Source organism: Sorex fumeus, unplaced genomic scaffold, assembly GCF_029834395.1.
Source record: "Sorex fumeus unplaced genomic scaffold, SorFum_2.1 ptg000029l, whole genome shotgun sequence".
Taxonomy (NCBI): Eukaryota; Metazoa; Chordata; class Mammalia; order Eulipotyphla; family Soricidae; genus Sorex; species Sorex fumeus.
The window spans coordinates 8,036,917-8,181,095 of NW_026606086.1; the positions used below are offsets into that span (position 1 = coordinate 8,036,917).

The 144,179-nt window shown below is 44.7% G+C and overlaps 1 protein-coding gene across 1 annotated transcript; it reads right to left on the reverse strand.

Moving 5' to 3' along the window:
• Positions 1-12,878: 12,878 nt before the first annotated feature.
• UGGT1 (UDP-glucose glycoprotein glucosyltransferase 1) lies at positions 12,879-116,411 on the reverse strand. The gene is made up of 41 exons (XM_056115623.1): positions 116,260-116,411; positions 110,394-110,529; positions 108,253-108,335; positions 105,625-105,755; positions 98,837-98,949; positions 97,318-97,492; positions 94,403-94,499; positions 92,521-92,599; positions 89,721-89,821; positions 87,359-87,458; positions 85,867-85,927; positions 84,117-84,208; positions 80,350-80,500; positions 78,087-78,206; positions 76,702-76,787; positions 71,014-71,149; positions 68,399-68,530; positions 65,999-66,163; positions 55,243-55,363; positions 51,592-51,690; positions 50,637-50,660; positions 49,899-49,993; positions 47,588-47,794; positions 46,764-46,895; positions 45,867-45,997; positions 43,304-43,399; positions 40,144-40,246; positions 38,910-38,989; positions 36,269-36,458; positions 33,069-33,227; positions 32,207-32,292; positions 28,705-28,789; positions 27,030-27,118; positions 26,428-26,532; positions 24,993-25,077; positions 23,224-23,406; positions 21,366-21,526; positions 19,540-19,654; positions 16,910-17,026; positions 16,456-16,621; positions 12,879-13,905 (listed from the first exon to the last, which is right to left on the reverse strand). The coding sequence occupies exons 2-41, from the start codon at positions 110,513-110,515 to the stop codon at positions 13,880-13,882; spliced, it is 4,599 nt and encodes a 1,532-aa protein (XP_055971598.1). The 5' UTR covers positions 110,516-110,529; positions 116,260-116,411; the 3' UTR covers positions 12,879-13,879.
• Between the last annotated feature and the right edge of the window lie 27,768 nt (positions 116,412-144,179).

Sequence of the window (144,179 nt, forward strand, 5' to 3'; positions counted from 1 at the left end):
CTAGAATTTTATTTTTTGATTTTGGGTTTTCCTTTCTTGGCAGGAGGGAACACACCTGGCAGTGATCATTTCTGTCGGTGTTTGGGAGAACCATATGGGATATCAGGGATCAAACCCGAGTCAACCATGTAAAGGCAAGAACCATACCCCCTCTACTATCTCTCCAGCCCTGCAACTTTTCCTTTTTAAAATTGTATCCTAACTAGAAACTGTTGTAGAGACATCTTGGAATTCATCTGGAAGTCCAAACTACAATCAATGACTACAGATTGTTTTAACAATGCCAGCTAAAGGGAACTCTTGTCTCAGACAGAAGAATGCTCATTGGCTCCTTATTCCATCCCCCAGACCACCTGTCATTTCGCTCCTGACTGTCACCAGTGTGAGCTAGCCCGGACGAAACTACCCAGCCAGTCCACAGTACTATCTTTCATGGGCTCTACGTTACAAACCACAAATTCCACTGACATCACTGATCAAGGACCTAAACAGAGACACAGACTTTGCTCACTGGTTGGAAGACTCACTCTTGTTAGGATGTCAGTCCCCACCCTCCCCCAACCCACACCACTCCACCCCCCAAAACTGGTCAGGGAAGAAAGCGATCCTAATTGAAGTTCCAGCAAACTTTGGGCAGGGATTGACAAATAGATTCTGAAAAGTGTATATGAGTGCAAAGGACCTACAGCAGAAGAGAGTTCAACATGGGCTACCACACACGTTTGGCATGGCAGCCCCACCACCATATGACGCCCTGAGAACTGTCGTAAACAACATCTGAGCACAGAAGACAGAGTCACCCCTGGGCACCTCTATGTTGGCTACCAAACAAAAAGTAAAGGAATTGAAAGATCTTTTAAAAACTATGCAAACGGATGATACTGCTCAATTTCAAGACTTCTTTCAGTTAGTTGATTTTTTAATTACTGTTGTAATTTGGGTATACATGTCCATAATAGTGTTAACACTTTTTTTTTAATATACTCTTTATTTTTTCTTTTTGGGTTACACTCGGTGATGCTCAGGGGTTGCTTCCTGGCTCTGCACTCAGGAATTGCTTCTGGTGGTGGTTGGGGGACCATATGAGATGATGGGAATCGAACCCGGGTCAGCCGCGTGCAAGGCAAACGCCCCACTCGCTGTACTACTGCTCCAGCCCCAATGGTGTTAACACTTATGGCTTTGATTTCTAGTTATCACATCTTCCCACCACCACAGAGCCTAAGAACGTCCAACAATATCCATACGTTACTGCCGTCACCCTCCTTTACACATGCATGTTCCCTGCCCCTGTCTAGTTCCCTCCCACACCCACTTGGTAATCTCAGTTTTGTTTCTCTATAAGTCCAGATGAGCGAGGTCATCCAGTGACTTGTCTTTCTTCCTCTTGACTTATTTCGTTCAACAGGACACCCTCCAGTTCTATCCAAGTTGCAGTGAGCTTCAAGATTTCATCTTTTAGGAGACCAGAGCCATAGTACAATGGGTGTGTTGTTTGCCTTACACATGGCCAACCCCAGTTTAATTCCCAAGACTATATATGGTTCTCTGAGCCCCATGAGAAGTAATCTCTGAGCACAGAACCAGGAGTAAGCCCTGAGTATTATCAGGTGTGGCCTGAAAAACAAAAAAGAAAATTCCCACAGATGCATACTATTCTATGTTTTTTTAATTATTTTTTTAATTTTTATTAGCAAAACATCATGAGGTACAGTTGTAGACTTACAAATTTTTGTGCTTGGGTTTCAATTATACAATGATCAAATACCCATCCCTCCACCAGTGCCCATTTTCCACCACCACGGATCCCACTATCCCTCCCACCCCCCATTCCCCCATCCCACCCTGCCTCTGTGGCAGGGCATTCCCTTTTGTTCTCTCTCCTGCAACTTCTTTATCCATTTATCTGTCATTGGATAGTTGGATTGTTTCCATATCCTGGCTATTGTCTTAAGTGCTACAGTGAATATAAGTGTATGTGTACATTTTATCTTTTTGATTACGGTTTTTGTGCTTGGGGGATACATGCCAAGGAGAGGAATTTGGGTGATAAACAAGTGCAACTCAATCTGTTGAGAACTCTCCATACTGTTTTCTCTAAGAATGAACCAGATGACATCCCCACCAACAGTGAAAGGGGTTTGTTCCCTTCTCATCACATTCTTCCAACACTGATTGCTTCCAGTTTTTTAAGTTATTGTTATCAGAGCCTAGGTAGTTACAACAGTACTAATGTTTTTGGTGTTGTACACAAGATATATCCCATGGCCACCAAAGTGCCCACCACTCTCCACCACTGCCCCCTCTGCTCTTGTCTTCCTTCTTCCCACTATTTAGTAATTAGCTTTGAATTCCAATGCCAAGTGTGTGTCATTGTGCTGTGCTGTCTATTCTCTCATCCCTCTGCTATATAGTGTGGCTGAGTATTATCAGTTAGAACTTCTCCTTTTCCTTCTGACTTGTTCCACTTAACAGCCAGGAGCATGGTCCACTCGGTCCTTGCCTGCTCACAGACTCATGCAGGCAATGGAGAAGGACCAGGACACCACACCGGCCAGGAAGCACCCATGCTAAAAGTAAGTGCGTGATTCACATTCTAGTTGCAGGTGTCTATTGAAACACCCTTATCCCGCATTATTCTAACTTCTTGCCATCTTGCACCCAGGTGGCCAAAAGGCCCCTTAAATGACCGGCCACCTCTGTACAGTACAGAGAAGGAAACCCTGACTGAGCTCAAGTGAAAGGACTGGACAGTAGACTCTCTCCTATGACCTGTTGGGCACAGCCAAGCCAGGAGGTGATACACATTAGGACAGACATGTTCGGGTCAGAAGTCCTGGCATGCCAGCACAGATGATGGATCTGAACTTTTTCCATTCAGATGATCTGTGCACTCTTTGGCTTTGAGGGATCAAAACAACTGGCAAAGTTTCGCTTGTTTCTTTCCACGTCTCAAGCAAGGGACTGGAGCAGAGAGTAGCCCACGTGTGATTCCTCTGCCCGCAAGATGCTGCCTTGGTATTGCAAATGGCTGCCCCCAAGTCAGCTCAAGAGCAACTTCTTCCCAATGGTAAATTCAAATTTCCAACACCCCCCCCAACAGGGACTGTTCGTCCAAGTTCTCACCCACCAGGACCCCGTGATCTCAGAACCAATGAGGAACTCGGCTTCTCAGGACACACCACTGAGAACAGGGCCACTCTGTGGGTTAAGGGTCAGGGTTTTCCAAACATATCCATGCTCAAGGCCACTCTCCACACACTCAGATGAGCTTCACCCATGAAGGAACCAACGGAGGAACCCAGGCATGCGGGATCCATGGCTGAGATCTACAGGCCTGTGTGGATTGGGACTGGGCCCCCTTCACCCAGCTTCCCAGTTTTCCAGTAGCTTGGCAGTCACACCCACAAACAGCCAAGCACCATGTAATCTCATCAACGGCCAAGATCCAGAGACTATAAAATAAAGCTCCCGGAAGCGAGTAACACAGTTTTTCCTGGACCCCTTATACTCTAGCCCGCTGATGTACCTAAAGTTTGTTTGGTTTTAACATACTTGTGTATATTCTCTTATATACAGACTTAAATAGCCCTAGAATAAAATACAACAACCTTCACACACTTCTCTCTTATTGTGGTGGGAAGATGCTCGCTGGTGGGGTGGGTGTTTCAATAGTATCTGTAATGAACTATTGTGAACTACTTTATGAAAATAAAATGTATAAAAATTGCAAAGTAAGTAAAGGATCAGGGTTTTGCCAACGAGGTTCCAATCAGCACCGGTGCCTGCCATCCCCAGTTCTATCTTTAACACCACTTTTGGTTCCTTGAGCTCTATCAGAAGTGCTCCCTGAGCATGGAGCCAGGAGTAAGCCCTGAGAACCACATGCATGACCCACCTTCCACACAGTCCACACCCCCACCAAAAGAGAAAAAAAACACTCAAACTAATGGAATAGAATTGAGAACCCAGAAATAAACCAACTTGTGCGGGAAGTTAGCTTATGACAAGGGATCTAGAGGCATGAAATGGAGCTAAAAATTGCTCTTACAAGTTTGAGAAAAACAGTTAGCCACATAAAGGAAAGAGAGAAAGGGAAGGAAGGAAGGAAGGAAGGAAGGAAGGAAGGAAGGAAGGAAGGAAGGAAGGGAAGGAGGGAGGCAGGGAGGGAGGGAGGGAGGAAAGGAAGATGCTGAATCCCTATGTCACATCATACAGAAAAGTCAATTCAAAAATGAAGTAAAGAGCTCAAAATTAGAACTGAATCCATAAAACACATCAAGGAAAATATTGGCAGAACTCTCCATGATAATTTATTTCACTGGTTTGAGTCCACTGGCAAAGAAAATTAAAGCAAAAATAAACAAATGGAACTACATCAAACGAAAAAGATTCTATTCTGTGAAAGAAATTATGGCTAAAATTAAGACACCATACTGAATAGGAGAAATATTTGCACACCATATCACAGAAATATTCAAGATGTATAAAGCACTCACAGAGCTCTGGAGCAACAGCAAAAAAATAATTTTACAAAATGGGGAATTGGGATTGCAGCAATAGTACAGTGGATAAGACACTTGCCTTACACCAGGCTGATCCAGGTTTGATCCCTGGTATCCCACACGGCCCCCCAAGAACCACCAGGAGTGATCCCTGAGCACAATGGAAGGAGTAAGCCCTGAGCACAGCCAATTGTGGCCCAAATACCAAAATAAATTATCGCATTGTGATTTCTCCAGAAGTGAGTCCATGAAGTAGAGAGGCTTAAGACTGACTAATTTGAATAATTCTGTGAGCTCAGGGTCATTGGAACCATCCCTTTGTCCAAAATCTGTCCCTGAAACTGTTAAAGTGGGGGCCTAGTGGTCCCGTATGAGTCCAGTGAAGAGGCTAAAGGTCTGAATTTAATTGGCTGTTCAAGATCATTGACTAGTCAGAGTCTTGAACCAGAATTAAGGCAACTTTTAAAATAAAAAATAAAGGCCCTCCCGTTGATCGTCGAGTTGCTCGAGCGGGCCCAGTAACGTCTCCATTGGAGACTTTGTTGTTACTGTGTCTGGCATATCGAATACTCTCCGTAGCTTGCCGGGCTCTCCGAGAGGGGCGGAGGAATCGAACTCGGGTCGGCCATGTTGGCCGCTTGTAAGGCGAACGCCCTACCCGCTGTGCTATCGCTCCAGCCCAACTTTTAAAATATATATATTATAGGAAGTTTCAGCTCCACTGATACTTTTTATAATCACTGAAAAAACTGGGCCAGCATTTCTACAAATATTATTTTTCCCTCCAGTACTTTACCTCTTCCAGTAATCCATTATTATGCATTCTGCTTGATGCAGCTTCACAGGTTCTGTTTGTTTGTTTGTTTGTTTTTGCCCGACCAGGGCTCTGGCAGCCAAAGACCTCCGGAACCAGCCACAACCATGCTGAGACCACTCTCCACACGCATGAAGGTACCGGCAGAGGAACAAAGGCATGCAGGTCCCAGGGCTGAGATCTCCAAGCCTGCTCCGATTGGGGCTGAGCATCCTCCACCCAGATCCTCCAAATTCCAGGAGGCGGGGGTCACACCCACCAACTGGCCCCCTGGTGTGGTGTATTCCCATCAACGGCCAAGACCCAGAGACCAGAGACTATAAAACCCAGTTCCCGGAAGCACGCAGCTGCATTTGTGGCCGCGCAACACCTTATTATCTCATTCTTACTTTCAACAAAATGGCAGGCTACTGAATGTAACCTGCCCACACGGCAGAGTCTGGCAAACTCCCTGTGGTGTACCCAATATGCCAAATGCCAAATACCAGTAACAATGATGGGTCTCATTCTCCTAACCCTGGAAGAGCTTTTATTTTTGCTTTTTGGGTCACACCCAGTGATGCTCAGGGGTTACTCCTGGCTCATGCACTCAGGAATTACTCCTGGTGGTGGTTGGGGGACCATATGGGATGCTGGGAATCAAACTTGGATCGGCCAGGTTGGCTGCGCGTAAGGCAAACGCCCTACCCGCTGTGCTATTGTTCCAGTCCCGGAAGAGCTTTTAATATGGCACTTTTTAAAAAATCTCAGGGCTGGGACGAAGCAGATGTTACTGGGGCCTTCTCGAGGCTATCGACGAACAACAGGATGGTCGTGATCGTGATCATTTTTGTTTTTGAGTCACACCCACCGATACATAGGAGTTACTCCTGGCTCTGCACTCAGGAATTACTCCTGGTGGTGTTCAGGCGATCATATGGGATGTTGGGAATCGAACCCAGGTCGGCCGCGTGCAAGGCAAACGCCCTACTTGCTGTACTATCACTTCAGTTCCCTCATGGGATCTTATGTCACTGGTTTTTAAATACAATTTCCCAGCAGGAGGGTTGGGGGCGGCAAACTCAGTGGTGCTCAGGAGCTACCTAGGGCTGTTGGGAACTGTGTGGGGTTGAGGATAGAGTCCAGGTGTGAATGCAAAGCATGCATCCTTTGAGTCATCTCCCAGCCCATTTTTCACTTAACAATCTAGTTTTTCTCCTTCCTTCCCCTGTTGTTACTGTTGCACTGCACTCCGCTGCAGTGTCTGGGAATCATACACATGGTTGAAATGCCCCCACTTCGTGGTGGCTAAACAATTTGAGCTGTGGTGCTCAAACATGTTTGGTGATAGTACCCGCACACTCACTATAGTCTGGAGACAGTGCTGCACTGTGGCACCAGCGTTTCACATGGCGGCACTGTGAGAATATTGTTCTCCCATTTTTCTGACTCTAAGGGACATGTCTTCAAACTCACCAGTCCTTCCTTAGAGCAGTATCGTCTTTCAACCCCCTTGTGCAATTGGTTCTAAATTGTTCTCATGTCGATCTCCAAGCCTGCCCGGATCGGGACTGGGCCCCCTTCCCCCAAGTCCCCAGTTTTCCAGTAGCTTGGCAGTCACGTCCACAAATGGCCCCCGTGCCATATAATCTCATCAACGGCCAAGACCCAGAGACTATAAATCAAAGCTACCAGAAAAAAGTGATGCAGTGTTTCCTAGAGCTTGTGGCTGCATTCGCGGCCATATGACCTCTCACACTCTAGCCCACTGATGTACCTAAAGCATCACACATTTGTTTGGTTTTAACATACTTGCTTGCATTCTCTTATATACGGGCTTAAATGGCTTCAAAATGAAATACAACAACTTTCACACACGTCCCTCTTATTGTGGTGAGAAGATGCTCGCTGGTGGGGTGGGTTTCTGAATATTATCTGTAATGAACTACTGTGAACTACTTTATGAAAATAAAATGTATAAAGATCGCAAAAAAAATAATAAATTGTTCTCGTCTGCCACTCCATCCTTTCTATGTCTTATTTTAGGTTAACATATTTATAATTGTTTAAAAGTCTTCATTCATTTCCATTTTTTAGTTCGCTGAGTCACTTTATAAAATGTTTTTTGGCAATGCCATATAGTCCTGTTCATATTTATTCTGTTTTGTGACTATATAATTGAACATAATTATGTATTGAATGTAGACTCTGGATTCAGATTTTTTTTTTCCTTTTTCTTTCTTTTCAGCTTAGGATCCGCATTTGGTTTTCTGCTGGAGCTTCCTCTGCACTCTAGTAATTCTTCTCTGTTCATGTACAATGCAAGGGTCAATGGAGGATTCGAGGGAACACATAAGACAAATACAAGGACAATGATGCCTTTTTCTAGGATTGTCCTTCAATTTTCAGCTACTCAAACAGTCTGAACTCCACTTTCTCTTCTCAGCTTTGTAAGACTTTATTCCCTGTGTGTCATATGTCTTTGACTTAAATTCTAGGGTTGGACCAACAGTACAGCAAAAAGGGTGCTTGCCCTTCAAGTGGCCAATGCCCAGCGTCCCATGTGGTCCCTTGACCCCCACCAGGAGTGATCCAAGCCCAGAGCCGGATGTGGCCCTAAAACAAACCAAAAAAGATCTTTTGCAGGGGAGTCATAGCTGGTGGTGCTCAGGGCTCACTCCTGGCAGGGTTCAGGGGATCATGTGAAATGCCAGGGATTGAACCCAGATTGGTTGTGTGTAGGGTGAATACCCTACTTGCTGTATTATCACTCCAGCCCCAAAACAAAGATCTTATTTGATGTGTTTCCCTCTTTCAGTGGCTAAATCCCTTCATTTCCCTACCTGGTCATCGTCCACGGCGTTTTCAGTGTGAATAATCACCAGAAAGAGGATTGGTCTGATACAATATGCCCTCCACTGCAGAACTGCAATCACATATTTAAATAAAATTAAAAATAAAATCCATCTGGATGATGGCTATGAAGTGTGTTCACTTTGAAAAATCTATCAAGGCATATGCTTGTGTACTTATGTGCATTACTATTAATAAAAGTCGATTTAAAATAACCATTTTTCTGTTGAAAAGCCCTCAAGGGTTTTCTCGTAGCACCAGAGTCAAACTTAGGCTCCCTTGGGGCCTGAGCAGTAGCACAGTGGGTAGAACGTTTGCCTTGTACACAGTTGGGTCTGATCCCCAGCACCCTATATGGACCCCTGAGACCCACAAGGAGTGATCCCTGAGCACAGAGTCAGGAGTAAGCCCTGAGCACTGCTGGGTGTGCCCCCCACCCCCCAAAAGCAATTTAGTCTCCCTCCCCTGGCCACGATGGGTCGCACAGGCTCACTAGCAGATGAGTTTCACAAGAACACTTGTTTTTGTTTCTCCATCCTCCCTACATCCCTCAGGCTTCAGTGACGCACCCTGCCTTGTCCCTTGCCTGCCCATTACCTTCTTCCCCGTTCCCCAGATGTGCCCTCTGCTGGGTCTTGCAATTGAAAGGGTCCATGGCAACCTTCCCCTGGGGAAGCACTTCTTACACCCACAATAGTCAGACGGTTCCTCCAGTCACTCACACACTCACCACTCATTCATAACATTCATACTCATACTACGTGCACTATACCTACTCTACTCATGCTCACTACATTAATACTCTTCCACTCCCTCCACTCCCTCCCTATACTCATGTACTCAATCCACTCACTCACCCATACACTCCTCACTCATACCCCTGTACACTCACCACACCCACTCACTACACCCCTCATATTCACTACACTCCTTGCCCTCACACACTGCTACGCTACCTAAACTCTTTACACTCACACACACCCCTACAGTCCTACACTCCTGCATTATCTGGAGCTGGAGCTCACATCAATAGAAACCAGAGCCAGAACTCCAGGCTCAGCTTGAGTAAGAGCTCAGGGATTCTGCAAAAGGAGCGAAGCCCCGGAAAGGTAGGGAGTTGCTGGCACAGCAGGATGTAGCTCTCCAACCCAGCACAGTTCCTCTCTGAGACTCACCAAACTCTCCTCCCGTGGGTGTTTCCTGGGCTCTAGTAACCTGCCCTTCCCAAATATGGAAGCTGAATAACTGTGCACAGTTTGAAAGAAGAAAAAGTTTATTGTGTTGAACAGACCTTATTTTCATTACAGTACCAGGAAGTATTCATTCTCAGCTCAGCTGAATGCAGAGGGCTCGCTCTGCTGACATTCAGAACTCCAAGACTCGTTCCTAAGGGGCAGCACCTGAACCTGTGCGGATCTAGTGGAAGAGAAGAGGGAAATAGATACTACTAACAAGGTCTTTTTTTTTTTTTTAAGATTCTAATGTTTTTCTCATCCTCCCCCCTCCACGCTCACCCCCACTTTCTTGGAAAATGCTGGGAAGCATGGGACTCAACCATCTGTTTCTCAAATTTCTGACCTTAGGTATTTTGCAGAGCAATTCTGCCCTTCCCTGTGGCATGATGCCAAGGCAATGCACCAGTCACAGGTGGAGTGCGTGAGCTAAGTATTCTAGAAGGCAAACTCAGAGCCAACTCCCCCCCTCTACAGGAGGCCTTAGGTCATGCTAGAGTTGTGACCTGCTTACATCTTCCACATTTGGCCTCTGCATTGCCAATCAGGAAAGATTCAGACAATGGTCTTGGGTTTACATTACCGTGGAGTTTAATCTTCATGGGTCACTCTGGGAAGCATGCATCCACTGAAAGGTGATTCTGTGTTCAAAAGCTTATTGTTATAAACTCAACAACAACAGTGCAGAGATCTTTGACTCAATACACCGACCGACCATTACCCATTGGTGGTGTTATGTTCATATTGGAGTGGGAGATCAAAGATCAAATAATGAAGGAGAAACTGGTCCCTCCAAATACTTTGAAATGTAGGAATGACCTGAGCTAATGGAGTTTAATTTGCCTGCTTCCATTACCAAAGTCCTGATTAAGATATTTTTCTCACTACATCAAAGCAGTGAAAACAGGAGTTTAAATATAAAACATTATCCCACCTAAGTGGACAAATGTTCACTATGTTTAGGTCGAATAACTCTAATCACCTCATGAAAAATCTCCCCATAAAATCAAATATTTAAAAACTTATTAAAATCACATAATGGAATATGCAGCAATATATTTGCACCCAATGCAGCCTTCACTGCTTTGTCACCAAGAGTTTCCCTCTAGAGACTGGACCAAAACATTTCCATCTCCATACAAATGTTAGATGACTATGTGCATGAGAAACCACTAACAGCACTGTAAATCTCAATAAAAGGTTTAATTCTGTACCATAGTAGGAGCCCTCCATTCAGAAAAGCACAGAATCCTCAGTAACTCTTCAGCTATTCCTTTGAGCCATGCATGGCGGTGTTAACGAAATTTTAGTGAAGAACTGCTTTCAAGAACCCAAGTTTTCTCCCAATATCACTTCATGTTCATCGTTCTGAGGTGGTATCTGACCTGTTCCAAATTAATGTCAGTCAAATGCAATTTCCCAAAGGAAACAGAGATTTCTTCCTCCTCACTGCTTGGGTCATCTTTCTGAGCTCTTCATTCAGGGACTCAGTCCCTGTGACCAGACACATGCAGGATCTAAACAGCAGAGCCAATGAAGCTCTGTTCCTTAATCTAGATCCAGCCGGTGCCACCCCAGAGAGGGCTGGTGGGCACAGGGCCTGAGGCACGCTGTGTACCGGATGCTAGGGAGGCAAACATCTGTCTGAGTCCATCTGAAATGCACATTCTCATCAATCCTGGCAGTGCTCAGGGCACTATCTGGGATGCCAGGAATAGAACCCAGGTTGGCTGCATGCAAGGCAAACGTCCTCCCCGCTGTACTATCGTTCATTAGAGTCTACAAAAGAACGCAATTTCAGGAATCTCACACACGGGGGTACTCCGACAGTCTTTGCCCACGGCTTTTGATGTCAATCAGTGATCTCTGTTCACAGAACATAAACACGTATGCTGTCACACGTCACTCTGACATGTCACATTATTTCCTATCATCCTGGCACTGATTCAGAAAGGAAAATTCCCACTGTAACAGGAGAAAAATGGCATTACATATAAATGATGACAAAAACAATGCACTGGAACATTTCCAGAATTCTGGCTCCAGTGCAACAGATATTTTGTTTGTGGAGGGGGTGAGGGGACCTTTCTCTTTTCTGTCACAATTTACTTTTGTAAAGACAACAAACAAAGATGACTGAGATCAAATCTTAGTGGCAACTGTTTCCTGGAGCAGTGGGGGTTAATTCTGTCAATGATTATGCCACACAAACCAAAGACAAAGGAAGCCCCAGACCATCTCAGAAGTCTACATTCAAACTATTTAGACTTATGATGAGGGCAGTGACAGGTAAGGGTCAACGGAGACACATATGCTGATTTTATGCTGCACTTTTCTCACATGGACCAGGTCTCTGGGGAGAGAGAAAGCCGGTCTCTGCAATTCCAAGGACAGCGGCAATTGTCAAAGCCAAGTGCTAGCAACTTCAGCATTTCCTATCAATATCCCTGAAAACAAACTAGAAAAGTGCACAATTCTATCCATGGAGAGATACAGAAGTAGAGGTCATTGCAAGCCTCGATGAGGCTTAATAAACTCTAAGTTGATTCTGGGACAAATGTTTTTTGCTTTCACTGATTCTATCCTTGAAACCGCTCTCACAGACAGAACACATCATGCTGGTTCCTGTCAACAGCGATCATTCTGAGGGACTTTTTCAGTCTTAGATCAATGTATCCCCCCAAATCTTTTGAGTTTCTCTTCAACAATTTTTAAAGGAATTACAAAAGCAAACTCAAAGATTCCAGGTTGGGAGACTTCTAAGCTAACTTCTACATGTGAATACATGGGGAAAAAAAAAAACAGGCCAATGGCATGCTACTTGTGATCACTCTTTTAGGAAAGACTCAAATTATATTCTAATATAATCTCAAATTATATTAGAAGACTGAGGACATACCTATCCATTTGCAACCCTGTACATATATATATATATATATTTTTTTTTTTTAAATAGGCAAAATAGAAAATAAAAGCCTGCTTCCATGGAGAGAGGCACATACTGTGGGGGCATTTCAGCTGCTCGTCCCCGCGCCCAGGCCTGTGGCCTCTGACCCACACGGGCCAGCAGACACAAACTCTTCCCTGCTGCCCGCCAGCACTGCCCCTGGTCCAGAAACGGCTGTGTGAGAAGGGCCACTCAGGGCTGCAGAAGCCAAGATGCAAAAAGCACTCATGAAAGAGCTAGTGGTGGGCCAAGCTTCGTCCAGGTGGCAGCGGAACGGGTGAGGCGCAGGAAATCTCTACAAGCCAAAGGCAACCCCTGACAGCACTGAGCTAAAAGGAATATCGAACAGTTGACAGGGAAGAGAAGGTGAGTTACAGTCTTACTCACTCCTGGTCTTTGAACTGGGCATCTTCGATGGAGGACAGTCAGAGCTAACTCCCCGGGTCTCAGAGAGAAAAGTCCACAGAGAGAAGGCGGCAATGCTGTGGAACCTTCCTGAGACCCCTGAGCCCTCTCGGGCGAGTCACCAGAGGCAAACTATGGCTGTATCCAGAAAGGAAATCCATAACAGACTTGGTTTTATAAGAAAATCGAAAGGAGAAGTAATTTTTTTTTTTCAAATACAAAAATCATTTACAAAACAATTACCTAAAAAGTTGGCTGGAGCCGGGGAGGGAACAAGAATAGAGCTTTCATTTCAAATTCGTCACCACAGTACTGATGAGTTAGAAAATCCAAGAGCCAAATTCAGGTCCTTCTCCCCTCCGCCCAGAGCCCCAAGTCACTTCCCCGACTCCTCACATCCTCCCCACCCCTCATCCCAAATCACCTCCATTCGGTCACAGAATTCATTTGCCCGAGTTAACCCTGAAGACACATGATTGATGGTTGGATTTCAATTCGACAAAAAACAAAATGCTTGGGAAGAGAACGCGGGAAGGGCACGCAGCACAGGCAGACACCCTGAGCTGAGGCGGCTACACCACAGTTCGGTCGCAGGCTGAGCGCCGCTGCCAGTCCACTGAGGTAAAGAAGAACAGGGCAACGCTGGCGGCTGCGCTGCCCCGTGCTCCGTTGATAGCGTGTGTGCATGTGTGCATGCATGTCTGTGTGTGTTTATTCACACACGTGTGCCTGTGTGTCTAAGTTTGCATGTGTATGTGTGTGTGCTTGTGTGTGGAGTGTGTGTGTGTGTGTGTGTGTGTGTGTGTGTGTGTGTGCGTGCGCACGCACGCTCAGGTGGGCACCACAGGCCTTGCGCTGTCCAGTTGTCTTCGCTGCTCTCTCCTCCGGGGAGACACTGATCCTCAGGAGAGGAGACGGGGCTTCAGCCACAGTATCTTCCGTTGAGGCACAAGCCCAGTGGAGCCCAAATTCCGAAGGTGCAGCGCCCCTCGAGAAGCAGGGGTCGGAATCGGGACTCGTGCCATGGCTGTGCCGCCCGGCCCGGCCAGTCTCTCAGCAGTTGTATAGACAGATCAGACAAAAAACTAGCATTTAATATAAAACTGTTTCTCAAATGGTGCAATTTCCTAGCCTCCACCGGAGATCATAATTCTTCCCGTTTCTGAGGTCCTGTGGAAAAGAAGAACAATCGAAAATGAAATGGGTCATAATCTCCCGATAATAAAACACCGGCTGGGCATGTTCTGCCAATGCAGTGCCTTCACCTCGATATTATCTCTTTTGAAAAAACGCAGGACCCTTATTTTGTTTGTTTTACTTTTGAAAAGTAACAACAAAATAAGGACCTTCACGTGTGGCTTTTTCTGGTCACGCTCCGTGGCTCACAGGACCACAGCAGGGTGCCAGGATCGCACAGCCCCATGCCAGGCAAATGCCTGAAACTCTGTGCCTCTCCAGAGGCCCCGCCACCCACTCCCCTTTTTGGCTTTTTGGGAGGCCACACCTGGCAATACTCAGGGGTTACTCCTGGCTCTGTACTCAGGAATTACTCCTGGGGATGCTCAGGGGACCTTATGAGGTGCCGGGGATCGAACCCGGTTGGCCGCGTGCAAGGCAAACACTCTACCCACTTTCCTCTCTCTCTGGCCCCCAACTTTTATTTTTAAAACACTGAAACATTATCGCCACCCAGCTAGTTTTCTCAAGTACAATATTTCCTTCCAGTAAAACCATGCATTTTTGGTCAGAATACTCCTTTTCCACTCAGTAACATAAACATGTGCAACAGTGTCACTTATTTATCATTCTCTCCCTGTGGATATTTAAACGGTTTTCAATGCCGCTAATTTATGAAAATATTAAAAATCCCTATGGATGCCACTTTATCCTGGGATGAATCACTTCTTTACTGGTAACTGCCTCAAGTGTGAGTTCAGAGTCTTTGCCTCTGACCCAAGGTCATTCTCACCCGGGCAGAGTCCCCAGCCCATGGGAGCAGCAGTGGCAACCTGCCCATGTCATACAGATCAAACACGGTCAATCAGCTTGATTATGGTTTTTTTAAATTCTTTTTTTTTTCCCCCAACCTCCCAACAGTACTTAGGAGGCCCGAGAATAGAGAGGTTCATGCACAGAGACACTTAGCCAGCTGGGACAGTGACCTGGGCTCTGGGAAGCACCAGGACTCACAGTGCTTGGAGATCTCCAGGTTCCAGGGCCACATGTGCTGAGGCTGAGAGGCCCCATGGCCAGGAACGGGGGAGCGTGTGCATCCTGACTGCTGAGCCCCTACCCTGTCAAAGGACCTTTTTGGTTTTCAACTCTACGTCTCTACTTCTTCTCCCATTTACCCATAAAATTCCTTGAGGTCTGAGTACTTACTGCATTTTCATCATCATCATTCTTTTCATACTCTGGACCACCCTGGGGAGTCCAAGGAACCATGCAATGCAGGGACTGAACCTGGGGCTCCCACATGCAGAGCGAGCACGGAGTCCCTTAGAGCTTGTCCTGGCTATCCCTGACTCAGTGACATTTTATGGTGAACAGTCAACTGTTTCCACCGTGATATTCATGGCTTCGTGCAGGCTTTAGAGTGCTCAGGCTCATCACTCGAGATCCATGCTCTGTAACTGCCTTTTTAGATGATGAATGTTGTTTTGATGAATCTGGAGCAAAAGTACAGTGGGTAGGGCACTTGCCTTGCACACGGCCGACCCGGGTTCGATCCCCGGCATCCCATACGGTCCCCCGAGCCTGCCAGGAGTAATTCCTGAGCACAGAGCCAGGAGTAAGCCCTGAGCATCACCGGGTGTAGCCCAAAAACAAACAAACAAACAAAAAAGAATTAGTTTCGAGTTGAATATATTTTAAGTCCAGAATCCAGCTTTTTAACAGTTTATAAATTCTGGGGACTAGTGCACAGGGCTTCCAAACAGCTGGCACAGGGCCAGTGCTGGGCAACGGCAGCCCCCAGGAACCAGGGCCCTGACACAGAGCACCGCTGGGTGTAGCCGAAAAGCAGAAAACAAAAATTTCACTTTTCAATCTAATTATCCCACCACCACCACCCTGAGCCCCTTCCCCTCCCAACACACACACACACTGGCTACTGAAACTGTGAAGCGTTCTTTCTAGTCTAAATTATACACATTTTATCTCTGCCCCAGTAAGCCTGTCTCAAAGAATATTTACTTTTGAATCAATATGACTTCAAATCGTTAAGAATGTATTTCAGTAAGTTCACTCAGCAGAGCCTAGACAATTTAATGAGAAACTGAGGAATCGGAAGAGATATGGTAGGGGGTTTTGGCTTAGGCACCATGAAATCCATGAATAACGATCAGTATACCAACCGCCCTCCTCCGCCTAAGCTCCTCCTCTCCCCCAATAAAAAGAAACCAATAAAAGCAAGTAACTGCATTACTATGTTTGAGGCGAGGCCAGGAGGTAAACGAGGAGAAAAGGCATCTGCATCACGAGCAGTGACCTCTGGTTTGAATTCTCAGCACAGCATATGGCTCCCTGATCACCACCAGGAGTGAGCCCCGAGCACAGAGCCAAGAGTAAGCCTCGAGCACTGTCGAGGTCTGTGGTGTAACTCCAGTTGGAAAAATATTCTGACAGCTGGACAAGGGGACTGAGGACAACTCTCACTGCTCGTCCTTTTCCAGGAAACGTGGAGGGTCCATTGAGGGCCCAGAGCTGAGTCTCACTTGCCTTCTCGGGGCGGCTCCGCTGCCTGCTCTCCGTACAGCGCTCCCCTTTCTTTTTCCCTCTGAAAGCGGATCTGCAGCTGTTTGATCTCTTGATCGTAGTCCTGCCACTCGGGGACGATCCGAACCGCAGCTTCCAGTTTGGGCTCTTTGGTCATCGGGTTATTACACTGCAAAGACCCCGAGAACATGCCTGAGTTGAAGCAAGGTGCCACTGTATGAGCTCCAGAGGGGTCTGTGCCACGGCTATGGTGCTATGGGCAGAGCCACCTCCACAGGAACCAGGAGCGGTCCCAACCGCAGCTTCTGCAAAGACGCTGTGGGAGGAGCTCTAGGAGAGCAAAAAGGAAACCGTCCACTTGGGGAGAAAGACTTAAAGGTACTGAGACAAACTGGCAAGGAGCAGGGCTGTGGCCAGCTGTGGGCAGGGACCCAGAGGCCTGGCTCCCGTGGCTTACCAAGTCGATGGTCTTGGCCCTTTTCTTTGAGGCATCGTCACACCATGTCTCACACCAAAGCCATTCTTGAGGGAGGGACTTGATTGGAACCTGATGGATCATGTTATTGGGCAAATCCTGTTTGGTTAAAAAAAAAAAACAAAGAAACGAAAGTGACAATATGAAAGCCAACATGAAAGGCAGTGAAAGGAAGTGCTCAGTGAGTCAGTGATGCCAAGTGCTGGGATAGCCCATCACTAGCCTTAGAACTGAGCTCACCACAAATGCTCAGGCGATATAAGACAATTTATGGTGTTAGTAAAAAGCAAAAGAACTTAGACAATTCATAAAATAATAATAGTAAACCCATAGTAACGCCTGAAATTTCATCTTAAAACTAACCTATATCTAAATTCCCTGTATGAGGGTAATTCTAATTGAAACAACACAAAACCCAGTATTGTCTTTTGAACGTTAACTGAAAATAGTCTGGTTACCAAACAGAAAAAGCTCTGTGCCTACTTTAGCATTTTTCTTTCCCCCTCAGGGAACCCTTTGAGTATGGCACAACAAAATAACGCCCAAATAACCATCCTGACAGCCAAACAATCAGCTTGATCCAGCAAATCAATTTCTGGACACAGCTGCAAAGAACTGAAAGTAGGAACCCAAACAGACACTTGTACACTATTGCTCTTTCTTTCAAATTTAGAATGGATAAACAAAACGGCCTATGTATGCAATAAGGTATTAGTCAATCAATAGAAAGGAAGGATTCACATGTGCTAGAAAGAAAATGGATAAACCATTAAAAAGAGATGAGAAGTGGAATATTCCAGAAAGAAAAGGAAAAAGCGTTCTAGGGTACTAAAAGTACCGAGAAGAGGTAAATTCACAGAGAGAACAGAGAAGAGGGGTTATGAACGCTCGTTGGAAACCAGGTTTTTGTTTGGGACGATGACAATGTTCTGGTGAGGGCAGTCACAGGACACGGGGAGTGGACTCAGGGCCACTGAAACCAGACTTAAAAAAGCTTTCTAATGGCAAATTTTACATTATGCATATTTCACACAAAATTATAAAGACACCTCGAGGCCACAAAAATCTTGCAGCAACCTTAAGAACACTGGTAGGAGAAAAAAAATCAACAAAACGCTTCATTAAGAACAGTGAGCTCTTGGGGCTGGAGCAACAGCACAGCAGGAAGGGCATTTGCCTTGCATGCAGCTGACTTGGGTTCAATTCCCAGCATCTCATATGGTCCCCTGAGCACCACCAGGAGTAACTCCTGAGTGCAAAGCCAGGAGGAACCCCTGTGCATCACCAAGTGTGACCCAAATAGGGAAGAAAAAAAAAAAGAACAGTGAGCTCTACGGCACCTCAAGCCGCTCTACTCACTTTCCTGCTGGGCAGCATCAGAACAGGGCAAGCGGGCAGAGGCCTTTTGACATACCACCCCCGAAGCAGAATCAGCACCTGCCATGGGAATGCTGCCCTACCAGGCCGCCCTACAACAGCTCATCCTGATTCCATCTTCCCTTGAACCTGCCCGTGCTAGAAGCTTCTCCACCCACAGCAACAGGGACCAAATGCTGCCTGGGGATGCTGAGTAGGAGCAAAGAGAGGGGCTCAGCAGCAGAGCATGGCCTCGTGAGCGTGAGTGCCAGGGTTCGGGGGTTCAGCTTCCTCCACACCCCCAAAATCTGTCAAAAAAAAAAAAACATGAACAGATTAACCAAAAGCTTAAAAAAAAAAAGCTAAGGGACGGCGTGGCGCACCAGAGGCTTTGGAAGTAACTGACTTATTCCTGGGCATGTAAAAGACCACACACGAAAGATGAGACCACACTACAAACGACATGAAGACAGAGAGGCGGCTGGCTGCCCCCACATGCACACAAAGGCTGTCAGCAGACTCGAGTGTCAGTGCTCCTGAGGACTTAAGGAAATCTCAGTCCCATTATTTGCTAATGGTGCAGATGAAAACTAAGACCTTACAAAATGAGCTTAGAAGTCACAAAATAAACAACTAACGCAGTGACAATAAACTTGGTTGGTGGTGGGAAGGGGAGAGAGAAAGAGAAGGAATACCTGATTCTTGAATTATTTCTATTTTTTAAAATGTTCTACCTTTCAACCCCAAAGCAAACAAATGAACATGCAAAACCCCAGGAAACATGACATACACTCTAGACTGTGAATCTTGGGCTGTTTGTCCCTAAAGACACACAGACGGTGCCCAGCAGGTATGGAGATCCATTTCTCTCCTTACCAGGGCGGAGGGTAGTTTCTTTCCCACCCCAGGGCTATGGCATCTGCCACATCAGCATTTACTTCCTGCCTTTCCTCCTTTCTTCTTGCTTTTGGATTTTTGTTTTGTTTTATTTTGGTTTGGGGGCAATTCCCAGTGGTGCTCAATGGACGACTCCTAGCCCTGTGCTCAGGAGTCCTTACAGTGCCAGGGACCAGGCTGGTGCATGGATACTCAACCGAAATACTAACTCTCCTTCCCTAGCTTCTTTATTTCATCTTTCTCCCACACAAATTCACTCCCATGAAGAAACAAAGACAAATATACTTCATTTTCAGACACAACATTGCCTGCCTGTCACTGATGCATGAAATCCTAAACCACCAATCACAACCACTTACTTGATCAAGATTTGAGAGGCTGTTCGGGTCTTGACTCAGACCTTGGTACTGTCCCCGGAGTCTGTCACCAGCCGCTATCTTCCGAAATTTCTTCAGGTCCACAACATAGAGCGCACTGGGTAAAGAAGACCCACTTGTTACAGCCAGATCATGGCAGAAACATGATTCCCCCGGACAGGCACAGGGCCAGTGGGTGAGCATTCAGCCTCACTCAGTGAGCTCAGAGCCAGAGTGAAAGGGGCTGAGAAAGTGAAGATACAAAACCCATCTCCATATTCTAGATTTCCGTCTCCTCTTCTAGATTTCCTTTCAAAGCAAGTAACTGCCAACAAATGATGTCTAGCAAGTACAAGCAGATCAGTTAATAAAAGTCATACACAAGTTTGATGAATAATTATTAGGTACTGGAATACGACGGTTGCTCTTATTTATTTATTGCTTTTTTTTTGGGGGGGGGGTCACACCCAACGATGCTCAGGGGTTACTCCTGGCTCTGCACTAAGGAATTACTCCTGGCGGTGCTCAGGGGACCATATGGGATGCTGGGAATCGAACCCGGGTTGGCCACGTGCAAGGCAAATACCCTACCCACTGTGCTATCGCTCCAACCCCAACAGCTGCTCTTAGAGGACAAAAATAAACCGGAATACTGCCATCCCACAGACCATCTTGACCCTGTCTCTGCTCCTCCTTCTGCTCCTCCTTTGACCCTTCAAATCTCACTCGGCGCATTGTGTCCAGAGAAATCACCACAGTGTTTGCTGAAAAGCAACAAATGAACCTACTGCTGTACTCAGTAGTTCAACTTCTAGAAGTTTCTCCACCACAGAGGCTGGAAATAGGCACAATAGACCGAGTCTCTCGCTGCCAGGGTGGACATCATGGCACAGTAGATCATAGACAGACTAGAACAGGGGGCAGACGTGAAGGGGAACACAGTCTCTCCACAGAGCGCCAGAAGGCTCGGTGGGGCAATGAGGATAATCCTACTGTGCCCGGGCTGGGCAGGGGGAGGTGGTACAGTGGCAGGGGAACATCCCTGGCACCACCCGGAGCTGGAGGTGAGGCCAGGGGCAGTGACATTGAGATTGTGATCCTACAAGCAAACACGTGTGGGTCCAGGCGCACCACGACCAAATATGCAGAAGCAAACACTGGGACCGCAGTGGGGGGGGGTGGGGGGGTGGGGGGAGTGGGCATGTGCACACGCCCACCTCACAGGGGAAGGGGCGTGTTCTACAGATCTAAGGCTGAGTCGGCCCCTCAGCAATGTTCCCCCAGCAAAATGGGCACAAAGTTAAATAAGGAAAACACGCCTCTTGCGAATCAGTGAAAGTACATTGAAGTATTTTTAAAATTTACAGTCGATGTCAAATGGAAGTCAAAATTGTTTCCGTAAGAATTTTAAAACTCCCTAAGTTCATAGAGAAGGGAGAGTCCATGTGGAATGGAAACGGGCCAGGAGAAGCACAGAAACGGAAAGAACTGCTTCTCACGTGCATATTCTCATCATTAATTGTTAAGTCGTATTAATGTATCACCAAGCTACATTTTTCAACAGGGAAAAATGTTTTTCATTTGGGGACCACACCCAGCAGGTGTTCAGGGGTTACTCCTGCCTCTGCACTCAGGGATCACCTCTGTCAGTACTGAAGTGGGGGTGGGGGGAGGTATCATATGGGATGCCAGGGATCAAACCCAGGTTGGAGACATGCAAAGTGCCCCATCTGCTGTACCACTGCTCTGGCCCCAGTAAGCAAAATTTTAAAGAAAATGAACTTCACTGGTTGTTAAATAACCTTTCTCCCTTTATTCCCTTTCAATACCTGATATGATACTTCCGTCCAGCCAGGTGACTGGCCCAGTAGCCTGATTTCCAGAACCTGTAGCCATCCATCTCCTTCCGGCTATCACAGAACGGGGTATAGCCGTAAGGGGCGCCGTCCAGGTTGAAATCTCTTAGTTCTTTGAGGTCTGTTCGCACAATCTGGAAAGAAGACATTTCTTACACACAGGTGCAGATGCCTTTCCTGTACGGAGCACCCCACTGAGGCAGCAGGGCAGGGGCCAGTCTGGGTCAGCAGCACCGCAGCCCAGCACATCTAGGAGAGACTGGACTCTCCACTGACCAGCTGCCTGCTGCATAGGAAATGAGTCGAGTGCCTAGCACACAGTCTTCAAAGTACTCAAAAAGAGAAGAGCTACTGGATAGATGATGTGAATCAAAACTGGAGACACCGGTAAGGGGTGACACTGGCATACAGTAGGTGCTTAACCAGGGGAATACGGTTATTTCAAAAGCTGGAGAAGAAACTTCCAACTGAATCAGTCTGACTGACGAGGCAGGACAGAGCATCTAAAGAGGACAAACAGCTCTAACACATATGACACCCCTTCCACCCAGGTCTCGACCAGCTCAGGAGAAAGGGCAAGGATGCAGGACAGGACTGTGTTCAGACTTTCTGAGCTGTGCACTCTAAAATCAAGGGTATTTAGTTAATTTATTTAATTTTTTAAAAATTATTATTATTTAAAACAAATTTTTGGGGGGGAGGTGAATTCTGCTTCACCATGATAGGAAGAGCTGGCATCGAAGGATCAAAAAGTGACATCACTATGAACACTTGGCTGCCACAAGCCAGTTATCCCTATGGTAACTTTTCTGACACCTTCTGCTTAAAATCCCAAAGGTCAGAAGATCTGGGGGGGGGGGGGGCAGCTGGGCTGGAGCGATAGCACAGCAGATAGGGTATTTGCTTTGCATGTGGGAGACTGGGTTCAATTCCTCCATCCCTCAAAGAACCCAGCAAGCTACCAAAGAGTATCCCACCCGCATGGCAGAGCCTGGCAAGCTCCCCATGGCGTATTCGATATGCTAAAAACAGTAACAACAAGTCTCACAATGGAGACGTTACTGGTGTCCGCTCAAGCAAATGACAAACAATGGGAGGACAGTGCTACTATGCTATTTTATTTATTTATTTATTTATTTATTTATTTTCTGTGAAGTGGAATTCTAAGAGCTGGAAGAGAATCTGAAGACGGCTGCAGTATAGAGGTCAGGTACCTTCCTGAGCTTTCTCTGTTACCTGTGTTGAAGCTCCCAACTTCTGGATGACCGGGGCTGATGGCAAGCACCATTAGACCCCAGCTTTTGAGTTTTTAGTTTGTGCCATAAATAAACTAAATAAGATATGAAACTGCAAGATCTAATCAGTAAGGGATTTTTTTTTTTTTTGCCTTTTTTTGTATTACACAGGCCAGTGCTCAGGGGTTACTCCTGGCTCTGCGCTCAGGAATTACTCCTATGGAGCTCTGTGGGATGCTGTGAATGAACCCAGGCTGGCCATGTGCAAGGCAAACGCCCTCTCCGCAGTACTCTCTCCAGCCCCTCAATGAAAACTTCTTTCCCCCCACTTCGTCTAAATGCTGTGGTTTACAAAGCTATTCATGACGATTTCAACATCCCAACCCAATCCCAGAACCACTGACACTCCTCCCCGCCCTGTCTCCATTTCTCAAATGAAAGATTTTCAAGTGACAATATCTAGGTGCTGACTTTCTATGCTTGCTAAATAATGTAAAAGAAGCGCAGACATTTCCCCCCAAGAAAAAGAAAACCATTTGTCAAAGAAGAGGAACCCGGTGCCTTCAGTCTGACGCCCACGCCAACCACGCACTCACCTGGTCCGCATCCACAAAGAGGAACTTGTCGACGACGAGCGGGAAGAGCACGTCCAGGAAGAGGATCTTGTAGCCCCAGATGATGCGCTGCTTCTCCGTCTGCTGATGGAGCCACCGGGGCCACTTGTACTGCACAAGCTCATACTGGAAGTTATATTCTTTCGCCATGTAAGGGATGAACTCCTATTTTAAGACATGGGGGCCAGCAAGCAATGATGTATTTTGGTAAAGAAAATCAACCTTCTAACATAAGCCAACCACCAGGACCATGGCACAAGCAAAACACCTTTACTGCAACAACTTGGAGTTGCAAATCCCTGTTTATGATTTCTGATCATGAAATGACAGAAAATTTTCCCATCACATTCTGCCACCTTTTGAATCACCTAAACAACGTAATTGTTCTGTTTTCCTACCACTTTGCTTCATGTCAAAGAACCCAAGCTAAAATCTGCATTAAATTTTACAATGACACAGGGCTACCAACGTCATTTGCATTTTGAATATCTTTTTTTTCATTGGGAGGCATCATTCAGGTAACACAGTTACAACAGTGTTAAAAGCTAACATTTGTGACTTTGACTTAACTTACTGCACCTTCATCACCGAATCAGTCCCCCAGACCTTCCACCGCTGTCATCCTATGACTTTTAAGTCCACCTCTTCCTTAACTCCTGACACCCTACCTACCCCCACTGCTTGGCAATTTCAGTTTTGAGACTATTCAGTATTTGTCTTTCTGCCTCTGACCTACTTCCTTAACACAACGTTCTCTAGGTCCCTCTGAGTTGCAGCAACCAGCAAGAGTTTCCCTCTTCTTATGGCTGTGCCATCTTCAGCTGTGTGGGCGTACCACAGGTTCTGCTGCCCTCATCTACTGCTGTAGGGCTGAGCATGGAGCCCAGTTGTGGCCACTGCACCCAGCAATGCTGAGCTGTTAACATGTTTCCAAGTTAACACATCTGTTTCCGGGCCTAGACCCCAAATAGAGAAATCATGGAGTCCTAAAGAAGTTGAATTCATACTTATTTAAGAAAGCTTCCTATGGGCTTCTGGATAACTATTCAGTGTGTGTGTTTAAGAACACTGAACTTGAATTCATCTAAATTTAATTTCATCAAAACATTTCTCGAGCTTGATGTTAAGCCAGCTCTAACCTGAGACTAGCAAAGCAAACCCAAACACTCTCAGCAGATGTATTGCCCTGAAATCTTTCAAATTTCAGATACAAAGACCTTCAGGGAACCAGCAGCCATCTATTAACTAGGAGAGTCTGTTACCAAGTACAACATTAGCCACTGAGTAAATTCTAAAAGAACATCAGAAGATGAAAACATTCCCATTTAGATAACAAATCACAACTGACAAATAAAGCAGAGGAAACTTTCCAAATGTTTCGCAGAGGTGAATCTATACATAACTGGGATTCTCTCAGTGAAAACCAGCAAGACACTGAGTTAAAGTAGGACATGTGTACATTCTAACAAACAGAATGCTATTTCATCAAAACACTGCTTCCAAGACAGATTTCCTCCTAGCACCAAAACTTCAAACAGGTCATAAATTTTCACTAGGTTTTCTACTTATTCCCCCAAATGGACCAGCACAAAAGAAAAATTAATGTAGAAATGTGCTATTTGAATTACGGTATCCTAAAAACAGAAAAAATAAACTTAATTATACAGATGACATTAAAAGTAGTAAAAAAGTATATTATGCTGTACATGTTTGCTTAGTAAGAATATTTTCCTTTCCCCTGGAAAACAAACCTTAAAAGTGGGGGACAAATAATTCTTCAAGAACCAGAATTTCACAGGGGTCTTGGTATTCTTCAGAACCGAGAGCATCATGATGCTGTGAACAAAAGCAAGTGATAATGTCATTTCCAATGTTCTGAGATCTCAACTGACACAGTCACCACGAGCCCCTAAATCTGCACCTTCAAGGACACAGCTAACTGTGGAAGCAAGTCAGTCAGGCAACAAGAGATTCCTGGGGGACTGAAAAGCACATGGCTTTTCTCGAACGGGTGCCTCCCACCTACAAAACAACTTGGCTGATAAAGACAAACATTCTCATCATGTCACATCTTTAAGGAAACTGGTTCACAAACTGCCAGGTTCATTCTGGCACAGATGAGTAAAGGGTGATGGCTAAGGCACTGCACCATTCCAGAAGGAGGATCTGTGCAACCACAGCAGCTCTGTGCCGGGCGGGATCAACAGTACAGCGGGCAGGGCATCCGCCTTGCAAGCGGCTGACAGGATTCAACCCCTGGCATCCATATGGTCCCCCAAGCACCACAAGGAGTAATTTCTGAGTGCAGAGCTATAAGTAACCCTTCAGCATGGCCGGGTGTGGCTCAAAAACAAACCAAACAAAAACCAAAACAACCCACATCAACTGTGTGTAGCCACATGGCCTCCACAACCCACATGACAGGACTTGCTAGACCAAGGGGTAGAGGTGAGGGGTGGTCAACTGGAACAGTGTTGGGATTCCCAACTTCCCAGACAAAGGAGTGAAGGAATTTCATTAAATTCAGTTGATGCTAATGTCTGATATCCTGCTCTTCTCTCTTAGAATAAGGAGGGCAAAAACATGAGTAAGATGATGTCTTGCTCATTGGGATTTGTCGTGGAAAAGTAAAAGTGAAAAGAGCCCGGACAGGAACAAGTGTCTGTCAGACAGAGGCTGATCTCATCTTCAGAGCCTGTCTTGGGCCCGCTGACCCAGGCACTCAGAAGAGCCCCAGGTGACAGATGCACTGCTAGCAGGGGACCGGGGTCCTCTCATCCTGGGTGCAAAACAGGCATCTTGGATGACAACGAGGATCCCCCCCAGACTCTCCAATCTGATGACTCTCCAGAGGAGAGGGTCCAGGATAGGGTTCCAATCTCCCCACTAACCTCCTACTAAGCTTGTATCAGCAATACCCAGAAACCAATACCCAGAAACCAATTTACCACCATTTACAACCTGTGAGTGCAGAGGCAGGAGAAGACAGTGGAGCAATATGTACACATAGAGTTTGATATTGTAAATCTGGCTGGATCAAAGCTGATACGATCATCAGTGGCCACCTAGCCACGATCCTTAGAGCCCTTCAGGTTAATAATGGGCAGAATCCCATGCAACTTTCCCCTCACCTAGAATCCTGGGACAAATCCATCCCCAGACACTGAGATAATCAATGGGACTGACCGGAGAAATCTTTCGTAGAGGTGGCCCGAGGCAACAGAGAAGATGTTAATTATGTTGTCTTTGTCCTGCTTCACCTCCTCAGTCTTCTGTCCCCCCGAAAAGCCCCTGAAATGAGAAAGGAAAAAAAGAACTGAGCCGCCAATGGGCACACAGCCTGTGCGTGGAAAGGGGAGAGCGGGCACTTTCCCAGTGGGCAGTACAGAGCAGGGACACACAGAGTTTCCTTCTGCACCTGGGGAGTGGACACAGAGCAGAGAAATAGCCCTGTAGGGGGATAGGAAAGTGGCCGCCCGGCGCTCGGGTGCTTTCGGAATGGAACCAACATGGCTGCTCCTGGCAGCAGGGAGGGGTCAGAACAATGGGCCAATGCTGGGGAGCCACCGTCAAGTGTCCAGAGAGTGGGTCCACAGCTGAAGCACAGCAGCCTGTCAGCTCATCCAGTGAAAACACTCAAGTGCCAGCCCCGGCTGCACCGGGCAGGAACCTGAAGGCCGACACAGGACTGTTATGCTCCCAAGGAGAGGGAGATGACACTTCTACCTTTAGTGTTCCCTCAAGTATATTACTACTTTGTAAATGTACATTACAAGCGTTCAGTTTACCATTTGAAAGAGTCCCAAAATCCAGATTCGTTCTCATTAGCCCCATCACTCAGCAAGTCTTCATTCACCATGTCTGCCTTCTTCTGGACCTGCAATCATGCGGAAGAATCGTACTTCTGTGACACTGACTTTGAAAGGTGTATGTATTTGTGTGTGTGTGTGTGTGTGTGTGTGTGTGTGTGTGTGTGTGTGTGTGTATGTGTGTGGAGTACTGTCAGAAACAGGGACTAATTCTCCCACAAGTCAGTGCAACCCAGATCAGGCACTTTACAAGTCAACAGATGCATCTTCATCCTAATATTCGATTAAAACCCTAAGTGTAGAGATAGCAACCTCATTTAGACAGTAAGGTGGTTTTTGTTTTATTTGTCTTTTTTTTTTTTTTTTTTTTTTTTTTTGCTTTTTGGGTCATACCCGACGATGCACAGGGGTTACTCCTGGCTCTTCAGGAGTTACTCCTGGCGGTGCTCGGGAGACTATATGGGATGCTGGGAATCGAACCCAGGTTGGCCACGTGCAAGGCAAACACCCTACCCACTGTGCTATTGCTCCAGCCCCTAGACAGTAAGTTTTTAGAGTGAAAATTCAACTGAGTAGACACAGAATCTGAGAGAAATAAAACCAACCCTGTGAGTTAGCTCTGCCAGAAGAAAACCAACAGCATTATCCCAGGATTAAGCAGCACCGATCTGGACCTTCTCTCTGGTATAGGGGCCATTTCCTGCTTATCCAAATGCAGCCTTACCACCACCTTCTACTTGAATTTAAGATACCACAAATTAGGAAATTCTGATAGAAGTGAGGAGGAATTAAATAGGGCTACATATATTATAGTAACAATTTTCATTGGCATTCTCTCCTAGTTCTGGGAATAAAGTATCAACAATAAAGTGAACTGTGGCCACATAAACAACATGGTATCTATGAAAACACTGAAATAAAATGAGGCTCATAATATTTTTTTTGAGGGGGTAGAGGGGTGTTTGGGGCACATCTGAGAGTGCTCAGGGCGTCCTCCTGGCTCTGTGCTCAGGGATCATTTCTGGTAGAACTTGGGGGATCATCGGGGACACTGGGGATAGAACCCAGTTCAGACTCATGCAAAGCGTGTGCCCTATATCTGCTGTGTTCTCTCCAGCCCCCAAACCTATAATGCTACACTCAGATTACCCAAGAGGTAGAACCTCCAAGGGGAAGAAAGCCATGAACTCATATTTAAAAAAAGACTAAATTGTAGTATTTAAATCACTTTTCCAAGAAATACCAGGATAAACAAAACTCTTAGGCTGGTGCCTTCATTTCCTGCTAAGCTTTATGAGCAAGACCACGACCAGCACTGTGAAAGTTACTGTAAACAGCGCTATGATAGAAGCTGACAGATCATGAAATATTTAGCACAATATTAGCATTATTATTGTTCCTGGTTCTCTCCTCGGGGACCATTCCTGGTGGTGCCCGGGGGACCATAGGGGGTGCTAGCAATCTAATGTAGATAGCAGAATGCAAGGCAAAAGCTTTCTCTGCTGTACTGGAAATAATACAGGAAATAATACATCTTATCACTTCAGTTTAGGGTTCATTTCAAGATACAGGTATTTACGTAAAAATGAAAGAATACCAGATAGTGCTACTTTTTACCAAATATAAGGTGTGTTCCTTAATATGCCAGCCTTACCTTCACTTTAATTATTTTGCTCTTAAAGTTGTTGAGGACGACGACAACCTCGTCAGCATCAGGTGGAGAATCTGTACCATCATGACTTAGAAACAAAGGGAGAAAGCAACACAGTTACTATAAACCACACAGGAAATGCTGTGATAGAATCCGCCTTATCTGTCCACATCTTCAGCAGAAAAAGGTTTTGGGTTTTTTCCTCCAGTCTTCAGGCAGCCCCTTCCAGCCTCACAGAAGTCCTTGTCCAATCTCCACCCTCACAAACATATGCCGGGGGGACATTTTCTCCTCAAATTCACTCTGGCAAATGGCATTCGACGGAACAATCCAGAAGCTGCCGGGCAGCCGGTGAGCATCAACCCACTGCCTGCACGCACCAGGCCTGGATCAAACGCTGCATCTTCATGGGGCCACGGGGGCCACTAAGCTCGGTCACCAGCAACTCCACCCTTCTCCTCAGTAGCAAGCACCAATACAGTTCACTCCTAGCTCCATGCTCATGGATTACTTCTGGCGGGACTCGTGGGACCAAATGGGATGGCAGGCATCAAACCCAGGTCAGCTGTGTACAACCCAGGTTTGATCCCCAGTAGCCCACCAGGAATGATTCCTAAGGACAGAGATATGAGTAATCCCTTAGCATCACCAGGGTGGCCCAAAAGCAAACAAAAAAACCTGTCAGATCTTATTTGGGGAAAACATCAGAAGGCAAGTCTATTGACATTGAAGAGGTTACTATTTAGGAAAGCCTTCATTCCCTGGGCAAGACACACTGTAACCAGAAAGTCAGAGACAGAAACAGAATAGTCAAAGAAGCAAGATCAAAGAAGGAATTAAATACAAAGGAAGTCCCAGAAGATGCACAGTAGAGATATCAAATGAGACTACCGGCCAGAAGAGAATGGTGGTTTGTGGTTTAAAAACAACTGTAGCACTGTCTTCCCATTGTTTATCAATTTGCTCTAGCAGGCATGAGTAACGTCTCCATTGTGAGACTTGTTGTTACTGTTTTTGTTTTTGTTTTTTTTTTTTGGCATATCAAATATGTCACGGGCAGCTTGCCAGGCTTTGCTATGCGGGTAGGATACTCTCGGTAGCATTGCCGGGCTCTCGGAGAAGGGTGGAGAAATCAAACCCAGGTCAGCTACGTGCAAGGCAAACGCCCTACCCGCTATGCTATCACTCCAGCCCTTAAAAACAATTAAAAAAAAAAAAAACAAAAGAACACCTCCTAAGAATGCTCTCTATCCAGCTAGATTATCATTCAAATGTGAAGGAAAGATAGAGCTTCATCAAGCAACAGCTTAGGGAATTTACTGAAAACACTTTTGTAAGGAATTTCTTTAAAAGCCAAGACAGAGTCCACAAACACTCATAAACTTCTACAAAATGATGGCAGTAAATTCCCTCATCTTGAAGGTCCACAGAGAGCATCAGGATGGATCAGAAAACTGAACTCAACTTTCTGCCCTCTACAAGAAACGGATCTCAGCAGTCACAGCAAACACGGCTCAACACTAAGGTCTGGAGAACAATCTCTCAGGATGATCATTCCTCTCAAAAGGCCAGGCTGGCCATGTTTACCGCAGACTTCAAATCACAAAAGGCCAGAAGGGACAGGAACGGTAGTTTCTTAATGATCAAGGTATCAAGACAGCTAGAAGAACTCACACTTCCAAACATACACATACCTCCTGATGGGGAGACTTAAGACCACCACAGGCAGACATGAAGGAAGACACCTGGCAGACACACAGTGGCAGTGCACCCTAAAACTCCTGTCAGAGCTGTGCAGATGGCCAAGGCAGAGACTTGGCAGGTAAACTCTGGTCTTGAAAGAAGACAAGGACCAGGCAGACATATCAGAGCCTTCCTCACCCCTCATAAACATTCCTCTCCAGACAGACCCTTGATGGGGCACAGAACTCAGCTCCGTGGAAGTCTATCAACTGTCCTCAGACCCCAACACTGTGAAAATGAAAATTCAACACCAACAAAAATGGAGGGGAAACTCAAACACTTGGAAGAGACTGTCCTCCTGTTGTTCATCGATTTGCTCGATTTGCTCCAGCGGGCCCAGTAACATTGCGAGACTTGCTGTTACTGTGTTTGGCATATTGAATACATCACAGGTAGCTTGCCAGGCTTTGCCCTGCGGGCGAGATACTCTCGGCTGCGCGCAAGGCAAACGCCCTGCCGCTGTGCTATGCTCCAGCCCTTGGAAGAGACTAAACAAAAATAAATAAGAAAGGAATTTTCTGAGTTAAAAAATAAGGGGGAGGGGGATATTAAGAAACAAAACAAAGATACATAGCACGGGAGCAACAAAAGGACAAAGGCTACAGAACTGGAGAGCTGGAGACAGAGCCGAGCTTCCCAGGGCATGGCTGGGGGAGGACCGGGGCACCGGTGGGGGGGCAGCATGAACACCATCACGAGGGAGGGCTGGAGCAAAACGTGCAAGACTCACATCAGCACTCTCTCCTTCTCCCCGAACTCTGGGAGGCTGATCCGGGCATCCCCTTTCAAAACAGTATATCCCTCATCCAGTTATTCCAAATGCCACAGATGAGAAAGAATGAGGGACAGGGAGAAGAGGCAGGTGAGAAGCCATGGCCAGGCCAGGGGAGTCAGGCCCAAGGAGGTGATGAGCAATGACAGAGCCAAATACCCAACCTCAGACTCAGCAACACTGAAATCAGAGACCCGCTGGAATCACAGGACTTGGAAGGTGCCTGCAAGGAGGGGAGCTGGGAGGGAACCCGGGGCACCGGTGGTGGGGTTGGTGCTGCAATGCCATGTGTCTAAAACTCAGCCATGAATGACTCTGTAAATCATGCTGCTTTAATTAAAAAAAAAAAAAAACGAACAAACAAAAAACAACTATCAGGGAACCTCAATAAAAATCCAGGTGGAATAAATTTACAAAAATAACTGAATGCACCGGAGTGACAGCACAGCACAGCACAGCCTCTGCCTTCACACAGTGACTCGTATGTGACCCTGGCTCCACACAGTCCCAAGAACACGCCCGGGAGAGGTGCATAAGGACAGAGCCAGGTGTCTGCCCTGAGCACTGCTCGGGGTGGGCCCTCCACACTTTTCTAAAAGGCAGCATGACTTTATTCGATTAACAACTGCTTACAGTAAACCTTCACACCAAGGCCTGACCCCTGGCAGAAGCCCCCAGAGCAGGTCCACAGTCCCCCAGACCTGAGAGGGAGGACCAGCACCGGGGCTCACGGCCACCATGTAGGGGACTGGCCATCTCCACCCAACACCCTGGAGCAGGTGACACGCTCTCTGCTAGAAACCCTGGCCTGCCCATCTCCCAGCTTCTTTCTTGAAGTGGCTCGGGTTCTCACGGCCCATGCTTTTCATCTGGGACGGAAATGCCTGATGCGACAACATGGTCAGCTCAGAGGAACGCGACTGGGCGGTGGCCCCACTGGCCGCACCTCCCAGCGGGGCCTGGCAACAGTTCTGCACCTCTCAGTCCTACCTGTAGATCCTATAAATATCTTCTGAACGTCCTTTTCTCAGTCTGAGAATCCAAGCCCCTGGATTGGCTTTTAACTGAAAGTAGCCCTAGGGAAAGAGAAACAGACAGTTTGTTCATCTGTTTATTTTGGTTTCTGGGCCACACCTGGCTTACTCCTGGCTCTGAGCTCAGAGCTCAGAGCTTACTCCTGGAGGGGCAGGGAATGGCACACACAGGGAACCTCGTGGGATGCTGGGTGAGTTACCTTACACACTGTGTCTCCAGACACTCAGGAAAAAGGCATTTCAACTCTCTCATCAAAATGTTGTTTCTGAAAGACCTTCACCCCCTCCCCAAAATATCTGTCATCCTATTTTACTGACGGACTGAGGCCATTCCGAGACTGAATTCAGGACCTTGTGCTCGACTTGTGTTCTATGTCCCAGGTTTCTTGGTCACTGTATTTTAAACAATATAGCAAACAGCAAAACTCTTGGGGGTGGGGTGGGGGGAATAAACCCTACACATTAGAAATATTATCAAACTACACATCAGTCAAGCGAAGAAGCTGCACTGCAATAAAGAGTTAGTGGTCATCTATGTGAACAAATCACAGAAGTTCAAATAATAATAACTTTAAAAACCCACTATCAGCTCATAAGCAATGCAGGTTCAGGGCCCAGTTGGGTTACAGAAAAATTTTTCTAGTATGTTTTAAGTTGAGGACTCTTGGGGATGTGACTGAACTAATGATCATCATGGTGATGGGGTCCAGTCGGCCTGAAGCCCCGCCAGAATGGATGATCATGGTGCCAACTGCACCTCAAAACTCAGTGCCCAGGCTGGCCTGACCCATGTCTACCGCTGAAATCTGCCCATTTACCAGATTGGCCATAACGATGGTGTCCACGATGACAGGCTTGGTGGATGTGCCCAGGGTGAACTGCAGGCCCCGCGGCGGCTGGCCTGTGGTTATGTCGTAGCAGTGGCCCTCCAGGAGCAGGTACTCCAGCTCATACTCAGCGGCCACTACGCTGTCCACCTGCAAGACCAGCGAGACATCCCAGGAAGGGCATTTAGCAGTGAGAAGAAACAAACATCGAGACTGGCCGCAGCAGGGATGGCAATCAGCTGTCACACAAGGGAAAGAGGAGAGGGGTATGGCAAATGGGGTGCCAGAGAACGTTCAGGAGGGAGGTAGATGCCTGGACTCTTGATTTTGTGACTGAGCAACAGTTTTTACAAGTCAGGTGGGTCACAACTGGAGAGACAGTACAGTGGGGAGGGCGCCTGCCTGCCCCAGATCCCAGCCCTGGAACTCCAATCTTCCAGGACTGATCCAAGCACAGAGCCAGGAGTCAGCTCTGAGCACTGCTTGGTGGAGCCCCAAGGCAAACAAAACGAAACAAAAAACCCAACCAAGTTTGGTGGGTTGCTAGTACAGGGGCTGGACCACATGCCCCTCAGGAGGCTGAGCCCGGTTCAATCCCTGGCACCACATGGTAGGCAAGCCTCACCCAGAGACCAGGAGGCCAAAGAACACTCAGACCCACTGGATGACCCCAAAGCACCACAGGGCCCTCACGTCCTTGGCCCAGCTAGTCAAGAACTGCTGAGAGGTGCTGAGATTTCCTGAGCACTGCTAAGGAGTTCCTGCCTTCAAGAGAGTCAGGGAAAAGACACAGAAAACCAGATCAAGGAAACTGCTCCAAAAGTATCAATGAAAAGCAAGAGTCTAACCTAGGAAATGAGGATATTTTATATAAAAACCATGCAGAAGAAGAAATGCACCTAAAGGCTACAGAAAGAAGATGACAGTGAAGGTATTCCTGTGAGGACGACTTACTTACATGAGGAAAATCTGAAGCAATGAGAAACATTAGGCAAGTATCAACAAAAACGCAAATTCACCTCGATGATTTGGATACAGCCAGAAATACTGATACTCTAAACGCAAGTGTCCACATGTATCTATATGGTTCCATAATGGCATAAAACCAATCATGTTCTGCACCAACTGCCCAAAGTATTGCTGATTACATGCAGAAAATATCTAACTGTCAAAGCAGTAGCTGAGAGCGATACCAACTTCCTGAAATGGAAGAATGCAGAGGCAGGCCTCCGCAAACATCTTTTTTAATGAGATTTTTCATATTCTTTAAGAATAGATGGGCTGGAGAGATAGCACAGTGGGTAGGGTGTTTGCCTTGCATGCAGCCGACCTGGGTTCAATTCCCAGCATCCCATATGGTCCCCCGAGCATCGCCAGGAGTAACTCCTGAGTGCAGAGCTAGGAGGAACCCCTGTGCATCGCCAGGTGTGGCCCAAAAAGCTGAGAAAAAAAAAAGAATGGCAGTGCTGCCACGTGGTGAGTCTTTTAAGCTCGTGAGAAACTTTGACCCTGCTTGCCAGAACAGCTGGACCTTTGCTTTGCTTTCCTATCAACAGGAACAAGATTTCCCTTAGATTTCCCTTTTCCTACCTCCTTCCACAATTGATCAGTATTTCCTTAACAGTAGGTGACAATAAGCATTTTTTTTTAATTTGACTCTTCACCATGGAAAAATGTCTGTTTTCTCCTTGCTTTTGGATAGAACATTTTTAAAGGATAAGAAACTTAAATTGACATTTATTTGCCAGGGAAGTGCCTCAGTGGTAGAGAATTTGCCTGGCATGTAGAGGGCCTGAGTTTCATCGCTCACACTGGGAATAAATTAATAAACATTTCTCCAAAGAAGATACAAAATGACCAATGATCACATGAAAAATGCTCACCGGCATAGGAAATGGTGTACTTGGGAAAACTGTCCCTCAAAAGATCAACTACAGAATTACTTTCTCACCTAGCAATCACGAATCACGACCATCCTGTTATTCGTCGATTGCCTCGAGCAGGCCCCAGTAATGTCTCATTCATCCTAACCCTGAGATTTTTAAGAAAGTGCTATATTCAAGGCTCTTTAGGAGAATGAGACCCATCATTGTTACTGGTATTTGGCATATTGGGTACGCCACAGGGAGTTTGCCAGACTCTGCCGTGTGGGCAGGTTATATTCGGTAGCCTGCCAGTTTGTCCAAAGTAGGAATGAGATATTAAGATGTCATAATAAGATGTCACGCAGCCGCAAATGTGGCCGCGCGGTTCCGGGAGCTGGTTTTTATTGTCTCTGAGTCTTGGCCATTGATGGGCCTAGCAATGCCACTCCTAAATATACCAAACAAACAAACAAACAAAACAAAAAGAAAGGACACCATGCAGCTAAGGTGTCAGCAGACAGGAAGACCAGCAGTCACAAGGCCTGAGTGGACGGCAGATGCTGCTAAGCTGCTAATCTGCGTGGAATTTCTTCTCAGGAGTGATAACAAATCCTAAACTTAGATAACGGTGACCGTATTCAAACTCCTGGACTGTGTACTTTCAAACGTAGTAAGGGAATGGGAACTGGTCAATGCAACAGATCATGAGCACCAGCCTGCAGAATCGAGCTTGCCAGGAAGTGGGGAGTAGGCGAGGAGCAGGGACGCCGGTGGGGGGAAACGGGTGCTGGGACATGCCTGAGACTCTGCTGTCAATAATATTATCAATCACAGTGCCAAAATGAAAACTGGGAATTAAAAAACCTGCATACCCTGCATACTTTAAAGGGGCAAGTTCTACGGTATCTGAATTAAATTTCAAGCTGTAATTTTTTTTCAAAGACAATCATGTGCCTGAACACAGACATTGCAGGTCTGCCTAGTTTGTGATCCAGTCTGTTCATTCAAATCACAACTACTCTTTTGCTGTGTGAGTGTGTGAGTGTGTGTGTGGGGGGGGGGAAGGGGGCCAGGAGGGAGAGAGGGAGGGGGGTTGGTCCACTCCCAGCAGTGCTCGGGAATGACTCCTGGCTCTGCACTCAGGAATTACTCCTAGGTACCCCACAGGTTCAGGGCATCCTATAGACTATGGGTGCCAGAGATGGAAACCTGGTAAGCCGTGTGCAAGGCAAACACCCTCCCCATTGTCCAGTCCCCCAAAACTACATCTTAAACAGTTTTGTACAAATTAGCAGAAACTTGGAAAAATGGAAGCAACACTCTTACCTCTTCTAAATAAATATTATCAAGATCATAGGGTGTCCTGACAGATTCTACCATCCAACTCTCAGGTGTGTTCAAATTCAGGGTGAACAGCGGAGACTGTGGCATATCCAAAAACTTTGCTATTGGACCCTTAGCAAAGCTGTTATCTGAGGTGAAAGAAATCTCTGGTTCCAAGACATACCGGTAAAAGCTGAGATAAAAAAAGAACATCATTAGGTTTGTTTGTTTTTTTAAAAAAAAATTTAAGTGCAACCATAGCCCTTAGTTTCTCAGGAAGCCACAGAGGCAAACAAAAGACAGACTGTATTTGCAAAAGCTTCCTTACAGGCCGAGAAAGGATTTTTAATAACCCTCTTCTGTCCTAATTATACCTCCACTAACAGGGACAAGGCCAAAGAGCAATCATTTTCTCTGCATGCTTATGGAATCAGAAGCATTTTCTGAGTTCTTGCCTTAACACAGAACAAAAAAAGTCATTTTTCCTCTTTAAAGCAAAGTCCTAAAGAGTGGCTGGGTTGGGTCGTCAGGCAACTAAGTTCTGAAAATACTGTATGTAAAAGTCTACAACTGGGGCTGGAGCGATAGCACAAAGGGTAGGGTGTTTGCCTTGCATGCAGCTGACCCGGGTTCGATTCCCAGCATCCCATATGGTCCCCGGAGCACCGCCGGGAGTAATTCCTGAGTGCATGAGCCAGGAATAACCCCTGTGCATCATCGGGTGTGACCCAAAAAGCAAAAAAAAAGTCTACAACTTTTTCCTATACAAGGATAATAGTCGAATCTCTAACTCGGAATAGAGTGAGTTCTCTCACCCTGAAACAGTTTCACATTTTTCTGAATCTACACTATGGAACACACTAAGCGACATATTGGGAATTTTCCACAGCCCAAGGCATATTCTTGGACTATGCTTAATTGCTATTAAATGTTTTGTGTATCAGTTTTTCATAAAGGACCATTCCAAAGTCCAGGCAATATACAGTTAAATCTGTCTTCTCTTTCAAGATACAGGTTGAGAAGCAAGCTAAAATGATTCTTTTTTTCCCAGGTCATCCCCAGCAGTGCTCAGGGCTTACTCTTGGCTCCATGCTCAATGATCACTCCTGGCAGGGCTCTGGGGACCATATGGGGTGCTGGTGATCAAATCCAGGCTGGCAGCATGTAAAGCAAGTACCCTCCCCAATGTACTATTACTTTAGCCCTGTGATTCTTTAAAGATGGAAACTTATTAACGAAAGTCTTTCTGTATCATAGTGCATTATAACTAAAGAGGTAAATTTAAGAGCAACAATGATGCAAGTGTTCTCAAGCTCAAGAACTCTAAATGGGGCTCGGATGACAGTCCTAAGGACTGGTGCATGGTCGCCCAAATCCTGAGGCAGGGTATGCACGAACTGAGCTGGGGTGACCCTGTGTACCAGCAGGTGTGGCCCCCAAGCTAACAAAAGGGCTGGGGATTTAGCTCAGCAATAATGCCCATGCCTTGCATGTGGTAAGGTGCTAGTCCCAGCAGGGCAAAATACAAAACAGCAACAATCAACAACCCAAGAATTTAAAATAATTCTGATCTAAGAGTGACACAGAACATCCTGACGCTGCACCAGGCTGTCTAAACTGGGACAACTCTGAATGGGAAGGGTTGAGTTTCCCTCCCCGCCCCAGCAGAACCCTGGCAGCTGAAAACCTCCAGAACTCAACTGCAACCATGCTCAAGACTGCTCTGCACAGGCTCGGACCTGTGGGGGAACCTGCAGAAAAACCCAGGTATGTGGGACCCGTGACTGAGATCGCCAAGCTCGCTTGGATCAAGACTGGGCCTCCTCCCCTCAGCTCCCAAGTTTTTCAGTAGCTTGGCAGTCACACCCCAAAATTTCCCACCCACCCCGCCTTGCACCATAAAACCTCATCAATGGCAAAGAAAAGAGTGACATAGGTCTTACGCATGAGTGAATCTGCTCTATAATCATATTCTAAATTTCAGAATTCCCGGAGCAATGTCTCACACTCTAGCCCACTGATGTACCAAAAGTAGCATACATCTGTTTGGGTTTAACAAACATGTTTGTGATATCTTATACAAGGGCTTAAATGGCTCCAGGATGAAATACAACAATCTTCACACACTTTCCTCCTATGGTGGTGGGAAGGTACATGGTGGTGGAATTGGTATTTGAATATTAAATGTAATGAATTATTGTGAACAACTTTATAAAAATAAAATAAATTAAAAAAGAGAGACATGGCCTCTAAAAAATAAATAATTGTGATCACTACCCAATTATCCCCACCCACAGAAAGAGGAGTGTGAGAAGGAAAGAAAGAGAGAAAGAGAATGAGATGGGGGATGGGGAGAGAATGAGAAAGAGAGAGAGAGAAAGAGAGAGAGAGGGAGAGAGAGAAAATATAGAAAAAGAAAAAGAGAAATGCAGCAGACAGGCACAAATACAAGTAGTCTGGGTTGATGCAACATACAGACTTTTAGAATGTCTGAGTAGTCAAACAGAAACGCACCAAAATTAAGCATCCAATAAACAATCTTTTCAAACATGACATTTACATATAAGCTCATCTGATCCTTAACATTCATTATAGGCTTCCCTTAGTACTATTTGTTTTAGGAGCTTCTGAAAGTGCTTGTTACCTTTTTAAAGGCATGTCAGAAAGCTTAGATTGGCAGTTCATAAATACTCTTAGATTCATGTTGATCAGCTGAGTTAAAACCTAGAAAAGCAAACCAGATGACAAAATGTCAATAAAGAGGCTGACATTTGAGAAAACACATTTTTCTTCACAAATCAATTGCCCAGGACTGAGAAGAGTCTGGCTTAATATTCGGGCCTACAAAGAGAACAGAGATACCAAGTGACAAAAAGTAGCCACTAGGAAGCTTCTGTAACAACTCTAAATGCACAGAGTAAATCTCTCTCTCTCTCTCTCTCTCTCTCTCTCTCTCTCTCTCTCTCTCTCTCTCTCACACACACACACACACACACACAAACACACACAGAGTCACTGTGCCAGAAATGGGGGTGGCAGACTGCACAAGGAAAACAAAGAGCCCCTCAACCAAACCCTATAACAATAGGAAATTCCTGTGTGCAGAAAGCTACCCATTGTGACTCGGTTTTATGTTCAAGTAAAATTCTACCTTTAAAAAAAAAAAACCCTCGTTGTATGACTGAAACTTGATCACGAATAGCTTTGTAATAAAAAAAAATTAAATTTAAATTTAAAAAATTTACATTTTAGGGGCTGGAGCAATAACACAGCTGGGAGGGCATTTGCCTTGCACACGGTCAACCCAGGTTCGATTCCCAGCATCCCATATGGTCTCCCCAAGCACCTCCAGGAGTAATTCCTGAGTGCAGAGCCAGGAGTAACCCCTGAGCATTGCTGGGTATGACCCAAAATGCAAAAAAAAAAAAAAAAAAAAAATTACATTTAAAATTTTTTAATTAATTTAAAAAATTAAAATTAAAAAGAAAGAAAGAAAGAAAAAGATCCGAAAGCATTCTTGCAACAACTGTGATTTTTGTCTGAGGCATTTTAAATTTTGTTAAAATCAGCAATATTTGATACAAATCTGAAGAGCATGCTACCATCAGCAGTAATATGGAAAGGCATTTACAGAAATAAGCAAATGATAAGGCAGAACTTTTTTTTAAGTCCAATACGGTAAAAATCAACGTTATTCTCAATTTCATGCCTCTTTAGCACCACGGAGCAAGGAGTCACTCCTGGGCCCAGTCCCCCGGGTCCTGGAGGCTTTCAGGGCCGCCCCATCCTGAAACGGGCATCTGCTCTGCCCTGATAGCACCTGAGCCCCAGTGCCCCTGGAGTAGGTCAGGGTGCACTGGGCCTGGGCTGGCACCTACCGAGAGTAGCGGGGCCAGTCTCTGCGCCTCCCTGGTGACGGGGTCGACCACGGCCACGACATCGAAGTACGTCTCCCCTTCCTTGGGCTGCAGTTTAATCGCACTGCAGGGGTCAAAGAGACAGGGGTCAAGCGAAAGGTAAGAAACAAAGTTATGGAGGAATCAGTCAGGATGGGAGATGTGTGCTGAAAGTAGATAAAGACCAAACATGATGTTCTCTCAGTGTCTGTATTGCAAACCATAATGCCCAAAAGTAGAGAGTACGGGGAATGTTGTCTGCCATGGAGGCAGGGGAGGGTGGGAAAGGGAGGGGTATGCTGGGGACATTGGTGGTGGTGGGGAATGTGCACTGGGAGGGATGGGTGTTTGATCATTTTAAGACTGAAACTCAAACATGAAAGCTTGTAACTGTATCACAAGGTGACTCAATGATAAAAAATTTTTTAAAAAAACCAACAGTTAACTTCATTTTACTCCTTACTGGGTGTCCACTCCATTGGTCCTTAATTATGTGCCAAAAATAAGACCCTGCAACTGAGAATGAGCTCTGCATTGTGGGATCAGAACTATTCACAGTTTGTAAAAGCCTTGAGAACATAGGTCTGTTCAAAATGAATTCAAGGATACATGTGGAGAGGGAAACACACACAAAATTGCAACCATCCCCAAACTGCAGAACCTTCTGGCATTAGTTTTGACAGTACAGACCATGGTGTCAACTGCTGTTTCCCACAACAAAGGGAGCGAGGAAAGAAGATAGAACTAGGTTTTTTTGTTGTTTGGGGTTCAAACTCAGGGCCTCACACAAGCAAAGCAAGTGCTCTATCACTGAGCTACAACCCTGGCCCTACAAATAGTTCTTAAATAATAGAAGGAAAATATGGGGCTGGAGAGACAGTAGAGTGGATAAGGAGCTCGTCTTGCATGCGGCTGACTCAGGTTCAATCCCAGGCATCCCATATGGTCTCCTGAGTACCACCAGGAGTAATTCCTGAGTATAGAGCCAGGAACAAGCGCTGAACATCACAGGTGTGAACCAGAAACCAAAACCAAAACAAAACAGTCCTAGCCATGAGACTGCTGATTCATAGGATATATGTGATTTGAGATTAAAAATATTGCCATGCTCATCTTCCAAAGAACTAAAATGACTTACAAAGCTAAGATATAAACTTGGCTGCATCTTTGGTAACACGAAGTTATATTTATTTTGTTGACTCATAGGCTGAAAAACAAAAGCTACCAGATTACTGTTTGTGTTTCTAAGATTTATGAGAACATCATTTTCATATGCAGTTTCCAGTTGTACTGTGACACATGCGATTTCAGAGGATTAGGAGCACTGGATGAATTTTAAAAGGAGATGAATTTGAAAAGACTTAAAAACACACCCAATTGGTCTGGGAATGTGGTTCCAGAAACAGAGAACTGACTTGCCTTGGATGTGTGAAGAACTGAGCTTGACTCCCGGCATAGCCAGAAAAAAGAAAGAAAAAAATCATATTTCCTTTTCCAAAACACTTATTGGGTGTTTTTGGAGACACCCAATGAGTGTTTTTGCTTCACTCTAAACAATATTTTAATGCAGATCTGATTCTTAAGGTACAATCAAGATATATACCTGTATATACTATATATACATATATGTGTGTGTGTATATATATATACATATATATATATAGCATACAGCATGATTGTACCTTCTATCTCTATACTGACCTAGTCAGCAAGAACGCAGGACTCAATTGGGGATGGGGAGGGGGAAGAAGGGAGGGGAGAAGGGGACTTCTTCAAAAGACAAATGAATGTGAGGTGATTTTTTTTTTTTAATCGTGAAGAAACAACTAAGAATGTGTGATGTTCCAAAGGCAACTGGTCTGGACTTTAAAAAATTAGCATCTGGGCCGGGGTGATAAAAGGACTCCAGCATATGCTTTGCTCTGCATTTAATTCCTGGCACTGCCAGGAGCAACCTCTAAGCACCCTGAGTGTGCTCCCAAAATTAAAATAAATAAAAAAATAAAAATAGAAAAGTAAAAGTAAACATCACTAAACACCCTTAGCCCCCACCTCACAAAGCAAGGGACACTTCTAGAACAAAAGAGACCAAAAAAATAGTGTGTGATCCGCACAAAAATAAAGCAGCTGTGAGAAATAACTGGAAAAATTTTAATATGCAGTGTGCCTCACTTAGCAATGCCAGATTCAGGTTCACTTTCTGAAGAATATTCGATAACTGAGCCATAAATAAGCTCCTAGTACTTGGGGCTACTTATGATGAAGAATTCAGATACGATGCCTGGGGATACCTACAACACACTTCCAAAGAGTGCAAAAAAACAAATGCACAAATACTGATGAGTAAATAAGCACAAGGACATCATGTGCATGTCATACACATGCACCTGGGGGGTAGGTAAACACATTCATGACTAGCAGAGCCAGGTTAAAGATACGTTAGAGATCACTGTGTAAGCCTGACTGCTCTGCCTCTAGGTTTGAAACCTTCAAAATCTAGAAACCGAATGGCCAGGACTTTCCTATGACATACTATTTTATTAAAACATTTTTAAAATGATGAAGGCAACTCAATGCCTCTTTTGCAGACCACAACACCCAAAAGGAGAGAGAGAACACAGGGCATTGCCCTGCCACAGAGACAGGGGGGATGGGGGGATGGGGGTGGGAGGGATATTATCCATGGTGGTGGAAGATGGGCACTGGTGGAGGGATGGGTATCTGATCATTGTATGATTGAAACCAAAGCACAAAAAATTGTAAATCTACAACTTTAAAAAAAATAAAATAAAATAAAGGGAAAAAAAATGATGAAGGCAAGTGCCTACCCATCTTTATTCCTAAGTATCAGAAAATTGCAATTGTTATGCCTTACTCGGTATTTTCTAAAAGAGCATATTCATTTTTTTTTTAAGTGCATTCAGAGCTTTTAGATGTATATGGGAAAAAATGTCAACTTTTGCTCTACAAGAACTGGACATGAGCTTTACAGCAATTATATATGACAACGACCCACCAAACTTTCCATTCTTGGAAGAATTTATATACCCAATTTATATGCAAAGATAACAGAGCTGAAGTAAAGTAAAACTTAAGAGTGTGATATTAAAAACTATGCACAAATTCAACATTAATTCCATACCTGTGTTTGTCTTCAAAGAACTGGTACTCAATTCTGGCATCTCCTTTTGGCTGAGCTGACAAAAGAGCGTCCACTTTCATTAGCAAGTCACTTGCCCTGGAAAAGTGGGTGAAATTTTAGTATCCTGTCACCAAAGGCTTTTCTAATGACTGCGGAACATGATATACTCAGTCTGAGAACTGAATGCCAACAGAATGAATGCACAAAATCTTTACAACAGGCATGAGTACAATGACTGACCTTGTAACCGATTAATTTTAGTCAAGAGGCTGTCTTTCTGTTTGTGAAATGGAGAAAGCGGCTACTTTGGACATGGCCCATAAATACTACACTGCAGCTAACTCAGGGCCAACCACCAAGGAAGTCACTAATTGACACTCTCCTTTATCTTCTTTTAAACAATATTATTAGTCTTGAAGATTATTAGAATAATTCACTAGGCAAAAATTCAGGAAACATGTAAATAGAAAACTAGAATACAATGATGAAGAAATAAGCATTGATAACATTCTGGTTCAAAATCCTCCTATGTTGGGGCCCCTGGGGTACTCAGGGCAGGCACCTTGCAGGATGTCCAAGTTGGATGCCGACTATGAACCCAGTGACATGGCAATGTGGGTTTCCTGGTGTACAGCAGAGTGGGCAACCCCCAAGTATGGCCACCAGCCACCACAACAATGAAAGGTCTACATTTTCTGAAATTCTTCTATTTTAACATAAGGCATGTATACCTGTAGAAAAGTGGTGCTGTATGATTTGGCAGCCGGATACGACCACCTATTTTCATTACTGTAGGGAAATATCGGTCTTTTCAATGACTACATAATACTATACTTATTAATAAACCACAATTATTAAACCAGTCAATTGCTGAGCATCTAGGTTGTATCCTATTTCCCTGTGGCAATGAATCCTGTGGTGAGTGGTCAGAAGCATGAGTCTACTTTGCTGCCCCTCCCACAGCTGATTTCAAAACAACAAAGAGCTGGACCTGAATGATGAGAATGGAAAAAGCTACTCTGGCCTGGTGAACCACGAACTACATTCCGAGAATCCTACCACAGCACCTACAAGTATATGTGAATTTATAGAATGAAGATAAGCAAAATCAAGACTACATGTTCTTGTCTTTGAGCCATAGAGCTAAATCGAATCACCACTTTAAAGCTTTAACTTTCCCAGGGCTAATTCTGAATGCAAAGAATTAATTCAAGTCATACCCCGACGTAGTGACAGGACACTTAGTTACGTGGTCTGGGGTAAGGAGGTGAACAAGAAACTCTATGGAGGGTCAGGAAACACCAGGGTCTGAATCCACAGCATTACTTCAGACTCTGGGAACAGCTGTGAGGTGACGGGTATGGTCATGAATGCAGGGCTGGCAAGAGGTGACAGCAAGGCAGAGAGAGCAAGTCTGGCACAAACGTAAACCCTCAGCAGAAAGCTCCAGGACTGGTACTTCAGAGAAGTCTAACAGTTTCAGCATTGGTCTTTGCTTGGTTTCAATGTCAACCTTTTCCCCCACAAATTCCACTCTGGACAGAGCCAGAGTTGCAAGGTAAATGCAAGACTTTGCATGTGGCCTGACAATGACCAAGGAAAAGAAACTCTTAAGGGGCACTCCCCAAAGCCTCCAACAGAGCAGGGTGTGCTGGGGTACACCGGTTCTGTGCCCAGGACATGGTGTCTTCAAGTTTCAGATATGTGACTAATCAATGATTTAATCCATGCACCATCTGCATAGCAGAGGCATGGCTCAAATAATTCTCTTCCATTACGAGTGGCAGAACGTTAACATACATTAGTAACAACGAGTTGAAATAAAAACGTAGCCAACAATTACTAACTCAACCTCTGGAGGACAAGCAATTCATTCTTCTACTAGTAAGTTAATGAAAAAGCAGCATTTAACTTACCTTTCCTTTCCTGAATAAAATGAAACTGAAGGGTACCCAAACATAGAAGGAGGGAAAGTACCGCTTTCATCAATATTTTAAGGTAATAAAGCCACATTTCAACTTTCACTTGTTTTAAATATTCCACAATCAAAGATAACTTTTAAATAAAAATGGAAAGGACTACTCCAACTCTAAGACTACTGGCTACAAAATAAATTAACTTGCTTCAGATTTTCCTGGAGTGCACGGCTGCATTCGTGACTGCAGGAACTCTTATACTCTAGCCCACACATGTACCTAAAGCAGCACACATGTGTTTGGTTTTAACATACTTGCTTGTATTCTCTTATATACGGGCTTAAAGGGTTCCAGAATGAAACAAACAACCTTTACACACTTTCCTCTTATTGCGGTGGGAAGATGCTTGCTGGTTGGGTGGGTGTTTAAATATAATCTGTATTGAACTATTTATGAAAATAAAATATATGAAAATTGCCAAAATAAATATATAATTAAAAAATAAATAGATTAAATTGCTTCAACAAAAGCATAAATAAATACCTGGATAGAAGAGCATTGTTATACTTTGGATAGGGAGCAGGGGAACGCTCAGTAACAGAGCCCTACAACAGGGATTGGTCAACCATTTCCGGGGTGAGACTTACACATCTTCTTCTACCCGAAGTTGCTGGATATGAGATTTGATTTTCTGTCCAGATGTTTTTAAGATGATATTTTCCAGGAGGTGGAAATCATCTTGATTAAAGAGCTCGCTGTCCTCCAGCGGACCAATTACCTGGAAGAGATGCAGGTGGCCAAGTCTCAGGATGGTACTGGGTTCAGCACCACAAGAGCCTCCATGCCCTGGGACTGATCCTAAAGCTAAATACTGCAGAGCTGAGAAGAGGCAACCTCTGAACAGTCCGTAAGAAAGTGGAAGAATAAAGCCAGAATCAACCAACTCCTCAACTACACAGTGTGGGCCCATATGTGTCACAGTACTTTCATGGCAGGAAGTAAAATAAATGAGCAAGAGAGCCCGCATTAATTCTCACTGAATATAAACAGCAAAGGCAAGGTGACAGATGTTCAACCTAAGAACTAAGAGTTTTAAAGAGGGATGAACACCAGTTTTAGTTCATTCAGTAGCTATATATATTGATGAAACATCCACCGAAGTTGATAAAACTGAACAAACAATAAACGCCCCTCCCCCAAGATGCACCCAAGGCCTTATTGGAACTCGATGCCCCCAAGGCCTGATTGGGACCTGATGCACCTAAGGCCTTATTGGTTTGGTCTGAGAGTCGCCACACCCTCACCAATGTACACACTGTCAGGACAAAATTAAACAGCAAGAAGGTTTCACAGGGGCCCTTTGTCCAAAGGAGCAAACTTCCTTTGAGTAAAAGGGCAGAAATGGTCCTCGGCACTGCGTGACTGTGAGTCACCTCTGGAGATAGTAGCTCTGGTGGAGAGTTTATAGCTTCAAGAGAGAACGCAGCCAAGACTGCTCACTGAACTAGTTTGAAGTCAAGCGTGTTTCAGGAGAAAAGCCTCACCCGTCCATTGCTGACCACTGCCCTCTGTCCCTTCTTCAACTTCAGAACATCCCTGCAGTACATGGCATGAGACAAAATGAAATCCATTTTGGTAGACTCAAAGACCTCTTTAAAAAGACTGAAATCCATGCCCTAGGAAAAGTAATTGTTATTAAGGAAAGGGATTGTTATTAAGTTAGCCATAAAAACGAATAAAGATAACAAATAAATCATAAACGCTCTTGGGTGGGAATAACTGGTAGTAATAGCACAGCTCACATTTCTCTCCCCATTTCCTCCCTCCTGCTTACTTCTCCCTATCTTCTTCTGTAATTCATTAAACTGGCAAACAATCTTCATATCTATAGTCTACATTTTAAAATTTGGCAAATTTCAGTAAAAGTCTTCTTATTAACCAAAACAGCAAGTATTCTCATCTTTTTTATCAGAAATTTTAAAACCACAAAACTCTTAAAAAGTAAATTCCATTTAAAGAAATAGACACGAGTTTACAGTTTTCATCATGAACTCATCAAGAACTCCTAAGTTTCCAACCCATAAATGGCATAAGTCCCAATCTTTGCTCTGAAAACATACAAAATAAGACCCGTCTTTGAAGTACTACACAGATGTGTGCTTCAGTGATACACCAGTATCATGCACATATGTTGACCTCCTAAGTTTAAAAGCAAGACAGGGACTGTGGTAGCAACTGTTAATTCTTGGAATCTTCCAGACTGTAGGGGCAAAAAAAAAATCCCAGAAATAACATCAGGAATCCTGAACAAGCTCCACCGGCCCTGGGGAGAGCAAACAGAAGCGGTCACCTCAGGCAAATCACTTACCCCGACGGAGAACTCGCCCACATCAGCGCCTGCGGCCAGGGCTTGCGCCGTCTCCTCCTTGACCATTTTAGTGATGAAATTCTTTGCCAAGTTGGAGGTCTGGGTTTGGAGGGCCGCCCAGATGGCTCTGGAGATCCGAGTGTTCTCGTAACTGACATCTCTGCTGGGGTTATTGATCATGCTTATCCGAACATTGTTACTGGATTTCTATTTGCAAAAAGGGAAATTTAAATGTATTTAAATTTCAAAAAGAGCATTAACTTCAGTCATATTCTAATGACAAATTAAAAAAAAAGATTTCTTAAAAGTCTTCTAATGTTCCCCTCTGCATACAAAGTAAAACTTAAATTCAAAAGTCAGGCATTCAAACCCTCACAGGAACTGGCCCCCTGACCAACTTTGAACTTCACTTCTTATCATCCCTATAACTCCACTAGCCATTACAGACCACCAGCGTCCTATATCCCCCCAGCCCCCCAACCCCGCCAAATATCACTTAATCACTTAATCCCCGTTATTCATCGATTTATTCGAGCGGGTGCCAGTAACGTCTCCATTCATCCCGGTTGCGTGCTAGCGTAGCCCAATGGTATCTGTTCGTTTTAGGAACATGTAGAGCCTCAAACCGATCATTTAGGGTCTTGACGAAGAAGTCTGACCATCTTATAGGTGGGCGTCCACGTGATCTTTTGATGTCTCGTGGAATCCAATCAGTAATGGCTCTAGTCCAGCGGTTGTCTGTAAACCTCATTACATGTCCAGCCCATCTGATTTTTGATGTCTTGGCAAATGAGACAGCGTCTCTGATTCTTGAGCGTTGACGAAGATCAGAACTCCGGATTCTATCTCTCATTTGAGTGAATCGTGATATTCCAAGCATAGTTCTTTCGATTCCTCTTTGAGAGACCCGAATAGTGTTCTCATCCTGTTTTCGTAGGGTCCAGGTCTCTGAGGCATATGTTAATGCAGGAAGAATAGTGGAATCAAAGAGATGTGCTCGTAGTTGGAGGTTCTTTGTCCTTTTAGTTATTTCTTCAATGCTCTTGAAGGCATTCCAAGCCGCTCTCTTCCTCCTGCGTAACTCAGGTGCCAGGTCATTCATCATGTTGATTTCTCGACCTAAGTATATATAACTGTTGCATTCGGAGATGGTGGTTCCGTTGAGAGCGAATGGAGCGTCAGGAACAAGGCTGTTTCTCATAAACATTGTCTTCGTAAGATTCAGCTGTAGTCCAACCTTTCCACACTCACGGTCAAAGTCCGCAAGCATTTGTGCCGCTTGGCTGATGTTTGGTGTTATTAGAACGATGTCATCAGCAAAGCGGAGGTGGTGTAGTTGCCGACCATCTATCTTCACTCCCATGTTTTCCCATTCTAGTCGTCGCATGATGTTCTCGAGGGTGGCACTGAAGAGTTTTGGTGAAATGGTATCACCCTGCCGAACCCCTCTCTTGATATGGATGATTACTTCTTTGTAGAATGGTGAGATCTTGGTAGTGAATCCGCAATAGAGCTCACGAAGGATCCTGATGTATATTTGGTATATTTGCTTGGTTTTGTTTGGGGACCACACAGGTTCTCAAGTCTTACCCCTGACTCTGTGCTCAGGCTTCACACCTGGCATGTTCCTGGAACTGTATGTAGTACCAGGGATCGAACCCAAATTGACAGGTGCAAGGCCAACACCTTGCCTGTTGTCCTAAGGCTGCAGCCCCTTCCCTGACATATTTTATTTATGATTGCTTGGGAGCACGGCCAGTGCACTCGCCCCTCATCCAGACTCCCTAAGTGTGAGAATCTTGTCTCTTCACGGTGTTCGCAGCATCTCCTGAGCACGAGCATAAAGACTCATAACTCTCATAATTAAAGACTGGTCCAAGAGAGGAATCTCATTAGTTCCAAAGGCAGTTAATCTATCCCCTGAATACAAAGCCAGACTACTGCAGTCTCTCTCTGACGAGCTGGCAAACTTCTGAACAACCTTCTCCACACACGCTTCAGAAAGTAAGACTGCTGCATCCCTGCTCAACATCAACATCCACACATAGATGCCCACGAAAATAACTGCAGCCTTGGGGCTAGAGCTATAGTACAGTGGTTAAGGTGTTTGCCTTGTATGCGGACAACTCAGGTTCGATCCCCGGCATCCCATATGGTCCCACGAGCACTGCCAGGAATAATTCCTGAGTGCAAAGCCAGGAGTGACCCCTGAACACCACCAGGTGTGACCCAAAAAGCAAAAAAAAAAAAAAAAGAAAAGAAAAGAACAGCAGTCTCAAACAAAGACAAAGAATAAAAGTGGAGTACTTGCCTGATGTTTAATAGCATCATACAGTAACTGTCTTCCGGATGGGCTATCAAAATCCGCGACGATCCAGAAAGTTACTGGTCTAATAAAAGAATCATCTGTAGGAAAATAAAAGCAACATTTAAAGACTGAGAAAAAGTGCATCCTGTGTACAGAAACCATTACTAAGCCCGCTCATTTCCACAAAACATGCACACACAAGAAGTCAGAAAATGACAAATGTAATAAAGACATAGCAAAAGCAGTGAAACTTTTAAACTAGAAGGAAACTGTGGCTTAATTAAAACTAGGAACATGCAAAAAATAAATAAATAAAATAAATTTTAAAAAAATTTTAAAAAGTAGGAACATGCAGTTTTGAGTATCTGTTAGCATGTAAGGTGAAAAGGAATCTGTAAATATGTGGGTAACATAGAAGTCTTTATCATGTTTAATTTATAAATTTCCGTTTTCTAGGAGGCGCTCCCAGAGACACGTGGTCTGCCAGGTGAACGCAGGGTCCAGTGCTCAGGCGCCCACAAGGGCCACATATGACACGCGCTGCCACCCAAGCAATCATCAGCTCCACTTTCTGTAATTCTTTCTGAGCAAAATTCATAAAATTTATCCAATTGATAAATGATCTACTATTACCCACAGGTTCCAGAACATCCCAACCAAGTGCCAACACATTCAGAATTGTAACGGTGCCTGAAACCGTATCAAATAATTAAGGGGAGGAATGGAACATTCTGAAGTTACCATAGATTTCCTTGGACGACATTCCTGGACAAAGGTGAAGAAAAGAAAATGTCATTGCTATACCAAAGCTGATGGGTAGAGACAAATGTTCAGTGACACCTAATACGCCCCCAGGTCTTTTCTCCTCAGGGTGGCGAGTGCCGCAGCAGTACCCATCAGCCCTTGAACCAGCGTCTGAGAAGGACCGACAGAAGCAATGGCCTGTGCTGACATATATCTGGGAACCCAAGACTCTCTGGATATGACCAGGGTAGGGTCAAAACCGCTGTCTTCAGTGACGATGCTTAGAGGGTGTAGCCAGCACAAAAGCATCCAAGTGTTATTAAAAGAAAATTGCTTTACCTCATTGTAGCCCTAAAAAAAATAAATAACTCCTGCACAAAAATAAATTTAAAAACAGAGATTTCTACAGCCATATTTATCTTGTACATTCAAAAAAACTGGGCCACTGTTGTCACTGAAGCAGTAAGTCAAGATGATTTAGTCTATTGCACCCAATTTTACATCATCTTTCTTTTTTACACTTTTAACCACAAATTCTTTTCCTTTTGACTTTAATACTAATAGAAGTTATAAAGATGACATCTCCATTTTAAAAACATACATAAATAACATTTTAAAAGTATTTGAAAGTATTTTAAAGGTATTTAAATGATATTTATAAGATACTAAAAGTATTTTAATGATAAAAAATTTTTTATTTTTTATCGAGCAATAGAACAGCGGGTAGCGCATTTGCCTTGCACGCAGCCGACCCGGGTTCGATTCCCAGCATTCCATATGGTCCCCTGAGCACTGGCAGGGGTAATTCCTGAGTGCAGAGCCAGGAGTAACCCCTGTGCATCGCCAGGTGTGACCCAAAAAGAAAAAAAAAATTAAATAAGAAATTTTGAAAACTCTAAATGATTTTAGCTAATACTTAAAATTGAATCCAAGGTCAACTTAAGCAGATTACCTTTCTTTGTCAGGTACTTCATACTATTGGCTATTGCTGCAGTCTTGCCTGGGGAATCCAAGACAGTAAATCTAGCAAAATCATCCACAAAAAAGTTATCTGGAATAAAAGAAAATACACTTACTCACGATGCAGAATTAAATCTAATGTTAACATTCAACTTATGATCTAATTTAACCATAAAACAAGATTTATTAAAATGTGTAAGCTACAAATATAATCTCTAGATAGTGAAAAAGTACCAAGCATAAGCCCTTCCCAGGGAATCCAGTCTGTGTATGCATGTGCATGAGCATGGGTATGCATGCACAGGTGTATGGGTGTGTGTGAGCGTGTGTGAGCGTGTGTGAGCGTGTGTGAGCGTGTGTGTGTGTGTGTGTGTGTGTGTGTCTGCTGCTATGAGTGTATGTGAGAGAGGGGGTTATTAGGGATCAAACAACCAGGGTCCTCACAGAGGCCCAGGTAGGTCCTTGTCACGCCCCCTATTCCTGACATCCCTACCCATAAGAGCAGGGTGTCTTCAGCTTTTCCAAGGCAAAGAACACAGCAGGGTCAAGTGCTGGCAGAAGTACCTCAGACTCCTTATACATTGGATGTGAATTAGTTTATGGTCAGCAAGTCGTCAGGTACTGTATGCTGTTACCTAATTAATATCAACCCCATTACTAGACAACCACACTTAGAGACTCATTCCTTGGAACTACCTGGTAACTTCTTTCAACCTGGTATCAGAAAACTCTCCCTGGCAGTATCCCAATCTATGCACCTTTGCACCCTGATTCCAGACAGCTATTTACTGAGGAAGACATGTGGACCCTGCAGCTAGATTTCTGTTTGTTTGGTTGGTTTCTGGACCACACCTGGTGGTGCTCAGGGCTCACTCCTGGTGGGGATTGGTGGACCATACATGGGAATTCCATTTCATTAATGTCTGCCTAAGTTTTATTATTTCCGTCCCCCTGCCTGCTTTGGCTCCTTTTGTTGGGTCATTTTCTTCAGTTGTGCAGTCAAGTATATTTATGTGGGCCCTTTCTTCCTTCCTGATAAATGAATGCTTACATCACTGTGAACTTTCCTCTGAATGCTGCTTTTGCTATGTCCCACAAGTTCTGGTAGGTAGTGTCTTTATTCTCATTTGTTTTCATAGCACTGTATGTGTCCCGTTATTCATCGATTTGCTCAAGCAGGCACCAGTAACATCTTCATTGTGAGACTTGTTACTGTTTTTGGCATACTGAACACGCCACAGGGAGCTTACCAGGCTCTGCCATGCGGGCAGGATACTCTCAGTAGCTTGCTGGGCTCTCCAAAATCTTATAATTTCCGTTTGGATATCCTCTCTGACCCACTGGTTGTTCATTAAATGAGCTAATTTATAGATACTTCAGTTGTTACTCCTTTCGTTTTTGTGGTTAGCTTCTACTTTGAGTGTATTCATGATCTGAGAGGATAACTGGTATGATTTCTATCCTCCTCACTTTGTAAAGATGTTTTCTATCCCAGCATTTGATGTGCACCGAAGAACGTATATTCGGCTTTTCTGAGAACAAAAAGTCTATTTATATCTACTAAACCCGTCTTCCATTTCTTCCTTCGAAGGAAGTGCTAACTGAGCTTCCGAAGTGACAATGCGGTGTTGAAGTCTCCAACTACTATTATGTTGCTATCAGTGTCTTTTGTCAAGTCTATTAGCAGTTAATTTAAGTACTTTGCTGGTCCCTCTTTGGGTACAAATATGCATAAAAATATAATTTCTTCCTGATGTAGAGAGCCCTTGATCATTATGAAATGACATTTACTATCTCTTTTTAGCCTGATACCTGTCGTCAGATACCAGTTTGGCCACCCCCCAGCCGTTTTTGTGGGGGTGGTTTGCTTGAATAATTATCTTCCAACCAAAAAACCAAACTGACTATTCAAATGTTCTGACTATTCAAATGTATTTCCTGAAGGCAGCAGAATATTAGGTTCAAGTATCTAATCCATACAGTTTTTTTTTCGTAATTGGTACATTTAGACCAATGACATTGAAAGATTGTTGTCACGGGGACAACAATGTCTACTGTGCCATCTTTCTGCAGAAGTTTGTCATGTTTGTGGGACTTCTTTTAAAGCAGGCCTTATACTTCTTATAAAGATGGCTCTGAGTCTAAGTAATTTCTGAGTTGTTTATCTGTGAAACTGTATATAGTTCCTTCAAATCTGAACAGGAGTCTGGCTGGGTTTAGTCTCACTCATTTTCAGTGAGGCATTCATTTCATTGAGGTTTTTCCCTCTATCCCACCATGTGTATAGGCTCTGAGGGTTTTGTCTACTGTAAATCTTAAGGACTCTCCTTTGCTTATAATTTCCTTCTTTGATGCCTTCAGTATTCTATTTCTATTTGTGTTTTTTAATTCATTCTTATTAGGATGTGTCTTGGAGTATTTTTATTTGAATTTCTTTTAGCTGGTACTGTTCAGGCCTCTTGAATCTGGGTGCATGCACTCTCTAACTCTAGGAAGTTCTCAGAAATGATGGCTTTGACTGTTGCTTCTTCACTGGGGTTCTCTTTCTGCCCCTCTGGGACCCAAAGTTCTCTTGTCAGTTGTTTGAGTCTTTTTCCCCCCCCATCTTCTGCTGTTATCTGGAGGTTTTCTTCCACCTTATCTCGGGGCTCACTGATTCTGTCTTCAGCAGCTATTACTCCGCTTGCTGCTGAGGCCTTCCAGTGGGTTTTTCATTTCACCTACTGAATTTTGTCATTTTTGTTTGTAGTTTCCTCAGTTCTGCTCTCCTATACTCTTGTGTTTACTTGGTAGCTCCTTAAACACCCCCAACATTTCCTTTCTAAAGTCCTTATCAGAACGGTTGTACAGTTCTTCCGGGCTAGTGTTTTCACTCACAGCTGAGTTGGCTTCCCATTTGATGCTGGCAGTGGGAGGTGTTTCCTGTGTGCTGTTGTGAGGCTAGGTTACTACAGTCAGGGGTTCTTTGTATGCGCATGGTGAGATATGAAGAGATGAAGAAACCTGTGCTAGCCTGGGGGCAAAATTGCAATCCTGAGTCACAAATAGGGTCCGGAGGCCATGCTGCCTCAGTTTCTTGGAACCACGGCTGGGTAGGGCCAAGCTCAGGTCACGATGGCTGGTTTTAAAATGGATGGCAGTCTGGATGACATCACGTGAACGGAGATGACATCCATCTTTAAACAGCGTGGTTACTGAGAACATTCTCGGGGGACCATATGTGATACCGGGGATGGGATCCAAGTTGGATGCATTCAAGGCAAGTGAGCTGCCCACTTTACTCTCCGGCCCCTAGCGACATCATTTCTGATCTCCAAAAACGAAGACAGCTGCTTAAGTTCTTTCAGACCATCAGTAAAATAATACAATTTTTTTCATTTAATGTTGCTTAGCTAGCATTTAAATAGCACTAAATATTCTTCAAATTTTATGAAGACTTATCTGCAAGGATTTTCTATCCTTTTAAAGCAAATTCTTGGGAATTAATTGAGCAGCTCACATTATGAACTCAAGATGCAATGAGTTCAAGCACAGAACTGTCACAAGTCTAAGACTATCTTCAGAACATTACAATCCAATAAATGCAAAGATTACTAAAGCAGAAATCATAAAAGGCCAAATTTGATTTTAAACTGGTCCTTACTGGTCGCTGTTAAATCCAAGTACTCTCGCTCAGCTGTCAAAATTCTTGAATTAATTCGTGGAACAACATTTGGTTGATTCATGATATACTCTACCACATCTTGATCATGAGAAAATTCTCCCTGTTATGAGGAAGGAAAAAAAAAGGATGAAGGATGGTGGGAGAGGAAAGGGAATTAAATAAAGTTGATCAATAATAATTTCTCATGCCCCAAGGAATTAATACATTTTTTTTCTTTTTGAGTCACACTTGGCGATGCTCAGAGGTTACTCCTGACTGTGCACTCAGGAATAACTTCTGATGGTGCTCAGGGAGCCATAAGGGATGCCGAGGATTGAAACCAGTTGGCCATGTGCAAGGCAAATACCCTCCCTGCTGTATTACTGCTCGTCTGTATAGTCAAACTGGGGCCCTTGGCTCTGCATCTGGGCCCTGGTGACAGTGAAACACTGGTGGTCACTCGCATCCTGCAGCTGTTGCAGTGCACATATCTAGCTGGCCTTGCTTGGCCTGGTATTCAGAATTAAAGTGTCTGGCAGCTGATGTGGTCTGACTTGGTCCTTAACTGCACTGATCACGTGTGTCCAGTAACAGCTGGGCAGCAAGATGATCTCTGGAGTTGCAGGATAGTCCTGCATTTGCCAGCCTTGGCTTGCTGGCAGCTTGGGACTGGGTCGTGGATTGCCGGGTGTGACCCCACCCCCCAAAAAAAAGTGGGTGGACATCAAAAACACCAACCTCCCGTTGTTGACGTGGACATGTGTCAACTGCGTACCAGACTTTTCTCGGCCATGGCAGTGGCCAGAGCCTGTAACAGCAACTTTTGCTCTTAGATGTCACTAGTAAACAAAGCATCAGAAAGCCTCATGATCACTAGAATTACACCAACCAAATACTACGACTGGGAGCACTCAATTGCTGGTCAGGAGAGCTAAAGCCTGGAATGTCCAGTGAAACACCAGGAATAACAAAGAAAGGAAGGAATTAGCAGTATTAACAGTCGGGGACAAATTCAGGAAAACTCTTGATTGTATCTGAACAACACTGACTGAGCTGACCGTAGCAATAGCCCTCTACAAATTAAAAGCACAAATGTTACATGGAGAAAAAAAAAAAACACCAAAATCTTCATAGAAAAATGGTGACAAATTTCTTCCTATCAGCAATGTCCATGTGAATGGCAATGGACATTTGAAGACATCTAAAGGCAGAGTGTCTGTGCAGAGCAGGAAACGAGACCTGACGTCCTGTTGCTGACGAGAGATATAACCCAACCCTGATCACACCAACGCTGAGAGTGAAAGACTCCCACAGGCTAATGGGAGGCTGACAAGGCAGGGATGTCAGGCTTGCATGGGGGATGCCTGGGACAAGCACCTCACAGGTATCTCCAATAGCTTAACTATTGGAATAGGAAGCAAGACCCAAAGACTCAAACAGGATTACATCAACACTAAAGTGCGTTTGCAAGCCAAAAGAAGACCTGGGCTAAAAGAAAGACATCTTGGAGAGAGAAAGAAAGAAGAAAAGTGCATGCCATGGAAGCAGGCTGGGGCGAGGATGGTGGCAAGGAAACTGGGGACATTGCCGGTGGGAAATGGACACTGGTGAAAAGACAATGTTGGAACACTGTGTCACTGATATGCAATCATGAACAACTCAGTAATTGTGTATTTCACAGTGATTCAATAATATATATATATACACATACAAATAAATATAATTTTTTCAAAAAGATGTCTTGGAGACGGCCTGCACCTCAGCCTGCAATGGAGAATTCCTTCATACACTGATGCTCTGTCTGGCTTATCTGCTGAGTAAGGCAGTGGGGAACCTCCTTGACAGATGTGTTGCTGACAGTTTAGTCTATTAGCAATTGCTTTATAACATTTGCTGCTCCTTTATTTGGTGCCTATTTAGACATGAGTTAAGTCTTCTTGGTCTGTTGATCTCAAAGCCAGTATGGAATGGCGATCTCTATCTCTTAAAGGAGCCAGAGGACTGTACAGTGGGTAGGGCGCTGGTCTTGCATGCAGTTGACCCGGGTTCAATCCCAGCATCCATGCAGTCCCTCGATCACCAACAGGAGTGACCACTTAGCTCAGAGTCAGGATTAAGCCCTAAACACCATGGGTCAGTAATGTTCAGTCATGGTCCTCCCGTTGTTCATTGATTTGCTCAAGCGGGCCCAGTAACATCTCCTTCGTGAGACTTGTTGTTACTGTGTTTGGCATAATGAATATGTCACGGGTAGCTTGCCAGGCTCTGCTGTGCGGGCAAGATACTCTGGGTAGCTTGCCAGGCTCTCCGAGAGGGGCAAAGGAATCTAACTCAGGTCGGCCATGTTGGCTGCGTGCAAGGCAAACGCCCTACCGCTGTGCTATCGCTCCAGCCCAAACACCATGGGTGTAGCCAAAAAAGAAAAAAAAAGAGACAAATATATACATATATTTGATAGATAAAAGAGAGATATATCTATACATACCTTTTATAATAAAAATTTCCCCATGCTTTTTTCAACCTCAGGCATCTAAGTCAACTCACCTATCCAAGGTCACGATCACCTGTCATTAATGTTTCCCTTTCATAGTTTTCATTTTATAGAAATAGCTGAACTACATAAAGATCTCACAGCCGAGCATAAATGGCTGCTGAAAGTTACAAATCTTCCACATTTAAACTATTCCATGTAGGAGAGCGCTGAGCCCAGAGGGAGGCTCTCAGCACGTATGGGACAGCAGGGTCCCAGCCTCTCTGAGAGGGAGTGTGAACGTGACTCACACTCCCCCTCACAGTCCCTGAGCTCTGCTCCATAAACACGGCAGGAATGGAGCTGGGGGTGGTGCAGCAGCTCTCAGTGTCTGGCCAGGGCGCTCCGGGTCACCCGCAGCACCGCGGGGCGTGGGTCCCAGAGGTTGGGAGCACCGCGAGTCCCCACCCTGGGGCCCTGGCAACTCTCCCGGCAGGGCAGCCCATGGCCATTTCTTCCCTGCCCAGCCCACCTGCAGCATATATGGTGGAGGATTCCACCCCAACACCACTGTCTGGGGACCCACGATGGGGCATGTGCCTCCCGGGTGGGCTCTGCAGCCGGCCCAGAGTACACAGAACCCTGGTCCCAGTCCCTGATTAGGCCACTGCTGTTGTTGCCAGTGGGGCCCAGGGAGTACAGCAATGCCAGCAGGTCAACCAGGACATGGGGGCGAGTGCATGAGCAGCCTGATGGTGCCTTCAGAAGTCCAGATACCCCCAAAGTACGACTGTGCCGCTAGCCCAACTCCAACAACTCAGGACCAAGTTAACAGAAATGAAGCTGCCAAGTTAGGTATGTGGGACTCACAAACCACATACCTAACAACCTCCGGCTCAGCCACACAAGCTCATTGTCAGTCTTGCTCCAGAGACCCATAAATGTATCTTGAAAGAGATCAAAAGCTACAGTTAATCTTGGACCCTCACAAGACTGAACATACCGGGGTAGACTGGAGGGGGGCGGGTTAGCCCAAACAGAGCTCCTAAGAGCCATTTGCTGCCACAATCCAAATTGCTACCATGTCCCCAGGTGGACTCCACAGTCTCGGGACAGACCTCACTGAGATATTAACCCGCTGAAAATTCAGGTATGCAGGTTTGGTGAAATCTCCAGGCTTTCTCAGGGTCAGGACGGGCTACCTCCCCTGACTTCCCTGTACTCCTGGAAGCACTGGCAGTCACCCCCACGAACCAACTCAGCGCCACCATGTCAGCTCTTCTGCCGGCCTCGCTTCAGAGACCCATAAATAAATCTCAGAAGAGACCAAAACCCAAGGTCAATCTCAGACCCATTGAACAGACCGGGGTTGGTCAGAGGGGTCAGGTCAGACTGGTGTCCCCCGAAACAGAGTTCATGGTAGTCACTTGCTCCCACAATCCAAAATCACAGTCATGCCCCCAGCCGGACTCCACTGTCTTGGGACAGACCTCACTGAGACATCAACCTCTGAAAATGCAAGTATGCGTGTTTAGTGGCTGAAATCTCCAGGTTTTCTCAGGGTCAGGACAGGCTACCTCCCCTCACCTCCCTGTACTTCCAGGAGCCCCAGCAGTCATGTCCACACCCCAAAGCCACCACCCAGTTAAAAAAAAAAGCTACTCCAAGTGTACCTTCCAATAAAAATACTGAACACCCTGAACAAACATGATAACCTCTTCATGACTGCATTGCAAACCATAATGTACAAAAGTAGAGAGAGAAAGAAAAGCAGTGCCTGCCATTGAGGCAAGTGGGGGGAGGGGCAGCAGGGGGGTGTGGGATGGAAACTGGAAATATTGTGGTGGGAAATGTACACTGGCGAAGGGATGGTTGTTGGAACATTATATGACTGAAACCAAATCATGAATAACTTTTTGATGGTCCATCTTACGGTGATTCAATTAAAAAAAATTAATATAAAACATTTGCTTTCAAGGAAAAGATAGATGTGACTTCAATGCACAATTTCTGAAAATCCCACCTAGAGTTGGCCTATGTGAAAGATCTGTGCTGCATGCAAATTCTCTATAAAATGATAATGAACCACCCACAATTCAAAAGTTTCACAAAGCCTCTGTACAGACTCAAGTCCATGATATAACACTGGTCTCTGTTGTAAATCAAAATAATCCCAAAACAATCCCATTCAATTCAGGGAGAGCAACCATACAACATCTTCCCATGTGATGTGGGTATACAAGCACACCTGCATGCATGCAAACACATGTGTGAATGCACACACATGCTGTTTCCAGAAAGATGAGTGGCAGGTGAACAGAATGAATGAGGACAAGACTTCCTTAAACTGAAAACTGAACCCCTCCCTGTACAGGACTCCTGAGAGTACCACACGCCCTGCAACAAAGAGGGGTGCTAGTCTCACTCCCGGACGATTCCCTCCACCCAGTCCTACTAATCTCCCTTCCCAAGTTTCTCTCAGGCTGTATTATTTTTGTTGTGTTTTATTAGTTACCTTGCTTTATTTCTATTCCATACATGAAAGAGACCATCTGGTAATTGACATATTTTCTAACTCATTTGCACATTTTAAATTTCATACTACTTGCCTATCTATTTTTGGAGTGAATTTAGCTCACAATTTAAATGCGTACTACACTTTGACACAATTCCAATAGCTGATCTTTATTTCTCAAAAGGAATACGATACAAGGAGATATGTACTAGAATAATTATTGTAGCATTATTTATAAGTGAAAAATGGAGATGCAATGTCCAACACCAGAGGACTGAATGATTGTTCACTTTCTAAGGTGGAACACTGCAGTGATAAAGAAGCCTGGCTATGATTGAAATGAAGGGCACTAACCTGGAATACCTCCTCCATGAATCATGCACACATGAATCCCTCCCTCCCACTTGCATGTGTGAATGCACACACACACACACACACACACACACACACACACACACACACACACACACACACCCCACACCGTCTGTAGGCCACCAAGTTAGCCATCTCTGAGACTGGACAGTCGCCACCCCCATAACCAAGCGAGCGGAGGACAGGGCTGAGTCCTATGGGAAATCGCCCAGCGGTTAGAGGCCCGGGGACACTGGCAGGACCCTGGGTGAAGCAAGCATAAGGGACAGCGTGGGACTGAGTGGGAATGTCTTGCTTCAGAGAGTTCAGGCTTAAGAGGGAGACGCCTTACAGAACGATCACACTCATTTGCAGAATAGTGAAAAATATATATAGCATGAGACTATTACCCAAGGACAATAGACATGAGGGCTAGGAGGACTGGTCCATGGTAGAAAACTTGCCACAAGTTGTAGGGGTGTGCAGAGAAGGGACCGTTATGACAATGGTAGTCTGAAATGACGACTCTTGACAAGAACTGAATGCTGAAAGGAGGTAAAGTGGTATGCATGATACCCTTTCAGTAACTGTGTTCCATAAATAAGGGGAGGAGGAGGAAGAGAAAGAAGGGGAAGGAGAGGAAGGAAAAAGAGGGAAGAGGGGGTGTAAGAAGAGGGAAGAGGGGGAGGAAGAAGACGGAAGGGGAGAAAAGGGGGAGGGTGGGAAAGGGAGGAGGAGGAAGAGGAGGAGGAAGAGAAGCAGGAGAGGACACAGCTGAGAATGCACGAAGACACCACAATGCCGGAGACCTCTCTGGGCCCTATACCGAGCCAGTTTCACAGGGGCACCCCAGATGGAGCAAGTGCAGCCTCCCCACCTATTCCAGATGGAATCCTAGAGACCAAGAGCTTCCACAAGCAAGGTATGCGGGTTCCAGGACTGATCTCCAGGCTGATCTCTGCAGAGCGGCAGAGGTGCCGAGCTGTCCCTCCCTGGGTCCCTGTCCACTCAGCATCTTGGCTGTCATGCCCACAATCTGCCTCCGGGCGCCACCTTAGTGCACCGAGAGCCCTTGTCCAGAGACTCCCAATTGAATTCCAAAATGGATTAGTGCCCTACAGAGAGATGTCTCTGGTCCCAACCATTTACAATCTAGAATTCCAGAAGCACATGGTTGCTTTCACAGCTGCACGAGTTCTCGCGATATTCAAAATGAGCAATGGAAAATTATCCAGCATCTGCCACTGGCAGGCAGGCTTGAATGGTGGTGGGAAAATTCGAGCAAAACATAATGCCCAAAAGTAGAAAGAGATTATTGGGGAAATTGTCTGCCATAGAGGCAGGGTGAGGGCTGGGAAGGACGGAAGGGGATACTGGGGACATTGGTGGTAGAAAATGTGCACTGGTGGAGGGATGGGTGTTCGATCGTTGTATGGCTGAATCTCAAACATGAAAGCTTTGTAACTGTATCTCACAGCAATTCAATAAAATTTTAAAAAAAAAAAAGAGAGAGAGAAGGAGAAAGAGGAGAAGAGGAGAAGGAGAAAGAAGAGAAGGAGGAGAAGGAAAAGCAAAATAATAATAATAATAATAAAGTATCTGTCATAGAGACATGCTGTGGATGGGGCAGAAGGGAAACTGGGGACACTGGTGGTGGGAAATGTAGACTGGCGGTTGGAACACTGTATGACTGAAACCCAGTCATCACAGTGATTCAACTTTTAAAAATTCATCCACTTAGCAGAAAACGTTTTGAAAGAATTTTTAAAAGAGGGCGACTGTAGGATAACACTGGTTTGTCCTTTCTGCCTTGCCTCAGGGAGCTTAAGTTTATTGCATTACTCCCATCACAGTGCTCCCATTCCTCTGGGTTTATTTGTAACTTCTTTCTTTGTGGTCTGTTAACTTGTAAATATTGTTTTTCTCTTCTCCTTAATTCCTTTGCATAGCTAATTCAGAGCAATATCCTTTTTGTATGGACACAGAAGACAGTTACTGCTATGCTTTTGTAACTTGGGAACTGACTCTGAACGATATTTACCTCCTGGGCATCTGTTCTCCCGACCTAAGCCTCAGTTGCCCTTACTTCCTAGCACCCCAAAAGCTGAGGAGGGACTGGATGGGCCCAGGGCAAGCTGTGAGCTATGTGCTACCCTGGCATCGAGATGGGCCTAACACTTAACTATAAATTAAGAGCAGGATCATGATCCAAATTCTGTCATGATCCAAAAAGTAATAACTAGATTCAAACCCTGCTAGGGTTAGGAATGATTAATCTGGCCTGAGTACTGTAGTCTGAGTCTGCAGCAAGATGTTCCCAGGAGAGCTGCCCTAGACATTTTGATGTATCTCTTACTGTGTCCTGGGCTGGAGTAATACCACAGTGGTAGGGTGTTTGCCTTGCACGCAGTCAACATAGCTGACTCGAGTTCGATTCATCTACCCCTCTCGGAGAGCCCAGCAAGCTACTGAGAGTATCTCGCCTGCACAGCAGAGCCTGGCAAGCTACCCGTGACGTACTCAATATGCCAAACACAGTAACAAGTCTCATGATGGAGACGTTACTGGGCCCGCTCGAGCAAATCGATGAACAACGGGAGGACTGTGACTGTGACTTACTGTGTCCATACAAAATAACTAATATTAAGAAGTAGAATTAAGATGTTAATTAAGTTATTGGACTGAGGAAAGGAGATAAACACCTTAAGTGATAATTTGCCCGTGAGTAAAGGAAGGGCTTTCTTATGTTGATTTTGCTACCTGGACTGGGTCCAGAGGGCAAGAGGTTAGGAAGGAAGAGCAGGTGAGATAGGAGAGGCAGAGATTGAATACACGAGAGATTGAATAAATGGCAACTAATCAGCAACCAGCTTGGTCCTCGTTCTTCCTTTGCCCACCCACCACCAACAGCCATCCCGATTCAGTCCATACACAGCGGCTCAAGAGCACCGGACACAGGCGGTGAGAGAGAGCTACCCGGGAGAGCCCGCGAACACACATCCTTCTGCATGTGTACTCTTTACAGGTAACATCTTGCTAGGTCAAGTTCACGGAAGGCAGACAGTCTAGCAGAAATTCCTGCCAAGAAAAGGGGGCACTCCCAAAACCCACAGCCTTCCGGCTAACATACATGCCCTCGTCACAGCTGCTGCTATCACTCAGCACACTGATATGCACTGAGTCGTGAAAAACCGTTTGTGATGGTGGCTGCACTGAATCAACGCTGCAGACAACCTCCATCAGCTGCCGTGTGGCTTCTACCGCCTCACCAGCCTCTCTGTGGGACACTCTCCGTGCTGAACAGCACGACGGAGCTGAAGGGCAGCCCGACTGGCACCTGGGGTGATTGCTGCAGCACAGAGCCCAGTGTGGCAGGAGGGAGGGTAGTGACTGGGATGAGAAAGTGGAGACTGGCGGTTGATTTGTGAGGTCTGTCATCTCACTCACTCCCAAGAACTGCAGGGAACACCAGGGCTCTATTTATGGAACCACATTAAGGCTCAGAAACTGATCTAGGGCAGGCGTCCGTAAGCCTCTGCCAAGCCAACAGTGGTTGAAATCAACAGAAGAACATCGCTTCACAACACAGGACAGTCGCATGAAATCCAAATGTGTTCATAAATAAAGCTCTAATTGAAATTCTATCAATACCACAAAGGCAAGTGATGGGAATAGCAACTTTTGGTGAGAATGTCGAAAAACGTGCATGATAAAACGCTAAATTCTATGGCAAGCAGTTTGGCAGCTACTCAAAATAATGACGATGGAGTTACTGTATAATCTAGCAATTGTACTTCTAGATATTCAAAACAAATGAAGGCAGCACACTGAGCAGATAGGCTACACCACAGCTAATGGCAGCAGTGACATTAATAACGGCTGCATTGTTCACGGTGGCTAAAGGTGGGGGGGAAACAAAAGTCCCTTCCAACATATGAATGCGTAAACAATGTGGGGGCACATGTTCAACAGAATCAGGAAGGAGATTCTGGTAAACACTACAACACAGATGACACTTAAAATAAGAAAGATATAAAAAGAACAATTGCTGCCTGAGGTCACTTATATAAAGAACAAACAGGCAAACAGGCGAAACAGAAGCATGGTCTCCTATGTTTGGATAAAGAGTAAAGAGCTGTCACTGAAGAGATGAATAGTCACGGAAGCCAAACAACTCTGGGTGTACTTAGCACTGTAGCACTGCACTGTCCTCTCGTTGTTCATCAATTTGCTCAAGTAGGTACCAGTAACATCTCCGTTGTGAGACTTGTTACTGTTTTTGGCATATCGAACATACCACAGGGAGCTTGCTAGGCTCTGCCACGCGGGCAGGATACTCTCAATAGATAGCCAGGCTCTCCGAGAGGGATGGAGGAATCAAACCTGGGTCAGCCGCGTTCAAGGCAAATGCCCTACCCGCTGTGCTATTGCTCCAGCCCTGAGTGTACTTAGTACCATTAAACCATATACTGAGAAATGGTAGAAATTAGGTAGATATCACACACACGTGCACGCACAACAGTTCTACAACTAAAACTTATTTGGCAGAGGGGCTCCCCACCATGTCCAGGCAGCCTGGAGGCCACTTCCAGCAGTATTCGGGCTGCTGACCCAGACAGTGCAAATACTCCAGGGTGATGGGAAACTGCACAGGCCCAAAGGTGGGTAAAAAGGGCCACACCCAGGTTGCCTATGGACCACCCATGTGCTCCAGCCCGCTGAGTTATCATCCCAGCCACTCAAAATACTCTTTAAAAACAAGCATTTCAGGCTGGGACCAAAACTCCGTGGCAGAGCACTTGCCGTACAGGTGGCAGGTCCTGGGAGCAGTCCCCGGCCACACACGTACACACCCTCACACCCTCCAAGGGGTACGAGTTAAATATTATACCAGTATTTGATACTAAAGTAATATTTCAGTGACAGCTCGTGCCTTCCCAATAAAAATACTGAACACCCTGAACAAATATGATGACCTCTTGGTACCTGTACTGCAAACCATAACGCACAGAAAGGAGAAAGGAAAGGAGAAAGAAGAGACCTGTCTGCCATAGAAGCAGCAGGGATGGGGATAAAGGGAGAGAAACTGGGGGCACTGGTGGTGGGAAATGTGACTGAAATCTCCAGCTTTCATTCACTCAAACACCCCCCATTCAGTGTACACTTCCCATACATGGTGAGAAATGTACACTGGTGGAGGGATGGTTATTGGAACACCATATGACTGAAACCCAATCTGAATAGCTTTTCTGACTTAGATGAAATCCCAGAGAGTCAGCTACCTCAAAGACAAAGTACAAGAGGGTCTGTGTTTATTTCTGTAACAGCTGAGCTTGCCAGGAGGCTGCAAACCTGCTCTGACAGAGAGTGCAAACACGCCAGCACCCACCTCCCTTCCCAGGAAGCCAGTGGCCACTCACCAGGTACACTGCCCTCTGGAAGAAGGCGGTCGTCTCCAGGATCTTGTGCATGGTCACAGTCTCCAGCTCATCGGGGTCCAGCTGCTCCTTTTCAAGGGGCATCCCGTTAAACAGAATGACGGGCAGGGGGCCAACCCCTGTCTGCTCCGAGTAGCCTCTTCCCTCCTGCAACACGAGGGAACACATGCCCCATGAGACAAATAAAACACAGAACACCTTTCTTGCACATCTGCTGCACAAATGGGAAAAGCGAAACAAAATTTAACAGGAAGGAAAAAAATAAAGCAAACCAGAAACAGGACCACCAAGAAATGCCTAGGGAGATATCTATTTTAAAATAAGGTCAAGTTCTTATCTTACCAGGTGAATATGACATTGAGTTACCAAGTTTTACAGAGTCACAACCTTACAAATTGGGAAACGGTCTGAGGGTGGAAGCGGGACTACTTATAAGCAGATGATGTCACCAAACCAAAATGCAAGATCCTGCAATAATGGAAATATTCTCTTTCGGCCATCCACTGCGGCCACTGAGTAACCACAGGAGGCTATAAAGGAACTGCTATTAATTAATTTCTATTTAAAACCCACATATGGCTAGCAGCCACATTATGGCACAGCTATAGACTAACACGAACAATGAGTGCTCCTGGGTGAATAGCCTGAGATAAAATAGTTACCTTCATTCTCAGTCAGGATGGACCCAAACCACTAGCAAAGAAATTCCACCTACAGGGGAAAAAATGAGGTTGGTGGGAAAGCAGGGCTCATTTTCTTTGGAAAATGAGTTCAACTGATCTGCTTCTCCAGAACAAGTGAGGTCACTGGGGGGTAATGGCAAAGTACCGAACTCCAGACTGATCTGTGATGGACCTTTATACCCTAAACTGTAACACAGGGGTTATTCCTCTACATCACAATCCAACATATCAAAGTGGTACTTAGAACTTTCTTTCTAAGAGCCTGAGACTCATGGACTGAGCATCGCTTAACTCCAAAGCACAGACAGGAGCAACAACCCCCTAATTAAAAAACATGAAGGGTAACTCCTGAGACAGCCAGGTGAGGCCCCAAAATAAGAACAGAACCAAAAAACGAAACAAAACAAAACCTTGAGTACAAATTAATGGTTTACAACTTCCCACATTTCAAAAGAGGTTTGAATACTAAGATCAGAAAGTTTTTAGATCACCAAATAAAATCAACTTAATTTTTTTAATTGATTTAATCTTTCTTCTTTCATCTTTTTTTAATCAACTTAATCTTTCTAACAGACTTAAGTGCAATAAAATTGTCAAAAATCACAAAGAGAATCTTGAAAATCCTGAGAGCAGGGCCTATAAACTGGAAGGCTATGAGTGGACTTTTCAGCAGAAACCTTACGGTCCAGGAGAGAATGGGATGAGAAGCACAAATTATTGAAAGAAAAGTCTACCCAAAGGGCAGGCATGGCCTATGCTTCTACTTTTCAGTAACAGGGCTTGGGCTCAGCCAGGAACAATCCAAAGACTGAACCAGGAGTAGCCACCAACTACCACCTCAATGGATGCAACCCAGAAAAAAACAAGAAATGACGGATCAAAACTTGAAACAAAAATAAAGCTTTCATTGTTCATTTTAAAAAGTTGAAAAGCATACTTTTAGCATTTTAAATTAAAATGTTTCATAAATGCATTTTGAGTTCTTGCCTTAGCATTTATTATTAGCAAGCTACTTCACTTCTATTTGCAGCAAAGGGTCTTGATAGTATTCAATATCTCACAATAAAAACTATCTTAAAAAATGTAGGTGTTCCTTCAAAACCATATTTTGTCACTGTTATGACATTTCTTAACATATGTCCATCTTCAGTCAAAAGAACTAAATAGATGACACATATCAAACTACACAACATTCCCAAGGAAGAATACATCATTATACCTCTGACACTTTTTCAGAACATGTACCACAGAAAGTACCACCACTAAATCATAAAAGTATTATTTTTCAATATAACAGCTAATATACCAGCTTAAAGACCAATGATTTCTTTAAAAAATCTAAATGTAATCAATTTTTGCACCCACACACGTGACCCGATTACATCTTTTCAAATGCTCGGTACTTGCAAGTTTTAACCGCCCCACCTTTCAACACAACCACCCCCAAACTGAGAGAGTCACAGTACCACAGTCAAATAAGAAACGCCGAGAAATTATTTAGGCCCTGCTTTGGGGTCAGGGTTTAGAGGTCAGGGTGGAAACATTCGAAATACGGTGGTGGGTAGGTGTAATGGTGGTGGGATTGGAGTTGGAATATTAAATGTACATAATAAATTATTGTGAACAACTTTATAAAGATAAAATAAAAATTTAAAAATAATAATTTTTTTTTTTAAAGAAACACTGAGGAAATGCTTACCTTCCGGTTCTGGTCATAGGCAGAGTCAATGCCCAGAATGCTGCCCACTTCCACATACGGGTATTTACTCTGCAGGACGCTGACCACGTGCTCCACCTTCACCTTCTCCCCAGTTCTCACTTTGTTATAGATCTGCAGGAAGAAAAGGAAGAAAAGCCAAGTGTGCTTCACATCCAGATTCCAGGATGCTTACGGCCACAGACGTCTGAATGCAAAGAAAACAGCGTTCGTCTTCAATATTCTAAAGGGACTTGTTAGGGGCTTTCTTCTTCCCCTTTAAAAAAGAGAATCTTGAAAATCATGAGAGCAGGGCCTATAAACTGGAAGGCTATGAGTGGACTTTTCAGCAGAAACCTTACGGTCCAGGAGAGAATGGGATGAGAATCTTGGAATTCTCATGTTCTGTTCTGTGGGGAAGGCTCCCAAGAGGTGCTCAAGAGGCCCAGGGGACTTCCTGGTCCACAGGTCAGGAGCTTAATGCAAGGCGTGATGCTTCAATGCTATTCAGGAGATGAACCAGGACTGTCTTGTTTAAAAGGTCTGTGCTTAGCCCTACCCTCTGCCAATCCTTCTCTCTACCTTCTAACATTAAATATGATAGACTTTTAAAACGACTGAGTAAATTTAGTCGCTTGAAGTTCCAAATGCAAAAACAAACTGTGCTTTCAAAATATGAGTACTTTCAATAAGTTCTCTTTCTTGGGGACAGGGGCCAGGTTTCGACCACACCTGGAGGTGTTTGGGGATCACTCCTGGCAGTGCTTGGAGGACCTCACAATGCCAGGTAACCTCTACAGTCCCTTGATACTTCTAAATAACTCTTGAAGTAGTAACTTATGTCTATGACGCCTACTGGGAACAAAGTTATAAAATATGTATGACAAGAGGAGATACAGAAGCAGGGTTGGAGGCTGGGGTACAGCACTTGCATCACAAAAAGGGCACTTGCACGCAGCCGACCTGGGTTTGATTCCCAGTATCCCATATGATCCCCTGAGCACCGCCAGGAGTAATTCCTGAGTGCAGAGCCAGGAGTAACCCCTGTGCATCGCCAGGTATGACCCAAAAAGGGGGAAAAAAAAAAGATGAGCCCCCGGGCCCTATACACAGCACCAAAATAAATGCACAGTAGACATAAACAACAAAAATGTCTCCTGACAGGCACTTGGACAACTACAAGCTACAAGGCGCGTTCAACAGTAGGGACTCCAAGAAGCAGGATTGGGTGAGGGAGATGGAGATTCTAAGCTGACATTTTACTGTCATTTGAAAAACACTTTTGCTTTTACAATGAAAAGTAACAAAACAAATTCATGCCACCCGCATCCTTCATACACATAGCTATCCATGGGGAGAAGAATAAGGTCTTTTTTTTTTCTTTCTGGGTCACACCCGGTGATGCTCAGGGGTTACTCCTGGCTTTGCACTCAGGAATTACTCCTGGGAGTGCTCAGGGGACCCTATGGGATGCTGGGAATCGAACCCGAGTCAGCGGCATGCAAAGCAAACACCCTACCCGCTGTGCTATCACTCCAGCTCCCAGAATAAGGTCTTAAGAAGTGGAGTGCAGTTTTTCTGCCTTGGAGAAGCCCATTTTCTCTTCTGGATATGTATTCCCTTTCTTCACCTCACACTTCTCTGAATTTCTTTCAATAAAAACTATTTTGTTAGCATGGGGGGAAAAAAAAAAGAGTTCTAAACACTAGTTATCCTGTCCAGAAATACGGTTCAGTGGTCAAGCTCTTGTTTGACAGCAAGTACCACTAAAATACTAGGACATTTATTATCCTCAGCAGCTCTGAACTTATCCTCCACAGAGGAGCCCAGGACTGTGCCACCCGTCACCTTCCCCTCCTCACTCAGAGATCTCAGCACAGCTGAGGGCATCTGCCTTATATACAGCTGGCCTGGCTGCAATCCCTGGCACCCCACGTACTGCCAAGAGTGATCTCTGAGCGACAGCCAGGAGTGACCGCTTAGTGTTGCAAAGTGTGGCTTAAAAAAAATAATAATAATAATAAACCCAAATTAAATAAATGAACGTTCCAACAAACTGATGATGCCTCTCACACTGCTGGCATGTCCCAGGGGTCCCGGTGCCACAGGTCGAAGCAGTTTTGTACAGAACTGTCCGATCTAGCTGAGTATCACTAGGGGTGGCCTTGGGTCCCTGAGTGCTGCTCGGAAGATCGGTCTCCTCTGAGTAATGTCAAACAGTCATAAATAACAGTCAACAGGTCAACATCACGCTTAGAGTGATAAAGCCCACTGCTTTAATAGGATTTTCCCCAAAAGGCTCTACATGAGGAAGGCCCGGGTTCCCTCCACGGGACACTTATCGAAAGGTGCTAACTAGTGATTTTATGTTATCAGGAGTCAGCAGAAGAGGTGTGATGCTCAGTCTGCCAGGGACGTCAGCAGAAACCTCAGCAATCCATGATTCCACAGCAGTGCATGAGGAATGGCCATTCCTGAGCTAAGTGACAGAATTACTTACAAAACCTTTATACTCTTCCTCGCTTTACAGCAATACAGACCCCTCTTACCTACCACCTGGGATTTCTTCAAGTGGGACAGATTTCCACAACGCATTCACTGTATAGATGAGCACACACCTGCGTGAGAGTCTGGAAGGCGTGGTACTCGTCCACCTCCTGGGCGACATAGTTATAGGCTCGCAGGACGGCCACTCCAGCATCCTGAGACCCATCGACATCTTCAGAGTCGTTGACCACGAAGATGAAGCCAAGTCTGTGAGGGGGCAGGAGGCAAAGCGGAGAAAATGAGGCTTGTCTCCAGAGGAATGATACCCCTGCACCTGCTCAGAACCTGCAGCTCGTGAGAGAGAGCTCCTGAGAAGCACAGCTCACACCCGGCTGGAGTTCACGACTCACCCAACAGAAAAAAGCTCCCCACAGAGGCTTGGGCTGCTTGACTAAAAAATCCATCTGTTTCTGGGTTATAAAACGAAGTTAGATAAGAAGGGGGCTATTGGAGATTTTAAAAATAGTAACGTGCATAAGGGAAATGGAAAATTCACAGTATGAAAATTATAGAAAGAGAAGGATCTTGAGATATAATAAATATGAGAATCTTGAGTACAAAGACTCTTGTCCAGTCTGAAGAGAGAACTCAATGGGCTGAGTTCGCTCTATGCATGCAGGAGGCCTGGGTTTGAGACCTGGTACCACATGGCTCCCTGAGCACTGCTGGGCAGAGCCAGGAGTAGCCTCGTGCACTGCCCCAAAACAAAAACAAACAAGCTAGTACCCTTCAGCAGAAAGTTACAACTAAGGTAAAGATTTTCAGTGCTTAGAGGCTGGAGCGATAGCACAGCGAGTAGGGTATTTGCCTTGCACACAGCCAACCCAGGTTCAAATCCCAGCATCCCATATGGTCCCCTGAGCACCGCCAGAAGTGACCCCTGTGCATCACCAGGTATCACTCAAAAAGCAAAAAAAAAAAAAAAATTTTAAGGGGCCAGAGTGACAGTACAGCAGACAGGTTCTTGCCTTGCATGCAGCAGACCCAGGTTCAAACGCTGGCACCACATATGGTCCCCAACCTCCACCAAGGGTGATTCCTGAGTAGAGAGCCAGGCATAAGCCCTAATAACCACCAGGTATGGCCCCCAAAATAAGTCTTTTAACAAAAAAAGAAAAAGAAAAAGAAAAAAGAAACCACATACCTTTATACATCTACAGACTAGCAAATGAAAAAGAAAAACCCTGGCCAAGACAGAAGCCAAGAGTTTCCATATTAGACCAAAAACAAGCCCATGTACTAACTGACCATGGACCATTTTTAACAAACGGTGCTAGATATTCACATAAAGAGTAATGAATCTGGAAATTAAAGCCTTCCAAAAAGTCAATCATAATGGACCATAAATACAAAACACAGAACTATCAAATTTCTAGAAAATAAAACAGGAGTGAATTTATGTTATCTTGGATTTGATAAAGACTCAGTAAATCTAACACCAAAAGCAAAATATGGGTAAGGAGAAAAAAAGTTGGTTAGCAGGTCTGGGCACCTACTTCAAGAACACGGAAACATTCACCTGCAAGGACATGTGTATACCTACACTCATCACAGCATTCTCCACAATAATCAAGACCGAGAAACATCCCGGGTGCCCAACAACAAATGAGTGGGTAAATAAATCATGATATCATATACAATAGAAGGTGACGCAGCAGTGAAAAAATGTGAAATTCTACAGTTTGCTAAATTTGGATGGAACTGTAGGAAATCATGCTAAGTGAAGTGAGTCAGGAGAAGAAAAAAAAAGAAAGAACACAGCACATGATTGATCTCATGTCACTCTTGTCAAGAATGACATCTGAGGTCCCAGGCAAAGGAGCCCTGAGACCAGGTCGTAGAACCAAGAGTGTGGAGACCCTGGGCAGCCTGTGGAAGATGACTGCAGGCCAGCACAGACCCTGGACAGCAGCACGGCGAGCACCAAATTCTAAGGCCAGTGATGCTGTTCCTTTAATCCCCCAACTACCGTCAGAGTAGTCAACTACTCAAGCCAGAGTGCAAAGGAGCAGATAGCCAGCGTCTGTGCACAGGCCCAGGAGCCAGCCCCTGCTCAGGTCGCTTCCCCAACCGCCAGCACCACCAGGGAGGCTCAAAAAAACAGAAAGAACTTCCCTGGAGTGATAGCACTGCGGGGAGGGCGTTTGCCTTGCATATGGCCCACCCGGGTTTGATTCTTAGCATCCCATATGGTCCCCTGAGCACCGCCAGGGGTACTTCCTGAGTACATGAGCCAGGAGTAACCCCTGAGCATCACCAGGGAGGTGTGACACAAAACGGGGGGGGGGGGGGGGACGACTGAAAGAACTTCTCATGAAGAGAACTGGAGACAAATGATCGGAGGGAGAGAGCATCAGGGAGGGCTCCTGCCTTACATGGAGCTAAACTGGGTTCAATCCTCAGCCCCCAGGGGGTCGCCAGAAACCTGGCAGGAGTGAGCCATGAACAACGTCGGGTGTGCCCCACCACCCCAAAAAAAGAGGGGAAATGAAGCTAAGTAACAGAATGAATGGAGACGTATATAAAACACATATCTGATCAAGGACTGCTGTCCCCAATCATGACAACTCTCGAAGACTTGGCGACAGAAACAAAATAGCGTTGAAAAAGGACAAAACATCTGAAGAGACACTCCATCAGGCCAGACGTAGAGTTGGCAAACACATTTAAAAAAAAACTGTGCGGTGACATCTGTCATTTTACTGTGGAAATTCCATGGGAATTTGCAACGGAAATAATGATGAGGCGGCTCAGCACACTCTCAGCGGGGCTGGGCACGAGCTCAGAGCACGGCATCCGCAAGCCGGGGGGGAGGGCCACACTCCCCTGACTGCAGGCGCACTGGGAAACAGCAGCCCACACAGCCGAGCAGGTCACAGAGGCGAGAGGACAGCTCAGGAGGCAGGGCGAGGGCCTGCATACAGCAGAGCCAAGGCTGAATGTCCCTGAGCACTGCAAGGAGTGATTCCCGAGCACAGCCAAGAGGCCAACACTGCCTCCCTCCCCCCCCCAAAAAAAAGAGTTCAGTATAATTTATTACCATAAAATCATCACACTCCCTGGTACTAAAATAAACAGAAAACTCACATCCACACAAAATCCTGCCTATGGATATTTATAACAGCTTTTTTATAACTACCAAAACTTGGAAGGAAGCAAGATGTCCATTAAAAGGGAATGGGGGCTAGGAATTTAGTCCAGTGGCAGGGCGCTTGTCCTAGATGTGGGAGGCCCTGGGTTTGAGCCCCATCATCAAAAAAGGGGGAGGGGGGGCCGGGCTGGGTATGAGGCCAGAAATGTGGGTCAGCAGGAAAAAGCAAACCTCAGTTATATGAGGCCATAGGACAGATACTGATACACGCACACACATACACACACACACACACAAACAAGCACGCACGCACACACACACACACAACTACAGTATGACCATAAAATGGAGTTTTATTCAGTGAAAAACATAAATAACAAAGATAAACCTTACTATTTAAAAAGAATGAAAAACAGTGAAAGATTAACTGTGAATTCACAGAGTAAGTAAAGGTGCTGCGATGCGTGCATTCGGGACCAAGAGCTGCCTCCCGTCCTCCACAGGCCTCCCCAGCAGAGAGAGAGAGACAGAGAGACAGACAGGGGACCACAGCCTCCCGGAGAAAATGGCCCATTCAATGCAGAGCTGCTAGCAAACGTATAGGACATCTGAGGGGGGCTGAGGTATGAAACCTAGGTGTGACTGATCATTTACATCTGGAAATTTACATAGATCCTTTACATGAGAAGTTATTTGCACAGAAAATTCTCTTGGCGGAGATTAACATGTAAGGAGATACTCTGTCCCTGGGGACATCCACATTGCTTTTATCTTTCCCTCTAGTTATATACGTTATCAATACTTTCAGTTGTTTGAATAAACACTGTAAGAGACAAAGATCCCAACATCTCTGGGCTCTGTGAGTAAGCAAGGCTTTTACCGTAAATCCCAGACTGAGTCCTCAGGTCAGTTCAGCTTGTCCTTCCCCATGGGGGTGCTGTCTCTTACGTACTAACAGCTTGTGTTGAGACCATGCATTTATGCTTCCCAGACTGTACCATTTCGATGCTGGAGTAGCTTGGCCACTCACCCTGGGTCCATCCTAGTGTCACGGAAGGACCTCCCTTTTGGGGTGTTAGGAATTACAGCAACTGAAGCCTGAGTCAAGTAATTATGACCAACGCACAGTAGTAGATATATTTCAGAGTCAATCAACTCCCAAATATTAGGAGCATGACATTAATGGTCTTTCTATGTTTAACCACGCAAAGAACATTGCTCTATAGTAAACTATAAAAGGGCGATAGGTGAAATAGAAAAGCAGGTACAAATATAAGTATTCGAGACTGGGGAACTATGATAAAGAGAGGCAAAATGCAAAGGAAAGATCAGAGATAAACTAACTAAATTAGGGATGCTAGCGAGGGCATGATACGTTTCTCTGGGAGGAGGATAAGGGGCAATTCACTGTTGAAGCCTAAAACACTTGGAGTTGATATCCAACAATAAACCTTACTAAATTTTTTTAAGTGATATGGATTAACCTTATCAAACAGTAAGGTATTTACCAGAATATTTTACTAAATCAAAGAATCAATGTGGAAAAGTTTGTTTTCTATGAGTCCAGACAGGGAGAAACTATAAAGACAATAAAAGAGCATTTGGCAGGAGCTGGGAGAGAGAAACAGAGAGGAGGGGCAGCAGGACAGGGCAGGCCCTCTGGACACATCTGCCGGACTCAAACTGCACCACTAATGATGATGCATTAATACCAAAAAAAAGATATGATTAATGTTGCAGATATAATTTTCATAAATTTTCTTTACTGAAGAATGTTTTGTAACTCCATTAGCCATTTAGTGGTGATAAGCAATATAAAACTATAAAAGACTATAAAACTATAAAGGACTATAAAACCCTGCTCCCGGAAGAGAACAGAGCAGTCTCCTGCCCCCGCGCCTGGCTGTCCTCGCCGGGGCCCCTTGGAGGGGAGCAGGTTGAGCTTTCCTCCCCACCCTGACCAGGGCTCCGGCAGCCAAAGACCTCCAGAACCAGCCACCACCATGCTGAGACCACTCCACACACATGAAGGTACCGGCAGAGGAACGAGGGCACGTGGATCCTGGGGCTGAGATTTCCAAGCCTAGTCGGATCAGGGCTGAGCATCCTCCACCCAGATCCTCCAAATTCCAGTAGGCGGGGGTCACACCCACCAACTGGACCCCTGGCGCCATGTAATCCCATCAACGGTCAAGACTCAGAGACTATAAAACCCAGCGGCGCGCAACATCTTATCATCTCATTCCTACTTTGGACAAACTGGCAGGCTACCGAATGTAACCTGCCCACATGGCAGAGTCTGGCAAACTCCCCGTGGCGTACCCAATATGCCAAATACCAGTAACAAGGAAGGGTCTCGTTCTCCTAACTCTGAAAGAGCCTTGAATATGGCCCTTTTTAAAAAAATCTCAGGAGACGTTACTGGGGCCTGCTTGAGGCAATCAACGAATAACAGGATGGTTGTGATTGTGATTGATTGAAAGCAATATAAAATAAACTACTGCAGACCCGCCACGGAGGCAGGCTGAAGAAGTGCATCGGTGCTAGAATACTGAACGCCTGTAGTAAGCGTCAGGAACAGTTTTGTAAACCAAGGTGTTGAAATGAAGTGAAAAAACAAATACATCAGCTCAATTAGATATATCATCAAATCGATGCCAGTTGTTACCTGAGTGGTATGTGGTTACTGAGGAACATCTCAGCAGTGTTGATTAATTCAGCTGTGGTTTCATGAGCAGGGTCAACAATGAAGACCTAAAGGGGCAAGGGAAAAAAAATGTGAGCGACACTCTTCAACACCACAGGTCAATGGGAACTCCGTCAGTCTGTTCTGACGCAACCTTTCTGGCCTCTACCAAAGGAGAGTCCAGGAATAGCGGTCAACCTTCCCATGTGTGCAGAGAATGGAGCATCTTGGACTCTGTACAACTCTGTACAACAGGTTGACACCTAATGGGCCCTATACCCAACAGATACCGGGCCCTGCTAATGAGACCACAGGAGAAGCCAGAAATTACCTTTGCTGCATATTCATTTCTAAAGATATTTACAGGAAGTACTCATTCAGAGTTCAATTTTTAAACCATAACAATAACTATTATGATTTAAGAATTTAAAATGTGCTTATACACACACACACACACACACACACACACACAGATAATTTAATAAAGATCAGACATATGGTAAGAGATAAAGTTTGAAAATCTGATGAGGCAGGAAAAACAGGGTTTCAAGGTCGAAGAAAATTGTAGATGGTAATTTCCCTTACTAGTTCAAGGAAGCCGACCTTGGCAATAACCAGCCCTCTCCCCCGCCCCCCATCTCTTTAGAGGGCAGTAAGAAACAAGAGGACGCAAGGAGTAACTAAAAGAGAGTTTCCTCCATCAACAGCCTCAACAGGAAAAACAAATTGTCATTCGTCAATAAAGAATGACAAATAAGAACCAATAGGTTTACTTCAAAGGATAAATTGAAATACTAAATTTTAGAAATTTGGATCTTAAAAACAAAAAATGAAAATGTACTCATCTTGTGAGTAAAAGGAAAAAGAATCTTCAAGTGAAAGTACCACCTACTATAGCTCAGTCAAGACAGAAGGTTTCCTGTCAAAACCCACAGAAGCTCTGGCTGCGACCTCTCACGGTCCTACAGAGCTAACCAGGGCACTGTCAGTTTGAAGATGGAACTAGAAAAAAAGGGAATTTGGGGGCTGGAGCGATAGCACAGTGGGTAGGGCATTTGCCTTGAATGCGGTCAATCCGGGTTGGATTCCCAGCATCCCATAGGATCCCCTGAGAACCACCAGGAGTAATTCCTGAGTGCAGAGCCAGGAGTAACCCCTGTGCATCACCAGGTGTGACCCAAAAAGTCAAAAAAAAAAAAAAAAGAAAACGGGAATTTAGTGGTGGCAGAAAAAGGAGTTAGCAAAGAGTGAACATTCTAGATATGCTGAAAAGAGGCAGAGGAAAAGGCAAGGGAAAGATGCTTCCCAACCACACGAGGAAAAGGCAAGGGAAAGATGCTTCCCAACCACACTGTATGGAGTCTTACCATGTTGTGCAAGTTCTTCCTGATCTGCCGGATAACACCAGGAAAGGTGGGTCGAAGCAGCTCTTGTAGACTAGAAGGCCACGAATTATATCTGCTATCAACTTCCAGGTTGTTGACCCACTAGGAATAAAAAAGGTGTGGAATATAATTTTAATCACCATCAATAAATTTTTCAGTAATAAGACTTTGTTTTAAGAAGAAAGCCAGCCAGATAATCTCGTCATCGGCCACAACAGAGTCAAATATCCTTCTCTCCCGGAAGGGGGCATAACATGACACACACCATAACCATGCTGTTGGACTCCGCACCAGCTGTTTCATTCGGGGCTCCCTGAAGCGGGGCAGGTGAGATTCCCTCCCCGCTCCAGGGTCCCAGCCCTGGCAGCTGAAAACCTCCAGAACTCAACCACCACCATGCTCACGGCCACTCTCCACATGCTCAGGTCAAGCCTTACCCAGAAGTGGACGTATCTCTGAACTGCACAGTCTCATTGCGGCCACACAACAACTCATACCTCACACCACCCATACTCCAAGAGTACCACACCACATTTGATGGGATTTAAAGTAGGAAGAACCATTCTTAGAGGGAAATTTTTATAAAATAGATTTTTAAAAATAAGAAACCCATAAGACTACTGTACACAAATTTAGTTGAAAATGAATGACTAAAACACAGCCATAGAATGCTATATGTTCACGACCTACAAAGTCAAAGAATGACAAGAATATGTGTGAAATTTAATATACCATCAAAGGGCCTAACAACATATGAAAGATGAAAAATGTGAATAATAAATTTACAGAGTTGGGAAATAATAGAGCGGTAACACACTTGCTCTGCATGCAGCAGACCCAGGTTCGATCCCAAGCCCCACCAGGAGTGATCCCTGAGCACAGAGCCAGAAATAAGCCCTAAGCACCACTGGATGTGCCCTACTCCCCTGCAAAAAAAAAAAAAAATTTACAGGGGAAATCTAAATGGTGAATTAACAGAGTACATGTATTGTCACCAATATAATACCAACTTCAGCCACAACAAAATTTCACCTCCTAAAACTGAAAACAGGTCTCAGTATCTAAGAACAGGTTACCAGAGAGAGCAATGGGAACACTCGTTCCCAGGAACAGGTCTGTAATCACTCAGAGAAGATGATCTAATAGAGATGGAGACTTCATTACTGCACAGCCATTCAGTTCTCCATCCAGTTCCAGGAATCTACCCAAATAAATTCTCATGTGTATACAAAAAGGATCATTAGCCTGTATCAAAATGAAAGGAAGTAAGGATCAACAAGGCTGCAGAGGAAAAGGAGGGCTGTTGCATTGCATGGAGGGAATATATATTTATGCAGCTGTTACGGAAAATGGTTCAGAGATTCCTCTAAAAAAAAAAAGTAAACAAAATTTTTGTATGATTCAGCAATGCCACTCCCAGTCTCTTCTCCAAAAGCACAACATCACTAATTTGAAATGATATGTAAACCTCTGTTTCAGAGAAGTATTACAACAGCCAAAATATGGATCAACCTAAATGCCCATCAACAGATAAGCAAAGAAAGGTGTGTGTATGTGTGTGTGTGTGTATATGAGAGAGAGAGAGAGAGAGAGAGAGAGAGAGAGAGAGAGAGAGAGAGAGAGAGATGCGGTGCGTGCTTGTGCTCCATGAAATACTACTCTACTATTAAGAAATATAAAACTGACTTGCTTGTTTTGGTTTGGTTTAGTTTGGGGGCCACACCCAGAGGTGCTCAGGGCTCACTCTCGGCTCTGTCCTAAGGGATCGTTCCTGGGGGACTCGGGGGGACCTTATGGGGTGCATACTGAGGATTAAACCTGGGTCGGCCAAGTATAATGCAAGTGCCCTACCTCATAGAAAAATGAAATTGTTCTTTTGGAAACAAAATAGATAGAACATGAGTCCTTCTAAAGAAGGCTCTAAAAAATAAAACTGACATATAAAATAAAATTATGGAAAAGCTGTATGCCTCTCAGGAATCAAACCAAGTAAAATCCTCGTTCCTGAGAGTCAAATGTTCAATGCATCCAAAGGAGGACACAAAAGTAGAAATTTAACTGTCTTAACCACATTCAAATGCAGTAGCTCAGGTTTTGGGGAGACTTACAAGTTCCATATAAACAGTTGCTAAAAAAAATCTTTGATAGTAGCATGACTAAACAGTAACTTACCTCTCATAAGGACAAAAGAAAAGAAAAATAAAATACCTGGCCCAGGGTCACTGAGCACTAAGGTGATACCTACTGAAATTGCAGGGCTCCTGATGTCCACTGCATAGTCGGCCTCAGACGGCTGGATGTTCAGCTTCAAGACATTATGCAGAGATGTGCCTTCTATGCCCAGCCTGTGCAGGCCCTCCATCACCCGGGCTTCATTCCTCAACACATCGAACAGACTGCGGACGGGGAGCAAAGATCAGAGAAGCATAAACACTAAGAAAACCATTTAGACCGCAAAATGCCTATGGAACCAGTTGAAAAATAAAAAATGGGAGCTGCTCCCTTTGATTCATCAAAATATGTAGAATAAAGTAAGTAGGACTAGCTTGTTTTTATTTTTGCCTATTATCATATGCATTACGTACAGAAATCCTCACTCAATATCGACACACAGAAGCTAGGGAGACAGTACAGTAGGCAGGACACTTGCCTTGCACAGGCCAACCCAGGTCCAATCCCTGGCACTGCGTATGGTATCCCAAGCCTTGCCAGGAAGAATCCCTGAGCAAGACCAGGTTTGGCCCAAAAACAAAACACAAAAAAATTCACTTCATCTGTTAATTCATTTAATCTCTTACAAATGCACATGAATCCTAAATTCATTTCAAATCTGTTTAAAAAGACTAGAAAGTCTATATGTTGAATATGAGCATCAATGTACCCACACAAATACAGATGCCACAGAAAAGGGTCTCACACTCCTTTAGTTTTTCTGGGAGAGGCAGGAAACAGAGGAGAAAAAGATGGATTAAAAACTTAGTTCTCTATTATTTAAAATGGTTATAATGAGCAAGTTCTCTGTACACTGAAATATTTTAAATGCTTTTTTTTTTAACTGAAAATCAATGAACAGGGAATCTTTGATTTGTTTTGTTTTGGGGCCACACCCAGCAATGCTTAGGGGTTATTTCTGGCTCTGCACTCAGGTATCCAGGCAGGGGACCATATGGGGTGTCAGGCATCAAACTCAGGTCAGCCACATATAAGGCAAGTGACCTGCCCACTAAACTATTGCTCCTACCCCTTTTTCTTTTTTTCACTTTTAATTGCCATTCCCACTGGTGCTCAGGTCCATTGTCATCAGGGTCATGAGAACCACATGATGCTAGAAAACACAACTCTGGGCCAGAACCCACAACCACACACTCTACCTCTTGATCGACACCCCAAGCCCAGAAATGGGCTGTCTCTGAAGAATGCTTTGCTAATTTTTCACAGGCTCTATAACGCAATATACAAAAATAAAAGCTCAATTTGGTAAACAGCGTGAAAAAAATCTTACTATGGAAACTGCTTCTTCTGAAGGATCAGTAAGTCTTTGGTTTTGCTATAATGAAGCCATAGCATCAACCCTGTCCATTTTAATTCCAAGGCTAAAGCAGGAATTCTACATCCATGCCAATGACACTTCGATTCATGAAGACAAATCATGAGTTTAGTACTGGATCACATCTTTTCTTTTCGTAGTTTAGCTAACATGGTGTCTGCAATTGATACTGGTATTACCACTGGTATTGCTACACAAGGTACTGCTCCCCCCCCCCCCCCACTACCACCACCCGAATGTCCAGGAACCTCCACTGCCCCTACCTCCCCTCGGGTCCACTTTTACTTCCCCACACTTCCTGCACTGCTTGGTAATCCAAGGTCAGAGTTTGTCATCATGTGATTTGGTCTATTCCCACATTTGTCTCTCTATAAACCAAGGATAAGTGAGATCATCCATTATTTGTCTTTCTTCCTCTAACTTACAATTACTTTACATGATGTTCTCCAGATTCATGCAAGTTGCACAAGAGTTCATCTTTTTTTTACAGCAGGATAGTATTCCTCTATGTGTGTGTGTTTGGGGGGGAGGGGGTGTATGTGTGTGTGTGTGTCTGTCTATCACAGATTCTTCATATGTTCACTTGTTATTGGGCATTTGGGTTGTTTCCATAATCTGGCTATTGTATTAAGTGCTACAATGAACAAAGGTGTGTTCATCTTTTCAAATAAAGTGTTCTTTTGTTTGGGGGGGGATAGATGCCAAAAAGTGGATCACTGGGTCACATGAAAGCTCCATACTGTTTTCCACAGGCGCAGAACCAAACAATATTCCCACCAAGAGCGGATGAGAGCCCTGTCTCCATGCCTAATCGCCCGCTGTTTACAGGCTACGATATGTGCCACTTCACTGGTGGGAGATATCTCAGTGTCATCTTGATTTGGATTTCCCTAATGGTAAATGACTAGAAACTCTTTGTCATTGCCTATTGGTCATCTGTATGTCTTCTTCAGCGGATTATTGGAGCACTGTGAGTGTTGCGTATATCTTGAGACATTAGCCTTTATTTTATGGATAGTGTACAAATATCTCCTCCCACTCAGTAGGGTGCACTTATTTCTTAGTCCCCATTTCTTCTGACATACAAAAACTTCTTAATTTGATCTAGTACCATCTATTCACTGTGATCTTGACCAACAGAGTCAAATCACTGAAGATACCTCTGAGGTCCACGGCCTAGATTGCTGCCTATGTTTTCCTCACTGCATTTTATGAATTCTGGTTCAACTGTGAGGCCTGTCACACACTTTAAATTAACTTCGGTGAAAAGCAGATTCAGCTTCACTTTGGGCGTGAGGTTCTCCAAGCTCTGCCGACACTATTTGTTAAAGGGGCTTTCTGTGCTCTTCCTCTGCTCCACTTCACCTGCTCAGCTGCTCTGTCATAAATTAACTGTCCATCAACCCAAGGGCTAATCTCTGGGATCTCAATTCATCTTTAATAGGGCCACTTTTTTTTTTAAAGGCAGGTATTCAAAGGATATTCAAAGGTATTCAAATATTCAAAGGTATTCAATAGTAAAGGAATCTGTTCTTTTCCATTTCTATGATTAACCAGGGGCCAGAGCGATAGCATAGCGGGTAGGGCATCTGCCTTGCGCGCAGCCGATCTGGGTTCGATTCCTCCATCCCTCTCAGAGAACCCGACAAGCTACCGAGAGTATCCCACACACATGGCAAAGCCTGGCAAGCTACCTGTGATGTATTCAATATGTCAAACACAGTAACAAGAAGTCTCACAATGGAGATGCTACTAGTGCCCACTTGAGAAAATCGATGAACAACGGGAGGACAGTGACAGTGATAGTGGCAGTGATGATTAACCAGAAAACTGTCTCTATAGCAGGATGCATACAAGACCTTTGCGTGTTAAATGCCCAAGGCCTACGGTGCCCATTCAAATGAACACTCATGAGGTCATGGCCCATCCTCGCCTGAACAGGAGTGATGAAGACACACATGGGGCCCCAGTACCCACCAGGATGCATCAAGCAAAAATTCAGTCTCACGCTCACATTATTAAAAACTATTCAGGTGTCAGAGAGAAAGGACCATCCGCACTGCCCGCTGCCAACTGGGTTTGGTTCTCTGCACCACACATGGCCCCCTGAGCCCAACAGGAGTAAGCCCTGAGAGAGGATGACGCCTGAGCACCACAAGGTGTAACCAACCCCCACCCCCCATCAGCACCACACACACACAAGATTAAAGTACATTTTTTAATTTTTAAAATTACTGAAAGGACAATTTTTAATTTTCAAAAATTACTGAAAGGATAAAAAGTATTCTCAGAACCTGAACGAGAACAGAGCAAGCTGAACCATATATATATATATGCATACAGAAGACCCAGAACCAAATAGCCCCTTAAGCACCATCAGCAAGGAGTAGGCCTCGAGTACCACCAGGTGTGGCCCAATCCTCTCTCCAAAAAAAACCCCAAAACTAAGAGAACTCTAATCATACCTGAATATGTCCTGTGTGTCCAAGTCAATATGGAGTCCATTGATGAACAGGGCCGAATCCCCAGGCTGTAATCCTAAAGTCCCCTTGAAATACTGGAATAGTAAAAAGAACAGGAAGAAGCAGGAAGAGAGTTGACAAGCGAGTTGAGAGCCACTTCTTGAAAGGAGGAAGCCCTCAGGCTGGAATGAGACTTCCTTTATCGCCATCCACAGATCCCTCTTAGCATCTGTACACAACCAGGAGACCACTGCGGAAAGCGAGGCCCCCTCCCCCACCCCCCCTTCCAGTGATCCATACTGCGACTCTCTGATGGTGGAGGTTTGCAAGCAGGGAAACTGCTAAATCCCCTCTGCTGATGGTCACATTGTCAAAGAAATTGTCGCTCTTCCCACCCTGACGCAGCAACCAAGGAGCCGACAGTATCCAAAACTGACACAAGTCCAGGTGCTCATCTAAAACGGTCTTAAGCCACCACAAATCCTGTAAGCCATCCCAAGCACCGAGGGACTCTGGGCTCGTATACTAAGAAGGAACCTCATTGCAACTGAGTTCTGGGGGTCGCCTCAGCCTGCTCCATGGGAGGTCACCGTGGGACCTGACTATACCCCCGTAGCCCTCAAGCCCATCCCAACTTCGCAGACACAGCTCCAGTGCCACTATTCTAGAGAAGTCCAGCTACTCGGACACCCTAGAGCACAGGAAATATCGGGTAGGAGGGGGAGAACGTGACTCCTCAGCTCTCCCGGGCTGGGGGAAGGAGGCCAGGGACAGCCTCAGAGGAATAAGACTGCAGGGCTGGACACAGGCTCACAGGCGGGACTCCGGGCTCAATCCCAGAACCAGCTGGTGCCCTGAGCACTGCCAGCTGAGTGATACCAGAGTTCTAAGCCAGGAGTGGCCCTGAGCACACCAGGAGCAGCCCGAAAATGGAAAATGTAGGTAAGGGTCTGGTATCTTATGAGGAAACCGGGAAACCAGGCAATGGGGAAGTCACAGCTTTTCCTTCTGTACCTGCTGAGGAGCAGGGAGGGGAGAAGTGGAAATTTGCATTGGCTTTAAGATAAATTTTTCCCCTCAGGAGAGAAAAGATGTATCTATTTACATGCAGGTGTCTACCGGGAGCAATCCCTGAGCAGAGCCAGGAGTAAGCACTGAAGACTGCTAAATGTGGCCCAAAACCAAAAACAAAAACAAAAAAGAGGAAAGGGGAAGGGGAAGGGGAAGGGGAAGGGGAAGGGGAAGGGGGAAAGAAAAGAAAAGAAAAGAAAAGAAAAGAAAAGAAAAGAAAAGAAAAGAAAAGAACAGAACAGAACCAGAGAGTAAGATCCCAGAGCTGAGGTGCTGGAGGTCGGGATTCATTCCCAGCACAAGGTGCCCTGAAGCAACACCATGAATGGGCCCTGAGCACAGACAGGGAGTGTGGCCCAAACACCCAAACACCAAAAGGAGAAAAGGGAAAAAAAAAAAACCATCAGATTCTTTTGACAATTGTCTCCAACCCTTCAGCTAGGAATTAAAAGCAAATGCTTCTAGAAAGAGGGCATGAAGGAGGAGTAAGAAGTTAAGGGCTTTGCTAAACAAAGTTGTGGCACCTTTTGATGCTTTGAATTTTACATTCACACTTTGATTAGTAATGTGCATAAATATAACATTAATAAAATACCACTATTTCTAATAAAACGTAATTAACCCAGATTGCCTCACTGAAGACAACACAAAACAGAAAGGCCACCGTTCCCCAGGTCAGTACCTTCTGATTCTCTTCCACTTCAGTTCGAAGTTCTGAACTCACAGCTGTTTTGGTTATTGCTCTAAGGAAATAAAAGCATGAATTGGTTTCACACTTCATACAAACGTCTTCAATTTTCTATGAAACGGGCTAGAGCGATAGTACAGCGTTAGGGCGTTTGCCTTACGCGAAGCCGGCCCCGTCAAGCCGGGTTTGATTCCTCCGCCCCTCTTGGAGAGCCCGGCAAGCTACCAAGAGCATCTCGCCCGCATGGCAAAGCCTGGCAAGCTACCCGTGACATATTCTATATGCCAAACACAGTAACAAGTCTCACGATGGAGACGTTACTGGGCCCGCTCGAGCAAATCGATGAACAACGGGAGGACATATGAAACAACACATTAGCTCGAGAAATCAAAAAAAGAGTGGAAGAGAACTAAAACTTCACAACTGAGCAATATATTTCTCCTCTCAGATGTGCATTTTTTTTTTCAAAATTAAAAGGTCCAAAACCAAGGCAAAGTGGCTGTGACAGAAGCATTTTAAAGCAAGTACATTACTCCCATTATCTTAAGATTTGTGCAAAGCCTGGCAAGCTACCCGTGGCGTATTTGATATGCCAAAAACAGTAACAAGTCTCACAATAGAGACATTACTGGCGCCCGCTCGAGCAAATCGATGAACAACAGGAGGACAGTGCTACAGTGCAGTCCTATTTAGGTTTGTGACTGCTCACAGGCTAAAGAATCATATTGAATAAATGAAGGCCAGACTGCTGGGTCTATGGAGATGCCTCTCGTCGTTGCCATGTTGAGCTCTCCCAGCATCCCCCGAGGTGAGGGAATATCTCCCAGGCCAAAACAGGCGAGTCAGTACGACATGAGTTCTAAGTCTGAGAAGGTATTTTTCAAGACTAATCAATGAACAAATTTATTCACAAAATATCACTCCTCAGAAGTCAAAACCCTTCATTCAGAGAAAAAGATTAGCAACCAATTTAACTGCCAAACAAGTTGCCCTACAATTACGTTTTCTTGACTCAGTTAAAAAGCAGTATCAGGAAAGATGCAGGCAAAATATTACACTGTCACTAGAAACAAGTCTGTCTCTGAGGCTCATTGTCCTTCAATAAGACTAAATAAGATGATACATATGGAAGTTTCTGGGAAGAAAACACTGGTCCAAGCCAGGCCCTAGATCACCTGCCACACACTGGACTGTGTTAACACAGGACTGACAGGCAGGCACCCTGTCTCTGTCCTACTGCTCAGGAAAGTGACCTCCAGAGCATTTCTTATTTGCAAACGCTACATAAGTAGTAAATGGTAGTGCAGAGAGCACAGCCCAGACCTATCTCTCCAACCACACTCTCAGAGTGCCGTATCCACTGCTTTAAGGAAACTCAAAGTATAGCATACAAAGGAAACAATGATTTGCTAAGCACTGTCCTATTTTAATGGATGCATTTTTCACCTCAGGATGAAGACAAGAATGCATTTGTCACACAGCTTACCTGGCTTTCGTTGGAAAGTTTTGACTAAGATCCTTCATGACTACCAACGCTAACTCAACAGGAGCAGCCAGGATCCGGGCAGCGGTCTGGAAACTTAGGTCTGAAAAGATGCCAAATACAATTCAAAGTGGATTAATGTTCTGTACTGTAAAGAAATGGAAAAGCACATTTACATCACACGAGAATTTTGGTGTGTGATGACTTTAGAATGCAACCATTTATAGGACTTACACTGCAATTTCATGGTTTGCATTTTGGGCTAGAGCCACAGCACGGGGGTAGGGCGTTTGCCTTGCACCTGGCCAACCCAGGTTCGATTCCTCTGTCTGTCGAGGAGAGCCTGGCAAACTACCAAGAGTATCCCGCCTGCATGGCAGAGCCTGGCAAGCTCCTCATGGCATATTCGATATGCCAAAAACAGTAATAACAAGTCTCACAATAGAGACATTACTGGTGCCCGCTTGAGCAAATCAATGAACATGGGACAGTGCTACAGACAGTGCAAGGTGAATTTTATATCAACAGTAGAGCCCCTCCCCCACTTCAGGCTGGGCCCTGCAGCCTCCACACCTGACCTGTGCCATATAACCCCTAAACTAACACCTCAGATCCGAGCCTTTGCTCACCGCTCCACCCGACCACTGAGGTTAATCTCTGGCTACACCACTGCCACAAAAAGGACACATAGTAAGAGAACAAGTGGGACCTAAAGATTCTGTCTACAGAACTGAGTTTACAGGGAGGGGTCAGAAGAAACACAGGAAAGTGTGATGAACAGTATAAATCCTGGGACCACAAAATAAATGGTTCCCAGGAATAAGATAAAAGCATAAATAGACCAGAGCGGTGGTACACTGGGTAGGGCATTTGCCTTGCACACAGCTGAGCCAGGTTCAATCCCTGGTACCCCAAACAGATTCCCAATCCCACCACAAGAGACCCCTTCAGCACAAAGCTGGGAGTAAGCCCTGATCACTGCCCAAAACAGAGCCAAAAACAAACAAAAGAATATAAATACTACATAGAATAGGTATGCAATAACCCATTCAATTCATCCAAATCTTTATTCTTCTTCTGATTTTACAACATATTACAAAGTATAATGAAGCACTTTGATAAAAGAATTTGAGGGGAAAAAAACAAAACAATCCTTCGGAAAAGTACATGTGCATCCAGACACACTAACATGCCTTTAACATTCGAAAGAAACTTCTTGCTTTTTTTTTTTTAATAGAAGATTTTTATTTTAAATCAGGATGAGCGATGCTCAGGGGTTACTCCTGGCTCTGCACTCAGGAACTACTCCTGGTGGTGCTTAGGGGATGATAGGACATGCCGGGATCAGCAGATTGAACCCAGGTCAGCTGTGTGCAAGGCAACTGTCCGCCCTGCCTGGCAGAAACTTTATTCTAGGAATGTGTACAGTGGCCAGGGAAGGAAGGTAACTAGCTGACACACATGCTTTGCATGTGAAAGACCAGATTCAATAGCCAGCATGGCTGTTCCCCAGAGCACTACTTGGGAGCAGCCCCTGAACAGAGCTGGCATGGCTCAAAACCACCAGGGAAGGAGGGAAGGGAGGGCGGGAGGAAGGGTGGGGACAAGGGAGGGAAGCTCTTTAAAAAGAAAAATACAATGACATGACAAACATGTTTCCAATATTACTGGTTTGTATATATGGTTATAGAGAAAGATCCGGGATTTGTTGATTGAATATTACTATTACTATTAAATATTAGAAAATGGCTTCCTTTCTTTGGTAATTAATCATGTCATTCTACCTTTAAAAGTTGTGACACCTCAGAATCGTGTAAATAAATACAATTAAATTAAAATCACACCTTTTTAATACCACACTATAAAATTGAGTCATCAACAGGGCAGGAAGCTGGAAAGACAGGCCGCAGTCATGGGCACAGGCCTGGGGCCCCAGTTTAACCTCTGACACCACAGGGTCCCCACAAGCACCTCCAGGTGTGGTCCCAGGTGCCTGAGAACCACCGGGTGGTCTTGGTGTCCCCAAAACAACTTGTGGCCCATCAGCACTGAATCCTCAGGCCCAGAGCCAACCCAGAGTGGGCTCTGGGCCCCAGAACTCTGCCTGGGAGCTCTGTACACAGAAGCACAGCCAAGGAAGGGCCCCTCATCCTCAGAGCCCAGACCCCAACTCTGGCATGGACCCCTGCTTCCCTCGAAGCCCGGAGCTCAGGGCTTGCATTCTCCCGAGGGCACGGGTCTCTCCCTTGGGCCCTTCCTCTCCCTCTGGAGAGTCCCATTCTCCTCAGGATTAGTATACTTCTTCAATCACACAATTTTATTCAACCCAAAGACAAAAACAGGAAGTCATTGATATTTTTATTACCTTGCAACTGCCAGACCTTTAAAGGTGCCATTTCATTCGTGCTCTCCACGAGATGCCTCCTGAGCTCTTTCAGCTGCTCCCTCAGCTGCGGGTGCAGGTCCCTGAAGGAAACACAAAACCAGGCCTTTACATGTGCCTTCACATGTGCCATCACATGTGCTATGCATGTGCCTTGCCTTTCCCATCCCGCACTGACAAGATGCCTGCGACTTTGTATTCATCATCTTCTCCTCTTAGTAAAATTAAAAAGAATCCTCCAGTACACCCCAACAAAAGATATTACTGTTCTTTAAAAATGTATGTTAATATATGGGCCAGAGGGATAGCACAACGGGTAGGGCATTTGCCTTGCATGCCACCGACCCGGGTTCGATCCTCGGCATCCCATATGGTCCCCTGAGCACCACCAGGAGTAATTCCTGAGTGCAGAGCCAGGAGTAACCCCTGAGCATTGCCAGGTGTGACCCCCCCCCCAAGAAAAGCTAAATAAATAATAAAATAAACAAATAAACAAATTTTTAAAAATGTGTGTTAATATAGAAAAGTATAATTTTATTTGAAAACCATAACATTTAAACAGAATTTTTTTTAATGCCATTACAAGAGGAATTTTCTCGAGGGAGGAGGGGAAGGGGAGAGACTGCAGGAGGGAAGTCAAGCAGCCTCGAGCCTACACCCACTGTGACCTGCACACCGTCTCCTCACATGAGGGGAGGCATCTGCAGGGTCTGTGAAGTTCTTTGGAAGAGAAAACAAACATGAGATATTTAAAAAGTGATATTAAAAAAAAAAAACTCAATAGAGGCTCTGAGAACAACAGCTGAGGAAAAGAGTGAAGAGCTCCAAGATGAGAGGTCAAAAACCTCTAGAAAATAACATAATATAGGGGGGAAAAAAAATAAAGGAGTCTAAAAATAAATGAGCAGCACATCAGAGAACTCTTGGGTTGGGTTCAAGAGGAACAACATAAGAATCACTGGAGTCTCTGAAGAACAGGAGAATGAATTCGATGAAAAAAAAACCATAGATAAAGAAATCATAGATAAGAAATTCCCAGAGTTGAGGAATACAGGAACCCACATCCAAAAGGTCCTGGTGAAAACAGACTCAACAGAATGACAAGAACCAAGGACAGAATACAGCAAGATCAAAAAAGGAAACTAAATACAACGGAAAGTCTACAAGATTCACAACAGATCTAGCAAGTGAGATTTACAAGCCTGAGAGAAAAGGGGAATACAGAACAAAAATTCATCAAAATGAACACCTCAACCAAGAATAACCTATCCAGCTATACTGTCATTCAGATTTGAAGGAACGACACAGCTTCACAGACAGCCAACAGCTCAGGGAATTCACAGGCCTGAAACCTGGTTTGCAAGAAGCATTTTAAAAGTTCCTTTAAAGGAGAGGAAAAACTTCCCATCATGTGGCCGTGAGCATGGCTCTCACTCACAGTGTTTAGGGGTGCCCTCCCCTGGATTAAGAAACGTATAATTACTTCTAGCTGGTTATGAGATTCTTAAACAAAGTTTTTAATGATAAATTAACATCAGATTTATATAGTGTTTTATACCTCGTTAGGTGTTTTTGTTTTTAACATCCATGAGATTTTATTACAATATTTTACTTATTAATACAGAGAGTTAAGCATTATCTATGCTTTCTAACCTAAATCTAATACTTCCTTTCTTTTTTTTTTTTTGTTTTCCCTTTATTTTATTTTATTGTTTTTTACAGTTGTAGATTTACAATTTTTTGTGCTTTGGTTTCAATTATACAATGATCAGATACCCATCCCTCCACCAGTGCCCATTTTCCACCACCATGGATAATATCCCTCCCACCCCCATCCCCCCATCCCCCCTGTCTCTGTGGCAGGGCAATCCCCTGTGTTCTCTCTCTCCTTTTGGGTGTTGTGGTCTGCAAAAGAGGCATTGAGTGGCAAACATGTCCAGTCCATAGTCTACTTTCGACATGCATCTCCCCTCCTGGGAGGATCATCCAAACATCCTTTATTTAGTGCTCCCTTCTCTATCTGAACTGCCCTTTCCTCTAGGATACCCGCTGGCCTCTAAGTTATGGAGTAATCATCCTGGTGCTGATCTCAGCTATTCTTGGATATTAATCTCATACTTTGTTACTTTATATCCCCCAGATGAATGCAATCTTTCTATGTCTATCCCTCTCTTTCTGACTCATTTCGCTTAGCATGATGCTTTCCATGTTGTACCACTTGTATGTAAATTTCATGACTTCATCTTTTCTAAGAGCTACATATAATACTTCCTTTCTTAGGATTAAAAAGCACCTTCATTTTTATAGCCTATTCATATTTTCCCACTTAAAATTTTCTTTATTCTCCCCGTTTAACTATGAGAGCTAGGATAGAAAATCAACATAAGCCACAGGCAGGCAGTGAAAATATCACTGAGGAACAATATGCCTCGGAATGACTAGGAAACAAGGGCTGGAGCGACGGCACAGCTGGTAGGGTGCTTGCCTTGCATGTGGCCAGCCCGGGATCCAGCCTGCCTGGACTTGATACCCAGAATCCCACACACTGCCAGGAGTAATTACTTAGCACAGTCAGGAGTAAGCCATGAGCACCATTGTGTGTGCCCAAAAACAAAATGACTAGAAAACAAAGGGCATTCTACTTGGCATCAGACTAAAGACATTAAGTAGTGTTAGGAAATTCGAGCCCTAACAGTAATGAGAAAGATGATACATGCAGTGCAAGGAAATCAGAAATTTAAAGAGATGGAGATTTTTTCCAAAACCGTGTATTTGTATGTACCTTAATTTTCCAAAGAGAAACCCCTGAACTTCATCAATGGGATCATTTTCTCCAATCACTGTGGTGTTTACTTCAGCTCCTATAGGAGTACAGCAAATACACATTTAACTGGCCAACTGGAAATTAAAAATGCTATTAAACTCGTACTTTTGTGCATCTGGTACTGAGGACTGACCCAGGCCTGATCCCAGTCACACGGGATCGGACCCTCGCCATGAAATGTGAATGCAAAAAGTTGTAAAAAAGGTCAACTTGCAATACCATTTAAAATGTTTAACACAAAAAATTAAAATGGGGAATAAGAAATAATTTAACATTTTTCTGTGGTTCTTAAAGCAAGCAGAATATATGTGCTTTAAGATTTCTTCTGAGCCTATCAAAAGCTTGATTTTTGGCCAGAGAGCTAGTGCAGGTATCAGGGCATTTGCCTAGCTCAAGGCTCCTCCTGTTTTGCCGCTAAGCAGTGCACAGCATGGCAGGGTGCAAGCCAAGAGGCCCGAGCAACACAAGATGTGGTCCTGGAGAACTCCAAACACCAGTGGAATTGGATCAGTTCCAGGCACTGTAGGACCTGAGCAGCCCTGCATCTTCAGAACCCTGCGTAACAGGCCGAAGAATCAGGAGGAAGGGCCACCAGGTCCCCTAGTTCTCCTGAGCACCACTTAGGAGGACCGTTCCCCAAAATGTCAATATTCCGGCCCAATGATATGGCTCAAATACAGGTTCATGCCTTGTATATGTGAGGCCTGGTTCAGTCCCGGCACTGAAGCCTACTTCCACCCGAAACAGTACCACCAATGCTGGCCCCAGAGTCCAAGGGCTGGAAGACCACTGGAAGTGGCCATGACACCCAGAACTCACAGGTGTTCCATACCACATGCTTGTTTTTTTTTCCAAAATTAATTCCTTTAAAATTATGAACAATATATTCTTAATGTTTAAAGATCAACATTCTAAATAATTTGCAAAGATAACATTCCTAGGCATGAAAAAAAAAAGATGAGGTACTAGAATATCTTCCATTTATCAATACTGATCATTTTTAATCTTTAAGTTAAAAAGAGGGGCCAGAATGACAATAGAGCAGGCAGGGTGCTTGCTTTGCATGCAGACAACCCAGGTTTAATCCCCAGCATCCCACATGGTCCCCAGACCACTGCCAGGAGTAACTGCTCAGGGCAAAGCCGGTATATACCCTTTGTGGGAAACCCTGTAAAACAGCACGTGTTCCAATAGCTAACTCCACACCCTTGCCAGAGAGTCACGCCCAAGCACTGACAGGTATGCACTCGCTCCGTCTTCCCGCCAAAAAAGGATGAGGAGACAGGGACCAGAGCCTTGCAATGCCATGTGTGGCCCAATATGCAAAAGAAATTATTTTTTTGTTTTAAATAAGGTATTCAAAGTCGTAAAGTATTACAACAGCAAGCATCCAGAGTGAACCATACCAAATGCAGAAAGCAATTTGAAAAGTAGAATTATTCATTAGTTATAGAACCATCTAAAATTCTACATTGGAAAAAAATAAATAAATAAATAAATAAATAAAATAAAATTCTACATTGGGCAACAAATCAATAACATTGTGAACTAAACAAAACCAATATACTCAAGTTTTTTTGTTTTACTGATAGATTATATATACACCTTATTTTCTTCTCATTTTACATTTTGTAAAACTTTAAATTCACCAGTGGTAATTAACTGAAGAGAAAAAAAATGGATATAGATATTTAAGGTCACTCAACTAAGATATAACAGAACCAAGATTCAAGCACAGGTTTGTTCCCTTCAGAAACCTATCATTTTATTAGGAAAACAAGTTCCCCTTGAACTCCTATTTGTGGAAGAGAAACATGGTGGTCTTAATTTACAAATTCACCTTTCACCTGAGTATCATCCTTGGCCTTGTACTCAGTGCTCTTAATGGCCAACTCCACACCGTAGCCAGAGAGGTAGACAGGCTCCTTCCTGGGGTTCTGCAAGACAGCACATGTTCCAACGTTACACCTGGCTCTGAACACACAGCAACCCACACCCACGCACCCATCTGAATGAGGGAAGATGCTGTGCCCTGCCACAGGGATGCAAGCAGAAATTCCCAAACGGTTGCAAAATCAGATGAGGGAGGAGCAGGAGCAATAACACAGCCTGCCTCGCATGTGACTGACTCGGTCAATCCCTGACATCACATATGTCCTGGACCCCACCTGGAGTGATCCCTAAGCATAGAGATAAGAGTAAACCCCGAGCACTGCCAGGTGTGCACTCTCTCCCCCTTCCCCCCAAAAAAGAATGAAGGGACAGGGGTAGAGCAGTAGTATAGCAGGGAGGGCACTTGTCTTGCATGTGGGCAAACCAGGTTTGATCCCTGGTTCCACACATGGTCCCCCAAGCCACACAAGGAATGACCCCTGATCACAGAGCCAGGAATAAGTCCTGTGCACAGCCGATGTAGTCAAAAAAAAAAAAAAAATGAAGACAGTGCAACAGGCACCAATAACCAAATCAGATGAAGAATGGGCGGGGGGGGGGGGGGCGGGGAGGAGAAGAAAAATCAAGAAGCTCCATTGTAGGGCTGGAAGCTGGTAAGAGCTCGGAAGCACCCTGTTGGGACGATGTGTAGGCTGTAGACCTCACTTATGCTGATATGAACCCCAAGTGTTTCAGGCTTCGTCAGTGAACTGCCCCTTCTCCTGCCCCCCCAGAGAAGCTACAGTGCTCTCACAAGTGCTCCTAATCCCCGAGTCTGTCTTTAACCTTTCTTTTGGGCTTGACCCCTCATTGTTAGCTACTAAATTCCTCAAGCCGGTGTTGGTTACGCATAAAGTCAAATCTTATGGTGACTGGATTTTTGTCTTTGTAGTGAATTACTCGCTTTTCTCTTTCGCTTTTAACCTTTTTATATTTTACTATAAAGCAATGTTCTTTGCTTAAACACAGAACATTAAGGCTATGCTTCTAATATCTGGCAATTAACTGACGCTAATATATTTACTCCTGGGCATCTGTCATAATTACTTGACTCAAACATCAGTTGCCATAGTTCCTAACACCCCAGAAAGTGGGGTCCCATCAAGGGACCCAGGGCAAGCGGCAAAGTTACCCCAGCATCGATGGGACCCTTAAAAATCATAAAGCACAGCCTTGGTGCAAGCAGTTAAGAGAGAGGACCCCATGGGGTAGGCAAAGCTAGAACAGCCTGAGGACCTAGTCTGGGATTTACAATAAAAAGCCTAGATGGCTTTTAACCCTTGCTTGCCCTCAGAGCCCAGAGAACTAAGTTTGAAATCTATATCTCTTACTGTGTTTATCCAAATAACTGCAAGTATTAAGAAGAAGTAAACTTAATTGTTTAATATGTACTAGCAGCAAGGGAAAGAGAAAAGCAATACAGATACATACCCCCGAGAGACAGAGTATCTCCTTGAGTTAATCCCAAGAGAATTGCCTCCATCAAAATGCATTACCTCCGTAAATGATGAACCACATCTACATGCAGTCCTGTACCTCGAACCCCCTCTGACTGTCTATATAGGGTGTTCAGCTCTGGAATTAAACAGGCCATTTTTACCACCTATCCGTGAGTCCCCCTCTCTATGTTCCTCTGGGAGGCCTGGGCAGGCAGTTCTCGGCCACCAAACACATTGTGAACCTGGTTAGATTCACAATTTACCTGCCAAGAAACCTTCCCAGACACACAATGGGGACCCAGAACAGCACAGAGTATTGAACCCAACGTACAATAAGCTTTTAGCTATAGCAGACACCTATAATGGAGCTTCACCTATAAGTGAGGCTGAGGTTGTAAGAGTAACAAGAGAACTACATACTGAAATCTACGTACTGCAGTAACAGTTGAAGGCATATGGTCACTCTCTCAAGAATCTTACAGAACAGTGTCCTTATGTTCAGACCACAGCTGACACAAAACTGCAAACATGGGGAGAACTGCCACAAGTGCATATTTTGTGCTGAGTATAAGCATCTTCGGGTGGGTTCAGGGCTAACCAGATGCCATCACTGTCCCCTCCTCAATGAGGATGGTATAACTTCCGCCAGCTTCCCTGTACCAGCAGCAGGAGCCTGGGGAGGGGCCTGGGAGGGGATATCACACTGAACATGCATGAACCTACTGCAGCTCACACAGATTTTCACTTAGATGTGTTTTGATTTACTGGCACAGACTTAGCGCTGCTAACTGAGCAATGGCACAGAATTTTGAAAAGTGACCATGATTTACGGGGCACAAGGGCAGAGGGTCTGGGGACCAACCTGGCATCAGAGCTACCCACAGAGGTGGCTCAACCCTGGGGCCCAAGGACATGGAGCTGTCAGGCCCTGCAGTGCTGAGGGGTTTCTGGGGTCACACTGCAGATGCTCGAGCATCTCGAGGCTATTCCCAGCGGAGCACAGGGTCTGCACGGGGCTGGGGATCAGACGGCAGGACCCCCATGCTGTCTTCCTAGACCCCATATAAATATTTCACATGCCAAATGTCACACAGGGTCTGAGGGCTTTATGTTAAGTCAAGGATGCCAAACCAAAATATAAACAAAAATGTCTTTCTATACTATGATTACCATATTAAATCTGGACTAAACTAATTTGCATGGTTCATTTAAACATAGAAAGCAATCTTTATCAAACCATTTTTAAAAGCATAATGGTTTTACATGTCTTCAGGAAGGCAAGTAGCCTTCTAAGTGCAAATATCAGATTTAAGGTAAGTAGTAAATTTACAGTCAGTCTGAGGAAATAAGCCACTAAAACAATTACAAAATAATCAATACTTACAGATATATAATGTCGAAGCACATAATTGATTTGACCTGCATTACTCTTTGATATGAGCTGGTGATGGAAATTATAAAATTCCTCCTGGCCAATTTCAGAGTAGAAAATCACCACTGGGCTGTCGGGATTAGCTGAGCGATAGATGTGGTCGCCTTTGAACAGCAAAGGTTTGCGTCTGAAAAGCAACAGTGGAACTTGTAAACCTTAGCCAAGCTTGAACATTAAAAATGGTACAAAGCAGAGCTTTGGCTGGAGGAGCTCAGGTCGGGCTCCCGACCACACTGGCGTCCCACGCCTGCCCCATGCCCATACCCGCCACTCAGGCCCAGCCCGGCCCAGCACACAACGACCACTCAGGCCCAGCCCACCCTGCACACAGGCAGAGCGTAGACTGGAACATATATTCTCTGCAATGAGCACAAGATAAACTAAACATGCATGCTCTGTACACGCTCACAGAATAGACTGAACATACACGCTCTGCAATGAGCACCGAATAAACTAAACATACATGCTCTGTACATGCTCGTCGAATAGACTGAACACACATGCTCTGCACATGCACAGAATAGACTGAACATACATGCTTTGCACACGCACACAGGATAGACTGAACATATGTGCTCTGCACACACACATGAGATAGACTGAACATACATGTTCTGCACATGTGCATAGGATAGACTAAACATGTAACTTGACAATTATCAGTGATGCCCCTTCTCTACCCACTTCACTATGGTCTTCCCACCAGTGGATTTTGTAAGTTTCCCTTACAAAATTTTAAACTCCAGACACACCAAATAAACATCTTTAAAAATGACATCTAGATAATATGCCATAAACTTTAACCCCTCAAGTAACAAACTTTCTAAAAACAGATAAAGATGTGAATGAGGATGTTCACTGTGGCACCTAATATTATAATAAGAAAAAACTGGAAACGCCTTTTAAAAACATGAGTACAGGGCCAGGGGGGTCGTACGGGGTGAGGGCATGTGCCTGCATGCAGCAGAACTCAGTATGACCCTACAGCCCACATGAGTAATTCATAGTGCAAACCCAGGTGTAATCCCTAGCATCACCTGGTGTGGCCCAAACACACACACACACACACACACACGAAGAGAAAGAAACATTAAGCAATCTGCCTACATTTTAAAATGAGAAGCAACCAGCCAAAACTCACAAAATCACCTTAAACAATGCAACCGGAATTCAAGATTATTTCACCTGGCTCTAGAACCCACACCCGAAGCCAGTGTTTTCTCCCCTCTCCCGGACCCTAGTCTCCTTCCATTCTGCATTGTTCCTGCACTGCCCCTGTCCTGCCAGGCTGCCCTCCCAGTCTTGAGCCCTGGCGGCCCCTTGGCATGTCCTGGGGTCCCAAATGCCCCAAGTGAAAGCTGCCGATCTAAACCACCCTCTCTAAATTCTGCGACACACACTCCCCCATCCCCCGCCTCCCGCTGGATCTGGGGGAGACATCCAACAGTCTATGCCAAAGCACCGGATTTACCTCTCAGCAGCCGTATGCAGGAGAGTGTCAAGGGCATCAAGCTCACAAGTCTTCTCTCCGTGTACCGAAAGGAAGGAAGAGCAACCTTCAGGGGGAGGTTCGTCAGCTGCTATCTGTCATTTAAGACACAACAGTTTTAACTGCACTAGCCAAAGATGTGTACATGCCACACAGATAATTAGGTAATAATACAATAGCAATAAGCACAACATCAATAAGATCGGCCCATTCTCAACACAGAGATTTGCCCACAAACGACTCAAATGTAAACTCTCACTACCCACCCCCTCCCCGCCCCCCCCCCCCCCCCCCCCCGTTGAAGTCTGGTTTCTCTCTTGAACACTTTCCTCTCTCTCCCCTCCTATATCTCAAAGTAATAGTAAAAACAACTATTTTACTTCAAAACTCCCAAAGGTCTACTGCTGAACATACACTATAGGGCAGGCTTTGCTAAGCTGTGATTTACCACTCAGAGTTTTACTAAGTCAACTGGTATTTTCTTCGGTTCTTTCATTGTAGTTCTTCCCAGCAGCAACCTCTGGGTATTATTGGCTCTGAAACAGAACTTTCAAATTCTATCTCAGAGCCAAAGAGATATAGGCTGAGCACATGCTTCATGCAGAAGTCCAGGTTAGTACCTGGCATAAGGTCCCCCAAGTACCACCAGGAAACGGCAACCACCATCCACCCCCCAACCACCCCCAGCACAGAACTAGGACTAGATTCTGGAGTTCCTCCAACCTCACAAAAAAATAAAATAAAACAATTCCTGTACTGTCCTGTCCGCCCATTGTTCATCAATTTGCTCAAGCGGGCACCAGTAACGTCTCCATTGTGAGACTTGTTGTTACTGTTTTTGGCATATCGAATACGTCACGGGGAGCTTGCCAGGCTCTGCTGTGCAGGCGGGATGCTCTCAGTAGCTTGCCGGGCTCTCCAAGAGGGACAGAGGAATCGAACCCTGGTCAGCCACATGCAAGGCAAATGCCCTACCCACTGTGCTATCGCTCGAGCCCAAATAAAATTCATTCTCAGAAAATATCAAAAAGTAGCCATGGAATACAGATGTACCTTAAAGGAAACTAAACACAATAATTTGAAGTTCCAGAGAATAATTATACCGTCATACTTATAACTGATGTAATTATTGTGAAGTTCAATATATAATTATTATGACAGAATATTTTTTAAAAACTATGCCTATTAGAGGTAGGCTTGAGAGGTGAGTAGGAAAAATAGATAATAATGAAGGGGGAAGTGCAATGGTGGTGGGATTGGTGTTGAAATAACAAATGTAATAAATCATGAACAATTTTTTTTTTTTTTTTTTTTTGCTTTTTGGGTCACATCTGACAATGCACAGGCGTTACTCCTGGCTCTGCACTCAGGAGTTACTTCTGGCGGTGCTCAGGGGACCATATGGGATGCTGGGAATCGAACCTGGGTCGACCACGTGTAAGGCAAACGCCCTACCCGCTGTGCTATCTCTCCAGCCCCATGAACAACTTTATAAAAATAAATTGTTTTTAAAAATCAAACAAACAAACAAAGCCTAAGATTTGTGATCCAAAAGTATCCGAGACAGTCGCTCAGGTTTGGAGTAAAATGTCTCAGTGCCCATCAAAGCAAAATGGCAGTCAACCAGCAACTTTAATGAGAAGCACGATGAAGCATTATAATCAGATGGGAAAAGAAAAAGTATTAAGATGTTCTTTCCTAGACTGCAAAAGAACTTTTTTCAAACAAGAAATCAAAACTGTGCTATGGAAAAATGGTATTAAAACTTTTTTTTTTCCATTTTTCTTGAGACACTGTGATGAATACAATTAATGAATTTCGAGCATGCAGCATTCCAACACCACTTTCGCCACCGGAGTCCCCACGAACACCCGCCAGTGTCCCAAGTGCCCTCCCACTCACGCCCCTGCCTCACTGGAAGGCCCAGTTCTGCAGACCAACTTGGGTTCTGCAGCCTCCAGCCACTAGTTGATCCCTTACTGTTTCTTAACATTCCACACGTGAGCGGTCACCCTGGACCTGTCTCTCTGCTCATGATGTCAGCTTGACACCCTCTCGTCTCATCTGCCCAGTGGTGAACTGCATGACTCCCAGGATGCCAGTGTGTACAGAAAACACAATTTCTTTCTCAAGACCTTTGGCCTTGGCACCTGGGGCGCTTCAATACTGGTAGTGAAACGTTTCATTTCTCGGTCCTGGGAGTAGCCCAACATGCTATCACATGCCCTCTGCATCCGGGAGGCCCGCTCTCAGTCCCTGGCACCACGTGTGCCTCTGATCATCACCAAGAGCCCCCTGAGTAGTTTGCCAGGGGTCACCCCTGAGCACCTCCAGGCAGAGTCCAAACATCACAAACAAGAAACACTAGGCAAGCTTATGCTGTCTGAGCCCATGGGCTGCTTGCGCCCACGTGGCCGAGCACACGTGTCGCTGGAGTTGCCCGAGTACATGTGTCGCCCGCAACTCCCCAATTGAGATGTAGACTTTCATGCTTTCCTGTCTAATTCTGGGATGTGCGCAGGGGCTCTCTGCCCGTGGAGGAAGCCCGAGATCTCTCTTGAGCACGATACTCTCCATTTCTCCCACTTTCTCTTCCTCCTCCCCTTCAAAACCTCCAAATAAAACCTATCTACTTCAAAAGTAAATAAGAAAAGAAAAGAAACAAACACCAGGAACATGTTGTTCCGGTGGCCCTGGGGCTGGCTCTGGCGGCAAGGACCTGCTCGGCCGTGCCAGGCTGGAGTTTTTCCCCCAGCCCCCCACTTGTGCCCGCATGGCCCCGACCTGCTGCTGCTGCAGGGACTCACCCGATGGCAGAGGACAGGCTCTGCAGCCTGACAGCCAGGCACCATGCAGCCTGCAAACTAATGCACGTCACCCTGACAAGCACAGCAGCAGAAAAAGACTTGTGAGCTTGGCAGCCAAGCGCCAGCCCCAGCAAACGCCCACTCAAGCACCATCACCAGAAGCAAGCCCTGAGCCCAGGCAGGGTGTCCCCCAAAACAAAAAAGCACATAAATAAAATTCAGGGCAAGATGGAGCCAGGTCAGCTGCATGCAGGGCAGGCACCGCACCTGCAAGATTCTCCCCAGCCTACACTGATGCAGGCAGAGGCAGGGGGCCTCCGAGCAGCTGCAGGCCCTCCGACCCTACTGCAGTTCTAGGACAACCAGACCAGCAGTTCACTGCAAGGACTCGGAGACGAGCACGGATACCCACGACACCCCAGCAACGCTGCAGTACTCAGGGACCCCCAGAACTACACTCAGCAGTGCTCTGAGGACCATTTGATAACGGAACACAAACCCAGGTCTAACACAAACTAGGCATGCACCCTAACCACTAGGCTATCTCTATTGCCCTTCAAAAAAAACAACACAATTTTTTTAAAAAAGTGAAAAAACCTTCATGAAATGACTGCTTACAAATACGAGGTCAAAGATCAATAAAATAAATAAAATAAGCCTGACATTTGTTGTCAGAACACTTTAATATTTCTTTAGTAGTGACATAATTTTTGATGTCTTGTTTGCTAACAAAAAAAGGACTATTTTCCCCAGATTTCTAGTTCACCATTAATATATAAAAATGCAACTTAACTATTTTTATATCTCTGTGAGAGATTTTCCCAGAAGTAAGCTACTTGATGGCACACTTTTTTTGACTGATGACATCTCCTTTGCTATGCCTCAAGTTTTTGGAATTTAGGAAAGAAATCAGAAGTTTTGCAGTGTTAATTATTTACTTAATTTCGCAAATTTTTTAACTTTATTTTCAGTTTCTGCTTAATGTTTAAAACTGAAGAGCCCTTTCATGTATTAAATAATGAGCACTAAAATAAATTATATGATGAAAATAATTGGAGACGTGAAAATCGCCTTCCCTTCTTAAACAGAAATAAACATTGGGAAAGAAGGGAAAAGTAACATCCTCTTTGCCACAAGTACGAATGACAGAAATGTACAATTTTACCTTCATTTCTGTTGAAATTAAAGCCTGTGAGTTCCATTTTTGGTTCCTTCCCGCTCCTAACCCCTATCAACTTTTGCCTCTCACCTTTTATGTACTGCACTCCTGTTTCCTAACTGCTGAACAATGTATTTGAGTTGTTTTGTTTTTGTTTTTAATTTACAGATCAAATTTATTTTACTATTTTTGCAGAAATTTATTAATTTTGATTGTATTTGTCTATTTTCAAAGCTTCTTTACTTGAGATCCGTAACTGTACATATTGGTGCCCAAAAGTATGACTGTGGAGGAAAAAAACACTTTAAAAATCTGCACTTTTTGTTAAAAGGGAAATTTAGCACTTATATATCTGTGTACAGAAAACTCTTTGATATTCATCCCTGTCACATCTGGCTGTGCGGAGCCTCCCATCAAAGACACTTCAAAACCTGAATATAACATATTTTGGAAGGTTGACTAACCCAATTCCGTGTTTTGATATGCAACAATGTTTCTAATATTTGTATTGAAAAGTTAACCTTTTTTATGCAAATTTATTTTTTCATTGCAGATTTTATTGCAGATTTTATTCACAGTGTCATTTTTTTACTGTCAGAAAAGACACCCCTCTTATCACTGCAACTGCTTTTTAAGTTCAAGAAATCTTTGTACTGATGTAAACTAGTACAGTTATTTTGGATAGTGTTTTGCTAATGAAAGGAGAAACTTTTTCATGCATATTCTATTTTTCAGGAGGAGAGGTTATTTTAATAGTCATAAAATACTTGGAATAATTTTTCATATTGTCATTAATACATTAATATTATTTTGTATTCATATGTAGAAATCTATAATTTTATGACACTAATTGTTAAAGTTTATTTTATGTTGAATTATTTTTTGAGCTGAAATCTTTGCAATATTAAAGCAACTAATTTCTAATTCCCAGTTTCTGTATAGAATTGCTCAAGTGGTTTATGAAGTGTTTGGATCGTAACTATAAATTGCTCTTTAATATGCAAATTAATATTTTCAGTTGATTTTATTTTATATACCTAATGGGGTGTTAAAGCTATTTTTTTTTTCCTAAACAAAAAGAGAACCCAGGGCTGGAGCAATAGCACAGTGGGTAGGGCATTTGCCTTGCATGCGGCCAACCCGGGTTCGATTCCCAGCATCCCATATGGTCCCCTGAGCATCGCCAGGAGTAATTCCTGAGTGCATGAGCCAAGAATAACCCCTGTGCATCACCGAGTGTGACCCAAAAAGCAAAAAAAAGGAGAAGCCATGCATTATGAACACTAGGTAAATAAATGCCTTTAGCTTAAATTCTTTATTCGATATTTTAATTTATTTTATTGTTATCTTTCAGGTGTCTAAATCTCCAGTCTGTCTATTGTACTGGCAACTTAGCTCTGTAATGGAATAGCTTGCTTCCAACTCTTTCATTAAGCAATTTTTAAATTTTAAATATTTGTAATATTATTGACTAATAAACTACTAAGTTATTGGCAACACATTAATTTTTAAAAATATGTTTTTGTGTATTGGTTTTGTAGCCTGTCCCTTTACTATCTGTTTGTAACAGTTTTTCACTGGAGTCTTTCGGATTTTTGCTAGATATTATGTCATCTGCCAAAAGTGAGAGATAGAACTTCCTTTCTAGTTTGGTTCTTTTTTTCTTCCCCACAGTGCATTAAGATGACACATTTTTAAATCTCTCTTAAAATTACACCTTTCTTCCTTTTTTCATCCCCAGATACCTTACTAATACTGTACTGTCCTCCCATTGTTCATCGATTTGCTCAAGCGGGCCCAGTAACGTCTTCATCATAAGACTTGTTGTTACTGTGTTTGGCATATTGAATACGTCATGGGGAGCTTGCCAGGCTTTGCCGTGCGGGCGAGATACTCTCAGTAGCTTGCCGGGCTCTCCAAGAGGGACAGAGGAATCGAACTCGGGTTGGCCAGGTCAGCCACATACAAGGCAAACACCCTACCTGCTAGTGTGTCAGGATGGCCGAGTGATCTAAGGTGCCAGACTCAAGTTTCTACCTTACTAATAGAGAAAACCAAATCATTTTTCTGCTAAATCACCTACATTTTGAATTTCCCTGACTCTGTCCGTGACTGCTTCACACTTCCCACTGCTTTTCAGCCTCAAGGTTCTGATCAGACTCAAAAATAAATAAATAAATAAATAAAAATACACTGGGGGGGAAAAAAAAGATAAACTGTTTCAGCAAGCCTCTGCCTTCTCAATGGAGTCTGGGAGACAGTTCTGTTGGATATTTTTTCCTTTAGTCAATGAAAGTGAGTATAATATATGCAGACATATATGCATATATACACATACACATGTACGGGTGTGTATAGACACACAGACACACAATTTAGGAAGTAGGGAAAAGAGGCATCAACCATCAAATTCAGACCCCAATACAATAATGCAAAATCCAATTTTAGTCATCTGCGAAGTGAAGGTTTAAAAAGAGTTTGGAGGGGCTGGAGACATAGCACAGCAGGTAGGGCGTTTGCCTTGCATGCAGCCAACCCGGGTTCAATTCCCAGCATCCCATAATAGTCCCCTGAGCACCGCCAGGCATAATTCCTGAGTGCAGAGCCAGGAGTAACCCCTGTGCATCGCTGGGTGTGACCCAAAAAGCAAAAAAAATTAAAAAAATAAAGAGTTTGGATATTTCTTTATGAGCAAATCATGAGCATAGCTCTGTAACAAAAACACCGTAGCTGTGGACCTCAAGGCCAGACTGCCACAACAGCCCATCATCACATCCTCTTTCGTCAATAAGCCCAGAGCTCACCTGCTGGAAGGCTTGGATGGTAGCCGAGTACGAACGAAGAGACAGACAAAATTTCAACAAATTCTGCTGCAGAGGTGATAGAAACTGAAATGCGGTCTCCAATATTGCATGATAATGGGAATAATCAGTACCTGTCGGGAAGCACATTAGCCAAAGGAACAACATGACTACAAATATCCATGTCAGAGCAGGTCAGAAAGAATGAAAACTTTACTACGCGGCCACAGGCAAGCAAAGCTTTCCCACTCAACTGTCTAAAACCTAGACTTCCAAACTGTCCAAACCTAGACTTCCCTGGAGTCCACAGTACAGTCTGACTCTCTTCCTCAGACTGTCCCACGACCGTCTTTCTCCCACTTACCTGAAGGCTGACGCCAACCGAATTCCTCAAGGAGAACGCAGCTGAGACAGAGCTGCAGAAACCAGCCCAGCCCTCCCCTGCCCGGCTGGACTAAGCATACCTCTCCTCTGTTCACACAGTTCTGCACTGTTTATGCTTATTCCATCATTCACTGTAAAATTACTTACTCACTACAACCAGCACACCAGCCCCTCAACCCAGCAATTGAGCAGTGTGGCAGAGAAGAGCACAGAATCAAAAGATACTGATAAAATGGTTATCTGGGGTGAGGCATTAAACAAAGAGTTGTAACAAACTAGCTGAAGGAGATAAGTAAGATTTGTGTATCATTACAGAAAACACAGCCTGCAATGTTAAGTGAAATGCACGGGTATAAAGCACTGTATACAGTAAGCAATCTTGTTTCCTGTAAGAAAGGGGAACCAAGCATACATATGTAGCTGTTTTTGTTTTTTCTTTTAGGTTTTTTAAACATGAAATATTAAACAAATTGTTTGCATAGTTATAAAAAGCAAGGTAAGGGATAGGCATAGGGATAGGGATATTTTTCTGTGTGTAAACTTTCATTGTATCTTAGTTTTAAATCACCTATTGTACTGTGTATTTGGGAACTATTTTTAAGAAAATAGTTAACACCCACCCCTCGCAATGCTCCAGGGCTCCTATGCTCGAGGCCAAGCCATGCCAAGGACCCACTCCAGGCCTCTCACATGCAAAACATGCCACTTGAGCCCCAAAAAACAATGGTTTTTGGGGGGCGTGGGTGGGGATAGGGGAGTAGAAAAATTTATTGGAAAATAGAAGAGAAAAAAAAGGCAGTCCTCAAGTGGGGAGGACCTTAGAATAGAACTGAGTTCCAAATATCACTGTTGTAACAGGGAAAATACAAAAGGTTCAACATTGCATCAGCTATACTGTAAGCAGAAAACGACATCAGAAATACTTCAATATATTGCCAGGGTGCTAACAGTGAATACCTTAGGATAGTGAAATTTGCATGAATTATTCTGTGTAAAATGTTGAAGACTTTCATGCTCATATTTAGGAATTCAAACTCCTCTGACTTTAACCATTAATAACAGGGATAAAAAAGCTCATTTTAAATGTCAGAGTTCAAATTTCACTATAAAATCCACTTTGAAAAGTTTGTATCATGAAATAAAGTTCTAAAACTAGGACAAGCTTTGATAACTGAAAACTTTTGGTTAATCCTAAATTATGTAACAAAAACTGTCAGATGTGTGCTCAAACTTTTATATAATTCATCGATTTGCTCGAGCAGGCACCAGTAACATCTCCACTATGAGACTTGTTGTTACTTATATTGCAAAAAAGATGCTAAAACAGGAAAATTCAAAGTGTATTATTTTAATAAAAATCAGAAAGTTAAGAATCAATCCACTAACTATTCATTTTTCACACATGTTCTCCTCAGCAACTTCTATCAGTGCAACAGCCAAGTTTCAGCCCCTCATATACCAACATCTTTGACAACCAATATTTATATTTCATACAGCACATGTTACACTAGAAATGACTCTAAAAGCACATTCTAAATCAGAAGCTGAGAGAATTAATATCGTCATTCATTTGACACTTGGGACTCTCGAGTTCTGGGTGGATGGCAGGCTCAATGGAAAACAACCTGGGTGGCACTGATGATGAGAATGACAGGAAGTAGATCAGTCACATGACTAATCCGTAAGAGAAGAGTGCACACATCAGCCAACTACTGAGTCAGGCCAGAAGACCTGAAATGAATCTGACTTCCACAGAACAGGCACATTAGTTTCTACTTTCTGTACAGCTGAAGGGAGAACGCAGTGATGCCGGGGATCAAATCCACAGCTTTGCTCACGCAAGGTACATGCTCGGCCACTGAAGCTGCATCCTTGGTCCTCATATGCCACAAAGAACACACATGTATAAAATTAGGAAAGGGGGGATACCAAAGGGAATGCTTCTATTCAAAGTTATAAGCCACTTCCAAAATAATTTTTAATTTGTTTTTGTTTTGTTCTGTTTGGGGGCTACACCTGGCGATGCTCAGGGGTTACTCCTGATTCTGTACTCAGGAATCACTCCTGGTAGGGCTCGGAAGACCATCATTTTCATTGTGTGTTATCTCTACTGAAACCATCACCACTCAAGTCCTTACAGATTAAAACGTTTTCCATCAATGCCATGCCACACAGAATGAGAAAAAGGCCATTTTCCTATCATTTTCCCAGACACCAAAGTCAAAGAAGCATTTGCTTCGATTTTACCGTGATGATCAGATGATCCAATATTTTGACTGGCTTCTACAAAATTCCAAAATTTCTCTTGACTGTCTTCTGCTAAAAACTCACTAGGAGAAAAGAGAGAAATATCAGAAATAAAATGACTTAATAAAATCTCCTAATATAAGCTCTACATCTAAAGAGAGTAATTACAGGTTTTTAAGTTTTACAATGTCCATAGTGTGACCTCTAATTTATACTAAGTATAAGCATGAATAATATGTATATCAGTATAAACAAATTATTACTATCTTATTTGCTTATGGTAACTTATAGGCTTAATTTATGAATTCAGAATCCTGAATAAAAATGCTCCAGCAGGAGAGTCTTAACAATCCCATTTATGAAAATGCAAACAAGAGTGAAAACAGAATTAAGAACCAATAACTCTGGTATTAGTTCTGCTGCTCACTTATTTTCTCAAAGATCTTGCAAAGAATAAAAAATATATTTACTTTACCTAAGGTTGCCCGCAAGGAAAAGAAAAACCCTAGAAATTTTTCCAGGAGACTAAAGATGACATACGTGGTTATTTTAACCATGAATCCAAATTTTTAAGATCAGAAAATTTTAAGATATTAGAACTTAACATCTCTTTTTTTATCTTTATCTCATACTACTGACATCTCTATACTATGGACCTAAAGTAACAGTGATTCTTTCACTCCAGAATGTAAAACACCTGACAGAAAAGTCATGTACAAACTGAAGACTCCATCTTCTGCCCTAAGCCCTGAGGTCAACTTGGTGGGTGACCTTTCCCTCACTGTCTCAAAGCAATACGCAGCTCTGGCTCTCGGCTGCTCAGCCAAAGAAAGGTTTCCCCATTACTTTCAGTGCAGGTCTCACTGCACTCCACAGCTAGACACAGCAACACGGAAAGAGCGAGAAACACTTCCTGGCAATGCACAGCTTCTCTAAAGGAAGGGTTCTGAAAAGATCCAGAACAGTAATATATCCAATTGTTTAGTGCCTCCTTGAATGTGTCATTTTTTTTCTAAGTTTTCTAATAACTGACACAGATATCATTATATCAAACCTAAATGTTTATCATCTAAAAAAACAGGCATTGTTATAGACAGAAAACAACTGAATAAACAGTAAATGAATGAGTTAAACCTGATTTTACCAAATAAGTCAAACAGGGAAGGGATAACACACTCACTGACTATACCTCTAAAAAACAAGGATTCACTGATGCTAATATCCTCCTATGATGGGACGCCCAAGTAAAAATATGCTTCTCATAGGAAGCAGGAAAACTTCTCATAACATGCATTATTTTCCAATGCACGGGATAAATAAATCTTTAAACATGTACATTTTGAATAGTGTTAAGAAAATTAACTACCAGATCCAATGAACTAACACAGGAAAGAAAAGAACACAGATACCACTGAAAGAACTCTATCAGGGTACATTCAAATATATTCAGTTATTTGTTTTAAGTTTCTTAGTTTCACATTCCTATCCCATTAGCAAAACATTATAGAGAACTACAGATGAAAATTTATGATCTGAGATTTGCTTTCAAATATTCCAGTAAGGGAAGGGAAGAGGGAGGTAGTGGTGATGGTTGTCAAACTTGAGTTAAAAACTCAAGTTGAGTTTGAGGCTGGAGAGACAATACAGTGAGTATATGCTTGTGTTGCACACGACCAATCGGTTTCAATTCCCAGCAGCCCCTAATGATCCCTGAAGCCCAGAAATGCTACCTGAGCACAGAGCCAGGAGTGAGCCCTGAGCACAGTCATCTATGGCACCACCACAAAACCAAAACCATCACATCTAAGTTCCTGGTTTTGCTAAATTCTCTTCCTCTTACTAAATAACCTCCTAAAAGTCTTCAAATGGGTAGAAAAAATGTCCTCTAAGTACAATTCTCTTCTCCCCTCTTATCTAGCATAATAATAGCATAATGATGTAACTGGCTACACGTCTACATCTAAAGAAGTCCCAGAGCTTCCCGAGGAATCACCCAGACCTGTCACCCAGAACAGATCCCTGCTGACAGTCAAGGCCACACTAGGCAGTGTCCGGAGCCACAATCCCTTTGCACAACCCTTCGAAACATGAGCAAAGCCCACACTGCTGCTCAAGGGGTACAGGAAATGATGTCTCCTTACCTGGCTTCTAGCAACAGCGGTGTGGAAAGCCACTTTGTTGTAAGAGAGGTTGTAACAGCCTTGGAATCTGCCTTGACCAAGGAAGCCAGCCACAGTCCGGTGAACATAATCAGAAGGCCCATTTTAGAACAAGTCCCTAAAAGGGGAAGAAAAGAAAGTTTTTCACTCAGAAGTTGTTCCAGCTGGGGGGCTGGAGCGATAGCACAGCAGGTACTTGAGTCACCCTGAGCACAGCCAGGTGGCTGACCCGGGTTCAATTCCCAGCATCCCATATGGCTTCCCGAGTACCGCCAGGAGTAATTCCTGACTGCAGAGCCAGGAAGAACCCCTGTACATCACTGGGTGTGACCCGAAAAGCAACAATAACCACAAAAAAAAAGTTGTTCCAGCTGGACTATTACTACTTAAAGACAAAGTAACGAATGAAATTAGAGAACTATAAACACTTCCAAAATATAATGACAGGGCTGGAGCAATAGCACAGCGTGTACGGCATCTGCCTTGCATGCGGCCAACCTGGGTTTGATTCCCAGCATCCCATATGATCCCCTGAGCACCGCCAGGAGTAATTTCTGAGTGCATAAGCCTGGATTAACCCCTGTGCATCACCGGGTGTGACCCAAAAAGCAAATATATTATATATAATGACACCTAACATCTAGATACTGTAGCAAATATTTGCTGACCAACGCAAAAATAAAGTTATACAGGAGTTATACTCTTTCCTACAAAGATCCACTTAATTTCCTGGGTGTACAGACATATGAAAGTTCACTGTTTGGACTGAAGAGATTCTGCTATAGCAGGTAGGGCACCTGCCTTAACACACGGCCGACCCAGGTTCAATCCCTGGTACAACATATGGCCCCCAGTGCCACCCAGGAATGATTCCTGAGTGCAGAGTCAGAAGTAACCCCTGAGTACTGCTGGGTATGGTCCCTGGCAAAAAAGTCTGTTGGTGATATGAGTTTGAACTTTACAAAACATGAGAGTAAATAAAGCTGAAAGGTAGCAATACAACTGAAGATGGTAACAATGAACTATGTCTTCTAGAAGAGGTCCTGAGCCCAAGTACCTCACAAAGTGCACTTACACTGAAACAGGGTCCTGACTGGGTTTAAAATGAGATCATCGGGGCTGGACTGATAGCACAGCGGGTAGGGCGTTTTTCTTGCACGCTGCTGACCCAGGTTCGATTCCCAGCATTCCATACGGAGCCCCGAGCACCACCAGGAGTAACCCCTGTGCAACATCGGTGTGACCCAAAAAAGCAAAAAATGGATTTCTAGATATGTTTGGGAACCACCTGGCTGTGCTCAGGGTGACTCCTGGCTCTGTGATTCGGTATGACTCCTGACAGTGCTCATGAGACCATATGCTGTGCCCAGAATCAAACCCAGTTTGGCCACGTGTTAGGCAAGTGCTTACCCTGCCATCCTCCCTACCTCTCCAGTCCTTGATTAGAACTTCTTTGACTCCAGAACTGCAAGACAATGAACTGCTGTTTGTGCTCAGTTTGTGGTTTCTATGAGTCGATGCAGCGCCAGGCTAATGAAATGGGCCTTGAACATAAACTCCAAAATACATTTCCTAAGGCCAAAGGCGCACCTCAGCTGTTGGGGTCAATTTCACAGAACTTTGCAGCTGGAAAACACGGCAGATTGGGTCACTAGCAGAGCTGGTACTAAACGGGCCTCCTGAGCGTCTGCAGCAGCGGCAACAACTGCCAACCGTCAGTCTAGACCTCTTCAAAAGTGGGATTCTGGGCAGGCATCTTTGATCTGAATTTCCACCCCCAAAGCGTACCCAGCAGAGCGGTAATGAGACTTCCCCAGGCTCTGTGAAAGCTGGTAACCCAGAGATGACAGAATCATATTCCTGAATGTCAGTATCGGTGAGCCAGCCTAGGTTCAATTCCGTTATGTTGGCATAACATCTACACTTGGGGACAGTGTTTAACGGGGGACCTCTGACAATCTGCTGATGTCCATACCTGGTGCGGTGTAGGGAAAGGAAGGTCACAGGCTGGAGGCACCTTTTAATTACCAAGATTACTGGAGCCTGCTTCGAGGAGCAAGCAAGGCGATCTGACAGTTTGAACTTTACAAAACATGAGCGTAAATAAAGCTGAAAGGTGGCAACACAACTGAAGATGGTAACAATGAACTACTTCTTCTAGAAGAGGTGTGTTGAGCCCTTGAAAACAAACAATTTCAAGGGCTCTGTCCCCCAAAGACCATGGGCTAATTTCAGAAACCTGCTCTGTAAGGCAGAAGAAGCTCCCACCCCACTGACTGTTCTGAATGAGGACCTCTCTGCACAGCAGCACAGGATGAGAACCAGGAGCCACCGTAAGGCCACCCTGCAGAGCACTCAGAGGCTCAAGAGGGACAAGCACCTACCAAAGAAACCTGGCACTGGACGCTGAGCCTGCTGGGTGGGGCAGTAACTCACAGTCCACATACGCATTCCCTTCCCTTCCGGCACACGCACCCTCCACCGCACAGTGCCCCGAGTGTGGCAGCCACCTGGACTTTGCACGGCAAACAGACAGTATCTCACCAATACAGGTATCTCACCAATACACTACCGGATGGCTGAGACAACATCATCACCACTTTCCATAAAGAGGAAATGGAAGTTTAACAGAGGCTAAGTAACGTGCACAAGTAACAAAGCACGATGCTCGGAACTCACATCCGCCTACTGTTTAAACATCGGCAACACCATGCAATTCCCCCCTGGTTTGCTGGCATTAGAAGGTTAAAAATCCCTACCGCACAGACTGAGTAGAGCCCCTTATGAACCAAGGCAAGTACCAGGGTTTCTCCAGCGTCTTCTGTGCAAAGGCTGCTAGAAAAGAAACTGGAATTGAAACAACTGCGACCTGCCGGTCTCTGCGGACCAAGAACGAGTTCTGTAAGGACATAAAGGTGTTTCTGGTAACGGGGAGCAAACTCATGACTTGAGGTATCTGCTCCTTCGCTAAACTCCAAACACCAAGAACAGAGAGATCTCCCGTGGCAATCACATGGGAAAGTGGCTTTCTAAAGTAAGGGAAAGTGAAATAGAAACAAAAGAAGGGAATGCAAATGGAAACAAGTGTAGCATGAAGGGAAAAAAACGCTACAAAAAGCTGAAGTACTTAAGAAGAGTTCAAACAGAAAACTATTTTATAGGAAAGCACCCTAGAAATTTTGTGGTGTTTCAGTTTCTTTTAAAGAGACATTCTTGAGTTGAGGATGACTCGACTGGCAGCAGAGATTACCCAGAGAAGCAGAAGAACCTCAGTGTACTAAGTCTGAGGACGTCTTCATTTCACCAGGCCCCTGATCACTCTGAAGCTCATGGTCCTTCCATGCTGCTTAGAGAGGAAGAGATTGAGAAATAACTAAGAGACATCAGAGACAGCAATGTGGCTTTATGTCACACACATTATGTAATGCTTGAAGCATGAGGTATAAATAAAACCTTGTTTAAAAAGTTTTGGGAGGGGCTGGAGCAATAGCACAGCGGGTAGGGCGTTTGCCTTGCACGCGGCGGACCTGAGTTCAATTCCCAGCATCCCATATGGTCCCCTGAGCACCGCCAGGAGTAATTCCTGAATGCAGAGCCAGGAATAACCCCTGTGCATTGCCGGGTGTGACCCAAAAAGCAAAAAGTTTTGGGAGTGGGGGTAGAGAGATAGTACAAGGCATTAAGGCACTGCCCTTGCAGTCTGGCACTCCATAGACCCACCTGAACATGGACAAAGCCAGGCATAACCCGACCACTCATCCCTCCAAGGATGTAGCACAGAGGACTGGAAAGCTGGTCCCACACACTGGAGATACAGGTTCAATTTCCAACACCACAGGGTCCCCCAAGCACTGCAGAAGAGTGACCCCTAAGTACAGTGCTGGGAGTGACTAAAAAGTTCCACATCCAGAAACACCATCTTACAGGTTTCCTTGACTTCAAGCAGGGGTGGGGAACCGTTTCCTGCCAAAAGCAATCTGGATATTTATATCATTCATGGGTCACATAACACAGGCAAAAAGGCAACAGGCAGCCAAAGAGCCTACAGGTCCACCCTGGCATGTACTAGGGACAGACCATATGATTTCACGGCACCAAGCCCAATGCCCCCCCTACCTGGTTTAGAGCCAGGAGCCCGGTGGACAACAGCCTAACTTCTTAAATTGTAGGTTATAAACCATATGGGTCACATGACTTTTTCCTTTATGTTTTAAAATAGGCTCATAATTTACTATCGGTAAATGTGTGATTTGTTTACCTATTTTATATATTTTATGGGCTGGAGCGATAGCACAGCGGTAGGGCGTTCTCCTTACAAGCGGCCAACATGGCCGACCCGAGTTCGATTCCTCCGCCCCTCTCGGAGAGCCCGGCAAGCTACCGAGAGTATTCGATATGCCAGACACAGTAACAACAAAGTCTCCAATGGAGACGTTACTGGGCCCGCTCGAGCAAATCGACGATCAACGGGAGGGCCTTTACCTTTACCTTTACCTTTATATATTTTATACCTATTTTATATATTTCTTGTTCTCTTAAATCACAAAAGTTCTCTGTGAGCGAATGCCAGAGGCTGTGGCTCAGTCACCACATGCTCCCTAAGCACTGCTAGAAGTGACCCCAGGACTCTGACAGGTGCAGCCTAGAAACAAAACAAAACAAATTCTCTACCAAAAAGGGGTCTCAGGCTAGAGGGATAGTACCGATGTTAAGGCACTTGCCCCACTAGGAGTGACCCCTGAGCATCACCCAGTATGGCTGGCCCAAGGAGAAAATAACAAAAAGGCGTCAAAAGTAGAAAAAGTTTAATAAGCCCCGATTTACAGTAGGATACTGAAAAAGTGCTAAATATACTGTGGCAGCTGCTATCACTTTTCGGAAGCAAAAGAGACATAAAATTCGAAATCATCTTTTCTTCCATTTTTAAAATGAAGGTAACAGAAACTTTAAAAAAAAAAACTTAACATATAACAAGGGAAAATACCGGGAAGACTGACTTTATACACGTATAACTAGCTTTACACACGTATAACTGACTTTATACACGTCTAGCTATTAGTAAACCACGTTTCTGCAAACCATACAATTTCTGATCTGATAACGGAGAGATCACAACTAAGTGCAGAAAGTTGAACACTTTTCCCCAGAGTTCAGTTTACACCTCCCGAGTTACAAAACGTCATCGAAAGCGCACAGCAATGCTATTTCCCTCCACAAACTTGAGTTCATCCAAAGACAAGTGCAACTTCTATGATCAGCCCAAATAATGATCTGCGGCTGCTTCAAACGCGACACTAAAATGGGCTGGCCAAGGGCATAACACCTGTTCCAAGGACAGCGCCCGGCGTAAGACCCCCCAACTGATGAGCGAACACACTAGTTCTCCAATCCGGCCAGGAGCTGCCCAGGGTCCCGGAGTCGGTGACGCGCGGCGGGTCCGGGGCCCGGGGGCGCGCGGGCGGGTCCCGGTGCAGGGCGCGCGGTGGCCGCGGGCCGGGACGCCCGGGCTGCAGCCACAGCGGCACGCACGGTCCGGGGCAGGGGGACCTGCGGGGACATCGCGCGCTGCCATCGAGCCCTGGCCAGCTGCTGCCCAGCCTGCCGGGCACAGGTTCCAGCCCGCGCACCTCCGGGTCCTTCCCCGCGGGGCTCCGCGCACCCGGCCGGCCCTGCGCAGGCGGTCCCCGGCTCAGAAGTCCACGCCGGGGCCATCCGGGACATCTGCAAGCCGGGGAAGGGCTGGGGCACGGCGGGGAAACTGAGTCAAGAAGGAAGCCAGACCCAAGGTGACCGCGCACGCAGCACCCGGGGCCCCGACCCGCAGCCGCGTCCCCCCCCCCGAGGGTACCTGTCACCGGCCGCGCGGCCGCGCCCCCGCGCCTTCGCGGTCCCCTGGAGCCCCGGCCCGGCCGCGCTCCGTCCGCCGCGGCACCTGCGACGAGGCCTAGGCGGGGCTTGGCGGCGGCGGCGGCGGCTGCGCCAGTGAGCGGCCGACACGCGACTCTCGGCCGCCCGCGCCCCGGCCGAGCTCGCAGCGCCCCGGCGCCGGCCGCCCCGCGCTTCCGCTTCCTCGTGCGGGGCCGGAGGACTTCCGGCGACCGAGGCGGGCCCGGGGCCGCCCAGAGCGCCCCGCGGCAGCCATCTTGCCCGCGCGTTGGTCCTGCTTGGCTTCCCGCTTCCTCCTTCGGCTGCCTTTGGGGCTCGCGGAGTCTTTGTGGTGGCGGTCAGGCCGACAGCTGGGACCCCCAGAGTTTGGCTGGATGGGGCTGGAGCGATAGCAGCAGTTGGGGAGGGCGTTTGCCTTGCACGCGGCCGACCCGGGTTCGAGTCCCGGCATCCCATGTGGTCCCCCGAGCACCGCCAGGGGTAATACCTGAGTGCAGAGCCAGGAGGAACCCCTGAGCATCGCCGGGTGTGACCCAAAAAGCCCCCACCCCCGCCCACCCCCAAGGAAAAAGAAAGCTAAGTTTTGCTCGAGGACGATGCTTCTGTAACCTTGACCCCAGCTGTCTAAAGCTCTTGCCTTTGCGCCTGAGCACCTTGGACCCTGAATCTGAAATCCCAAGCTGTTAGGGAAGGCGGGGCTGGGGGGTGCTTGTGCTTGATTCCGATTCGGAGCCACTCCCAGAAGTGTGCAGTCCACTCCCACTGGTCCGGGAACTCAAGGGGTTCTGGGGGCCAGAGCCGGGCTCCCACATGCAGAGCAGCCTCCGGCACCTTGCAGATGTCCCAGGCCTCCTAAGTCCTACCGGCGACTGCCCTGTGTTCTGGGTGCATGGCGAAGAGAAGACTGAATTTTATTACATCCTTTCGCTTGCTTTATCGTGCGATTGCTTTGCTCTTTGCATTCTGTGGTTTTTCAGGTTTTTGCAAAAGTAAACGATTCTTGAGGCTGGAGAGATAGCACAGCCGGCAAGGCGGTTGCCTTGCATGCGGCAGACCCAGGTTCGATTCCCAGCATCCCATATGGTCCCCTGAGCGCTGCCAGGAGTTAACTCCTGAGTGCAGAGCCGGGAGTAACCCCTGTTTATCGCCAGGTGTGACCCAAAAAGCAAAAAATTTAAAAATAATGTAAATGATTCTTTTAATTGTTTTACCAAGCTTACAGCAGTGAATATTTTTGAAGGATATAATGTTTGGGCTGGAGCGATAGCACAGCAGTAGGGCATTTGCCTTACAAGGGGCCAACATGGCCAACCCGGGCTCGAATTCTCCACCCCTCTCAGAGAGCCGGGCAAGCTACCGAGAGTATCTCGCTGGCACGGCAGAGCCTGGCAAGCTACCCGTATTCGATATGCCAAACACAGTAACAACAAGTCTCATGATGGAGGTATGCCAAACACAGTAACAAGTCTCATGATGGAGGTATGCCAAACACAGTAACAAGTCTCATGATGGAGGTATGCCAAACACAGTAACAACAAGTCTCATGATGGAGACGTTACTGGGCCCGCTCAAGCAAATTGATGAACAATGGGAAGACCGCTAAGATAATGTTTAACTTTTTTTTTTTTAGATTTTATTTTATGGTCCTTGGCTTAGAAAATGATTCTTGGTAGGCTTTCATACGTGAACCTTGCCAGCACCCCCCCCCACCACCACCTCCAGTGTCTGCTTCCTCTATCACAGTCCCAGTGTCCCCCCTACCCTGCGAGTTCTTCCAGGTCTCAGTGCTGTTGCCTTTGGGAATTTGTTATTTCCACTTCAATTTCTTTATATCCCCAAACATGAAGGAAATGTTCTGTAGCTGTTCCTCTCCTTCTGACCAGCTTCACTCAACAAAATATTTTCCAGATTCATCCTCATAGCTGCTATTTGCCTGATTCTGTCTTTTTTTCCCCCCCCACTTTTTAGGTCCCACTTGGTGATGCACAGGGGTTAGTTCTGGCTCTACACTCAGGATTTATTCCTGGCAGTGCTCAGGGGTCCATATGGGATGCTGGGAATCAAACCCAGGTGGGCCGCTTGCAGGGCAAACCGCCCTACCCGCTATGCTATTACTCCAGCCCCGATTCTGCCTCTTCTTATAATGAGTAGTATTCCATTGTGTATATGTTCTGCCAGGAGTGTCCATTAGTGCAGAGCCAGGAGTAAGCTCTGAGCACTGTCAGATGAGCCTCCTCCCCCCCAAAAAATGAGGAGGAACATACAAGGGGCAGAAGAGTCGCAGTGAAACTGTTCTGCATAATATTCTAGTGCTGGATACATTTGCTGTACTTAGGTCAAACCCAAAGGATGTTAGACTATGTCCATGTACATTTGTCACTTATAACAATGTAGCAACCCTGCTTGATTTTGTTGTGACCCTGAAAAAGTCCTGGGACAAAAGAGCTAGGACAATCCGAGGCATTGCAGATGGTTTTCTAGGTGGCACCAGGGGTCACTCCTGAGCACAGAGCCAGTTACAACCCCAGAGCTCTGTCAGTTGTAGGCCCTAAATATGAAGTGTCATAAAAATGTGTTTAAAAGCAGAAAAATCACAAATAAACTCAATAAAGTGGAAATTATATTCAAACTCGGTCATTTGCCTAAGTTTAATGTTTACTGTTGGTGCTGTAAAATTGTATGGAGTTTTACAAATGCACAAAAACCTGCTTCTTCCACTGATGAGAATAGACCCTGTTTTCCCTGGGGATGAGGGAACTAGGCCTCTGAGTCCTCACCTTAATCATGAACATCTGAGCAGCCGATGAAATGAAAGGATGCAAAAAGCAGACTATACCATTGAACGTACAGGACGGCCTCGAGATACTATTGTGCCTTGTAACCGCAGAAGGGGCTCTGAGTATCCTTAAAATGGTGCTGAACCTGTTTAGGAGTTTCTGCTTCTGTCCTCTCTCCTTCTTGCTGCCTCTAAATGCTCCATCCCCTCTTTAGATATGAAATGAAACTGAGACTTCGTTCTGGGTCAAACCAACAGAATTCTGTCTGGGTAAAATAAAATCCTCCTTCTGAGGCCTTATAAGCGACCATTTTGTTTTGCCCAGTCTGGCCTGGTTGAAATCCTCTAACACTTCCATTAGCAAATAATTGTATCACCCTAACAAATCCCTCTTTTCAATTATTTACCTCTTCTTACAAAGCCTGGCAGCTATCTTTCTTACCTACTGGCTGTTGCCCTCAAACCCAAATTAAATTGTTGGGTCCGGAGTGATAATATAGCAGGTAGGGCATTTGCCTAGCACATGGCTGACCCTAATTTGAACCCAACATCCCACATCATCCCCCAGAGCACCACCAGGAGTAATTCCTGAGTGCAGAGCCAGAAGTAACTCCTGAGCATCGCCAAGTGTGAGCCAAAAAAACAAAAAACCCAAATTAAAATGTTAGACCCTAATTTCCAAACATTATTTGAGAGATAGTATAGCAGGAAGGGTGCTTGCCTTACATGAAGCTGACCCAGATTTGATCCCGTATGGTCCCTTGAGCCCTCCAGGAATGATCCCTGAGCACCACCAGATGTGGCCCCCCCAAAAAAATATTATTTAGAGGTGGAGCAGTCTGAGATGTTAGGCTCTGAGAGTAAAGCTTTCAAGAAAGAGATTGACGTTTTGAAGGAGGCTGCAGAGAGCATGCTTGCAGTGATCTCAGCAGCAGGAAGATAGCCCACCGCTCTGATGAAAAAGGGGATTGCAAAGACACCACATCTGCCAGAAATGTGAAAATCAAATCTGTGCTTTATACGAACAATGCGTTTTTGAAAAAAAAAAATTGTATTTCGACACCATGATCTACAAAGTTATTCATAGTTGAGTTTCAGGCATACAATGTGTCAGCATCAATCCCACCACCAGTGTTAATTTTCCCCCATCAATGTCCCCAGACTCCCTCCTAACCCCCCTAGCAGGGCTCTTGTCAAAGAGACAAAGCCATGGCAACAGGAAGTGGTTGATGAGGGCTGGGTGGGAACTAGTAGAGTATAAGGATGAGAGGCTATTTTAGGAGTGATAGAGCTGTTCTAAAATTGTAGGTGATAATTCTACAACCCTGATTATAGTAAAAATTGTGTGCACACTTAAGAGAAATTGTATTTTATGTGAGCTATATCACAATAAAGCATTTTAAAAATCTTAACTATATTAAGTGATACATTACTATCCAGGTTTACCTTATTTCAGTTGCATGATGGAAATAGTTTCAAATTGAAACTATTTAAGTTATTATTTAAACTACTTAAGCTCCCATATTATTTAGTTTTGCATTTTATTTTTATGTACTCATAGGTTGCTTCATGTAAACATAATGTTTGTTTGGTTTTTTGTTTGTTTGCTTTTGGATCGCTGGGCTGGAGCGATAGCACAGCGGTAGGGCGTTTGCCTTGCACGCAGCCAACATGGCCGACCCGAGTTCGATTCCTCCGCCCCTCTTGGAGAGCCGGGCAAGCTACTGAGAGTATCTCGCCCACCCGGCAGAGCCTGGCAAGCTACCCATGATGTATTCGATATGCCAAACACAGTAACAAAAAAGTCTCCAATGGAGACGTTACTGGGCCCGCTCGAGCAAATCGATGAACAACGGGAGGACCGTGACCGTGCTTTTGGATCACACCCAGCGATGCACAGGGATTACTCCTGGTTCTGCGCCCAGGAATTACTCCTGGCGGTGCCCAGGGTACCATATGGGATGCTGGGAATCGAACCCAGGTTGGCCACGTGCAAGGCAAACGCCTTACCTGCGGTGCTATTGCTCCAGCCCCAAACATAATGTTTTATTATCTTGAAGTTAAGAACATAAAAACGATCATTGCTTTAAAAAAGTTATTCTTAGTAACCACTTAGCTTTTTCAGGAGAAACTGAACCTCTTAACGCTTGGTATCTATCCAGTGTAAATTAATTAGCATGAGTCATTAGGATAGATAAAAATATTCATTGCTTTCGTCCAAGATAGGCTTTCCCCATTTGGTAGTACATCATGGGTGACTGGTTTGACATTTCCACTTTTTGTCCGTTAATCTCTTATTCTTTTATCATGGCCTTTCATATTAAATGCGAAGCATCCACTTTTTTTTTTTTTTTTTTTTTTTAGTTCTGCAGGAATTAGAAAATTCTCTAAAAGGAAAAACTCTAAGAAAGGAATATTGGTGGCAAACTTCTATAGATGACATTGTACTTTAAACATGTGATAAACTTTTGACTATCTGCTCTTGTTCATTTCAAGTTTCCACTGAAAAAATTTACTAAAGTACGTGGTGGTGTTGCTCATCCTCCCCTCCCCTCCACTTCTTTCTTCTCCCCTCCCTTTCCTTTCTTTTCCTTAAGGTCCTTCCCCTCCCTTTCCCATCCCTTCCCCTTCATCTCCTGTCCCCCCTCCTTGTGTATAGTTATCTCTCTGTTCCCAGTAGTTCATTTGTTTGTTTGGGGGGGTCACACCCAGCAGTGCTCAAGGCTCACTCCTAGCTCTTTGCTTAGGGAACACTCCTGGCAGGATCACAGAACCAAATGGTGTGCCGGGGTTAGCAACCAGGCCCCCTGCATGCAAGGCAAGGTCCTCCCTGCTGTACTACTGCCCCGGCTCAGGTGGGTCATTCTTTAATGAAACAAAGTTGTTGTTGTTGTTGTTATTGTTGATGTTGCTTTAAGATGTGGGATTTTTATGATATGGGATTTTTCTGTCAGTCCTTTATGTGCAAAGGGGTGTCTCCGGACCTGATTTGAGTCACTGTGTTGTTAGGGTCCTTGTCTCTCACCAGATCTTTACCTTTGAGCCTTATCACAGAACAAGAACTGCTTAATCTGACAGGTATTCAAAACCTGAGGAAAATTCCTGTGACATGAACATAAGCCGGACCTGCTTCTCTCACTCCTAGCCTTGAGGAGCAAGACCCTGACTGAACAGGCTGGATGTGTGCAAGGCCAGCACATAACAGGTGCTTGCTCTCCAGTTCCAGAGTCACCATTAGAGAACAAAAAGATGAGACTGGCGCAATAGCTCATCTGTCAGGCCAGGACTGAATTCAAACCCACTTCATCCCCAATCCAGCAGGGCTGGGTATAGCCTCAGAGGCTCCCAAGTACCTCCTGATGATGGTCCCCATACACCCCTGGGGTTCCCCTGGGGAATCACAGCACAACATTTCAAGGTCAGTTACTTAACTGTTCAATCTGGTTGTCTGAGTATCAGCTGGAGTACACTGGGGCCTTGAAGTATGATTTGGGAGGCCCAAGAAACAAAAACAAAACAAAACAGAAAGGATGACCCATCAAACATTTGCAGTTTTAAAAACCTTTATCTTGGGATGTAGTGATAATACAGCAGGTAGGGCGTTTGCCTGGCACGTGGCCGACCTGATTCGGTTTCCAGCATCCGATATAATCCCCTGAGCACCGCCAGGAGTAATTCCTGAGTGCAGAGCCAGGAGTAAACCCTGTGCATCACCGGGTGTGACCGAAAAAGAAAAAAAAAACTAAAAAGTAAAAGACAAATTAAAAAAAAAACTCATTATCTCAATAAAAGCAAAACAGAAGGCACAGGAATAATGTAATTGCTTATCTGTCTTGCATGCATGTTTTGAGCCCAAGCTTGCGTTTTTTTTTTCTTTTTGGGTCACACCCGGCGATGCACAGGGGTTACTCTTGGCTCTGCACTCAGGAACTACCCCCGGCGGTGCTCAGGGGACCATATGTGATGCTGGGAATCAAAGCTGGGTCGGCTGTGTGCAAGGCAAACACCCTACCCGCTGTGCTATCACTCCATCCCCCCAAGTTTGCTTTTGATAAAAAAAACAGTGACTTACATAAATCTGAATTGTAGTTGTTACAAATTTCCTAATATTGTCTCTTTTCCCTTGGAGCAAATGGTTCTAGCTGGTACCAGTTTGCAGCAGTTTGCCAATTTATTTTTCAAAATATCATTTAAGGTAAACTACTGAATGAGCCAGATTGTACAGAAGATAGTACACAGCACTTGTCTGGCACTCAGCCCACCCTGGTTCCATTTCTGAAACTGCATATGGTCCCTAAGCCTGGCCAGATGTCCCCAAACTGCACTCCCACCCGGTGTGGTGTGTGCGCCCCCCTTCCCCCCTCCACACACACAGAAGGAAGAAAAAGAAACTGTACTGATAGGCTGGGGATGTGGGTCAGTGACAGGGCACATGCCTTGCATGTGAGACACTTGGTTTGAGCTTCTGCAATGCAACGAAAGAAAACAAATGAAACAAGAACCAAACCAAACCAATTTACTGAAATGATTTATTTTTCATCTCTAACAATGACAGTAGTGCACTTTGCCAGTGTTTCTCAAAGATCTTTGACTCTACGTTATAATCTAGTCTTCAGAAAATGTTATTTTCTTCAATCAGGCCATCATTCAGCTTCACTGCTCTTAGCACATCATTCTATTTATTCTAAAAATATGAAAATATGTCAAATGCCCTAGATATTTTGGTAAGACACATGCATAGCTTAGAATGGGACATAAACCTCATAAAATGCTACAAGTTTTTTATACTCTTAAAGTTGCCAGACATTCTGTGGTCTGTTGACCCATATATCCTTCCAAATGCAATCTGAGTCGCTGCCTCTGTGCCCCTCCCTGCCTCCCAGAGGTGCTGGGAACTGAACCCACGTCACCTACATGCAAGGCAAGTGCCTGCTATACTATTTCTCCAGCTCAGTTTTTTTTTTGGGGGGTCACATTGGATGATTCTCAAGGCTTTCTCCTGGCCTTGTGCTCAGGAATCACACCTGGCATGCTTAGGGGACCATATGGGATGCTGGGGACCAAACCTGGGTGGGTCGCATGCAAGGCGAACACCCTACTCACTGTACTATTGCTCTGGTCCTCACTCAGTCTTGATTTATATACTACTTGATACACTTACAGTGATCTTAAGTTGCATTTGTTAATATTAATCATATAATTTAGATTTTGGAAGAATAGGTATGTAAAATTTGATATATACACATGCACTATAAAATTATTCAGCCAAAGAAATGAATTTCCGCAAAATGCGACAGCATAGATGAACCTTGAGAACTTTATGCTAAATGAGATTAATTAATTACAAAGAAATACCCCAGATACGAAATGATTCTAATTATATAAAGTGCTTAGAGCTGAAAATGTAGCTCTGTGATAGAATACAAGCATATGTGAGAGGCTGGTTTTGATCCCTGGTACCACACACAGATACACATTAAGATAATACAATTACAATGAGAGAAAGTAGAATTTCATTCCTGGTGGTGCTCGGGGGACCATATGTGGATCTGGGGATCAAACCCAGGTTGGCTGCATGAAAAGCAAGTGCCCTTATCTGCTTAACTCGGGTTGGCCATGTTGGCTGCATGCAAGGCAAACGCCCTACCCGCTGTGCTAACGCTCCAGCACCATGAGAATGAGTATGCTGAAAAACCCAGATACGTGAGATTTGTGACCAAAATCTCCGGGCTCTCAGGGAATCAGGAATGAGCAACCTCCCTGCATCTCCCTTTTCTTGCTGGAGCCTAGCCGTTATGCCCATGAACTGTCTCTGGTGCTGTATAAGTTCATTAACAGCCATGACTCAGAGACTCACAAATAAATCTTGGAAGCTGCAGAGAAGCCTCTAGACCCCATCCAGTTAAAAATTTAACTCCAGCTCTATCACCCTATTTAAAATTTTAGAATTCCTGGTGCCACATCTCATACTCTATTCCACTGATGTAGCAGGAGTAGCACACCACATTTGATGGAGTATAAAGTAGAAGGCAACAGATCTCACTTGATCACTTGATCACTTGACTTCCCGTTAATCGTCGATTTGCTCGAGCGGGCACCAGTAACATCTCCATTTGTCACTGTCACGTGTTAGTGTAGCCCAATGGCGTCTGTTCGTTCTAGGAACATGAAGAGCCTCAAACTGATCGTTCATGATCTTGATGAAGAAGTCTGACCATCTGGTAGGTGGGCGGCCACACGGTCTTTTGACATCCCGTGGAATCCAGTTGGTAACGGCTCTAGTCCAGCAGTCGTCTCTAAATCTCATTACGTGACCAGCCCATCTGATTTTTGACACCTTGGCAAATGAGACAGCGTCCCTGATTCTTGATCATCGAGGGAGGTCAGAACTCTGGATTCTTTCTCTCATTTGAGTGAAATGTGATACTCCAAGCGTAGCTCCTTCAATTCCTCTTTGGGAGACCTGAATAGCATTCTCATCCTGTTTTTGTAGGGTCCAGATCTCTGAGGCATATGTTAATGCAGGAAGAACAGTGGAATCAAAGAGATGTGCCCAGAGCCGGAGGTTCTTCATCCTCTTAGCTATTTCTTCGATGCTCTTGAAGACGTTCCAAGCTGCTCTTTTCCTGACGAAATGGCGTGTCGAATTTCGGAAGGGAGAACATTGGGAACGACATATCCATCCTGTGGAATTTGGTATGTCAGCAAGTGGACATGGCTATCGAAGAGATTTGAGTAGAAGTCATGGATAATCTTCTCCATTGCCCTTCTGGAAGATGTGATAGACCCATCAGGATGTCAGAGGGCAGTCATCTTGGTCTTGTAGTTGACAAAGGACAGGCGGGCATTGCAAATGCTTTTCCTAGCTTCTGCCACATCTACCAGAACTGCTGCTCTTCTCTCTTTGAGGTCTTCCTTGATCGCTTCTCTGCACTGCTTTGCGAGCTCGGACTTTCCCTTGCGGTTGCCTGAGGCATGCGCCAAACCACGCTGGCGAATAAGCTCAAGAGTTTTCGAAGACAGGCGTTTTTTGTGGCTATCTCTCTCTTGGTGTTCCTCGCACAATCATGGGGGTGCTGAACCAGTTGATCGTATTCCTCGTCAATGTTGTCAACAATGGCATCTTCCCATGTTGCTGCAATAGTGCCAAAGAGCTCCCAATTGGTGGTCATTCTGGGAGTTCTCTTTAAGAACAGATCTCAATAAAAAAAAAAAAAACAACACACACACACAAAACTTGAGCACACAAAGTTCAACGTGTAAACAACATGTCAATAATCTCTTAGAGCTTAATGTCTTCAGGGTGAGATTCAACAATCTTCACACACTTTCCTCTAAGGAAACATTTTTGGATCATTTTTAGCGGATTATTCATAACAGGCAATACAAAATAAATTATTTAGGATCTGCTTTTGAGGCAGGCTTGGATGGTAGTGGTAAAATTTGAAGTAATGTTGGTGGGAAGGTGTGATGGTGGTGGGATTGGTGTTGAAATTTTTTTAATTTAATTCTTTATTAGTGAAACACCATGAGGTACAGTTGTAGACGTACAAACTTTTGTGCTTGGGTTTCAGTTATACAATGATCGAGTACCCATTCCTCCACCAGTGCCCATTTTCTACCACCATGGGTCCCAGTATCCCTCCCACCCACCCCCATCCTCCTATCCCACCCCACCCCTGTGGCAGGGCATTCCCTTTTGTTTTCTCTCTCCTTTTGGGCGCTGTGGTTTGCAAAAGAGGCATTGAGTGGCAATCATGTTCAGTCTATAGTCTACTTTCAGCATGCATCTCCCATTCTGGTAGGATCCTCCCAACGTGGTGTTGGAATTTTGAATACAATACATTATTATGAGCAACTTTATAAAAATAAAAATAAAAATTGAAACTAAACAAGTGGGAAAAATGTAATATAAATAATGCACAATAGCCAGAGGAATAAACATCACATAATAGGTATACGAGAAGAGGAGGAAATGAGAAAGAAATACTAATGGAAGAGACAATAGCTGAAAATGTCCCCAGTTGGTGGAGGAAAGCGTATGGATAGAAAGAGGTCCAAAGAGTAACAGACAACATATGCTCAAATAGAACAGCACCAAGACACAGAGTAATCAAAATGGCAAGAACCAAAGAGAGACATATTACTTAAGTGGCAAGAGAGAAGCAAAAACTAAAATACAAGGGAAGCTACATGTAACAGATCTCTCATATTAAATCATATGAAGCCATAAAGTATACTATATACTATACTATATCCAAGGCTCTAGATGAGAAAAGTCTTTAATCTAGGATTCTCTGGGGAAAAGGATAAAAGCATTCTCCAAGAAACATGAGCTTGAGACATTTGCTACACCCAATCCATCCCTGCAATGAATATTGAATGACCTCCCACAAAAACAAACAATGTTGAATAAAAAAAAAACAACCAAAATCCTCATAGAAAAATATCAAGAAATTCATATATATATCTATAACTTTTCTGATTGTCAATGAATGAAACTCTCCCATCACAGGCTGGAGCGGTAGTACAGCGAGTAGGGTGTTTGCCATGCACGTGGCCGACTCGAGTTCAATCCTCAGCATCCCATATGGTCCCCGAGCACTGCTAGGAGTAATTCCTGAGTGCAAAGCCATGAGTAACCACTGAGCATTGCTTGGTGACCCAAAAACAAACAAACAAACAAATGAAGAAACCAAAAACCTCTCCCATCAAAAGGCACTGAGTGACTGGATGTGTAGGAAACAAAACTCAGTAATTTGTTGCTTATGTTACTTGAATTTATGAGATAAATGCCGAGTTAAAGTATGGAAAATATCACACAAGGTAGTGGTAGACGAAAAAAGCAGGGTCAGCTATACTTAAATCAAACCAAATAGCATTCAAGCTAAAGAATGTAATAAAAAAAAGAGAGAGAGATATTAGTTACTAGTTAAGGGAATAACAGATCAAGAAGCCCTAAATCTTATCCATATATATGTGCCAAATTAAGGGCATTATGATTTATAAGGTTTCTGCTCACAGGCCTTTGTCTTCACCTCTTTTTTATTTATTTATTTTACTTATTTTTATTTTTTTCATTTTTTATAATTTTATTTATTGAATCACTGTGAGAGCAGTTACAAAGCTTTCGGGTCTAAGTCTCGGTCATACAATGAAACACCCGTACCTTCACCAGTGCCCATTCTCCACCACCACCAAAAACCCCAGGATAACCTTCATCCCACACCCTCCCCCTACCTGTGGGGCAGATGACCTGCACATTACTCTCTCTCTCTACTTTGATTACATTCAATATTTTGACACCTGACCCACCATTATTATTTGGGATTTTACCCCAACACTCGGATCTGCCAAAAAGGCAACAGTAGACAATTTGTTTTCTATTACTGGATATGAATAACATATAATGTCATGGTGGCAGTAGCAGCCGTGCAATTTTGAAATTCTGAATTTTTTTTTCTTTTGCTTTTTGGGTCACACTCGGCAATGCACAGGGGTTACTCCTGGCTCTTCACTCAGGAATCACTCCTGGCTGTGCTCAGGGGACCATATGGGATGCTGGGATCAAACCCAGGTCAGCGGCATGCAAGGCAAACGCCCTACCCGCTGTGCTAACGCTCCAGCCCCAAAATTCTGAAATTTTAACAATTAAATCTGGAGGGATTTCTACCAAAACCTGCTGGGTTCCAAGATTTGTTCCTAAGTCTCTTGAATCATGACTGTTTAGCAACTTGATCAGAGAGGCCATTCGTGGGCAGCGACTCGGGGTCTCATTGGAACGGGGAGGAAAGGGCCGGCTCCAACCCCATCCCTTGAGTTCCCGTGTTTCTCTTCACTGAGGGCCCAAATCTGACTGTCCAATGGCCTCTGGAGGATAGCAGCCACCAAGCCGCCAAGGGGGAGCAGGCGGAGGGATAGCACCTTTCCCCCCTGGGGTGGCCTGGTGACAGTAACCTACTGCGGGGTCTGGATGCATTTCTGCCAAAAGCCGCTAGGTTTGGAGATTTGTTTCTGAGTCTCTGGGATTATGGCCATTAAGCAGCTTGATCAGGAGCCAGGGAGGCCGTTTGTAGGCAGCGACTCGAGGTCTCGTTGGGATGGGGAGGAAAGGGCCGGCTCCAGCCCCATCCCATAAGGCCTGTCTCATCAGTGCAGGCCCAAACCTGACTGTCCAGTGGCCTCTGGAGGAGATGGTGGCCACCGGGCCACCAGGAGGAACAGGCCAAGGCACTAAACCTATTCCCACCTGGGGTGGCCAGGCACCAGTACCCTACTGCAGGGACCAGACACATTTCTGCCAAAAGCCATTGGGTTTCGAGATTTGTTTCTGAGTCTCTGGGATCATGGCCATTAAGCAGTTCAATCTGGAACCAGAGAGGTCTTGCCTCCAATTATATAGGTGTGCCGGAGGTGGTTTGTGGGTGTGTTTCCCACATAACTAACTTTTGGCTGTTTACTTTCTTGGTAAACTTGACCCCAAGATTTTGGGGTCTGGCCAAAGGCACAGCAGCAATTTTGGAGTATTTGGAAGTCTGAAGGCGCCATCAGGCTGCTGAGGCACTCGCCTCACAGGTATAGTTTGACCTGCTGGCAGCACCATACCCCTCGTCACCTCATTTTTAGTTTATAATATCTGTGTCTGTGTTGCTTTTCCAAGTCAAATATCTATGCGTTATTTGGTGATAGAACAAATCAAAGATATTAGCTAGACATACCAAGCCTCCTATATCAAGAAACAGGAATTGGGGAATTCTGTAAGAGAGGGTCTTGAATCAGGAATCTGGGTTGTGGATGCTGGGTTCGTGATGGCCACAGAGGCAGAGACTATTTCAGAGTCAGGGGAGATCCATCCCCAAAAACATCTTAGAGCATGAGTCAGTGAATGATTTGTTTTGAGTCAGTGTTTTGAGTCAGTGACTCAAAACAAAGAATTTGTGGGCTGGAGTTCGATGACAGTATAGCAGGTAAGGCAATTGCCAGAGATGTGGCTGACCTGGGTTTGATCGCAGGCATACCAGATGGTCCCTGAGCACTGCCAGGGGTGATTCTTGAGTACAGAGTCAGGAGTAACCCCTGAGCATCTTGGGTGTGGCCCCCAATTCCCCAATACAAAAATCCAAGTAACCAACCAACCAACCAACAACAAAAACCAAAGCATTAAAAAAAATTTGTAATCAAGTATCCATGAGATAGACCATTACAAAGCTGACCATGATTGGGTTTCACTCATACAATGATCCAACATCCATCCCTTCACCAGTGTACATTTTCAACAATTTATGTCTCTAATTTCCCTCCCACCATTCCCCAAAACTCCTCCCCACCCCCGGTCTTCCTCTTTGGCAGTCACTTTTCTTCTTTCTCTCTCTTCTTTTGTTCATGATGGTTTGCAATATAGGCACTAAGAGGTCATCATGTTTGCTCCTTGTGTTTGGTATTTTTATCACAAAGGTAAGGCTGGAGTAGCTTTTTTAACTTGGTGTGTGGACATGATCGCCAAGGCTTCCAGAAGCACAGGGGGTGAAGAGGAGGTAGCCCATCTCAATACTGAAAAAAGCCTGGAGATTTCAGTCACAAAACCAACATATCCAAATTTTAGCGGATTATATCTTGGTGAGGTCCATCATGAGATGATGGAGTCCATATGGGTAATGGCATCAAATTTGGATTGTGGAAGTTAGTAGCTGCTGGGAACTTTGCTTCAGTGGGTACCAGGTTGACCCATCACCAGTCTTTTTAGCCTTGCATGGGTTCAAGATTAACTGCAGCTTTTATCTCTTGAGTATTATTTATGGGTCTCTGAAGCAAGGCCGATAGAAGAACTTAAATGGTGGTGCTTGGTTAGTTCATAGGGGTGACTTCTATAGTTTCCAGGAGTATAGGGAAGTGGGAGGAAGCCGATCCTGACCCTGAGAAAGCCTGGCAATTTCAGTCACAATATCCACAAACCTGAATTTTCAGCAGATTGTATTTCGGTGAAGTTCTGTCCTGAGATGCTGGAGTCCAGCTGAGGGCATAGCAGTAATTTTAGATTGTGGAAGCAAGCAGCTGCTGGGGACTCTTGGACAGGTACCAGGCTAACCCATTCCTCCTCCGATTTACCCCAATCTGTTCAGTCTTGTGCAGGTCCGAGAGTAACTGGCTTTTGATCTATTTTGAGATTTATCTATGGGTCTCTAAAGCAAGGCCAATAAAGGAGCTTGTACAGTTGAATTGGAGGTGGTTTGTGGGTGTGGCTCCCACGTACTTAACTTTTGCCGTTTGATTTCTTAGGAAACTTGGTCCCAGGTTGTTGGGGTCCGGCCAGAGGCACAGCAGCAATTTTGGGGTATTAGGAAGCTGATGCACTTGCCCCACAGGTACATGTTGACTTGCTGGCACCACTGTACCCCCCAAAACCAAAGCATTTTGAAAGCTTGAATCATGAATATTAGAAAGAGTACACTAGGCACCTCCGAAGTTAATACTGGGCGGTCCAAAACCAAAAGGAAATTCTTTGGTTGCTGGATAAAGATACAACTTTCCCTTTCAGAACATCAAGATATTCAGTACACAGAAGTTTCCCGTAGGCTGATAGTGAAGCTTTGGCCAGGCAAACCTCTGGAAGGGTTAATGAGAGGATGGGGACTGGAAGAGCTAGCCTGGAAAGGAAAAGACTTCAGCAGGTAGAAGGCCTGTCCCTGGCCTGCTAGAAAAAGCACTGCGTTATTTTTTTTTCCAGGATATTGAGTAATGTGTGTCAAACTGCTCACAGCTCAGTGCTTGGGTGTTGTTTTTGCTGGAGCGCAGGGGGATATGTGATACCAGGGACTGAACCCTGAACCCAGCCCGTGCTTGCAAGGCATGTGTTTCAACCCTTTGAACTGTCTTACATCCCAGCCTCTCCATTATTCCTGTTTTTTTCCGCTTTAAGACTATCCCAGGTGATTCTCGAAGCCTATTCATGGTGCAGTGCTCCAGGTACCAGTTAGTGCCATCTGTGTGGGGGGCTCCCACTGAGATCTAGTCCTTTGAACTGTTTCACAAGCCCTCCTGCATTCTTTGAATTTTCTGTGACAAGGCTTTGCTCTATCAGAAAAGATCAGTAATTGCATCAGTCAAAACTGCTGTAAGCTCAGTGAATTTCCCATAAAGAGGTGGCAGCTAGCTGCCAAACCCACTCTGCAGTCACTAGCTGCATCTCTGGCTCTCCATTCACTTCTGATACATTCCAGGTAAAGACTGGCAGGGATTTGTCTCTTCTTTACCTCCAGTGTTCTTCAGAGCTTATACATAAATGAAAGTCCTTTGTGCCCAGATGTATGTATAAACATCAAAACACCATCTGGAAAAGCAAGTGGTTCTTTGAAGTCCATGGAGAAAGCACCAAATGGTAGCTTTTAGGACCCTGTTTCCCAAAAACCTGCTATAAAACATCCTCCTGTATGGTAAAGAAGCAATTCTCTCAGCAATACTATGTTTTATTTTCAATAAAACGCATGTGTGTGGATATGCATCAATATAATAGTAGGGGAAGGAGAAAAACAGTCCCTCAAAGTGTCCACACTCTATCCTTGACATCTGTAAGTGTTATCTTATTTGAGAAAAGGGGCTTTGCTGATTTGATAAAGGCATCAAACTTGGGATGTGCTCACTTATCCAAATGCACATAATTGAATCATATGTCCAGTCAAGTGGAGAACCTATCCAAGTTGCAGTGGAAGAATTGCAACAAACAGAAGAGGACTTATCCCTATGTCACTGGCCCTCAGCTTCATGTATGTCTCTGTAGGGATCACAGAGGCCTAAACAAGCAATGTATCATCCCAGCTAATAACCAAAAAGAAAATAGAAACTGTAGTTCAACTACTGGGAATCAAATTCTGCTAAAGCCCAAACGAGCAGGGAAGAACATTTGTGTCCACAGGCTACATGTATGATGGGTTTTATGGTTGGTCATTGTTGTTTGATTTGGGGCCACCCCAGGCAGTGTTCAGTGCTGAGGGTTGAACCTAGGCCTCCTTCATGCAAAGCATTAGCTCTAATCCTTGAGATCTAATCTCTATCTCTCCCGCCCTGTGTGCGCTGTTTTAACCTTTGTTTGTGGTGTTTTGTTATGTAATAGACATTACAACAACAACAGATTTCTTTCAACCAAAGTGTCAGAAAACCTTGCACTCATCTATCTCAAAGTTTAAAAAGGCAAGTGCCTTATCTGCTGTACTCTCTCTCCATCCCTTCTACATATATTTATAAGTTGAAGGTCAAAACTTCAGGAACATTAGTATATTGTACAGCCATCAGTATATTGTACAGTCATGCAAGTATAGCTATTTGTGTTTGTCCTTGGTTTTTTTAATTGCTGTTTCCCAAACCAATGTTTTCAAGTCTGTGGATCACAGACCATTAATCTGTGGCTGTGACAAATATTTTCAAAACAATGAATGCAAGGGGAACCTGAGCAATAGTACAGTTGGTAGGGTGCTTATGTTGCACGTGGCCAATCCAGGTCTTATCCCTGGCACCACATATGATCCCCTGAGCCCTGACAAGAGAGTGGTTCCTGAGTGCAGGGCCTAAATTAAGCCCTGAGTACGACAGGCATAGCCCAAACACCAAAATTAAATTAAATTAAATTTAAAAAAAAGCAAGGTGGGGCTGGAGTGATAGCACAGCGGGTAGGGCGTTTGCCTTGCACACGGCTGACACGAGTTTGATACCCAGCATCCCATATGGTCCCCCGAGCACGGCCAGGAGTAATTTCTGAGTGCAGAGCCAGGAGTAACCCCTGAGCATCACCGGTTGTGACCCAAAAAGCGAGGTAAGGTAAGGTAAGGTAAAGGCCCTCCCGTTGATCGTCGATTTGCTCGAGCGGGCCCAGTAATGTCTCCATTGGAGACTTTGTTGTTACTGTGTCTGGCATATCGAATACTCTCGGTAGCTTGCCGGGCTCTCCGAGAGGGGCGGAGAAATCGAACTCGGGTCGGCCATGTTGGCCGCTTGTAAGGCGAACGCCCTACCGCTGTGCTATCACTCCAGCCCAAAAAGTGGAAAAAAAAAAAAAGCAAGTTTATCACAGTTATTATGACACAATTGTTGCAAAGTTATTGACATTAATTTTGGAAAGCTAGGTCATGAGACCTTGCAAAGGGTATAGTTTTGCTATAAATGTTTCCAGCTATTGTTTGCCATTTGAGTTACTGGTAAGTGACAGTATGTTTTGGCAAGGTAGAGGGTGGAATTTTTTATTTATTTATTTTTTTTGCTTTTTGGGTCACACCTGGTGATGCTCAGGGGACCATATGGGATACTGGGAATCGAACCCGGGTTGGCTGCATGCAAGGCAAATGCCCTACCCGCTGTGCTATTGCTCCAGCCCCAAGAATTTTTGATTTTTTAGAGTTAATTTTTATATTAACACGATGGTGTTAAATATTTAATATTTTTCATTGTGATTTTTCATTGTGCCTTTGAACTGTATTTTCCTATTGACAGTAATATTGAACATCTTTTCACATACACTTGTCTGTCGTTTCTATATCTTACTTGAAGAAATGTTTTTTTATATCCTATATTATTTAATTGGATCATTTGCTTTTTATGAAATATTTTGAGTCTTTAGATATTCTGAGTCTTTAGATATTCCTTGTCATATATATTTTTTGAAAATATTTTCTCCTATTAGATGGATGGTAATTTCAATTTTTTAGTGGCATCCTTCTGAAACACAAAATTTTCTATTTTGATAAAGTCTAATTTATTTCATTTTTTGTTACTGTGATTCTGTTGTTTATCTGAGGATTTTACCTGACCCTATGTTTCTCGGACTCTTGCGAAGAGTTCTATAGTTTTATGTCTGTGACTTTTTTTTATTTAACCCTTATTTGAACGCTGTAGCACTACACTGTAGCACTGTCCTCCCTTTGTTCATCGATTTACTCAAGCGGGCACCAGTAACAGCTCCATTGTGAGACTTGTTGTTACTGTTTTTTGGCATATCAAATATGCCACGGGGAGCTTGCCAGGCTCTGCCGTGCGGACGGGATACTCTTGGTAGCTTGCTGGGCTCCCCGAGAGGGACAGAGAAATCGAACCCGGGTCGGCCTCGTGCAAGGCAAATGCCCTACCCACTGTGCTATCGCTCCGCCCTTTTGAACACTGTAGTTTACAAAATTCTTCCTAGTAAAGTTGTTTGAGCATTCAATATCCCAACCCCAATCCCGCCACCAGGATGACCTTCCCCCTATCACTGTCCCCACTTTCCCATTTTCTCAAGCATAACCCCTTAGCATGAACAAAATAATTTACTTTATATTGCTCCTTACAACTAAATGGATAATGGAATTGTCAAAAATACTTCAGCAAAAGAATATTTGTGAAGGTTGTTATGTCTCACCCTGGGATCCTTAAATCCTTTTCTCAGGATTTACTAAGCTGTTTATTGCTACTTGAGCACTCTGTTATTGTATTTTGCCTGCTGAGCCTAATGGTTCCTACTATGTTACTTGCCCCATTTAATCTGGCTTTCTCCTACTTGGATGTCATATGGTGGAATGTGGAGGTGTCCAGAAACTTCAGGATGCATTAACATGGCGGTGGCTGTGGGATGTGGGTGTGGATCCTAGGACTTCCAGCAGTACGGGGGTCTGGGAGGCTGCCTACTCCCTCCAAGAAGACCCCAGATTTCTCAGCCTGAAAAACAGTGTGCCTAGATTTGTCACAGTTGGGTGTCTCTGCAGAGATTAGTCATGAAGTCACGGAGTTGGGCCATTGACTTGGCGGCACTTGTGGGTGTGTGTGCAGCTGACAGGAGGGACTCAGTCCCCACCCCAACACCCAGGGCACCCAGAGTTTTCACCCCAGAGACCAATGTACCCATAAGTTGTAGCAATTTAGTTCACATCTCTTCTGAGATTGAGTGATGAGTCTGTAGAGCCTTGGTGAGTTGACATGATGGCAGCTGTGGGATGTGGGCCAGATCTCTCACACATTCTGATGTTAATTTTAATGCATGACAACCAATTTCATTCTTTAGCATGTGTACATCCAGTATTCAGCTTTATTGATTGAAAGGCTGTTCCTCCCCCAACTGACTTATATTGACCCCCTTTAAGAAAATCAATGGACCCAACCTGTACCTGTGGGGCGAGTGCATCAACAGCCTGATGATGCCTTCGGGCTTCCTGACACCCCAAAATTGCCACTGTGTCTTTGGCCAGACCCCAACAACTTGGGACCAAGTTTACCAAGAAATTAAATGGTAGAAAGTTAGGTATGTGGGAGCCACACCCACAAAACACCTCCGCTCAGCTATACAAGTTCATTTGTTAGCCTTATTTCAGAACCCATAGATAAATCTCGAAAGAGACCATAAACCACAGTTAATATCGGACCAACGCATGGATGTACAGACTGGAGTAAATTGGAGGGGATAGATTGGCCTGTGCCTGCCCAAGAAGAGCCCCCAGCAGCCGCTTGCTTCCACAATCCAAAATTGCCGCCATACCCCTGGCCTGACTCCACCATCTCAGGATGGACCTCATCAAGATATAATCTGCTGAAAATTCGGGTATGCGGGTTTTGTGACTGAAATCTCCAGGCTTTCATGAAATTGGGGTGGGCTACTTCCCCCAGTTCCCAATACTCATGGAAGCACTGGCAGTCACCCCCATGAACCAACTCCAGAGCCACCCTGTAAACTCTATTACTGTCCTTGCTTCAGAGACCCATAAGTAAATCTCAAAAGAGATCAAAAGCCAGAGGCACAGCAGCGAGTGCTGGAAGACACCATAAAGTCAGAGATCTCTCTGGGCCCCATACTGAGCCAATTTCACTGGGGCACCCCAGATAGAGCAGGTGCACTCTCCCCGCCTACTCCAGATGGAATCCAGCAACCAAGAGCTTCCACAAGCAAGGCCCAGGTATGCAGGTTCCAGGACTAAATAACCATGTCACATGGTGGCAGAGATGCCGGCTGTTCCTCCCTGGCTCCCTGCCTGTTCGTCGGCCTGGCTGTCATACCCACAATGTGCCTCTGGGCGCCATCTTAGCACACCAACAGCCCTGGTCCAGAGACGCCCAATTGAATTCCAAAATGAATTAGTGCCCTACAGAAATGTCTCTGGAACCCAACTATCTACAATCTAGGATTCTAGAAGGTTGTGGCTGCGGCACCCATGATATTCAAAATGAGCAATGGACAATAAATGATCGAGCATCTGCCCCTGGCAGGCAGGCTTGAATGGTGGTGGGAAAATTCAAGCAAAACATAATGCCCAAAAGTAGAGAGAGAATATTGGGGAAGTTCCCTGCCATGGAGGCAGGGTGAGAACTGGAATGGGGTGGGGGGAATATACTGGGGACACCGGTGGTGGAAAGTGTGCCCTGGTGAAGGGATGGGTGTTCTATCATTGTAGGGCTGAATCTAGAACATATAAGCTTTGTGATTTCAATTAAAAAAAAAGAAAAAGAAAAAGTAATGTGGAGTTCATGCCCAATTCAATCAGCTTAATCAATGGCTGAATAAATACCAGTACTCCTACATAAGAAAGAAAGAAAGAAAGAAAGAAAGAAAGAAAGAAAGAAAGAAAGAGAAAAGAAAATGAATGGACCATAAATGTGTCTATTTTCAGATGCTTCCTACTATACCATTGATCTGTGTCCAACCTTGTGCCAGTATCATAGCTGGATTACTATTGCATTGTAATAAGTTTTGTAATTGGGAAATGCAGGTTCAACGTCTGCATTTTAAAAATTGTGTTGATTCTCAGAATCCCTCTATTTCTAGATCAGTTTTCCTGATAAATAGAGATTCATTTTTCCATTTAATCTTTGAGTAATTTGATTTTGGAGGCTCTTTATGACTTCCAGGTATCATGTCTCCTATATATGAAGCATATGCTTTAATCCTAAAAACTATCTCTCTGACCCTGGAGTTTTTTGTTTAACTAGTATTTAATAGGTTATGATCAAATAACTTCCCTTAAATAATTTGCATGATTATTTTAAATGTTCTTTAAGGGGCTGGAGCAATAGCACAGCGGGTAGGGTGTTTGCCTTGCACATGGCCGGCCTGGGTTCGATTCCCAGCATTCCATATTGGCCCCCCGAGCACTGCCAGGAGTAATTTCTGAGTGCAGAGCCAGGAGCAACCCCTGTGCATTGCCTGGTGTGACCCAAAAAGTAAAATAAATAAATAAATAAATGTTCTTTAAATATTTTCCAAATACATATAGTGAGGCAAACAGATCAGAGACATTTGCCACCGAAAAAAATTTATTTTTCATAGAGCTGGAACCATAGAACAGCAGGTTGGGCATTTGCCTTGCATATGGCCGACCTGGGTTTGACCCCCAGCACTCTATACGGTTCCCCAAGCACCACCAGGACTGGTCCCTGATTAAAGAGCCAGGAGTAAACCTGGGTTCTGCCAGTTGTGGCCTGTGACGTGCCATATGAGAAAGGCACTTGCCAATATGGCACATGACGTGCTGGAAAGAGAGAGTGTCAATCCTGTGTGAGTTAGGAGTCTGTTTGGTATTAGACAGGATTATCTTTCCTTTTAGACAAGAAAGGATTTCTCTTTAGCTTTATAGGGGCCACCCACAGCGGTATTCGAAGGCCTCCTGGGCAGGGTTCAGGTAATTTTGGTTTTTCTCAGGACAGTGCTTGTCTGAGTCGGTAGGGAACTCCTTTCACAGAACAGAGGATTCTTGAGCAAACACCACTTTCCGTGGCTTCCAGAAAGTAGCCCATAGTCATAGAAGCCTCTAGCCCGGAGGATCTCAAAGTTGATTGCATGACAAAACCACTTACAACTACTGAAGTCTGGGTCCCACCCTCAGAGATGATGCTGATAAGACTGTCACAGTAGTAGTCTGGCTCTCAACAGTGTGATTAGGAATTTTAGAGAGATGTAAGAAATCATATAAGCTCTCCACATGACTCGAATTAGTAGGGAAGTTTGCGAACCTTGGTGAGAAATTTTGCTGCTGAAGCTTCATTACAACAAAGTAGTTTGAATTTTAGCACCAACTGTAAAATACAATCTGGGGGTGGGGCTGGAGCGATAGCACAGATAGGCCTTGCATGCGGCCGATCTGGGTTCGATTCCCAGCATCCCCTATGGTCCCCTGAGTACCGCCAGGAGTGATTCCTGAGTGCATGAGTCAGGAGTAACCCTGTGCATCGCCAGTTGTGACTCCCCCCCAAAAAATACAGTCTGGGGCTCATTTTCCATTTAAACATACTAATGGAAGGGGCTGGAGCGATAGCACAGCAGGAAGGGCGTTTGCCTTGCACGTGGCCCACCTGGGTTCAAACCCCAGCATCCCATATGGTTCCCTGAGCACTGCCAGAAATAATTCCTGAGAGCCAGGAATTACCCCCTGTGCATTGCGGAGTTTGACCCAAAAAGAAAAAAGAAAAAAGAGAAAAAAGTGTTCTAGTGGAAATAGTCAGAGAACATTATGAAAATGAGAGTCCAATTCTGTAATAACAGAACTACTGCTATATTTGCTAGTAAATACATGTAGCACTGTAGCACTGTCCTCCCGTTGTTCATCAATTTGCTCGAGCGGGCCCAGTAATGTCTCCATTGTGAGACTTGCTGTTACTGTGTTTGGCATATCGAATATATCACGGGTAGCTTGCCAGGCTTCACCGTGAGGGCGAGATACTATACATAAGGAATCTTAAGAAAGGCCCCCAAGAAGCTATTAGGGTTAGTTTTCTGGGGAGAGGGAGGCGTCGGTAGAGAGGCAATTGCCCTGTAGACTGGCATAACCTATGAATGTCTTTTCTATTCTAAGAACAGAACTTAAAACAGAAATCAGAAGGGTTGGCAGTTTATTCGTAACTGAGAAGCCCAGAACTTGAAGTGTCTGACCTTAGTCAGAATCAGGACTAGATCCAGGTGAGTCACCAGTGGACTGGCACATGTGTACATGCTGTGGCTAGCCCTGCTGAGAAGGCCAGATTTCCAGGCACATAACAGAGAGGCAAGGTCCTTTGGGGATGTAGAGCTTATCAAGGAAAATTTGTTGACATTAAAGTATTGTTGGATAAAATTCATATTTTTTTCTTTTCCCTCCCTTTGAATCTCTTTGTTTTTTCATTGTTGTGTGTTTGTGGAGGGTTGTTTTGCTTTTATTTTGTGGCCACATCCAGAGGTGCTCAGGGCTTACTCCTGGCTCTGTGCTGGGGGTTTACACTTAGCTCTCTGTTCAGTGGTCACTCCAGGTGGGACTCGGGGGGCCATATAGTGGTGTAAGGGATAGAACATGGGCAGCCACGTGACTAGCACCTTACTCACTGTACTGTGTCTTTCACTTTGCTTTCTGCTTTTGTTGTTCCAAGACCTACCAGGGGGTGGAACACATTTTAGTTGCAGTGCTTGCTGGACGGAGGGAGGGGGCGTCCATATATTAGCTGTAAGGCTTAGGCGCACTTTGTCTTACTTGCTGAGAGTTCCACACTTTCAGCTGCAGTTTTGTAAATGCACTTCAGTGTACTGGAGATAACATGCTTTGTTGTGGCACACAGATCACCACCAGCAGTAATACCCATATTACACTCAGAGGTGGGATAATGCCAGGAATCATAGACTCACGCCTGCTAGTACACACCTCTGAATTGGCCCTGAATTGTTTTTTCTTAGAGACTGATACTGAAGTGTAATAAGATGAAACATTTTGATGCCTGTACTTGCTTTCAGATGGCTCACAGGGGCTGGAGAAAGTGAGTATACGCAAGCAGAATACAATCAGAGGGACCGAAGTCATAGCACAGCAGGGAGAGTGCTTGCACGTGACCAACCCGAGTTTGATCCCCAGCATCCCATATGGACCTCTGAGCACCACCAGGAATAGTTTCTGAGTGCAGAGCCAGGTGTAACCCCTGAGCATCTTCAGGTGTGGCCCCCAAACAAACAAAAACCAACAATCACAAATATACATATGAGAGAAGGGACAAGAGCATAAATGAAGCCATGTATTAAAATTATGGTGCAGGGGGCTGGAGCAATAGCACAGTGGGTAGGGCATTTGCCTTGCACTCGGCCAACCTGGGTTCAATTCCCAGCATCCCCTATGGTCCCCTGAGCACCACCAGGGGTAATTCCTGAGTGCAGAGCCAGGAGTAACCCCTGTGCATTGCCAGGTGTGACCTAAAAAGCAAAAAAAAAAAAATAAAAGGTAAAATTATTGTGCAAAATTTTTTTCTAATCGAAGTTTAATCTAAGTAGGTAAGAAGTAACACTTTAGATGCAGCTCCTTCAATTCTTCTGTGTGTTTGGGATATTTCCATATAAAAAGTTGAGAAAAGAAAAATAATGTATCAAATTGCTTAAATGGGAAGCAAAACTATAATTAGGAGACCAAGGTTTATTTGTTTCTAAATAGAACCTACATAAGATTAAAGATATATATTATTGTCCCAGAGTGATTGCTCTCTAAAACCCCTCCCCACAACATGGTTTCTTTTTGCCAAAACCTTGAATGTTCATTAAGGAAACGAATACTTCAGTTTTGGTGACACCAGGACAAGGCAGTCAAGAAATAAATCCAGAAGGACCTCCCTGCCCGACGTTAACTGAAGGAACATCTGGGAACTTTGGAGAGATGGGGCTGACCAAAGCCCTTTCCCTGCACAGCTAGTGATTCACTAGAGATTCCATTCCTGAAGACTCGGAGGTGCTGCTCTTCTTCCTCTTTCATGGGGATCCCTCTAGAGGCCAGAACGTGTCACTGACACCTGGCAACTGCACCCCATTCTCTCCCAGAAGGAACTGGCTATTGGTTCCAGAGGTCTTTGCCCCTCCTGGCATGGTTTCATTCAACCTTTAGTGGGGTAGATGCACTCACCCAGTGTTGGCTGCGTGAGTGAACTAGCATGGGAATGCCGTAGACAAGGGGAGTGCAGGGATCACTGAGAACAGGCAGGTGCTGCTTGCGTGCACACACTCTGGAAGGTGGACGTGCTCCCGTGGCGACTGATACTATGAAGTGGGCAATGGGCATGCCCTGGGCCTCGAGGGCCTCGTGTGGGGGGTTAACATTTCAAGTCAGAGGTTGAAATGTGAAATGTAAGCTAAATATAAAATGATTGTATTAGATAAGTCATTAAAAAAAAGTCAAACGGGTCAGAGCAATAGCACAGCGGGTAGGTCGTTTGCCTTGCACGCGGTGGACCGGGTTCGCCAGTTAATTGCACTGAGTTCGATCCCCAGCCACCCATATGGTCCCCCAAGCACTGCCAGGAGTAATTCCTGAGTGCAGAGCCAGGAATAACCCTTAAAGGTTGCTGGGTGTGACCCAAAAAGAAAAAAAATAGTTAAAAAACAAAAGAAAACAAAAAACAAGTGAAACACTGTCAGGAGGCAAAAGAAAGATCATGAAGGCTGGCCTGGAGGTTCTCATTCGTGCCGTGATGACAGTAGCAATTTTCTTCGTGGCCATCGGAGCTTTGGAGGACCTTCTGACTCCTGTGGCAACCATGCGCTTGTCCATCTTGCTTTCACAGCCCGAGAACCTGAAGCCAGAATGAAGAGGCAGCCTCTAGGATGATGTCAGATCAATGTAAGAACTGAAGAAGTCCTTGATGGCAAGAAAGTGACCAGGAGAGACTTAGGTGTGCACACAAAGACATGCACATAGGACAGAAGCTGAAAGAGCTGGAGAAGAAGAGAATGAGGTGAAGCCCAGGGAGGAGGAATTCATTCATGAAAATTAGAGCTGTAGACGGTCCTCCCTCCCTCCCTCCCTCCGTCCCTCCCTTCCTCCCTCCCTTCCTTCCTTCTTTATTCATTTTGGTTTTGGAACCAGGCTCATTGGTGCTCAGGGATCGCATCTGGGTCGGCCACATACAAGGCCTTACCCCATATACTATTTCTTCAGCCAATAAAGAAGAGTTTCGGGGGCCAAAGAGATAGTACAGCAGTTAGGACACTTGCCTTACACGTGGCCGACTTGGTTTCAATCCCCATAACCCCCTACAGTTTCTGTGTCCTGCCAGAAGTGAATCCTGAGTGCTGAGCCAAGAGTAAGCCTTCATCACTGTCAGACGTGGCCCAAAACCCAGACCAAAATATAAAAGAAGAAGAAAAGAGAAAAGAAGAAGGAGGAGGAGGAGGTGTTTCTTTTTCTTTTTGGGCCACACCCAGTGATGCTCAGGGGTTACCCTGGATCTGCACTCAGGAATCACTCCTGGTGGTGCTCAAGGTACCATATGGGATACAGGAGATCAAACTCAGGTCAGCTGCATGTAAGGCAAGTGCTTACCTGCTGTACTATTGCTCTAGCCTCCCCACAGAAGAACGTTCTGAAAAATGTAAAATAGAATTCCAAAAGAAATGAACTATACATAACTATGGTTATCATCAAAATGGTAAAAAAAAATGTACATAGTAATACATATATATTTTTATAAATGTAAAAATAAGCTGTACTGTGAGTAAATATAACAATCAATATATGTTTAAAATAAATTTCTGTTGTCATAACACTGACTTATAAAATTACTTTTCAGGTGAATGGCTTTCTAATTTGACATTTTCCCAGTTTCCATCCATCACCACAGAACTGTCTTCTTTTGACTCATTTGATACGTAATTCTTGCCTCTCCTCATTGGTAAGCACCAGTATGGTTCTCTAAGAGTTGAGTTTTATATTCTTTTATCTTGCTTGCTTTGTTTCTTTATATTATTCAGATGAGTGAAATCATGAGTGTTTGTCTCCACATTATTTACCTTACTTGAGCATAATATGACAAGATTTTCTTATTTTGTAACTGAGTAGTGTCCCGTTGTGTGTGTGTGTATTATAATTAAAAGATAAGGAATATATACATATCTTCAGTTTGTGGATGGTAAGAAAATATATGATTTGTGAGAAAATTATGGTTACTCCTTATACTATTGAAATGTATCACATTGATTTACAATGGAACTAAATGATGACTTTGAGATAAACATTAGGAAAACAACAACAAAATAGTCCTTTTTTTCCAGTTAAGTTCCCAGACTGCAAATTTTATATCAGACTCCGCTCCAGAGCTGGAGTCCCTTTTTTTTTTTTTTTTTTTGCATTTTTGGAGTCACACCCGGTGATGCTCAGTGGTTACTCCTG

Bases quoted from the DNA above. Each gene is read 5' to 3' on its own strand.
- UGGT1 (XM_056115623.1), bottom strand. From the start codon at position 110,515: ATGGGCCTTCTGATTATGTTCACCGGACTGTGGCTGGCTTCCTTGGTC. The intron at 105,756-108,252 runs GTAAAATCGAAG...GCTTCCCGACAG, and splicing joins TGGATCATCTGATCATCACG to GTACTGATTATTCCCATTAT. The intron at 36,459-38,909 runs GTAACAAGCACT...TTTTTATCTCAG, and splicing joins TCTGACATGCCTTTAAAAAG to CTTTTACCGGTATGTCTTGG.